Here is a 144,179-nt window from a genome sequence, read left to right as displayed (position 1 = left end):
GAAAACAACAACAAAACCCACTTAAAACTCTATGCACGGTAAAAGTACCCTTTAAAAATAAAAGCAAAATAAGTGTTTTCAGAAACCAAATATGGAAGGATTTGTTGTCACTGGATCATACTAGAGAAAATAGTAAAAGAGTTTCTTCAGGCAGAAGGAAAATTATCCCGGATTATACCTCAAGGGATTCAAGAAAAAGTAGAGAGCAAAAAGAATACGTAGGCAATAAATAAATAATTGTGTCTTAGAAGATCTCCAATGTGTATAAAATATACGACACTAATAGCCTCTTTACCACAAAGGAAATAAATGCAGTTAAAAGTGCTTTATGTTTTTCATATTTGCCCAAAAAGTAGAAATGGCAAAAGTGCTAATTTATATTCAACCTCCCTAAATCAAGGATGTATGTGGTAATTATGACAACAAAAAAAGGTCAGTAGAAAACTTTATAAGTTAATAAAAAAAAAAGAATAATACTCAACAAATCAAAAAAGAAAAAGACATTTTAGAAAAACAGAAATAGTCAAACAAATGAAAAATATTATGGCGGATTTAAACACAGATAACACTAATATGTATTTAAATATATAAAGACCGAATAAGGGGCACCTCGGTGGCTCAGCTGGTTAAATGTCCGACTTTGGCTCAGGTCATGATCTCACAGTTCCTGAGTTCGAGCCCAGCATCACACTCTGTGCTGACAGCTCAGAGCCCGGAGCCTGCTTCGGATTCTGTGTCTCCCTCTCTCTCTGTCCCTCCCCCACTAAAGCTCCGTGTCTCTCTGTCTCTCAAAAATAAATAAATGTTAAAGACAAAATTAAAGCAAACTAAATAGTCTCACCAAAACACAGTTGTCAAACTACATAAAAAGTCTTACCCCGATCTTTCAACTTCATGTCCTGCCATTTTCTCCTTTTCTCACTAGTTCTGACCCTACTAGTCTACTCTCAGTTCTCAACTCAATTTAGTGATTGTCAGAGTCAGGGCCTTTGCATCGAAAGGCCCTCTGCCTGAAATGCTTTTCCCTCTAGTCTCTCCATAGCTCTTTGGATAGATCAGAAAAATCTTCCCAAACGACTCTATCAACAGTCAGCCCTTCCAATTGTTGTCCTTCCTCTGCCCTTTAAGTGGTGAGTATGTGCACGTGCCATGTAGCATTTTAAGCGTGAAGGATACAACAATGGATAAATTCCTTACCCTGCTGGAGCTTACTTTCTAGTGCAGAAGATAGAAACAGTACCCATCTCTGGTTTTGCTCACTGCTGTATCCCAAACGCCTGGCAGCACGCGGCAGTCATTCAAATACTTCTTGAGTGAATGTTTGATGTATGTGCCAGAATCATACCAGATGACTTACAAGTCTTTCACAATATAACCCTGTAAGAGAGGGAGTATCACCATTTTAAGGTGAGAAGGCTGCAACTCAGGGAAATTAAGTAACTTGCGTTCAGTCACATAGCTAATATAGGTCAAGATCATGGTTTTAACTCTCTGTAAAATTGAAAACAAGCGCCAGAGTTTAGCATGGGGTATTGTTGACAGACTGATCCAGCAAGAGGAATGAACCATCTTTGTCCACCAAACTGAAGGACTGAAAGTGTTTGTTTATTTTATTAATCAAATGTGTCAGGGGTTTAGTCTAGGTCATTTGGCAACACCCATTTTATTTAGGTGTTGCAACTATAATACATCTGTGATTTTTCTTTATCAGACCTGGTAGTCCCAAAATAATTGGCGATCATCATGATCATTGAAGCCTGTAATATACAAAGTTCCCATGAGGATTACAGAAAAGCAACATTGCAGGCAAGTTAGTATTTTATCTCTAAGTCTCTTACTGGTCCGTAGTTTTTCTGAGATGAGCAGGACTCCTTATCAATTTCCAGGATTCCTTCCTCCCCTTAGCATCAACTATACACACAGTCCATGGAAGGAAGAGTGTCTATTCCATATTGCCTTTCCGCTGGGCTTTCTCAGATTTCCCCTAAGCTATCCAATCTGTCTCTGAATCAAAGTTCTCAGTTTGGTTATTTTGACATCAATGTCAAACCAACAGAAAATCACACCTCATGGGAAAAAAAAAAAAGGATCTAAGACAGCCAGGTAAACGTTCAACCAGCCAGTTCTATTTATGATCTCTTTATCTGCCACTAAACGTACCATCCCTCTATCATCCCCAACAAAGCAATGGTTTCTAAATCTAGCCAATGTAGGTGTGTTAAAAAGCTAGCAAGAGTTTGAAAATAAGTTACTGGCTCCATCCTCTAGATACTTGATTCAAAATGTCCCAGGTACAGTCTAGGGAGTTTTAAAAGCTCCTTAAGCCATTCTGTGGTATAGCCAGTTTGGGAAAACATTGTTCCAGGGAACTCCATTTTGCTACTGACCCATTTCAGGGTATCTATAGATAGGTAGATGATGGATTAAGGGGGACAAGTATTTCTCATTTTAATATTTAAAAAATACATTCACCCACTGGATGCCCATGGTTTCCAATCTTACCTGCTGTTTAGTTATTCCATTTCTGCATTAAAAAGGAAACAGGACTATTCATATTCATGTTGACATTACATACAGCAGCAATAGAAAGACAAGATTAAGTCCTTTTTCAACCAGACTGTTCCATAGCAGATGTCTTCCAGTGCAAAAAACTTTTCAAAATTTTAAAGTCATTGGGGAAATCTAAACATTGAACAGATATTTGATTGTTTTGAAAATGTATTTTTTTTTACATGTGATGATATTGAGATTGTTTTTAAGAAGAGGGCCTATCCTGGGTGTTATATGTGAGTGATGAATCACTAAATTCTACTCCTGAACCAGTACTGCACTATATGTTAACAAGAACTTAAATAAAAACTTGAAATTAGGGGTGCCTGGGTGGCGCAGTCCGTTAAGCGTCCGACTTCAGCCAGGTCACGATCTCGCGGTCCGTGAGTTCGAGCCCCGCGTCAGGCTCTGGGCTGATGGCTCAGAGCCTGGAGCCTGTTTCCGATTCTGTGTCTCCCTCTCTCTCTGCCCCTCCCCCGTTCATGCTCTGTCTCTCTCTGTCCCAAAAATAAATAAACGTTGAAAAAAAAAATTTTTTTTTAAATAAAAAAAAAAAAAAAACTTGAAATTAAAAAAAAAAACAGTGCTTATCTTTTAGAGACATAAACTATTTATAAATAAAATGTTATTTTTAGGACTTCAAAATAGTACAGGGGAGAGAGGAGAAGGTCACAGAGAAGGAGGTGGATGGAATACAGAGTAAACGAGATTGGCCAAAAATTGATAATTACTGAAACTAGATGAGAGATACTTGGGTGTTCATTATGCTATTCCACTTTTATGTAAGTTTGAGATTTGTCATAATAAAAGGTTAAGATTTTTATTTAAAACTAGAGCATCATTGGGGCACCTGGGTGGCTCAGTCGGTTAAGCGTCCGACTTCAGCTCAGGTCATGATCTCACAGTTCGTGGGTTCAAGCCCCAGATCGGGCTCTGTGGTGACAGCTCAGAGCCTGGAGCCTGCTTCGGATTCTGTGTCTCCCTCTCTCTCTGTTCCTCCCCCGCTCATGCTGTCTCTCTCTCTCCTTCAAAAATAAATACATTACAATAAATAAACACTAAAAAAAATTTAAAAAAATAAAACAAAACTAGAGCATCATTGAAATGAATCAACCTCGCAGTCTCTCTTCAACCACCCATTATTATTATTATTAATTAATGTTTATTTATATTTGAAAGAGAGAGAGAGAGCACAAAGCAGGGGAGGGGCAGAGGAGACAGAGTCTGACGCAGGATCAAGGCTGAACCCAGGAGCAGGAAGATATTGACCTGAGCGGAAGTCTGACGCTTAACCGACTGAACCACACAGGGTCCCCTAAATTTCTTTTTAATGTTTATTTATTTTTGAGCGAAAGAGACACAGTGGAATAGGGGTAGGGGCAGAGAGAAGGAGACACGGAATCTGAAGCAGGCTCCAGGCTCTGAACTGTCAGCACAGAGCCCAAGGCAGGGCTCTAACTCAGGAACTGTGAGATCATGACCTGAGCCAAAGTCGGACACTCAACCCGCTGAGCCATCCAGGCGCCACAACCACTCATTTTGAGGATGCTTTACATCTTAGCACACAGTTCACAAAGCTCCTTTCCCTTATGTATATGTATAAAATAAAAGGTATGTTTCTGCTGGCATGATTAAAGTTTATTCAAGTAGGTTTTATTGGATGACTACTTTAAGTCAAACATCATGCTTCTGAAAAAGCATGGTTAAAAAAGGCCTAAATCTTATGGTATTGGAATTTATCTTAATTCAACATTTTTAGCATGATAAATGACTGGGTTTTCTGTTAACTCAATGGTTAACTTTAGTGAAGCTCAGAATCACCTGCTGGGCTTATGAGAGCACAGACTGCCGGGCCCAAACCCAAACTTTTACTGGAACAGAGCCTAAGAATTTGCATTTCTAACAAGTTTCTTGGTAATGCTAATACTTCTGTTCCAGGAACCATACTTTGAGAACCCATACCAGTTTCATTCATTTAGAAGACATAAATACAGCGCGCACACACACACACACACACACACACACACACGCATTACCTGAGTTAGTCTTCAAACAGGAAGGAAAGGGGTGGGTACAATGGTCCAGATAATACTTCTATTTTGGCACTGCTTTAATTTCTTCCTTATTACAGACTCACAGAAGAGAGGGCCAAAAAAAGTATAGGTTTATTTTGGCTAATAACCCAGGATTTTCTACTCAATTTCTTTATAACCCAACGCCTAATATGGGTAATCTCAACTTCAACAAAACATAAGCAGAACACATAAAAATATGACCCCAAACTGAAATTAGAAAATAACACAGCACGCACATCTGTCCATCATCATCCACCAGACATGCCCACAAATAATTAAGTTTCCATACAAATTTCAGCATACATATCCCTACTCATCACTAGATAAAATTTACAAATTAATAACGATCTTGAGATATTTTGAACCACAATGTACACAGTTCCAGATTTTTAATCTCTGCAGTGTTCTATTTTGATTTATGTCTATCCCAAAAAATAACCATGATTTTAATTTGGTTTCTTACTGGGGAAGGTGAGATTATATTTGCTAAGTTGACTGGTGCTTTAGAAATTCAAGGAAATGGTGTAGATTTCAAGAGAATTCACTATGTTTAGTCTTACCCAGGCTCCACTAACCTCCCATTCTGTGCCATACTGCAGGAGTGCTAAGAAAAACAAATTAGGAGCTTTCTGTGTCACATTCCTCTCCAGAATAGGTTTTAAGTACATTTGTCAGAAAATATCCTGGCTACTAACAGGTATCCATTCAATGTTTACCATGTGTCAGGTATTCATTCGTTGTTTATTTAATCCTTTTAGTCAATTAAACCCAAATAGTAGGTATATGCTCATTTTACCAGTGAAGAAACTAAGGCTGAGGGCGAATAAATTGCCCAAAATTAAACTAGTAAATCGTGTATCTAAGATTCAAATCTGAATTTCTACAGTCATTATCAACTGCCTCTCAACACCTAGTGATCCATACTGGCTAACAATAATAGCTACCATTTATTGAGTTCTTATGAAATAAAGAGCTAAATAGCTGACATTATTTCACTCAATTCTCTCAAAATTCTCTGTGACAGTCTTTATTTTACCAGGAGGGTACTCACATCATGAGAAGTTTCAAAGAACTTGCCAAAAGGTTACAAGTATATAGTGGGAGAGCTGGGATTTGAACCCTCACCTGACTCTGAAGCTCCACTAGCCTCCCATGTAGTTATTCCTACAGTTCTATCTTGTGTACATACTTCAGCTGTGGTTCAGACTATTATCTCTATCACATATTTTAATACTAATTTTATGATTATTAGTTTTAGCATGCTACATTCGTTCATATTAAGCTTTAAATACCCATCTTCGGGGTGCCTGGGTGGCTCGGTCGGTTGAGTGACCGACTTCGGCTCAGGTCATGATCTCATGGTTTGTGAGTTCAAGCCCCACGTCAGTCTCTGAGCTGCCAGCTCAGAGCCTGGAGCCTGCTTCTGATTCTGTGTCTCCCTCTCTCTCTGCCCCTCCCCCACTCATGCTCTGTCTCTCTCTCTCTGTGTCTCAGAAATAAACATTAAAAAAAATTTTTTTAAATAAAAATAAAGGGGCGCCTGGGTGGCGCAGTCGGTTAAGCGTCCGACTTCAGCCAGGTCACGATCTCGCGGTCCGTGAGTTCGAGCCCCGCGTCAGGCTCTGGGCTGATGGCTCAGAGCCTGGAGCCTGTTTCCGATTCTGTGTCTCCCTCTCTCTCTGCCCCTCCCCCGTTCATGCTCTGTCTCTCTCTGTCCCAAAAATAAATAAACGTTGAAAAAAAAATAAAAAAAAATAAAATAAATAAAAAAAATACCCATCTTCCATGAAATTTGTAATGAAATTTCGCCTCTAAATTAGGATGCCCTCACTTTACTTTTGGCTGATTCTTCGAAACGAAGGGTACACTTAATATTCTAAATCTTTTATCATGGTGAAATATATGTAATATTTACTATTTTTAACAATTTTTGGATGTATAACTCAGTGGCATTAAGTACATTCACAATGTTACACAAGCATTACCACTATCCATTTAAGAATCTTCTGCTAAATTGAAACCTTAAATGTAAAATTCCAACTTCAGACGATGCTATATTCAAAGTTCCAAGTTGTATTAACTAAATGCTGAGTGTTACATCACCAAAAGTTAAAAAAAAAACAAACATTTTTTGTGTCTTTTGCTATCACTTAAGAAACCATTGTGTTTATATTACTGATGAAATTGTTGTATTAAATAGAACCCCTGAAAACACTCTACCTAAGACCTCCCTCCAGGTCAATATGAATAATTAATCAAACACCGTTTAAGTGTCAAATGGCTTGTACAAACAAAAACATTCTATGTCTTTCCCTCTGCTCAGAAACCATCAAGCTTCTACATGCTAGTCATTTTCTCTACATATATTTTTACTAGTAGCTTCACTTTTCAGCTTCCAAGGCTTCATTCATTTTTCCATGACTCTTAGTAAACCTATGGTGGCTACATAAACTACATAACTCTTTTTTTTTTTTTCCCCTAAAGGCTTATAATCCATTTAGGGATTACCCTAAACTTTTTTATATTTAACTTTCTTTGATAGTAATTTGCATTTAGAATCATCCAGTCCTTAATGTTTGGTATTAAACCAAGTAACCTTAAATATAAGAAAATATTTTAGAAATATACTTGAGAAAAGTTGTACCTTAATAAAAAACTGAATATAAGAGCATTGTCTAAACTCTTTGGGTGTATTGTGGGAAGATTCCTACCATCCCATCATCCTATGGTATTAATAGCTAGAAAAGGTGCTGGGGAACTTCAACTTAGCAAAATGGAAAACATTACAACCAGTTTTGGAGCTGAAAATGTATTTCATAAATAAAAGCTAGTATAGTGTTGTCGCTATTTTGTTGCTCAGTTGTGCACTAAATATGAAATGCTTAGATAACATGTATTTGCTTACCAAATTCTTAGGCTACAAAATAAGGGTCAGCACGCTTAAACTTTCAAGTGATCGTTAAAACAGTACAATTTTATACAGCAAGTATACACAAAGTACCGGAAGGCTAAAAATCTAAATCCATTCCCTGTTTTTGTTTTGTTTTGTTTTCAGCAAGCTTTATTAATCCATCACACATCTAGTGATGTTTAGAGTACATCATGATTTCATTCAGAGAAAGGAAAAAAAAAAAGGTTCTCCCAGACAACAGTCTTTGGTGCCTCTGCCACACTTCAGGGAAATAAAACTACTTTAGGACTCTGTAACTCAGCTGTCAGGGTTGTTTTTACACACCTCATTAAAAGCTTCAGCAAATGGAAATACATTAAAACTCAAACACTGTTCTCCTAGAGCCTCCAGTACTTTATTCGTAGTTATTATTCACGTTTTTATAAATATAAACATTGTAAGTGAATGTCACTAGTGCAGGTACATTTAACAACGAGAGCTCCACAGGAAGCTACTTTATTTCGTGTGTAACAAGGATCGAGGTTCCGAAAACCTAACTGTACCACTAAAAACAAAACCAACCCCCAAAACAGAAAACCAAATCCAAATAAAAGCCTGTTAGCAAAGTGCAGTCCTTTTGGTTATCTTCAGAACAAACAGCTGTTGGCTTTACACGTAGAAATTATGTAGATTTGCTAATATACGATCACTGGAAATAAGTCCTTGCTTGTAGGTAAGAATCAGGTAGAGGGTTTTCCTCCTTTTAATTTAGAGGTTTTTTTGGATTCCAGTGTAAACAGCACCAGCGAATTTTCATAAAACATAGCTTTGCTACTTTCTCCTTCATTTTCTAGAACCGTAATTTGTATCAGCAGTACTGTTTCATTTCTTCCTACCTTATAGTCAGGACTTGACTGCCCACATAACGCTGCTTGGATTGTAAACAAAAAATTAAAGCTCAGAGCACTTATAGGATACCTCTTACATTTTCACTCCACAGTGCATCAGGTGTTGTTTATAAAGCTTTTGCTCCTCTCAAAAGACTACAAAAATATATGAAACCACATCTGTGTTCAGCCAGCGTCAAGAAAACAATTATTTTACAACTGGAATACTTTAGAGACCATGTATTGTAATTACATCCTCTTGACTGAATTCGTCAATTGCTTTCTTCATAAATCCATACATATACCAAGCGTGTGCATTTATGATTAGTCTACATGCCCTAATTTACTATATAAAAAAATTAAGTAACTTATTTTAGGTTCAAGTGTAAGTGCTCCTGACAATAAACTATTTCTACAACAGCCCTAAATCCCCCAAAGGGTGTTTTAAACCTGACCATGGAGAAAGATGCATAGCTACTTCTAAAAAGTAAACAACTACACACCAAAACATGCATTGTCAGGAAAACTAATTCATGCACTTGAATATGCCAATACCTTTTTTTTTATTATTTTAAGTTAGACCAATTTAAAACATTGCCCAGAATTAAGATAGAGCATTACATCATCTGATTCCAGAAAATGTCAAAATGCATTTGGCCAAAACTTAAAAAAACAAACACTTCCTCCTTATCCCTTACTGGTTGGACCAATGTGATCAATACAACTGTATATATATTAATCTACCTTAACATTTCCATTCATTAGCATTTCATCTTAACATACAGAGCCTTCTATTGTAATTTCCTCGTAAAGGCTTCCCCCCAAAAGATGTAAATACAAAACACTAGGCAGATACTCTTCAAAGTTTTATTTCACTAACTTCAGGTCAAATTTCCACAAGTGTTTTCTGGTCAATTTGCTATCCATGCTTGGCTTCCCAGAATGGTAGTACCAAAAGATTTGTGGGGTAGGGAGAAGAGACCATTTTAAGAAGCACTGCATTTACGCATCTTCCACAAGGCAAAAGAGTTGGGCATCTGATTGTTCAACAAAACAAAGCTTTATCAGCATCCAGGAGGGCAGGCAGGCAAACCAGGCTGTAGACACTCTTCCATTTGTCAAAATCAGACTGGAGAAAACCTACTCCACACAGATAGAAAAGGTATTACCATTCATCTCTTCTTTTTCTGTTGCCGCAACATTTTTCTTCTTTTAATTATCATATCATGTAGTTTCTCAAGTCCTTCCTTCAGTCCATCTCCTATGATTGCACAGGTGGGCTGCAAATGCCAGGGAGTGGAAGAGCTCAGTTCACCCATTGCTAACAATTTCTCAATTTCTGAGAGAGACAATGAGTTCCTCAGGTCTTGCTTGTTAGCAACTATAAGTACAGGGACTCCCTGATTTTCTGATATCCTGGTTATTTTATGAAGTTCAGTTTTGGCTTCTTCCATTCTTTCAACATCAACAGAGTCCACAACAAACACAATGCCATCTGTGCATCTGGTATATGACTTCCACAGTGGCCTTAATTTCTCCTGGCCACCTACATCCCAGAAGTGAAAAGTGACTGTTTTAGAATTTCCCAAGGTTACCTTAATTTTTTCAGTGTTAAATCCTTTGGTAGGTACAGTATTTACAAACTCATTGAACTGCAGCCTGTATAATACAGTTGTCTTTCCAGCACAGTCCAAACCCAAAATAACAATGTGAAAGGACTGAAATGAAGGCAGGCTGGACAGGATAGAAGTCTGGTCTGACAGTCCATTCCCCATTTCCAGGTGCAAATTAGTGTTCCAAATTGAAATGCTTTCTTCTTACTGCTTCAGAATTTCTCTTCCTAGGGGATCCAGCTACAAGACTGCTGAGGGGAAAAATGAATAAGTTATTCTTTGAAATACCGTACTACAACTGTTTTTCTCTCTCCCTTTCTTCTTATATTAAGACAAGGAACTTGAAAATAAAACTTGTTTGAGTAAATAAGCCAAATGAGATCTGAAACGCACGCAAACCAAGGCAAAAGACAGAATAATCCTTGTGATTCTAATTCTTTCACAGTCATGAAAATTGCAGTAACACGTACTTCTTTCTCTACGTCCCTGGGTTCCAAATCTCAAAGACCTCATTCTGAAGATAACCTAATCACCAGTATCTGGTTCGACTTACAATAACCACAGAAGTGCCTTTTTTGGCAGAAAACTCGTAACACGTAATCCTATTTTAGGGATCTAATTCCACGTGCTTAACAGCATACCCAGGGTCACTATTATCCCCCCTTCACGAACCCCCCCAGCCTCCCCCCGGCAAACAGCACAGTGATCTCACCTCCGGAACTGGAGTCTGGATCCAAATAGGAAAGCATTTGTTAGACGTTTTTCACGCACGGGGTTGGAGAGAAAAGCACCCCACGACCGCTCAGCTTAGCTCTCCACGCAGCTCTGGCAGTTGCTGCACTAGAAACCGTAGCTTCGGACTCTGACCACGCCCACTCCTCACTGCCCACCCACGAGCCCAAATCCCATTGGTCACCCGCGTCAGCGCGTCCAAGACACACACGCCCCAGTGCCCTAATTGGTGAGAATAACTGCCGCTCCCAGTGCGGCCGAGCTGGGCTCTCCCTCGGTCCACAGGCACCACCTGTTGCCCTTAAGTTAGAAAACAAGGCGCCCACGGAGGAAGCCGAGTGGCCCCTGCAGGTGACAAGGAGCCTCGACCGGCCGGTCAGGTCGCTGCCAGACACCTCGTTCCGCCCGCTCTGGCGCACCTGCAGCGCGGCCGGCGAACGCCGGGCCGGGGCTCCCACATCCGGGACCCACGATCACCGCCGGCGCGTTAACCCTTCGTCCGCTGGCGAAAGGTGCTCGCCGAGGTCGTGCCAACCCCCAGGCGTGAATGATTCGATGTGCGGCTCCCGCACGGGCAGGGTCACTGTCCCGCCAGCACGATCCCTATACCTCTCCCCTCCGCACCCGGCCGCCTCCTCTCCCTCGGCAGGGCGTGGCCACACCAGCTGCCCGCCCCGCTGCGGCTCACCTGACTCACCGTCTTTCCTGGTCTGGACCCAGCGTCGCTCACAGCCGCTCGGGAGCGCGCTGCTACCTGTCGGAAGGCACCAGTGAGGCCCCGTTGGTGGCCGAGGGTGATACGCGGCTTCTAGGGGCGCCCGGCTGGCGCCGTGCGCCAGGCCTCCTAACGGTGCCCGGCGGATCCCTCAGCTCAGCAGCCGCGGCCCCGCCCCCCTTCAGCGCGCACCCGGGAGCTGGCCATTGGGGGGCGTGCGGGAGCCCGGTCTCCTAGCAACGGCAAAACAAGGTCACGTTCGAACTGGCCTAACCCGGACCCGCCACAGGCGAGGTCGGGCGGAGCTTCCGGCTTCAGCTTCCAGAGCAGTTGCTGTCTCCGACGCTTTCTCTAGCCGGCGGGTGGCTTGAGACAGTTCCCGGCGGGTCCCACCCTGCACCGCCTATCCTCCGGGCGCCGTACGGTGTCCTCTGGGCGGTGGCCGGTGACGTACCGTCAGAGATTTCAGAAGATCCCGGACGGGCGGGCCCCTTATATAACGGGATGACGTGGGCGTGCCTCAGTAGCTGGCCTGAACGTCTGGGGCAGAATGGTGTCTGAAACTCATCATCCTTTTGCAAAGCAAATAAATTCCCTCTCTCCCACACGACCCTAGCAACATCCCCGTAAGGTAGAAATATCCCGGTTTCACAAACGAGAAAATAAACTGAAACATTAAATAGGCCTTTCTATTAACCCAAGGAAAATTAGTAGAACCTAAAGTCTACTTACTAGTCATTAAATGCCTAATACTTCCTGTTGAATAATTCTGACCCTAAATGGCAGTTGTGTGGTTGACTCATAAGTCAAGCCTGACTTAACAGGCAGTAAGGACAATTCTATGTCCTCAGGGATAGAATGGTGAAGAAATCAGACCTTGTCTCTGTCTCCTGGAATGTTGGTCCCATTGGAAGCAAAAGAGTAACCAAATTGCCACAAGAAAAAATTTAATTAAAAATGTGTTCAGTGATAATTTCAGGATACTTAGACAACATTGAAGGTGTGGTACTGGGAAAGTGTCAATCAACAAACATCTTTTGGGTTGGGACTGTAAGAGATTGGAACTTGGAAGAATATACATGGTGCACATTAAAAACAATTTCACTTTGAAAATACAGATTGAAGTTTCCTCAAGAAATTTATGTTTCTCAACACCATCATTGCTAGTGATATTTATTACCTTTATTACTAGATTTTTTTAAAGTAACAGACATAAGGGGCAGCTGGGTGGCTCAGTCTGTTAAGCCTCCAACTTCAGTTCCAGTTGTGATCTCACAGTTCATGAGTTCTAGCCCCAGGTGGGGCTCTGTGCTGACAGTTCAGAGCCTGAAGCCTACTTTGAATTCTGTGTCTCCTCCTCTCCCTGCCCTGCCCTTCTTACACTCTGCTTCTCTCTCTCTCTCTCTCTCTCTCTCTCTCTCTCTCTCTCTCAAAAATAAACATTAAAAAATTATTTTAAAGAATAGACATAAAACCTTAGGTCTAAGTACAGTGTATATTTTCAAGACCACACCACTAATTTTGAAAATAAAGCTAGAAATCTCAAATAGCATATTACATCAAGTTGCTGAATCTAGTGTAAGCTAAAGCTTGCCTTGTTAGTTATCATTAGCCATTTACAGCCATTAGTTAGCATTAGCCATTTACAATAATCAGCAAGTAAGTGATAAAGGGCTTAGTGTAATAACTAGTCTTTTCTTAGAAATTTAACAAGTATTCTTTATTAAACTGGAAAAACTTGAAAATTGTCATGAAATCAAGAATTAAGAACAAGAGTCCCTAACAGCCTTGTGTTTACAATAGCTTTACAATTAAGTAGGCCTTTCCCTGTTAGTTGCAAGGGTGCATATCTGTACACTTTTCCCTGGAGAAAAAGAAGGAGATGGGAAAATACTGAGAGTTTCTACCCTGGCAGAATCACCTTCATGGAATTACACTTAATGCTAATAACATAGGCTTATAACTAGAGCAGGGTTGGCAAACTACAGCCTGTGTGAATTTGCCTATATCAGGAGATAAGAATGGTTTTTACATGTTTAAAGGGCTGCAACAGAAAAGATAAGAATATACAATAGAGGCCACTTGTGGCCCACAAAACCTAAAATATTTTCTCTCCAGCTCTTTAGAGAAAAATGATACTCCTCCTCTGTAAGTAATAACAACCATACGAAAACTGCATTAAATGATATAAAAAGCAATGGAATTAATGGAATACACCATTTACTTTGTTGCACACCTTCCTGTGGAAGGCAAGTTCGGATATTTTATTTAGATGCTATTCCAGGAAAGTGTTCCTTTTAAGCTATAGTTTATAGGCTGCGTGTTGAGGTGCTCTGGGGTGCCTCAGGAACTCATGAGGATTCTATGGGAGATTTTAACTTTTTGAGGGAAACACAGTGCCATCTGTTGGACTCTATTAACAACTGTACCTATTAAGCTGACTGGATCTATCTACTTAAATGGAAATTTGGGATATTTCTTTGGGCCTGAGGCACCATGAAAAAGTTATTTAGACAAGAGGTTCTGTGAACCCCTGCCTTTAGTTATGGTTTTCCAAACTTTACTAATAAGGAGAAGCATCTGGTAGTGGTTGTAAAAATATACATTCTTGGTCTCCGTCACAGACCTGCCAAATGAGAATCATTAGGGAAGGAGCTAGTGATCTGTATCCAACAAGAATCTCAGGTTAAATGGTGAGACATTTTGAAGAAATACTGATCTTAAGAAATCCGTAAGCTTTCTCCTTTGAAATACAATTGAGTAATTTACCTTTTTTTTCCTTTTTGAATACCAGGACCCAAATCAAATCTGATGCCTGTAGCATTTTTCCTCTTCCATAATCTGATTTTCTATGATGTGCTTAAATTAAGCAAACACACACCGTAGCTAATGTCCTTCATGACCTTTGCACACTGTTTTCTAGGATACCTCACTTAGGCTTATAACTAGAACAGGGTTGGGTTTTCTAGGATACCTCACATAGGCTTATAACTAGTACATATTTACTGGAATCTCCCAAGTTTGAAGGTCTGGGTAAACAGAAGGCATGGTGGAAGGCATTGGTTCAGTGGAGGCAATAGACACACAGCACATAATTGCTACGATATACAATAGGACTTCTGAGTGGTAAAATAGAACTTATTATCAAGTCATATACTTGTACAAACTTTATCTGACAGAGTCAAGGTCAGGAAAAAATGTAACTTTAATTTTTTTTTTTTTCAACGTTTATTTATTTTTGGGACAGAGAGAGACAGAGCATGAACGGGGGAGGGGCAGAGAGAGAGGGAGACACAGAATCGGAAACAGGCTCCAGGCTCTGAGCCATCAGCCCAGAGCCCGACGCGGGGCTCGAACTCACGGACCGCGAGATCGTGACCTGGCTGAAGTCGGACGCTTAACCGACTGCGCCACCCAGGCGCCCCGAAAAAATGTAACTTTAAAGCTGAGTATTAAAAGAACTCAACACCAGACAAAGTGTAGGGGAAAAGAATTGCAGCTAGAAGCAACAGTACACAGAGCACGGAAGCATAATGTCTATGATATGCTCAAACACATCCAAAAAGAGGAGATTACAATTTCCCATAGGAAAAAAAAAAAAAAAAAAGATGTGCTAGGGGGACTTTAATCCTCCACTCTCAACAATAGATAAATCATCCAGGCAGAAAATCAATGAGGAAACAGCAGTTGAACAACACCATAGACCAAATAGACCTAACAGACATATACAGAACAGTTCATCCAACAGCAGTAGAATACACATTCTTCTCAAACCCATATGGAACATGAGTCAAGACAGATCATATGTTAGATCACAAAACAAGTCTCAATTAATTCAGGAAGATTCAAAATACATCAAGTATCTTTTCTGACCACAATGGGATAAAATCAGAAATCACTAACAGGAGAAATATTGGAAAATTCACAAATACATGGAAATCAAATAGCATACTCTGGAACAAATAACAGATCAAAGAAGAATAAAAAAATCTAAAAAATTATGAGACAAATGAAAATGGAAACAACAGAACAAAACTTCTTAGATGCAGCAAAAGCAATTTTAAGAGGAAAGTTTATAGCTATAAATACCTACTTTAAGAAAAAATAAAGGGGCGCCTGGGTGGCGCAGTCGGTTAAGCGTCCGACTTCAGCCAGGTCACGATCTCGCGGTCCGTGAGTTCGAGCCCCGCATCAGGCTCTGGGCTGATGGCTCAGAGCCTGGAGCCTGTTTCCGATTCTGTGTCTCCCTCTCTCTCTGCCCCTCCCCCATTCATGCTCTGTCTCTCTCTGTCCCAAAAATAAATAAACGTTGAAAAAAAAAAAAAAATTAAAAAAAAAAGAAAAAATAAAAATGTCAAGTAACATTTTAACACCTCAAGTTTGGTTCAAAATATGCAAATCAATAAATGTGATATACCACATTAATAGAATTAAGAATGCAAAAAAAAAAAAAAAAGGGTGGGGCACCTGGGTGGCTCAGTCAGTTAAGTGTCTGACTTGGGCTCAGGTCATTATCTCAAGGCTTGTGGGTTTGAGTCCCGCATCAGGCTTTGTGCTGACAGTTCAGAGCCTGGAGCCTGCTTTGGATTCTCTGTCTCCCTCTGTCTCTGTTCCTACCCTGCTCGTGCTCTCTTTCTCTCAAAAATAAAATAAACATTAAAAAAAAAAAGAATGCAAGTCATATGATCACCTCAAAAGATTCAGAAAAAGCATTTGAAAAATTTAACATCCTTTTTGATAAAAACTCTCAATAAACTGAGTATGAAGAAATGTATGTCAGCATAACAAAGGTCATATAAGACAAGCCCACAGATATATCATACCCAATGGTGAAAGGTTCAAAGCTTTTCCTCTTAAACCAGCAACAAGACAAAAGTGCCCACTCCCATTCACCATTCCTATTCAACATAGTACTGGAAGTTCTAGACATAGCAATTAAGCAAGAAAAAGAAATAAAAGTCATCTAAATCAGAAAAGAAGAAATAAAATTGTCACGGTTTGCAGATATGATCTTATATATAGAAAACACTAAAGACTCCAGAAAAAAAACCTTGCATCTAATAAGCAAATTCAGTAAAGTTGTAGGATACAAGATCAACATAAAAAATCAGCTGTGTTTTTATACACTAACAAACTATTTAAACAAAATAAATAATCCCACTTACAATAACACCAGAAAAATAGAATATGTAGGAATAAATTCAACTAAGAAAGCAAAAGATCTGTACACTGGGCACCTGGATGGCTCAGTCAGTTGAGCATCCAACTCTTGATTTACACTCAGGTCATGATCCCAGGGTCTCAGGCATGAGCCCGGCGTTCTGCTAGTGGGCTAGTGTCGGGCTCCACACTGAACATGGAGCCTGCTTAGGATTTTTTGTCTCTTCCCCTTTGCCTCTCTCCCCTGCTTGTGTGCTCTGTCTCTAAAATAAAATAAAATAAGGGGCGCCTGGGTGGCGGAGTCTGTTAAGCGTCCGACTTCAGCCAGGTCAGGATCTCGCGGTCCGTGAGTTCGAGCCCCGCGTCAGGCTCTGGGCTGATGGCTCAGAGCCTGGAGCCTGTTTCCGATTCTGTGTCTCCCCCTCTCTCTGCCCCTCCCCCGTTCATGCTCTGTCTCTCTCTGTCCCAAAAATAAATAAAAACGTAGAGAAAAAAAAAATTTTAAATAAAATAAAATAAAATAAAATAAATAGTAAAATAATAAAAAAGATCTATACACTGAAAAGTATAAAGACTGATGAAAGAAATTAAAGAGGACACAAATAAATGAAAAGATATTCTGTGCTCGTGGATCTCAAGAATTTATATTGTTAAAATGTTCATATTAACCCAAGCAATCAATAGACTGACTGCAATCTCTCCCCAAATTCCAATGATCTTTTTCACAAAAATAGTAAAAATAATCCTAAAATCCATATGAAGCCACAAAAGACCCCAAATAACCAAAGCAATCTTGAGAAAGAACAAAGCTTGAGGCATCACACTTTCTGTCTTCAAAGTATATTATAAAACTATAGTAATAAAACGAGTATGGCAATGCTATGAATACAGACATACAGAACACCTCTACAGAATAGAACTGAGATCCCAGAAATTGTCATGCATATGTGCTCAACTAATCTATGACAAACGTGCCAAGAATACTCAATAGGAAAAGGACAGTCTCTTCAACAGAAGGGGATAGGAAAATTGGATATTCATTGGCTAAGAATGAAATTGGACTCTTATCCTTAAAGACTTAAATGTAAGACCTGAAACCATGAAACTTCTAGAAGAAAATAGAAGAGTCTCCTTGACATTGGTCTTGGCAATAATGTTTTAAATCTGACACTAAAACCACAAGCAACAAAAGCAAATATCAATGAGTGGGACTACATCAAACTAAAAAGCCTCAGCACAGAAAAAGAAACAATCAACAAAATGAGAAGAAAACCTATGGAATAAGAGAAAATATTTGAAAAGTATCTATCTGATAATAGACATGTGGTTAATACCCAAAATATACAAAGAACTCATACAACTCAATAGCAAAAACAAAACAAAACAAAACAAAACAAACAAAAAACCAAAAACAAACAAAAAAAACCACCATAAAACAATATAAACATTCAATTAAAATTCAATTCAGTTAAAAGTGGGTAAAGGACCTGAATGGACATTTTTCCAGAGAAGACACACTAATAGCCAACTGACACACCACAAGGGGCTCGACATCACTAGTCACCAGAGAAATGTAAATCAAACTACAATGAGATATCACCTCACACTTGTTAGGATGGCTATTATGAAGACAAGAGAAAACCTGTTGGTTTGGATGGATAGAAAAGGGAACACTTATGCACTGTTGGTGGGAATGTGAATTGGTGCAGCCACTATGGAAAAGAGTATGGAGGCTCCTCAAAAAATTAAAAATAGAACTATTACATGATCCAGCAATACATTGAAATCACTGTCTTGAAGAGATATCCCCACCCCTGTGTTTATTGCAGTATTATTCAAAATACTAAGACATGGAAACAACTTAAGTATCGGTCGATGAATGGATAAAGAAAATGTGGTATATGTATACAATTGAATATTATTCACCATAAAAAAAAAAGAAGCAAATTCTGCCATTTGCAACATGAACAAACTTGGTGGGCAATATGCTAAGTGAAATAAACCAGACAGAAAGAATAGTGTATGATACCATTTATCTGTGAATCTTAAAAAGTTGAACCCTACAGGGACTCCTGGGTGGCTCAGTCAGTAGGGTGTCCGACTTCAGCTCAGTCATATCTCGCAGTTTGTGAGTTTGAGCTGTGCTGACAGCTCAGAGCCTGAAACCTGCTTCAGATTCTGTAGCTTCCTCTCTCTCTGCCCCTTCCCCGCTTGTGCTGTCTCTCTCTCAAAAATAAAAACATTTAAAAAAATTTTTTTTTAGTAAAAAATGTTGAACCATAGAAAAAGAGAGTACAATGGTGGTTGCTAAGCATTGGTAGGAAGGAAAAAAAGGGGAGATATTGGTCAAGGGTACAAACTTCTAGTTTTAAGTTCTAAGGATCTAATGTACAGCATGGGGACTATAATTAACAATAATGTATTGTTGCTTGAAACATGCTAAGAAAGTAGATCAGAAATGTTATCACCACACACACACACATGCACACACACGCAGGAATGGGAACCTTGTGAGATGATGGATATTTTTACTAACTTTATTGTAGTAATCGTTTCACAATATATCAAAACCATCACATTGTACACATTAAACTTACATGATGTTACCTGTCAATTATATCTCAATAAAGCTGAGGGAAAAAAGATGTGCCAGCAAAAGGATATTTTCCTGAACATCAACTGATAGAATAAAAATGGATACATTTTATGTTTCTAAAGTGTGTCAATATCATTCATATTCATGATAAACTATTCATATTTCATAACCTTATATCAGAAAGTTTTTTTCAGCTAAACTCTATTTTGAATTGTCTCTTGAACTTCTCTACCAAAGACCCAGAATGTTCAAAACTTAATTATCACCTTATTATTACTGTTGCTGAAATATGACCCTTCTCTTTTCGTCCTTGTTTTGGCTTATAGGAGTTCATTTAAGAGCCGCAAGTAAAATCTCAGAGCCATTTAAAAAAAAATTCTCCTTTGTCCCACGTACAATTAGCCACCTGTCTCTTTAATCCATTTCTTTCTTTACATTCCATTTCCAGTACTTACATCTGGTTCTTATAATGTTTCTCCTAAACTAGTTAATTTACCTCCTAACTGATTTTTCGGTTAACAGGCAGTGGCACTGGGATTTGTCCCCTATGTCTGGCACCAGTGTCTTTTCTTCTTCATTATGCTCTAGGGAGTCCTAATTTAGGCTAATTCACTTTGATCCACTACAGCACAAAGCCATGGTACAATTTTGACAAGACTTTAAAAAGAAAATGTCAGAAGTACAACCTCAGATTTACATAGAATGACTCCTAGATAAGAACTCACCAGGCCCATGGGTCCAAAACTCTCCTCATGAACTTCTTTTATGGGCAGCTTCAAGGACGAGTTTCGCCGGGTTTTAAGTCATGAGGCAGGTTGCCATTTCTTCTGAGAGGGCCATCACATGCCTCTAGACACCTAGTCAAGACCCAGCTGCCCAAAGGCACAGTGGTGGAAAGTTATCATGCCATAACACAAACAAGGTCTACTCTCTGTGTCCCTCTGGCCTTGGACCTGTCCCTTTGGGTATGACTGACAGTGAGAATGTCCAGTGTGACAGCACCGCGGTAAGGCCATCACATCAGAACAGATGTGTCCTGATTCTGCTCTTTTTAACAAGCCCTGTGTGTTATATCTGATTTCAACAGTCCAGTCCTGTCCAGTCATTTTTACGTTTCTACCCTCTGTCATGAGCATTGTGATCCTCTCCATCACATTCACATTCTCTTGTTGGAACGCTCCAAAGCTCAGTCTTTAGGTAATCTCATCTAGCACCAGGACTTTAAACACCCTTTATTCTGCCAAATTTGTTTCCAACCCGGACCTATTCCCTGAAATCCACAACTGAGATGAGTATAAACATCTCAAACAATTCCTAAACCTACTCCTCAGACTGAGCATATCCCACCCTATACATTAGCACCCAATTTACCTACTTTCTCAGAGCAAGGACTTAGGAGTCATCCTCATATACCATATCTAACCCATCCAGGGATATATACATCCAAACCAAATTACTTCTTACCACCCCACTGCTGCCTTACCACCCCACACTCCAGTCCATGTCCGGTGTGTTTCTGGTCCTCTCGTGTGGTCTCTCTGCTTCTGGGGGAAGGTTCTCCCCTCAGGCTCAAATGACACCTCCTGAGAAAGGGCCAGGCTCAAATGTCACCTCCTGAGAAAGGCCATCCCGAATATCTCATGTATCTGCCCAGAACTCCCTTCCATCTCTGCCACCATTTTCTATTCTTTACTCTGCTTTATTTCTTCTTCCTAGAATTTGTATTTGTTTACTGTGTGCCCTCACTATCTGTCCCCTTTTCCATTATAACTTCCCACAGGCAAGGAGAATGTCAATGTCATGTGCCACTCCACCCCTAGTGTCTACTGCAGTGTCTGGCACTTAGTAGGAGGTCAGAATTTATTGAATGAATGTTTCACATCCTAAGAATAATTGCTCAAACAGGAGCCAGCTGATCTCCATAAAAACAAGTGATAATCTTAAAGGCACAACTCTACACAGAGAAAAAAACAAAACAAATAACTTGCACATACTGATTCTTAAACAGGCAACAGACCCTAGAGAAACAGCTTCGAATGCACCATTATGACAAAACAGAATGCTTAGCTTCCCCATTTAAAATATCTCCATTAAGTATCGTAGTTACTTCAGTACTCCCGAAACTAGTCACCAGTTACTTGCTGTAACCAATGCAACTCATGGAGCCCTTGCAGTGGTTTTCTCAATCCCAAGAGCAGGGGGACCCAAAGTAGTGTTCAGATCCTTACAACTTTTGAGGCAGTAACCAATTACGATTTTGAGAATAATAATTTCCTCTACCTTCAAACCATCCACATTTCAAATATCTTAGCTCAATTTCCAGCCAGATTTTATCTGTTTTCAGCTTTTCCATTTCTTTCTTTTCACACAGTATTTGCTTCTTTGTTTTGCTAGTGGTAGTTATCCTGTGGTGGGGGTAGGGGGACAGTATCAGAGTGCAGGTGGTCACACTGTGCAGGAACTGTCACACTGTTCCTCTTAGATAAAGAGTAAAAAAAACATTATTACCACGAGTCAAGAATGGGCAGATATTCCCCTTTTCAATTCTTCAGAATGTATCCTTACACTTTTAATTTCAAGGACTCATATGTGCCTGGTACAAAATATATGACACTTTTTTTTTTACTTTTATTTATTTTTGAGAGACAAAGACAGAGCATGAGCAGGTGGAGGGTCAGACAGAGAGGGAGACACAGAATCTGAAACAGGCTCCAGGCTCTGAGCTGTCAGTACAGAGCCCAATGTGGGGCTCAAACCCACGAGCCATGACATCATGACCTGAGCCAAAGTCGGACGCTTAACTGACTGAGCCACCCAGGTGCCCCTGTGGCAATCACTCTTAAAATGACTCTTTATTTTATTTAAAATATTTTCTTTTTTAATATTTATGTATTTTTGAGGGATGGGGAGGGGCAAAGAGACGGAGACAGAAGATCTAAAGCAGGAACCGTGCTCTCAGCACAGAGCCCGACATGGGGCCAAACTCATGAGCTGTGAGTACGTGATCTGATCCAAAGTCAGACACTTAGCCGACTGAGACACCCAGGCGCCCCTTGAAATGACTGTTTAGAACAACCATGTATAATTAAAGTGCTTCTCCTTTTGCCAAACACAGAATAAGGGATTTAGATAACTAATTTCAAATTCTCTAATCTAAACTGGACCTCTGTGTAGTTAGGAAAATTAGTTATTACCCAGAATAGAATTGATATCATAGCACTGTGGGGTATTTTAATTAAGACAAAACAACACTTTAATATCTAATGAAAGGATACATAGCAGAAATATTGCCTCATATCCTCCCCCATTATTGAAGAATTCCTAACAGTTTAAGGTATCTTTAAATGAGTTTTATGAATATACATAAAATAAACAATAGATTAGTTCTCTTTGCAAGAAACCATCTAGTAAGTAATTTTATTAGGACAATTTAGAAAAACTATGGCCTAATATCCTAGAGAAAATGAGAAGAGAAAGTTCTGTTACATTACTCTTGAGCCCATTTTTATTTGTTTATTAATTCCCTTACTAAAACACCAATTTCATAAACAGTTTTTAGAGCAGTAGTCTAGTACTAGAATAGATATTTAGAAAACCACAGTTGATCTTTGCCCTAATGTGTATGTACGAGTGTGTGTGTGTGTGTGTGTGTGCGTGTGTGTGTGTCTGCATGTGAGTATATCCGTGTGAGTGTGTGTGAGTGGGTATATGTGAGTTTGTATAACAGCATTAGAGTAGTTAACCGGGTGAGGCAAGTTATAATGTGGAAGGGAGGCAACGAAGAAGTCAAGTAATCAAATATGATTTATAATCCTGAGGAAGGAATGACTTATTTACGATGCAACTTTTTCATTGTCTTACATTTAGCATTTAAGGGAAGATTGAAGTGTGGTTTATTTTAAAATTATAAGTCAAGTAGAATCTTTGCTTCCCTTCTTTGCATTCTCATGTACTAATGAAAAACAAAATGCTTTACTAGGAACTTTGTTGTTGACGGATGAAAAGAAAATATTTTTCAATCAGGAAAAAGATAATGATTGGGGCACCTGGGTGGCTCAGTCAGTTGAGCGGCTGACTTCAGCTTAGGTCATGATCTCATGGTTCATGAGCTGAAGCCATGAGTTGGGCTCTGTGCTGACAACTTGGAGCCTGGAGCCTGCTTCAGATTCTGTGTCTCCCTCTGTCTGTGCACCTCTCCCACCTCTGTCTGTCTCTCGAGAATAAAAATAAGCATTAAAAACAATTAAATTTCTACTCCCTATTTTATTTTACATTCCAAGTTTACATTGAGGAAATCTTTGATCACATCTGAGATGTATATTGAATGCTTCCGTGCTACCCTATGTACATCAGTTATTTTATTTTGATGTTCACGTTGCTGAGCATTGAAAACTTTTTTATGGTTTAAAATATAAGTGATGAAAGGGTCCCTGGGTGGCTCAGTCGGTGAAGCGTCTGACTTCGGCTCAGGTCATGATCTCACAGTTCATGGGTTCGAGCCCCGCGTTGGGCTCTGTGCCAATGGCTCAGAGCCTGGAGCCTGCTTCGTATTCTGTGTACCCCTCTCTCTCTGCCCCTCCACCACTCATGCTTTGTCTCTGGCTCTGCCTCTCTTTCAAAAATAAACAAACATTAACAAAAATTTAAACAATATAAGTGATAGTTGATAAAACGACATGTGTACAAAGTACCATGGTTAATCTTTTGAGATGGTATTTTAAGAATAAGTCAATGCAAAATGATAAAATGATACACAATGGGTATAAAATGAAGATAATAATCCAATGTAGAAAAAGATAAGGGCTATAGCAGGATACACACAATGTTGTGAAAACGTCTGAAGATGCGGACTTACCTGCAGTCGGGAAGAGCTGTCACCCACCACTGAAAAGGTGTTGTTGAAGTGGAGTCCCACAAGAAGGCTTTGAGCCTGCGTGTGCTGGGGGAGGGCAGGACAGAGAAACAGACCAGGAGAAGGAGCTGTGCTCCCGGAAGAAGAAGGAACAGCACGAGCAAAGGCACCAGAGAGAACTAGGGTGTGTTCCAAGGAAACAGCAAGTAATTTATCAGCTAAGAACAACATAGGGCTCTGTGGCATGAGGCAAATTCAGAAAGAAAAAAAAAAAAAAAAAAAAAAAAAAAGGACCCTGATGGTGGATAGTCTTTACATCTTGGTAAAGGAAGTTGGACTTCAGCCATTGAGGACTCCTTAATATTATCATGCCACACCCAGTCAGTTCCCAAATCTACATATAACACTTAGTAGAGTGAGTGCCTGGCCAGGGCAGTCACTCCTGTTCTATTTCTTCATAGTAGTTACATAGATGTGTTCACTTTCTTATAGGTTGCCAAGCTGCACATTTATGATTTTTGTTTTTTCTTGTATGCATTTTATGCTTTTTTAAAAAGTAAGAATGAAAAAGAAAAATGAAGTATAAGGTGTTACAAAAGAATGATACTGGATTGGGGCAGAACTAAATTGGGGCAGGTGCAAAAGTGCCTTTGTACTTTTTATACAATGCCCACAATGTCCCATATCCATCCCCTGCCCAGCCGTGCACTACCCCTTGTCGCCTTGGAGATCTATTTATTGTTCAATACAAGGTTCCAGAGCCTGCACTTTGGTGCGGCTTTCCTCAGTTTCCCAACCAAGAGAAGTTGCTGTTCTCTTTGCACCACTTCCATTTCATGTATTTACCCCTACTTAAGGGCCAATCCCTTTGAAATTCTGTTTTCGTGTCTAATTCTCCTGCTAGACTCTTTGATCTCCAATGTCTTGAGCAATGCCGGTACAGAATTTATCACAGCCAGGTGAGCTATTAGACTGATTATTTTTTAAATCCAGACACATCTGCCATATAAAAGTTGCCAGCTGCCTCTCTGACTGGGAGTGAGTGTAAGTCTCATTGAGGCATATCTTTGGTTGTAAAGAAGCAGCTTAAATGTCCTTTTTAGTTAAATAAATGCAAGGCAATTAGGTAAAGATTGCCTGGGGGCCTGGGGAAGAAGACAGAATGGGCCCTTTTTTTTGTAAACAGTACTGCCACCCCGAATGGAATTGCTAGCTAGGAAAAGGTACAAAACCTTGTCTAAAGCCAAGGAACATCTTGGTTGCAAAAGGAATAAAAGACATGTATCTGATTGAATGTTTTTGTTTTTTTTTTTTTAGATTGACATGGCCTCAGCTAAGGTCTATAGCAGGAAGAGGCTTCCAGTGGGAACTTGTGTAAGGGAAGTTAGGGGAAGGTCCACCCTGGAGACCTGGTCTCAACAACAGGGTTTGAACAGTCGTGGGAGAAAGGCCTGGTTCCGGTGTGTACCACGGATGAGTGCAACAGCCTGCCCTCATCCTGTCTTCCTAGCATGGTGGACTTCTGCCACAGGTAAGCTCACTCTTCCTTTATGTCAGAACTACTGCAGTCTTTGAAGAAATCTCAACCAATCATCACATGATGATAGTAAGTCTTGTTCAGAACAACAACACTACAGGACAGACGGAGATAAAGTGGCTGAAAACCAAGCCACTAGGATACTGGTCATATGGTCATATTATCCTCAACTCTATCGTCAAAAAGTATTTAAAAAGAAGGCTGCTTCTTTAAATTCAGTTCCTATGGTTATGAGATCCTTCACGGAAAGGTGAGAGGCCCCAAGAGGAAGATACCGGTCTTCCTGCTAACCTAATATTTGATTCTGAGGTGGTTTTATTTTGTGTATTTATTTAGAGAAAGAGAGAGAGAGAGACAAGGAGAGTGAAAGAATTCCAAGCAGGTTCCATGCTGCCAGCGCAGAGCCTGACATGGACCTCTAATCCATGAACCATGAGATCATGACCTGACCCGAAGTTGGACGCTTAAGTGACTGAGCCACCCAGGTGACTCTGAGGTGGTTTTATTTTGAAAAATAGTTTTTGTAATCTTACTTGTATCCTCAGCTCTTGAGGTGGGTCCTACCAATTACAGAATAAATGGTCAAAGTTGTTTTTGTTTTTTTGTTTTTTTTTCATTTGAAGATTGCCAATTTCAGATCTGTGGTTTAGAAAGATTACTCTGACAAAAACTGGTTAAGAACAGAGTGAGGAGGAGGGCTAGTCAGGCAGCTCGGTAAGACTCCTGCTTAGAGGCAATCGAAGTCCGAAGAAAGGTTAGTAACAGAGAGAATGGATTGACGGGAAAACGGAAGTTAAATAATTTGGAGAGAAGATTGACAGGTCCTAGAAACTGATACCCGAGGTGGGAATAGTGTCATATGGCTCCTGTGTATTAAGCAGAGTAACCAGAAAAATGTTGGAACCATTAACAAAAAATAGGAAGCACAAAGATGAAATCAGCATGGGAGAATTTAACTGGTCTCAAATAAGAATACATGCGTCACTTGGTGGTGATGTGGGTATACACATACAGAGCAGTCTAGCCCAGCGGTTTTCAAAACTGTTACCAGAATCAGATGGTGAGGGGTGTTTGCTTCTTTACTGCAGAAAGTGCTGTCATAGTTGGAATTTTTAGATCGCAGTTCAATATGTCATGATTGATTAAGCAGGTAACACATTCTGGTTTCCTCACACTGCTACAAACTGCCGTTGATTATAATATGACCATGAGCAGAAAGTAGCAGATAAATAATGATTGGAAAACAGCAGCAGACACTAAAATAAAAGATGTGTTCTTGGGCAACAGCCACTTCGTGTGGCTTTGTGCCTCCCATGTCAGTAACTTAAGTGGTAAGTTGTATCTAAGAATTCCTTTGCTAATGAGAGTTCTGGAAGGGCAGTAATAGGAAACTCTATATAAAATCCTATCCAGATTTGCTTGATTTTGTATCTATTATATAGCCATATTTATTAGCATTTAAAAAAAAAAACATAGAAGAAAATGTTTTTCTATATGTCTAAAAATTTTTAGATTCTAATTCTCTTTTTTATTTTTCATTGAGGTATTTGCTTTAATACCACACTTTGTGATAATGCATGGTCTCTTAGGAATGTAACTCTAACATATGGTCAAAAGATTTTACAATTTTCCCACCCAAATCCACCAAATCAGACTACCTAAGGCTAAGTTCTTAAACAACTTCTAGAATAAGAAGTAGCTGGCAACTACTGACTGAAGTTGAGGACAGAAGTCGGTATGGAATAAATTTCTAGAGTTACTGGCATAGATGCATGGTAGGTGTGATTACTAGAGACAAGGGGAGGACAGAAACTTGGAGGAAAGCCTGTGTTTTCACGTTCGTAGAAATTTCTAAAAGTTGCACTACTTTGTACAATTGTTCAAACTGTCAGGAGGAGGTCAGACGAGATGGTGCCAGAGGGATGGGAGTCAGAACGGATGTGTTTGCTCTGGCAGGGGAGCTTTTCCATCAAGCATAGGATCCAGGCCAGAATGTATGAATATTGTGATGTTTTGTGTGCGAACTGAAAGGGGGCGTGGGCAGAGGCCCAGGGGGGAGTTGCTACTGATCGGCTACATTTAATCAACAGTGTTAAGTACTGATGTTGGGTCTTCCTTTCAGAAGGGAATGTAGGTCATCCCCCACCCACAGGCCGTGCTGCCAAAGTAGAATCAAGTAACAGCAGAGCCCTGAGACAGGAGTGAAAGGGCGCCCTCTGTAGGTGATACCAGATCAGGGGAAGACTCAAACAACCTTCGTTCTTACGGATTCTACTAGTCCCATACCTGCCAACTGATAGGCATTTAGAAAATATTCAGAGTGAATAAATAAACAAATTAAGTGTGCCTCAGGATCGATGTGCCTCGTTTCCTCCTCAGTTTGTTTTTGGGCACTGAATAAAGTTACTCTGCATAACGCCAACAATTGTTAGATAAAATAGTACTTTATGTGATTTCATAGCATAAAAATAGTATTTTATTTATGATTACTTTTATTTTTTTAGCTTTCTGAAGAGCACAGAACTTATTAACTAAACAGCATTTTAGTTACAAGTAATTAAGATTTAAAGATTACTCTAGGGGCGCCTGAGTGGCTCAGTCAGTTAAGCGACCGACTTCGGCTCAGGTCATGATGTCACGGTTTTTGAGTTGGAGCCCTGTATTGGGCTCTGTGCTGACAGATCAGAGCCTGGAGCCTGCTTCAGATTCGGTGTCTCCCTCTCTCTCTACCCCACTCCCTGCCCTGCTCATATTCCCTCTCTCTCAAAAATAAATAAACATTTAAAAAAATTAAAGCTTACTCTAAACTACTGACATTTTTGGCACAAAACAGGCAAACTCAGCAAAGATGCAGCATCGTGTCTGATGTATTGAAAAGAAAAAATAAAATTGTTGGCTATTTGCAAGTAATTTAATGAAGAAACTGGGTCCTAGATTTGATATCTGATAAATCATTAACATTTTACAAAAATCAATTTGTTAATGAATACATGAAGAGCAATTATAATTTACAGACTTACTTTGTTTTCTTAAAGTTTATTTATTTATTTTGAGAAAGAAAGAGGCAGTGCCAGTGGGGGAGGGGCAGAGAGAGGGAAGACAGAATCCCAAGCAGACTACTCTCTGTCAGCTGCACAGAGCCTGATGTGGGGCTCGAACTCATGAACCCGTGAGATCATGACCTCAGCCAAGATCAAGAGTCAGACACTTAACTGACTAAGCCACCCAGGTACCTTTACAAGCTTATTTTTAAAATAAGGAGGTGTTTTTTTTTTTTTTAATTTGAAAAGGAGTTTTCCACATTTATCAATTATCCTCCGAACTGCCTTATAAGCAAGAGCTATGTGATTTATCCCAATTTTATAAGTGAAGAAACTGAGGCTCTGTGAGGTTAAGTCATTTATTGGCCAAGGATCACGAAGCCAGTGTTTTAGAGTTGTAATTTGGCTTACTCCAGGTAAGAGCTCTATGACCATGTGCTGACTTACTTTGGGACGTGGAGAGCAAGGGAGGGAAGAAAGTTATTTCACAAAGTTTCCAGTATAACAGACTAGAGCAGCAAAAAAACAAGGAAGGTCAATAGGTTCTTGTATTGAAAGTACACTTTCTGGTTTTAGCTCATTAATTCGTCAGTATGCTGCGTTTATCATGAAAACATAGTATTTGAGGATTAATAACTATCAGTCTGGAATCTATTGAGAGTTGGTAGCAAATTTGTGATATTCTCAATCCAAAAGGACTGGCTGGTCCTAAGGCATATCCAGATGTAGTTTCAAAACAGGGGAATGAAATCAAGGTTGAAGCTTACCATTCAGAAACCACGAGCACTGAGGGACTATCCTGCTTTCTTCTATTTAAAGACAACACTGCCTTTTAGTAGAAAATTGGGGCTTTTCTTGATGCCCCATGTGATCATCAGTTGGTCTTCATGTGCTCTTTAGAATAATAACTCTCTGTGATATAAATTGAAAGTATGTTGGATGACTTATTAAACAGAGCATCAATATGCTTCTTCAGAATCTAAAAATCATCCTAATTGACTGAGAAATCACTTCTGTTATAACTTACAGCTTAAGACATTGCATAGACATATGGTACCAAGCCAGGTTCTCATTATAATTTCTATGATGCTGAAATTAAACTTATCTCTGTGATATCTTCATACTAAGTAAGTATAATAAAGCAATGTTATGTTTCACAAAAAATCTGAAATATTAGGAAGCTGTGCGTGTGAATAATTACAAAGATAAAGAGTATTCAGTTTGAAATTCTGCTTGTAATATAGAACAAAATAGAATCCAATCCTACCTTTTTTGTCTCATACCGGAAAAAACAAAAACAAAACAAAAAAAAGATTCCATTCTAAAATAGAGGTAAGGGGAAAGTATAAATGATTCACCAAAATCTGTTAATGTCGGACTATATTTGCTAAGCTATTAGCATCAAAAAATCAGTTTAAAATGTAATGTTTTATATCTAGGAGTAGAATTATACTTAGTTCTGTTTATTCATATATATAAATGGTAAATATATCTGGAAAATAACTTTGTATATGCTATTTTAAAAAGGAAGTTATATGTGATGAGTGTGGTTAATATTTTCTACTTTTTGTCAGTAAATGGGATTTCCATTTATTTAGTCAGAGGTTAGTGTAGGGCATTCGATCAGCTTGTAATTCAGGAATGAAAAAGCAGAATGTCATTTGATCTTCTAAGGTTCCTATACAACTTGTAAAGTTATAAAGTATAATTATATGTAAAACAGCCAAAAAAATTGTTACTTTCTTTGAAGAAATGTATATTAAGATGAGGCTTCTAAAATTCAATTACCGTTTAATATTTTATATTCAAAACTCTAATTTCCAAAGAATTAAAAAATTCCATTTGTTTAGACTTTCCTCAAACATTACAGATTATTATATTATTAGGTGCAGAGATTCAAACGTAATGAATTCCAAGAATATGTAAATATTTGGATATTCAAAATCATATGCAACTGCTGATGGGAATACACAATGGGGCAGCTGCTGTGGAAACTCTGGCATCTCCTCCAAAGGTTGAGCAGAATTACCGTAGACGCAAGCAGTTCCACTCCGGGGCATATTCTCAAGAGAAACGAAAACATGTTCAAGCAAAAATTTGTATATGGATGTTCAGAGCAGCATTATTCATAATAGCCAAAAAGTGGAAACAACCCAAATGCCCATCAAACGATGAAATGGATAAACAAAATGTGGTGTATCCACACAAAGGAATACTATTTGGCAATAAGAATAAATGAAATATTGTCGCATGCGATGCATGAATGAACCCTGCAGACATGCCAGGGGAAAGAAGTGAGTCACAAAAACCACATATTATATGATTCCACTGACATGAAATATCCATTATGGGCAAATCTATAGAGACACAAAGTGTTGCCTCAGGCTGGAAAGAGAGAGGGATGGGGAAAAAATGGTAAGTGGGTTTCTTTTTCATGGTGATAAAAATGTCCTAAAATTGATCTTGATGATGATTGTACCACTGTGAATATGCCAAAAACCATTTAATTGTTTTTTTTTTTTTTAAAGGAAGGCAATAGTAATCTCTCAAAAACGAACCAGTTTTTCCAAGTAAATCATGTCTTTTAAAAAGACTTCCATGGGGGTGCCTGGGTGGCTCAGTCCATTAAGCTTCCGACTTCGGCTCAGGTCATGATCTCACGGTTCGTGAGTTCGAGCCCCGTGTCGGGCTCTGTGGTGACAGCTCAGAGCCTGGAGCCTGTTTCAGATTCTGTGTCTCCCTCTCTCTCTCTCTCTGACCCTCCCCCGTTCATGCTCTGTCTCTCTCTGTCTCAAAAATAAATAAACGTTAAAAAAAAATTAGAAAAAAAAAAAAAAAAAAAAAGACTTCCATGCCTGTTCAGATACAAGGATATTTAAATCTAGCACAAAGCGGTAAAAAAATAAAATAAAAAAATGCAATACTCCAATTTTTTCGGGATGGATGTATAGGCTATCCTTCATGGTGTGTTCAGAAGAACAGACATATGATTGAATTCATTGCAGTTCTTTTACTTCAAAGGGCAAATAGTATCAGGCTTTCATAGATCTTGAGTCTTTGTATCAAAATGTCTGGTCATCTGAGGAGTGATTGGCTGACAAGGAAATAATTAACATGTACCAGTTTCAGTTACATATGCAAGCCTCCAAGAAACAACAGGATGCCTTGGAGGGGTTGAGTTTAGGATTGTGTCTGCTATGTGTTTTCATCTCACAGATAATTCATTCCAAATAAAGTATAAAAACTGCACTGCTACGACATCAAAGAGGACTAAACAAAGATTAAGCAAAGGTATTTGGCAATCCATTGTGCCAGGAGACGGAGACACAAATCTCAGTTTTGGCAGCTGTGTTTGTATACATTCTAATCCAGGCTGAACACTCGGACTCTTTACCAAGCTGAACACGCATGTGACTGGTAAAACTCTGGCATAAACACAGACAGTGTTATGTATATGAATTCCTTTTGCAGCCTGATATTTATGTCTTGGAAATTAAACATGCATGTGTGCAAAGGCAGAGTATAACCATACATATGTACAATATTTATAGTCTCTTCTTGCCAGCACTGTGCTAGGCTCTAGGGAAATAAGATGCATATTGATACCTATTTATGAAAAACATGCACAAAATACAAGATGTTCTTTAGCCACTGTTATAATAGGTCTCACCACATATTATCTTCCTTCATGATGTTAGTGCTAAACACATTATAAATTATTTGATCAAATACATAGAACACTAAAATTTAAATTTGCTTTGTTTCTCCCGTGCCTCTTCTATGTACATAACTTGTGACTAAGTGACTAAAAGGGACCAGGACAACAGAGTTCCCTTTTTCCATCCTGAGGAGCTCTGACAACAAATCATTTCACCCATGGAAGAAAGAAACTTTTGGTTCTTTCTTAGATTTTAGAGATATCTGCAATTATCTACCAAAGCAACTCTGGGGGTTCTCCTGAGATGATGGAGTTTTCTGCATTATCCGCTGATGTTCTGGAATCACAGCCCTCACTGAGGTAAGAATTAAAGGTGACTGTGTCAGAAAAAAAAGTTGTTTTGTTTTTTTTTTTTTTTTTTTTTTTTTCAGGAAACCCTTAACTCCAATACTTTGGTCTCTGTGTAGCAGTTGAGGTTCCAAGCTGCCAACAAATGAAATCAGTTCCAGTTAGTTAAGCAGAAAGGGAACCTGTAAAAATGTCAGATAGTTCTTTGAATCTGTGGGAGAGCCAGAGACCCTGGCTTAGGGGCTACACAGCCAAAACCCATGCCAAACTGCTCTTGAGAATTTTTTGTACAAGCTCTTTCAAGGATGTCACCTCACGCTCCCTCCTCAGCCCTTGAGCTCCCATGGTAACTGTTCTCACAGAAGTCAGGAAAGCCGATTAGAGTTGCAGCTGACAGACAACGCTTGCATTGTATCCTCCTTGATCACTCAGCCCCTTTGACACCGTAGACACTTCTTTCCCCCAGATTTCTCGGCTATCATGGTCTTGTTTTCCTCTTCCTCTTTCTTTGACCTCTTCTTCTGGTGTCCTTGGAAGTCTTCATTTCCCTAATGTCTATTTTTAAATGGTATCATTTCCCAGCCTTTGACCTTGACCTCAACTTTTCCTTCTCCATGTGCCTCCTTGGGCTTCTGCATTTCCTCTCATGGTTCTGAATATCATCTAAATGATGACAACTCCCAAACCTATATCCTCTACCTAGAGATGTATCCCAAGTTCCTGATCTGTGTTTCCAACACTTTACCTCGCATGGTCTCATGGACATCACAGACTCTGAATGCTCCAAACCAAGCTCATCTTCCTCAAAGCTTGCCTGTTTCCATACTCGGTCTCTCTTTCATGAAATGATAACACCACCCTCTCAGCTGACTGAGTCAGAAAACTGCCATCACCTTTGCTCATCTATGTGTCTCACCCTTTATACCCAGCTATAGCTGGAACTGCAAAGTTCTTCCTACTGATTTACCACTTCAGTATCTCTCAGAACTATTTACTTCTCTCCATCCCTGCAGCCACTACTCTAGTTTATACTATTACTATCTCAGGTCTGGATGGCTGCCCAGCTTCAGTGGTTTTCTGCCTCCTGTCTTGCCCCTTCCAGTACATTTGCCACACTGCAGCCAAGAGAACTTTCTATTATGCAAATTTTGTTACTGGCTTCTTTATCTAAAATCTTTTAGTGGTATCCCAAAGGCTCCAAGGATAAAGTCCAAACTCTTTAACATGTTTTAAGGTCTTTCACTGATCTTGTTCCTGCTCGCTTGTCAGCCTTAATCTTTTTCTTTTTTTCTTAAAGATTTTATTTTTCAGTCATGTCTACACCCAACGTGAGGCTTGAACTCACAACTCCGAGATCAAGAGTCGCATGCTCTTCTGATGAGCCAGCCAGGCACCCATTGTCAGCCTTAATCTTCACACACAATGCAGCAGCTGTATGGACTACATGAGATTACCTCCACTGTATGTAAATAGTGACCCAAGTCACCGAAATTGGGGGTGGGTTCATTATTATCATTTTTTAAATATCAAGAAGTTCAAGGGTGGACAGTTCAGGGCTAGGACACTGGCTCCATGATATCATCAACTGCCCAGTCTCCTTCTTACACCTTTCTACACCACAGCTCACAGCTCGGACTTTTCTCCTTATGGTTCCTTCTTGGTTTCAAGATGGCTGCTCCACCTCTAGAGATACATCCATACTCCAGACAGGATATGAGGGAGGAAAAATAAGGAAGAAGAGACAGCATGCAGATCAGGAGAGAAATACCTACTCACAAATCCACTAAACATCTGTTTATGTCTCATTGGCCGGAACTCTGCCAAATGGCCCTTAACTATGAGTCAGAAATATGTTGTTTTTTGGGGTTTTTTTATATCTTTTTAACCTACATGTTTTTCTCCGTTGAACAAAATCTGAGTTCTGTTCATAAGAAAGAAGTAAAAGTTACATATGGGCTAAATAATAGCATTTACCACAGGAGCTTACTCTGAATTCCTGAAATACGAAACATTCTCTGGAAGACCCTTTTGTCATTGTCCCCATTACTCTCTCCCCTGGAATAGTTTTTCAGAAAATTTATTTGCCTGGCTAACGTCTATTCTTCAGGTCTAGCTTAAATGTCATTCCCGGTAGAGGGTCTTCTTTGAGGTCCTCCTATCCTACCTTCCCTCAAATTCCAGACTACCATGATTGGGGTTTTTATGTACTCTCAGCATGATTGGGATTTTAAAATGTAATATAATTTTCTCTTTAATGGTCCAACTTTTCCACTAGACTGTGTCTATTTTGATTCCTGCTGCATGCTTGTAGCACACAGTATATGTACTCAATATAAATTGTTGAGTCAATACGAAATATACATGAATAGGATAATGATGGTAAGGATATATATACCGTATATATTATAATATATATTTAACACAGTAGAAAGAGATCCACAAAATTAGAACATATTTGAAAATAAATATGGGGTGAATCGTATGAGGTGGATTAATTTTTTTTATAATTAGGAATATGCCCCTCTGCCCCCCATTATGGTACTGGAATTATCCTTCTCTGGGCTACTTGCTTATTTTTGTCAGAGTTTTCAGACTCCAGTGTTAGTATATTTAAAACAGTTCACTGAGATTTAAAGGAGCTAGTTACTTTGAAGAAATAAACAACTAGAATAAAGATCAAAATTAAAAAATATAGCAGGTAATGGATCAAAGGAGAGATTCTAATACTTTTCTTACCTGGGCAATGAAAGCTTTCTAACTAGACAACATAGTTTTATTCCCACTTTATGAATTCACTCTTTCTTTCTTTCTTTCTTTCTTTCTTTCTTTCTTTCTTTCTTCCTCTGTCTTTCTATTTTTATTTGAGAGAGAGCACAAGTGGGGGCAAGGGGCAGAGGAGGAGAGAGAATCCCAAGCAGGCTCCATGCTCAGCACAGAGCCCAATGTGGGGCTCGATCCCATGACCCTGGGATCACGACCTCAACTGAAATCAAGAGTCATTTAACCTACTGAGCCACCCAGGCACCCCTCCACTTTATGAATTCTTATGCATGTTTTAAACTATTAACATCAACTTTCAAATGTCATTATGCATCTTTTCACACTTCACAAAATCTTAGCAGATTCTAAATAAATATTTGTTGGATGAAATAGGTACCAGGAACATGGCATTTTCCTCATGTTAGGAGAAAAATAATGAAGATTTGGTAAGACTTAGGTTAGAAATTCTTGTCTAGGGATTTTCATGTTGTATTGTGCAGAAGGCTAAGACTCCATGCAGGTTCCTTAGGCCTATTTTTTTCCTAGGGCATAATTCTGTCTTTCTTTGCTCATCATTCTCTTAAGACCTGTACTGATGATTTAATACAGGAATCCTCACGTTTGGCTAAACATGGGCTCAAAATCTATATAAATTACTTATGAAATAATGCTTTCTGAAAATTAAAGAAAAATTAAAATATAAACTGAAAATTAAGACTCAGGATGTGTTTATATTAGCTAATGTCATTCTACATGGAACAGCCACAAGAGAATATGTTTTGGGAAAACGAGCCTTAGCTCTGAATCAAATATAAAATTTAACTCTAAAGTTTTCACTAATATGAATAAGTGATGACATCTGAGGCAAAGCATTTGTATTTTCAGGGAGTTATCATAAGGTTGTGAACACAGGATGAAAACAATTAAATAACAGGGAACTTGAAGGCATAAGTGAAGTCAAAAGTCAACTTGTAAATAAACCATTGCTTACGCATTCTATTTATCTTTATCTAAATTTCTCACATGCTGTAATATGAGGGGACTTGTGTATTTTTCTGAGCAAATGTTTGCTCCAAAACCTAGAACCAGTGTTTCTCCATTTCTTCTTATTTTCCCCGTAAATTTATTGAGGTATAATTGGCACATAATATCATGTAAGTTTAAGAGGTACATGTTAACATATCGCAAAATGATTACCACCTTTTTTGCGGTGAGAAAATTTAAGATCTGCTCTCCTAGCAATGTTCAAGTATATACTACAATATTATTAGTTATAATAATGCTAAATATTAGGTCCTCCAAATTTTCCTTGCTGTTGAGTCCTTTCAGTAGGTTACTGCCAAATCAGCTCAGGGCCCTTACTGGCTCCACTGGCTATTAGGAAGCGTACCTCCATACCTGTCCTTGCTTCCCCATAGAACTCGCCAGACTCTGCCAGGGGAATTATTTTTTTGTGCTTTTATTGTTTTTTAATCAACTCTTTGCTGTGGATTCTGCTCTTTGCTCTTAGCTTGTTTTCTATAGCTTTAATTTTAATTTATCCTCTAACGATGCTTATGACACTTCCAGCTCAACTTCCATGTTAGGCTGTGCTTCTCAGTTGCTACCAGTTTTCCACTAAGGCATGAAGAACTTCAACTTTAGTTTCCTGTCCTTACCCTATTATATTGCCTGGTATCTTAAAAAGGATGCAAAGGCTAGCAGAACCTTGCTCTCTGTTTGTTAACAGGAGACCAAACTGTTGGTACTTTTTCTCTCTCACTATCCAAAATGTTTTACTTCTTCCAGTCCAGATAACCCCCTTCCCTTATAACTGAATCTCCCTCAAAAAAAAAAAAATTTGTCCCACTGATAACTGCCCTTCTTCCCCCTTTAGATTTCCTTGTATGATAAATACATCACTCAGGCTTGTCTCTGGAGGAGTTGGCATGGTTTATGGTAGCCCTGCTTCCTCCAGGCTGATTACTGGCCTCTCAGACTCGCTGAGGCCACATTTGGGGAGACACGGACACCAAAGCACTATATGATGCTAAGCCATACTCATTCCTCACCTTGTCCAGTATCTTTCCTAAGAAGGTTTCAAGCAACTTTTTTCATGTTCAGCTGTTACAAGGTCATAGTCTTCTTCACTTATGAGAGATAAACATATAGGTGGTCCATTGATGTCAGCAGGATTTCTCCATGTGTTTAAGCAAGTTCCCTCCTCTCCTGACAGACAGGGCTAGGGTAGTGATTCAAACTTTGCCCTGGCAGATAAAAACTATCTTGTTATAGAAAGACCCTCCCATCTTTCAGTTTCTGCTCTGAAATATATTCTCTGTTTCAACTCTAGAGAAGCTGCTCCAGGGGCACCTGGGTGGCTCCGTTGCTTAAGGGTCCAACTCTTGATTTTGGCTCGGGTCACAATGTCACAATTTGTGTGATCGAGCCCCATGTTGGGCTTTATGAGGACAGTGTGGAGCCTGCTTGGGATTCTCTCTTTCCCTCTCTCTCAGTCCCTCCCCTGCTCGTGAGGCCTACTCTCTTGCTCTCTCTCAAAATAAATAAATAAACTTAAACAATTTTTCTTTTTTTTTTTTTTTAATTTTTTTTTTTAACGTTTATTTATTTTTGAGACAGAGAGAGACAGAGCATGAACAGGGGAGGGGCAGAGAGAGAGGGAGACACAGATTCGGAAACAGGCTCCAGGCTCTGAGCCATCAGCCCAGAGCCCGACGCGGGGCTCGAACTCATGGACCGCGAGATCGTGACCTGAGCTGAAGTCGGACGCTTAACCGACTGAGCCACCCAGGCGCCCCTAAACAATTTTTCTTAAAAAAAAAAGAAAGAAAGAAAAGCTACTCTATGTTCTAGGGTAGGTCTGGGTAGTGGGGAGTTTTCATTGCCAGGTAGACACTCTTAGACGTTGGCAAGTGTTGGCTAATAATGGGTCATAGAGGCCAAAAGTATATGCTCTGTGTTCAAATCACAGCTCGGCCAATTTTACCAGCTATACTCTGGACAATATCAGGGAAGACAACAGGGAAAGACAGATGTCCTTCTAGGCTTTTACTCTGTGCATAGTTAAACAAGGAAACGAGAGTTGTGGTGTTCATTTGTACCTGTGACTGTGACCTCATTTCGAAAATGGGTTCTTGCTATAATTAAGGCTCTTGAAATTAGATCATTCTGTATTAACTGACTGGACCCTAAATCCAATGACAAGTGCCCTTATAGAAGGAGAAGACACAGTGAAGGAGGCCATCTGAAGGAGTCAGAGCTTGGAGCTGTGTGCGATGAGCCAAGAAACATCTGGAACTTCCTGAATCTAAAAAAGAAGATTCTTGATGATGAAGAGTCTTCATAGTGAACATGACCCAGAGGAAACCTTGATTTTGGATTTCTGGCTTCCAGAACTGTGAGAGAATAAATTTCTGTAGTTTTAAGCCACCAAGTTTGTGGTAATTTGTGATGGCTGCCTTAGGAAACAAACAGTTTGTGACAATAATAAAATAAATACCATTAAATAAGATTTTTAATCCTCCTGACTTCCCCTCCCTTCTAAGGAAACAAGCATTCTTGTGTCGGCTCAGCCCTCTAGTGTTTGTTTTTGTTGTTTTTGTGCTTGGTCATGGTGAAGGGTGCAAAGGAGAATCACGTTAAGAGCAGGAATCGGGCTGGAAGCTGAGGACAGGGAGGGTGGCAAGAGAATGAGAAAAAGTGGGAAACACGAGCAGCTTCTATGAACAGATTCAGAGAGAGGCCTGCTCTATGTTCTAATGTATTAATTCCCTTTTGTAGCCTTCTCAAGAGAACTTCGACAAACACTGGAACTATTTCAGAGGCTTCCTGGAGATAGGTCTTTGTTTCTTTAGGATGCATTGCTATGCTGAGATTAGCATGGTGGTGAGGGGCACTTAAATTAGGTTACACTTTTATAATCAGAAATTTCTCTTTGACAAAAAAAAAAGCGTGTGTGTGTGTGTGTGTGTGTGTACACACCAGGGTACTCTTGATACCTTGTATTCAGAGATGGCTACAGGTGTTCAGGAGAAGAAAAGATTCCTCTACTTCCGCCCGGATCAGGGGTGCCCTGACCCATCCAGACGGACACTCCCAGGACCTCTGCCTCCAATTGGACAACAGGTGTTTTCCGCTAGTCTTAGGAGCTTCCATCCCTGCATGATTTTCCTGGGAAACTGACCCCCAAAGTCCTATTCTCTTATCTAAAAATGGAAATTACTTGTCAAATCTGCCTTCTAGGCGCTGTAGCTCTAATCCGATTATAATCCGCTGTAGCCTGGAACAGTTACACAGCCCCCAGACTCTCCCTCCTTAGGCCCCATAGCCTGTATATCCTAGCACTGCAAACGTGCCATAATCTCCATGCAGGGCATCCCCCCAAAACAACAAGAGCAGCACCAGTAGCAATATTATGGAACCGCTTGAACCCCAGCAGTCAATTTATAGACAAGGCCCAAACATGAGAATACTCCTGCTCTGAAAACTTTGCTTTTGTTAATTCCCATTTGATACTGAAAGAGTGAAGCCACTGTGTGTATCGAATACATACAGCAGGCTATGTATATAAAAATTCCAAGGCTAAGTGTGATGTGATCTGTATAAAGTGGGAGAGTGTATATTTGGCACAGGGCAGCCTATGGGCAGGATTTGCCACTGTGCCCTCTTAGCTGAGCACTGTATTAAATATTTTAAATATGTTTAGAATAGGGACAGCGTTTTGTATTATGTCTACTTGTGACATCTGTCTCCAGGTTAAGTAGTAGTAAAATGGATTGTTTAAACCATTTTCTTCTCCTGGATGACCATAGAGACACTTATTCTGGATTTTATCTCCTTCATTAATACAAAGCTATCATGGTGGTATTACGTACCCACACCAAAATGGCACATGGTCTCTAGTACACCTCTTATCTCCACTCCAAACATCACCAGTTCATCTCCTGACTCCATAGACAAGTCTACCTACCTGATGTATGGCTTCTAATTTTTAAAGATGGTGTTGAGATATAGTCAAATCAGTATTTACCTCTCCATTGTTTACCATCCATAAAGAAGTGGATTCAACCCACAGACAAATAGGTCAATAAATGTGCTTTCCAAAAAGCATATGCAGTGGTAGTGTTGTTGACATTCATCCCACTGAATTAAAAAATCTAACAGCTCCACCAGAATGGGTTATTCTCTGTAGCAATTACATTTTCTATTTCTCATACTCCACGAATTCCCCAACTTCATTGTTACCCTGGAGGTAATCTGTATCTAAAAGAAATGATAAGATTGATATAAATACCTCCAGAGTTCCTTCCCATACGCAAAGGGCAGGGAGAAGAGATTGTACCAGCTAGAGAGAGATCTTATGAATGAGCCTTGGTATTACCTCGCATCACAAACACCCTTTCCAAGCATCTGGTTCCTTATAAAATGAGGGAGACAGTCAGCCTCACTTCAATTGCCTGCCTGCCTTTTTTCCTCTTATTCCATGAACTCTGTCTGACATGAGCTTCATTATGCATAGCAAACACCTAAAATGTTAGCGAGACTCTATTCCAAAAGACATTGTTACTGAAGACTCCATATTCAGCTGTTATTTCCAGGTCACTGGAAAAGGAAGAGGTCCGGAGGGTTTCCACCTGTATGGCATCTTTGGTGGGTCAATGTTCCAGTGAAAATTTGTCCCCGTTCGTCGCTTCGTTTGATCATTCTAAGGAGTTAAGGTCATCCCCTGTTGCTCCCTTCCAGCCAGAGATCATCAGTCCCCTGAGAGGAAAGACTTTATATACCCCGATACAGATCTAGCACAAGCTAATGCCAATGTCAGATAATTAGGAAAATTGAAATTACCTCATTTTTGTTTATTTGTTTACTTAGGAGTTGACATTAGCCAGAATCATTTGGATAACATCAACATTAATCTTAATTCATGAATTATTAAAACCTGAGACTGTGTCATAGTAAATTTGCAGGAATAATATTTTAATTCAGTAGTGTTTGCAATCAGCATGGAAATGTATTTTATGATCAAGCATTTTTAATAAAGGTATCATTTTTCTCATAATAACATTAAATATAATCCCTGTAAAGAAAATGGACTTTGTCCTATTAGCTAACTCAAAAGGTTACAAAAAACATTATGACTATTGAATTCTTATTCTGGCATCAGGAGAAAAAACGTATTAGAGATCTCTCTGAAGAGATGGAGACCTGATGAAATAAATGCAAATATTGTAGTCAATTAGATACTGAAAATGACAGGACTGATGTTGTCAAATAATAGTCAGTTGCTTTTCACATCGGCATGAACGAGAAAAAAACAAAACAAGTTGCAAGCACAAGGGAAATAATACCTCTGATTTGCCTTCCACTGATTGCATTATACAAGGAAATTGCTATTCAGGTCTTCATTCCTTTGCCAATGCAAGAAATAAATAAACAAATAAATTTATCACTTATAAATTGGGCTATATCCTTTGGTGCACTTTTGTATGCATTTCTGCTGGGTATGTACCACGGAGTGAAATTTCTGGGTCATAGGGTATATGGATGTTCATTTTAATAGAAAGTGAAAGTTTTTCAAAACCGACATGTCCATTCAAATTTGAACCAGCAGTGGATGAGAGTTTCAGATGCACCATATCCTCACTAGTGTTTTTCACTGGTATTGTCAAGTAAAATACTTGATTTTGGCTATTCCCTAATGAGTAATCAAGTTGAACCCCTTTTTATAGGTGTAATGGCTTTCTTTATATCGTTTTTCTTTTTTCTTTTTTTTTGATGAAGTGTATTTATAAGCCTTTCTCCCCGCCTCTCAGGCTGTTTTTCTTCCCCAGGGACAACAGCCAATTGGAATGAATGGTCATTCTACATATGTTGGGCATATGCAGACCTTTAAATTCAAACCCTGTTCAAATGCATCAGGCTTAAAATAAACGTTAGGGCTTTTTTTCTATTAATTCAAGGTAAGTTTCTAGTTACTATTTTTAGAAGAAGGGCCAGTTTCTCTGTTACTTTGGGAAATTACTGGCATGAGAATTGTTGTGTGCCTGATTGATGAGCCTGGTGCATAGATGCTTAATGTTCAAATCTATAGTGGGTTTCTAACCATTAGTGGAAGCCAAATATTGCTAAAAATACAATGTGGAGGCAATGCTCTTTAGCAAGATTGTTAGAAGTGGGTGGTGTGAAGAATAATTTGATAAACTACTGAGATAGGAGATGGGAATAGTAAGCATTATGCTTGAGTAAATACAGATGATCTCTAAATGGCTCTCCAACACAGAGGGTAATGCAGGACTTCTGATTGGCTGTATTTCTTGTAGGAAAAGTTTGTTCTTTTATGCCTTCTGAGAGCATATGTTTTTGCTGTGATGCATTCAGAAATTATATAACTGTGCTTTCTTGTCTTCTCCTTCTTTCGGGTAGGCTAAAACTCGGCAACAGAACTGAATGATCATTTTAGGCTTTCCAACCATATCATCTTGCTGCCTATCCCACCCACGACTGTCATTCAATATGTAGTAACTCAGACCCTACTATAGGCCTAGAAATCAGAGATAAGAAAGAGCCACTAGAGAAACTACAGAACCATGGTCAAATACAATGTACACTGAATCACTAACCTTGCTCTTTATTAATTTTGCAGAAAAGTACTGTTTAAATATCTCCTTCTCACCAGTCTTAAATAAGTATAATATTAAACTTGCCTCGTAAGATGCTCATAAACATGTTTTCATTGCTTCTCATTCCATTATTATTCTTAGAAATAGTTAAGTGCCTTCCTATCTCATTCTTGTTGAAAGCTCAAGTGCTATCTTTATTAGTATATGGGTCAATGTCTATTAGGTAAATGTCAGTATTGACTCATGTGGCCACAATGAGCTCCAAGGGAGGCTGAGAAATTTCAGTTCTACCTGGTCAGCCAAATATTTGCTAAGATTTTGGTTGGTTATATGATAAGAAGGAATTAAGGGATATTGAATACTAGGGGACCTAGTACTATGGCCTATTTGCAAGGTAGCTCAATTATCTCCTGTCTCTTTCATCCCACACTCTTCTTTTCTAAGGGTAAACAGTGTAGAGTTCAATCCAGTTTAGCTCAAAATCTAATCTCTACATGATGCAAAATTATTTCCATGAACTCTGATGAGGCTTCATCTGGTCCCGTGATCTACACCAGTGGATATTTTGACTGCCACACTCACAGCCCCCAAGTCCGCACACACAAGTACAAATACCCTGACATACAGGGATGAAATACAACCAGGAAAACCACAAGAAAAATTCCTACTTGGACATACAAAGAATGGGAAACTTACAGAATCACTTATCTAGAGCAGTGCTGAGATCTTGCTGGGTGGAAATGGTGAAGAGCACCCTCACCAGTGGTGGAGAAAATTCCTCAATTAAATTCTGCTCTGCTGTCTGGAAAACTCCTTTGCCCGTTGTCCTTTTGGTCTCCGGGCTTTGTTCTTTGGGAAACTCTCCTCTGTCCATAATCCCCAGCACAGCTACTGTGCATGTTGGAGACCATACCTTCTTTTCCACTTTAGGTGAGATGATAGACAAGGAGTTCTAGGTTTTGAGTAGAATGAAGCACAGGTTTCTGAACTCTTTGCTGAGGGGATCTCAGGAAGTGCTTTCTGATTAAATAATCACAAATATTTGTAGATTAGACTATAAATTCTTCAGCGATATAATTTGCTCAAAACCAGAATTGACTCCCTGTCTACTTGGTTCCAGGAACTTGTATATGAAAGAAACCACAATCTGAAGATTTATCTGGATATAACACTAACAACGATACCATCCCTCTCTCCCTTGAATTAAGAGCAGCTACACTGGGTAGCTTAATCTGATTTTGGATTGGCTCACATTCCTGGCTGAGAACACTTAAAGGAAGGCTCTTGAACAAACTCCTGAGTGACAACTTTATCTACTGTTATTTTGTTTATAGAAACAGTTGGCTTTTCCAAGTTACTAATCCCTTAGTCAATTTAGATTAAAGGCCACCTGCTGAGAATAGAGCAGATTTAGATCCCCTTTCATCCCTGCTTTAAACTGATTAATTCTTGCCTGACTTCATCTCTCTTACAGCACATTGCTAAAAGCTGCATGGAACAGCCAACACACATTAACATTCTGCATTTTCCCAACCTTAAGAGCCATCTGATCTGCCTTCTTAGTTACCACTGGTAACATTGTATTTAAGGTTTTACCATACGAAGGATTGACAGCATCTCCACCTACAATATGTATTTACTCTTAGCAAGTCTATCATTAAGGCAGGACTCCATACATTAGAACATATTTTATGAAAAACTCCACTTCTGATATCACTTTTTATATTAATTAGGGTACAGGCTGACCTGCTCTAAAGAGATTCCACAATACAGTGGCTCAAATATGATAGAATGTTCTTTCTTTTTATTTATCCATCTTAAAATAAGCAGATCCAAGTCAAAGTAGAGATGATCTGTCATTTACCACTGTGGCATCAGTCTCTTGGCCCAGAGTAGGTATTCAAGCTCTCATCACTTTCTGGCTAGTGGTAAAGAGAATAGAAAAAGGGAAGACAAAGAACTTCCTTTTTAAGGAATTGACTAGAAACCTGCCCTTAAAACTCAAGGAACTTCTGCTCATTGGCCAGAATTTAGTCAGATGACCACACCTTGCTACTGGGAATGAGAAGAATGTGAACTATGAAGGCAAGTAGGTGAGTTTCTATTACTAAAAGGAAAAAGGGAAGAATGGATAAGAGAAATCAAGTAGCAAATACAGATACCACATTAATATGTTTTGTTCCTCCCTTGTTTGTTTGTTTGTATGACATCACTTTGAGGGAAAAACACACATATTGAGAAACAATATTTTTTAGCTCCCAAGTTACATACAAAATTATTTCAATGTAGATTTCATATCTTTTGAATATTCAGACTATTTATCAGCACCAAGTCACTATCAATAAAAATATCTTTTATTTTCTATGCATTCTGCTTTTTTTTTTTTTTATTGTTCTTTGTCCTTCAGGATATTCTCATTTTTTTCCCAGAGCTAGAGAGAATGCCTCTCTAAACTTCTACCTTCTACCTTCTGAATGTTCAATATAATTGATGTGCTTGTCGGTAGAAGACTATACCTGGTAAACGCAAAAAGTGAGTGAATACGTCACATGTAGAACTTGAGAAACTTAACACATGATCATAAGGGAAGTGTAGGAAAACAAGATAAAAACAGAGAGGGAGGCAAACCATAAGAGGCTCTTAAATTTTTTCTTTTAGTGTTTATGTATTTTTGAGACAGAGAGAGACAGAGCATGAGTGGGGGAGGGGCAGAGAGAAGGGAGGCACAAAATAGGAAACAGGCTCTGAGCTGTCAGCACAGAGCCCGACGTGGGGCCCGAACCCACACACCACGAGATCATGAGTTGAGCTTAAGTTGGACACTAACTGACTGAGCCACCCAGGTGCCCCACAAGAGACTCTTCAATATGGAGAACAAACTGAGGGTTGCTGAAGTCAGTAGGGGAATGGGCTAAATGGGTGATGGGCATTAAGGAGGGCACCTGTTGAGATGAGCACTGGGTGGTATATGTAGGTGATGAATCACTGGATTCTACTCCCAAAGCCAAGACTACACTGTATGTTAACTAATTTGAGAATAATAACAAAAAAAATTAAGTGAGTGAATACATAAAATGTTTTTTATTTGTTTTTTTTTTTTAATTTTTTTTTTCTCAACGTTTTTATTTATTTTTGGGACAGAGAGAGACAGAGCATGAACGGGGGAGGGGCAGAGAGAGAAGGAGACACAGAATCGGACACAGGCTCCAGGCTCTGAGCCATCAGCCCAGAGCCCGATGCGGGGCTCGAACCCACGGACCGCGAGATCGTGACCTGGCTGAAGTCGGACGCTTAACTGACTGCGCCACCCAGGCGCCCCTACATAAAATGTTTAATAGCATCCCTATAAGAGGTGGATTTTTTCTTCCAAAAAAAGAAGGACTTTTCCCTGCCTTCTGCATAAGTTTTGTTTATTTTATTTTTTTACACCTCACCTCTGCATATATAACAAATCTTGTCAAGCACAATGTACTAGTAAATTTTCTGGCGTTGAGTTTTATTCACTGTCACCCCACCCGCACCACCATTATTATCTTATTTATTCTACTCAATCTTTGAGCTTCTTCCAACATCCCCTCCTTATCCCCAAGGTTTCCATGGATAGTGAACAATTAATCATGCTTATAAATCCCTTCCGTAGCATATCCACTTTTTGACACATTTGTTTATTTTGGTTTGTTCAGACAGGTTTTCTTATCTTTGCATATTCTGTACATCCAAAGACTGGCCATGCTCTTGTTCATGGTCTCCTCTTGTCATTTGGCCTAGCCTGGTGTGGCAGCTCAATGACCTGATTTCTGGCAGTCATGTTGTATTTTTTCCAAAATCCATGCTCATCAGTGAAGACCATCTTATATATGTGGATTGTAAGGTGAGTAGGCAAGCAAATGCATGCTCAACTGTTGGGCAAACTGAGGTTAAAAAGCAGTTAACTGATTCTGGGGCACCTGGGTGGCTCAGTCAGTTATGCATCCCACTTAAGCTCAGGTCATGATCTTGTGGTATGTGAGTTAGAGCCCTGTATTGCATTCTGTGCTGACAGCTCAGAGCCTGGAGCCTGCTTCTGATTCTGTGTCTCCCTCTCTCTTCCCCTCCCCTGATCACACTCTGTGTCTCTCTTTCTCTCTCAAAAATAAATAAACATTAAATTTTTTTTTTTTTAAAAACAATTAAGTGATTTAGCTAATACGTCGATCCCAACTAGTAATGATGGACCCAGGATCCTTCCCAAGGTCGTTTAGCTAAAGGCCCTATCAAGACACCACACAGTGTCCTTTAGTGTTGTGTTCATATCCTAACCAACTACACTGCTTTCTGACAAAGCAAAACAAGTCCAACACATCAGTAATCTCTCCATTATATTTATATTAGGTGTTATCACAGGGACGTCCAGGAGGGAATCTGGTTCTGCTAAGATTGAGTAGTTTCCTTTCTGTGGCGAAAACCATGCCTGGAATGAAACCTTTTGGGTTTCACTTAATGATCATCCTAAAAATCAGCAAGTACTAAATACATTAAAAAAATAAAAACTCATAGAGCTAGACATTTTAGGAGCATAGAACATTTTAGCTGACTATAGGATACCTGTAATCCTTATGAGAAACGAGAACATGATAACTCTTTATTCATGTCTTTTCATTAAAAGCTGTGGCTATTTTGGCCTATACAACATTCTGTCGAGCTTGTGACAGTTCGGTACTGGAATGAAGTGATTTGCACCTATGTGCCATTTGTACAATTCCCTGAGAAATATATTGTGTTGGGCAACAGCCTCTTTTCCTAAGGAATATCCTAAAGAAGAGGGTTGTGTGGATTCTATAGGGACAGGTAGACATTATATACATTTTCCGCTTTGAGTAACTGATGACCTCTTGGCGCCTAAAACATGACAAAGGCAAGAATCAAATGCAGCCTTAAATGAGCAGCCGATTCAAGGATTGTAAAACCAGATGTTCTCTGCAGTGCCTTCATAAAGGTTCATGTAAAATAATACTTGACCTGATAAAAACATGACCTTTTTTGAAGTACTTTTATATTCAGAAGTCAAAGTTTCCAATAACGATTCTTCTCATTCAAGCCTGGGTTGAATATTATGCACCATTAGAAGCCTGTTGGCTAACCTCACTGATGACCTGCTGAGAATATTATCATTCTAGCAATGTCTCTACTCTATCTTCAAATACAGGAAGTTCACAGACGTCTGTGCCTGAGAATAGAAAAGTGCCACTCTCAAAAACCAAAGCTCAAAATTATCGTATTAAATTAGATCCTTGGCTGTTCAAAATGTTTTGGTTTTGGCTAAACCCAAATGAAATATTGCCCCACTCCCTTGTCTCCGTAATTGTCCCATATTTACTTTTGTCTTTCAAGTAGTGTTGCTATAATTGTATACATAATAGCAACTGCCTTATCTGAGACCAGTATGAGCGATTTCTTTCTGCCTCCATTTATAAGATTCTCAGGCTGGAGCAAGAATAGCAACTTTGCAAGAAGTAGGAAAGAGATGAAACGCCGAGTAGGTTTCCCCCCAGCTACAATTATATTTATTTTCTATTTCGGAAATGAGGGTCTAAGCTGAAGGCAGAGGTGGAAGAGAGTAGGAAAAATCTATCAGTTTCTCAGCTTTCACTCAATATGCCAACTGACTATTATACTGGTTTCTTTGTATACCTTTCTACCCAGTATGACAGATGGAATAACAAACCCTCAAAAATGACCACGTCTTGTCTGGATGTGGCAAAGGGATACAGATGTGATTAAATTAAGGATCTTGAGATGGGGAGATTATCCAGTAGGATCCAATGTAATGGCAAAGTCCTTATAACTGAAGGAAGGAGAAGAGGTAGGAAAGTCAGAGTCAGAGTAGAAGACACTACTAATGGTCACATAGCAAAGGCCAGCTAAGGAGAGAGAGAGATTTTTGAAGATGCTGCACCGTGAGCTTTGAAGATGGAAGAATGCAGGAGGGTACTAGGAGTTGGAAAAGACAAGGAGAGGGATTCTTCCACCACAGCCTCCAGAAGAAATGTGACAGTGATGACCCATTTTATGATTCCGAGCTCCAGAACTAGAAGACAATATATTTGTGTTGTTTTAAGCCACTAAATTTGGGATAACTTGTTACATCAGCAATAGGAAATCAATATACCATGATTCAACAACATGTATTTTAAATATGGAGTATCAAAATTGGAGTGTTGAAAATTTTAAAAACTATACATGTACTTGTATATATTTTAATATCTGCTAAACAATTAAGTCTTAGGGTCTCTATTACATGCTGAGAAGGATATGGCAAATTTAGTTAATTAATTTGAAGATCTTTGTCCTTTATGTGAAACATCGTGTTTTTGTTTGTTTGTTTTTTAAAGCAGCTGCCCTATTGTGTTATAATATCTCATTTTAGCTTATTTCCTTAAAATTTCCCTGTGGTAACACACTATTTTTTTTTTTTCCAATTGAAATGTAGTTTCTCTAGGTTAGGGATTCTCGGCCTTTTGGTCTAGATAATCCTTTGTTGCAAGGGGTTCTCCTGTGCTGTAGGATGGATAGTGACATCCCTGGGTTCAACCCACTAGATGTCAGTAGCACTTGATGTTCCCCAGCTGTGACAACAAAAATGTCAGCAGACATTGCCATGTGTCCCCTGGGGAGCAAATTAGCTCTGTTTGAAAGTCACTGCTTTAGATAATGTACAATTTGGCAATAAGTACCCATTAAGCATCCACTACAACATTCACAAGAATATGGTGATATTATTGGAATATTATCAGAAAGGCGCAGGTTGTTGTATGACTAAAGGAGGCTGACATCCTCACTAAAACACTGGCATCATGGACTGCCTTGGATTTCTTCTTGCTTCACTAAGATCTTTTTCTCATCCTCTTTGCTGCTCCTCCCCACCTCTCCCGTCTCTCCGTGATGGAACACCCCGAGACTCAGTTATCATCTCAGATGCCTTCTTTATCTACACTCACACCCTTTGTCATCATGCCCACTCTCAGGTCTTTAAATCTATCTATGCACTGACTCATAGCAAATACACGTCCCTGGCCATGAATTCTCTATTGAACTTGAAGAGCCTACCCGACAACTTTCACTGTCCAGTAGGCTAAGCATCTCAAAAATGAACATGTTCAACTCCCGTTTCCCAAACTTCTCCCCCACAGCGTTTCCCAGCTCAGTAAATGGCAACTCCTGTGAGAGTCAATTTCTCTCATTTTTCTCACACTCACTATCAAATCCATTATCTTCCTATTGGCTTCATACTCTGAACATGTCTGAATCTAGTCCCTCCTCACCACCACCATAGATCATAACCAGATGCTCTTCGTGGGTCTCTTAAGATCTGAGACAAATCGTGTCATCCCACCATATCTCATCCAGAGAGAAAATGAAAATACCACAAGTTCTGTATGATTTTGCTTCTACTACCTTTCTGCCTCATCTCTCAGACTTCTCCACCCCCCTCAATCCTCTCTGGCCACACTAGCTTCCTCACAATGCCTTGAACAAGCCAGTTTCTTTTCCCTCTGCATGAAAAACTCTGCCGGATCCACCCAGAGATATGCCCAAGGTGTAAGTCATCAGTCATGGTTCTCCAGGGAAACAAAACCAACAGGAGATGTGTGTGTGTGTGTGTGTGTGTGTGTGTGTGTGTGTGTGTGTGTGAAATGGGAATTACTTTTTTTTTTAATACTGTTTTTTTAACGTTTATTCATTTTTGAGAGACAGAGACAGAGTGCAAGTGGGGGAGGGGCAGAGAGAGAGGGAGACACAGAATTTGAAGCAGGCCCCACACTCTGAGCTGTCAGCACAGAGCCCGACGCGGGGCTCAAACCCACAGCTGAACCCGAGCTGAAGTTGGCTGCTCAACCGACTGAGTCACCCGGGTGCCCCAAATGAGAATTACTTTTAAGAAATTTGCTTACATGATTATGAAGACTGAGAAGTTCCACAATATGCTGTCTACAACCTGGGGACGCAGGAAAGCAGGTGGTATAAATTCTAATCTGAGTACAAAGTCCTGAGAATTGAGAGAGTTGATGGTATAAATCACAGTCCTGGGATGAAAAACTGCTATCTGAGTTCAAAAAGTTAAAAAGAGCCGATTCAACCTTCCACCACCATCTTGTTCTATTCAGGCCCTCCACAGAATGAATGATGCCCACCCATATTGGAGAAGGCCACTTGCTTTACTCAGTCTCCCAGTTCAAATGCTAATCTCTTTGAGAAACTCCACTACAGACACACCCAGAAACAATCTTTAACCAGATATCTGGGCATCCCATGGCCAGGTCAAGGTGACACATAAAATTAACCATCAGAGGATTATAGCTTCACTTCCTTTTGTTCTTTGATGAAATGTCACCTCAGAGAGGGCTTTCCTATCCACTCTATCTAAAATAGAATTCCTCATCTCACAGACGCTATCCCTCTTTCTAGTCTTCTTTTTCTTCATAACACTTGTTGCTATACAACAGAATACATATTGAGTTTTGCTTCTTTTCTCTTTCTGCCTACTAAAATGTAGCTCCATTGAGGGCAGGGCATCCTTAACTATCTGCTCTCTGCTGTATCACCAGTTTATACACACACACACACACACACACCAGGATATACACACCAGTATAGGCTGGCATATAGCAAATATATCATAAAATCAATATATGATTGCACTCTGTTGAAGCTCAAATTTAGAAGATAGTATAAAATATTTTTAGGCCAAGAACACAGCCACATTTGACCTGCCTAGAAGCACTATTCTTTTTCAATCTAAAATAAAAGCAAATACGAATGTTTCTCAGTGTTTTCACAAACTAGCCAAGACTATTAACATGGAGAAAGAGTGCCCTCTACTGTGCTGTTTAGATGTACAGAGTTCTGAAGGTTTTTTTAAAGATGACTTAATTTTGGTTTTAATCAGACAGAACATTGTTTTAATGAATTTGAAGAGATTTCCAAATAGAAAATTTCCATTCTTATAGCTTTAAAGTGAAAATCTCTTTCTGGAATAAACAGAGTAAGTAAATCTTACACGTTGGCATGTAGATTTATTATAATGGAATTTTCACTGCCTCAAATTCGATTTGAGGCTAGAGTAGGACATGGACAGAATTTTTAAGTCAAAAGGATGTTTGCCAGTAAAAAATACTGTGACTGAAAGATAAATAATTATAGTTTTTGAGAGCTGTATTCCATTTGCAGAAGGCTCTCGTAGGTCTCTAATTGTGCTGCATATTATAGTCACCTGGGAGCATTTAAAAATTATTAATGTCCAGATCACTTTCACCAGGAGCACTTCTTCTTTTTCAACCCTTGAGCCTTCTAGTTCTTTCTCATATCTTACTGAAGTGGTTCTCCGAGGAGGAACAGTTTTGCTTCTCTGGGTCCCCAGGGACATTTGGAAGTATCTGGAGGCATTTTCAGTGGAGGTAGACGAGAGCACTACTGGTATCTGGTAAGCAGAGATGCTACTAAACATCCTGTAAAGCACAGGACAGCGCCCCCCCCCCCCACCCGCCTCCCTGTCCCCAAGCAAAGAATTATCAAAATGTCAATAGTGCCAAGGTTTAGAAACCCTGCCTTATGAGGCTGCTTATAACCTCCAGTAAAATAAGGGATAGAAATGATGAGAACAAACAACTGTATCTTGTTCTAGATCTTAGTGGGAAATATTTGGTTTTCCTTTCTTAAATAGGATCTAAATTTTTTTGCAGATACCCTTTTCAAAATTGAGGAACTTCCATTCTATTCCTAGTTTGTATTATGAATGGTTATTGAATTTTATTAAATGCTTTTCTGCATCTATTCAGATTTTCGTATGGTTTTTCCTTTTAATTCTGATACTACGGAGAATTCTTGACTAATTTTTAAGCATTAAAATGGATTCCATGGATAAACTCCTTTGATTTTTACATATTGTTGGATTCAATTTGGTCTATCTTAAAGGTTTTTATATCTGTGTTTTGAGAAATACTGGTATGTAGTTTTTCTTTCTTTATGATCTGTTTCTTTTTGATATCGGGCTAATACTGGCCTTATAAATGAATCAGGAAATGTCTTATTATTTTAATCATCATCTTCTATTATCTGGAAGAGTTCATATAGAACTGATTTTATTACTTTCTTAAATGATAGAAATCACCAGTGAAGTTCAGCTAGGCCGACGCTTTTCTCTGCTAGAAGGTGCAACTAAGAATTCAATTGCTTTAGTATACGTACACATTGCTATTTATGTGGCTTCACTCCTTGAGTGAGCTTTACTAGTTTCTGTCTCCTAAGGAATGTGCCTGGTCATCAATGTCAAATTTACAAGCATAAAATTATGTTTCTTATTTTCTTTTTAGTGTCCAAAGGTCCTGTGGCAATACCCCTCGTTTTCCCCTGATATTAGTAATTTATATATTTTTCCCTTTTTCTGTGTTAGTCTGTATTCATCATTTCCTTCTCCCTGCTTTCTTTGTATTTAGTCTGCTCTTCTTTTGGTTTCTTAAGGCAGAAGTTTACATCACTGACTCAAGTCCTTTCTATTTCTCTAATGTTAACATTTAATGCTATGTTTCCTTTTAAATACTGAGTCAGCCATATCCTACACCTTTTGATAGGCAGCATTTCAATTTTCACTGAGATAAAAATATTTCCTCATTTCTCTTGTGATTTCCTTTATCCAAGTATTTGGAGACTAGGCAGATATTTCCCTGTCGTTAATATCTAGTTTAATTCCACTGTGGTTAGAGAACATAGTTTATATGATTTTTCAATACCTTAAATTTGTGGAAATTTGTCTTCTGGCCCAGAAGGTATTAGTTTCTCTCTTGGTGAATATTTTAAATGCCCTTAAAAAGCATAGAGTTATGTTGCTATTATTGGTGGAGTATTCAGTATATATCAGTGAGATTAAATTAGTTGAGAATGTTGTTTGAGACCCCTGTATCCTTACTGATTTTCTTCTCTTCTACCAGCTACTGAGAGATGATTTCCCTATTACGATGGAACTCTGTGTTTGCTTCATTATTTTCATAGTTTCATTTACACTTTAACTTCTGAACCACACGAAGTTGATCTAGGCACATACAGTAAAATGTGGATCCAACCTCCCCTTTTTCTTCTCCCAGCACCAAAGTAGTTCATCATTAATATTTTTGGTAGTACGGTAAGGATGGTATTTAAGAGAGAAAATGATTTTAGAGAATTTGTAAAATATATAGCATACTTTAAAAAATCTAAGGTAAGCCTTTAAAACTAAAGAGAAGAAATCATAGTGGAAAAAAAAGTAAGATAGAGCAAGAAAAAGTTTCAAACATACACTTTTTGAAGTACAACATATGTATCCTCTCTCTCTCTCTCTCTCTCTCTCTCTCTCTCTCTATATATATATATATATATATATATATATATAATACTATTATTCTTTCCTTTATTTTGACTAGAATTCCATCTCTCTGAATAACCTGTACAATACAGAAGTTATTTTGCTGAGGGTTGATGGGGGTGGGGAGAGGGGAAAATGGGTGATGGGCATGGAGGAGGGCACTTGTTGGGATGAGCACTAGATGTTGTATGGAAACCAATTTGACAATAAATTATATTTAAAAAAAAGAAATGGACAAAAAAAAGTTTTTTTAAGCCGATTCTCTAATGGTCTTGCAAAATAAAATACTAACAAAAAACAATAGTTGATTTTCTATAGGTTCCTTGTTTCCTTTGTCTTTTGCTCAGTTAATACCACCATCTGAATTCTTATTTAAAACTGCTGAGAGGGGCACTTGGGTGGCTCACTTGGTTGAGTGTCCAACCCTTGATTTTAGCTCAGGTCATGATCTCGTGGTTGGTGAGTTTGAGCCCTGCATTAGGTTCTACACTGACAGTGTGGAGCCTCTTTGGCATTCTTTCTTTCTCCTCTCTCTCTCTCTCTCTCTCTCTCTCTCTCTGTCTCTCTGCCCCTCCCCCAGCTCACATGCACGTGTGTGTGCTCTCTCAAAATAAACAAATAAACTTTAAACAAAAATAAAAAGTAAATAAATAAAATTCCTAAGATAGGCTACTTCTGGCTAGAATACTTATTTCTGGTTAGCACTTTGTTTCTCTGCATTCACTAAATTTTGTTCTCTAGTCACATATTTCATACAAAAATGAGTGTGCTATAATATTTGATGCAAAGAAAGGTCTATAAAAGCACTAGTGTCTGAGGGGTGCCTGGGTGGCTCAGTTGGTTAAGCATCCGACCTCAGCTCAGGTCATGATCTCAGGGTTTGTCAGTTCAAGCCCCACTTCAGGCTCTGTGCTGACAGCTTGGAGCCTGCAGCCTGTTTCTGATTCTGTGTTTCCCTCTCTCTCTGCCCCTCCCCCACTTGTGTTCTGTCCCTCTGTCTCTCAAAAATGAATAAATGTAAAAAAAAAAATTTTTTTAAAGCACTAGTAGCTGAGGAGTAACTTATATTTGTTTTGGTTTTACATCCCAAAAATCTTTGAGGAAATTCAAAGAGAAGAAAGAAATCTAAGATTCATATTAAAAATTAATAATAAGTGGGGTGCCTGGGTGCCTCAATCGGTTAAGCGTCTGACTTCGGCTCAGGTCATGATCTCACAGTTGGTGGGTTGGAGCCCCGCATGGGGCTCTGTGCTGATAGCTCAGAGCCTGGAACCTGCTTCGGATTCTGTGTCTCCCTCTCTCTGTCCTTCCCCTGCTTGTACTGTGTCTCTCAAAAAATGAATGTTAAAAAAAATTTTTTTAACAAAAAAATTAAAAAAAATTAATAATAAGCAATAGTTCAAGAGACGCAGAAAATTATGAAACTTTTATAGCTATCAATTTAGGCTATATACAACTGTATTTTAAAGCCAGAAGACTAATTTCTACAGGGCTTTACACATAATTGGAGTTTTAAGACTACAGAGCACCATAGATCGATGACCCTTTCATAATCCACCAATCATCTTTTTACAGGTGGACAGGTTCCCCTCCCCTCATAATGACTTTACATGATTTGCAGGTGTTTGTTCAAGCCATATCAGCTTTGGGTATGAAGCTAGAAAAAACAACTCCCTAGCTCAGTCTTTCCAGGTAATTTTTACAAATCCTCTTTTTCCTATCTCGCCACCAGGTGCCCTTCCCTTTACTAAATGTAGAGCTTATAAATCCTGATTTAGCAGCTGTAGTTGCTGGTAATTTCTGTGGCCGCCTCCAGTGTTTTAGCTGGGCACGCTGCTCAATGGATACAACCTCCCCATAGGGCTTGTGCTGATGACATGTGGCTGTCTCCTTAGGTGTCACCATCTCTGCCTCGGGTACGTGGGTTTAGGATTTAGGAAAGCAATGTTTTCACAGCTCAGGCTTAAAAACAGCAGTTCTGCTTAAGATGTATTTGTTCTAGTCCAGTGTTGAAAGGAGAGAACCCTGAGGGCTCTCCCTGCTTCTTTAGAACTCAGGCATGAGACAATGCTCCCAGCTCTGCACCTGTGCACTTGGAACTCCTTGTCCCTGGGTGTGACCACAAGATTCATCCCTCCCCCTGTCTATTCCATGTTTGAATATCATCTACTTCACAAGGACTTCCGGAACCACCCTTTTAAAATTGCACTCTTCCCCCCTCTCACCTAAGATCTCCTGTCCTCCTTCCCTATACATCTTCCCTCCACAGAATTTATATTCTAATACATTTTATAATATACAGTGGTCTCAACCTAGCCACAGGGAATATTCCAAGATCCCCGGTGGATGCCTGAAACTATGGTTAGTACAGAACCCTATATATACTGTTTTTTTCCTATACGTACATAGCTCTGATAAATTTTAATTTATAAATTAGTTCTTGCAAGAGCATACCAACAATAACAGTAAAATAGAACAATTATAACAAGATACGGTAATAAAAGTTATGTGAATATGGGCTTTCTTTCCCTCTCTCAAAATACCTTAATGCACTGTACTCACCCTTTACCCTGTGGTGATGTGAGATGATGAAATGCCTACGTGATGCAGTGAAGTGAAGTAAAAGGTGTAGTCACTGCGTCGTAGCGTTAGGCTCCTATTGACCTCCCGCATATGCACCAGAAGGAGAATCAGCTGCTTCCTGACCACAGCTGACCTCAGTTAACTGAAACCATGGAAAGCAAGACTGAGCCTAAGTGGGGACTCTGTATCTACTTGTTTTTGTTAGCTTCTTCCCTGGAATATAAACTCGGTGACAGTTTGGACTTTGTCTGTTTCATTCATGTTGGATCCAAAGTGCCTAGAATAGTGCCTGACACCAAATAGACGCCTAATAAAATTACGTGCTGAATGAAGGAACGGTGCCTGGAAGCGTGGCTTCTCACTGCTTCCTTAGCACTCGCACAAGCTGCAGGTCCCCACAAGACTATTTACTTTTCAGCCATAATAGTACTGGGCTCACTTCTCCACGCCAACCCACACCAGGACTCAGTCTGAAATGCGCACGTCATTCATTCCGCACAGAGAGAGTGTGAGAATTTCTTAGATCACTCCTGGGCTCTGATTCCCCTTTCCATGGAAATGTAGCTTCTGCTCCTCAATGAGCCACCTTCTAGCCTACTTCCAAAGCTGGCTTCTACTTTATTGGATCTCCACCTTCTACCCCAACTCCTTTTTGGGGGGTCTGTTAAATGATTTAAACAAGGAGGCCATTAGACTGATGTGGCTCTAATGCTGTGGAGACCTATGTAAGCAAACCCAAATCCAAGCCTGTAAATGCCTCAAGGTTACAAAATCAAAACCTGAGGACAACCAATCACAGCCAACTGGACTTTAAGCCTAACCAGTCAGTAATATCCTTACTTTGTTTTACTCTTTCTCTATAAAAGTCTCTCCTTGAGTTCCTTCTGGTAGAGTGCTCCTAACTGCTTCTAGTCTGGCACTGCCCAATCTGGATGGATTTTTTGCTCAAATAAACTCTTGAAATGTTTACTATGCCTCAATTTATCTTTTAACAGGGCCCAGGTTTCAGATGCACAATATATTTAAAATCTTTTTTAATTATGTACGTTTAGAAAGGTTGTTTAATTTTGACCACTTAATGAGGATGAATAAGAAATATTAAATTTGAGGAGTGGCTGGATGTCTGAGTCAGTTAAGTGTCTGACTTCGGTTTAGGTCATGATCTCATGATTCATGAATTCTAGCCCCGTGTCGGGCTCTGTGCAGACAGCTGAGAGCGTGGAACCTGCTTTGGATTCTGTGTCCCCCTCTCTCTCTGCCCCTCCCTGTTTTGTCTCTCTCTCTCTCAAAAATAAACAAACATTAAAAAAATTTTTTAAGAGAAAGATTAATTTGTATTTATTTGTGAATAAAAGTATTTAACCTTAAAACTAATTGTGTAACTAATTTACATGTCATATTTGAATAAAATGTCACAACAAAAAACCCTTTCAAAAAGAGGTATATTTTAATGATGAAAGACAGCATGAATGAATTTTTTTGTACATAGCCTTTGTGGTATTAAACAAGCACTGTCAAATACGTATATCTAGGTAGACTATTTTGTCATGAAAAAGCTGTGATTTCAAAGTCTTTTAAAAAGGCAAACATGGTAAAGTTACTCTTAGGAAATGACACTTGGGAGTTAATGGTGTCAGAGTCATATTGGCTGAAGAAGCAAAATAACAACAAACTTTTAAACCCCCCCTTAACATCAACCTCACCACAAATATACTATCCTTTTGAACACAACACATAGGAGAATAGCCTCAAAGGCATTATGGCTTACTTCTCTGGCATATTAAAGAAAAAGTTTGGCTAATGGCTCCTGATTTATAAAATTCCCTGATAAACTCCCCTAGATTATGCACAAATTTCATATAAAAAGATATAAATCCCAGTTTCCAGCAGAGCTACTCTTGGTCCATAACAAAAATTTAGGTTATTTTAAAATACTAACATAAGAAAATTCTAGTTAAAAAGAATTTCAAACCAATATTAGGCACAAAAACAATAGCCATATGGCTGAAGTTAACTTTCTAAAGTCCAACAAACAACAAAAACCTTCCTTCCCCCAAAACGGCAATGGGACAGTTGCGCCATAATATTTGTTTGGTTTTTCCTACAAAAACCAGTTTACCACCGGTGGGAATCCCAGCCCAGGAACCAGCCCGTGAATGTGGGTGGTTCATGGCCCTGTTTTACGATGACAATTGGTGTCCTCTTGTCTCTTCCAGAAGGGTCTGTCTCAAGGTACATCTTGGCTATAAAGAATTGCAGAGACATACACATTCGGTTAGTTTTGATTAACCTAAAATAACGACGGAATGAAAAGTCTTCCAATTAAAGTAATGGATCAAATGCTCATTGCCCCAAAGTAGCCAGATACTGTTCCACATGAACAATTCCTTATTGATTTCTCTCAACTGCTATGGATTGCACATGAGCGTCTCATGACGGCCTAAAAATAAACCAAACTTTAAAGAATAATCCTTACGGCATAATTATTCTTATACTTTTCAATAATAAACAGCAGCTGTGCCTGAAAGAACAGCATTACTCAAAAGGAATTTTAAAAGATCTAGGTTATCACAGTTACAGAGGTTTCAATAGTAGTTCAGTGAATTTAAATAATAATAATAAAATATTATTTCAGTGAATTTAAATTTTTCAGCACAAATTGATGTAACCATATTCTGCATTAGGTAACAAAACCTATTTTTCTTATTCTGAAATTCTTCAGTTTAAAAGATTTCCATTACTCTTTAGTTGTGAAAGTGAAAGCTTATTAGAGTCTCCTCAGTTCGAATGTGTAGTTTTGAAAACTGTGCTGAGAAGAGCAGTCAGGGACTTCGTCATAACCATTCGGGGTAACAGCCTCCATGGGATCTCACTTACCAGACTTCAGAGATTCTGTTCTCTCGACTTCATTGGCATCTTTGCCAACCCAAATAAAAATCTGAAAGATGGAACAATAATCATATGTAGTGTTTGGGGAGTACTCGTTCGGCGCAAGCCCTCAGGAAAGTGCTTCTCACACACCATTCATTTATACTGTTCACCACAAGCCCTGGAGTTAAGGGTGTGGACAAGGAGGTGAAGAGAAGTTACAGCACTTTCCCAGTGTTTTCCGTATTAGGAGACACCTAAATGGACAGCCAGCCAGTTTGACTCCAGATTTCACATCCTGATATTCCGTGTTTACATAGTATTTTCTAGTTTATAGACCTTCTCAAAACAACATATTGGCCATCTTCTATACCCACTCCTGGAGAATGTAAGGCAGCCATTATCTCCATTTTAGTATTATCCGGGGAGGACCAGGCTTAGTTTGTTTGTGGGGACCTCAGACTCCCTTTAGGAATAGTTGACTTAAGCCTATAGTTTACACCTATAAAACCGTATCCTGTAACACTTTGGTAAAAGTGCTATAATGTTTAGTATTTAAATATTGAGTTTTTTTTTTTTTTTAACTGATGTAATTATATATTCCGTACATATTCTTCTTGTCAAATGTGTAGGTTGGGAACTTCAGTGCTGAAGCATTCTCTTGAATTACCTTATACTTAAATCACTTTAGAATAACTTGTTGGCAGAGAAATGTTGGTCAAATTAGTTTTGGTTGTATTCTAATTCATACTGAAAGTACTGAAATATTTGCTTGCAGGGCACAGAACAAACCATGACATCATGGTAATATAAATGAAAAATGTGATTAAAAAAATAAAATGTAGTAAGGGAAATATTCTAAAGTATCCATGACTATAGAATTGACTACAAATGGAGAGAATTAAATTCTTCTGAATAAGGAAATGTCATTCTCATTTTAATTCTTAATACACGAAGGTGTTTTGACATGCAGTTTTAAATTTCGAATCTAGAGCAACCTGGGTGGTTCAGTCGGTTAAACGTCCAACTTTGGCTCAGGTCACAATCTCGCAGTTTGTTGAGTGCAAGCCCCGTGTCAGGCTCTGTGCTGACAGCTCAAAGACTGGAGCCTGCTTCGGATTCTGTGTCTCCCTCTCTCTCTCTGTCCCTCCCCCGCTCATGCTCTGTCTCTCTCTCTCAAAACTAAATACACATTAACAAAAAAATTTAAAAAAATAAATTTCATATCTATAAATAAGTGATCCATTCACCTGGGGAGAATCTGTAGTTAGGTGCCAAATTCAAATATGATTATTTCTAGACCAAGAAGCTAAGGTGTGAAATAAGCAAATGGCTTTAGCAATTAAGAACAGATCCGGGGGCGCCTGGGTGGCTCAGTCAGTTAAGCCTCCGACTTCAGTCAGGTCACGATCTCGCGGTGGTCCGTGAGTTCGAGCCCCGCGTCGGGCTCTGGGCTGATGGCTCAGAGCCTGGAGCCTGCTTCTGATTCTGTGTCTCCCTCTCTCTCTGCTCCTCCCCCATTAGTGCTCTGTCTCTCTCTGTCCCAAAAATAAATAAACGTTAAAAAAAATTTTTTTTTTAATAAAAATAAAAAAATTAAAAAAATTAAAAAAAAAAAGAATAGATCTGAACGTAACAATTAGCAGGGTTCACTCTAAGACTAGGCCTAATTCAGATGCGGGTTTCATAATTGCTGTATACAATTTAATTCCTAATATATTTATTTTTCCCTTTCACTATTTAATCGGTTTACATAAAGGTTTAAAAAAAAACCCCACAAAACCCAACTCTCGGATATGGCATGCCAAATCCCCATTCATGGTCTCCCAAATAAAGATATATATAACAATAATGTATTTTACTGTGTAGATTCAAAACTATCCTGCATCTGTTTCTTCCCCAGGGGAAAGGTCCCCTATGACTTCATGTCAGATTTCAAGAAAACTTCTGAATCTCTCAGTCTTCCTCTTGGCATTGCACCTCCATGGCATTGTACCCACTAATGCATTTATTAGTTAAATGAAGAGATGAATGCGTGAATAAGTTAGGAGTGAAATGAAAAATAGTAGTGGGTTTTTTTCTTTTCCTAAAACTATACAGCCACAGATGGTAGCCATAGAATTATTTCCACATTAGGAAATAAATTTGCTACAAGTACCAGTTTTACCTTTTGCCAGACTGTGTTGGGTCTTTTTCAAACACAGCCTAAATCCATAGGTCCATTTATTATTAGACTTGCCATTTTTCAAAGCTGGTTTTGTGAGTTCCCAGCTATGAGCACACTCTCTTCTTACCATCAAATATAGTTTTACCTGTTCCCAAGCATCCAGTAACATGACATCATCTTCTGCCAAATCATCCTGGGTAAACTCTCCTGGAACTTCTTCAATCTGAAATGTATGAAGAAGCTTTATGATCCAACAGTAGAGCAGTAATTTTTCTAATATATAGGATATGAATGTATTGTATTCTTTTGGAGCACCACAAAAATAGTTTGCTAGTTATTTTTTTTTGTTTTTTGGGGTAATAAATATTATTTTTTTAATTTTTATTTTTTAATATGAAATTTCTTGTCAAATTGGTTTCCATACAACACCCAGTGCTCATCCCAACAGGTGCCCTCCTCAATGCCCATCACCCACCCTCCCCTCCCTCCACCCCCCATCAACCTCAGTTTATTCTCAGTTTTTAAGAGTCTCTTATGGTTTGCCTCCCTCCCTCTTTAACTTTTTTCCCCCTTCTCCTCCCCCATGGTCTTCTGTTAAGTTTCTCAGGATCCACATAAGAGTGAAAACATATGGGATCTGTTTTTTCTGCATGACTTATTTCACTTAGCATAACACTCTCCAGTTCCATCCACATTGCTACAAAAGGCCATATTTCATTCTTTCTCATGGCCACGTACTATTCTGTTGTGTATATAAACCAAAATTCTTTATCCATTCATCAGTTGACGGACATTTAGGCTCTTTCCATAATTTGGCTATTGTTGAGAGTGCTGCTATAAACATTGGGGTGCAAGTGCCCCTATGCATCAGCACTCCTGTATCCCTTGGGTAAATTCCTAGCAGTGCTATTGCTGGGTCATAGGGTAGATCTATTTTTAATTTTTTGAGGAACCTCCACTCTGTTTTCCAGAGCAGCTGCACCAGTTTGCATTCCCACCAACAGTGCAAGAGGGTTCCCGTTTCTCCACATCCTCTCCAGCATCTGTAGTCTCCTGATTTGTTCATTTTAGCCACTCTGACTGGCATGATGTGATGTGGGTAATAAAGATTTAAAAAATTGTTTATCTGTTTACTCATATATCACAAACTGATGGAATCTTGTCTGGGAAGCACAGTACTTAATATCAACACTGCACCTGAATGTCCTAGGTAGGCTACAATCTGACCACAGCTCTATGACAAGCTCTATGACAGTCCTTGTGACAAGCTGCTTCACGGATTTCTGTCACCTTTGTAGTCCCTAAAGGTATTTGAGTTTATGGTCTAAGTATTAAGCTGTCTTTTATATTGTAGGCCAAGATTATTTTAACAAGATCAGTAGGTCTGGTCATTTTTTAAGTTGACAATTTTTGACAAGATGATACAACATAATATTCTGTAAGCAAAGTTTTATTATTATTATTTTAAATGTGTTAAATTCTGTTCTCTATAGTTAACATCAGAGGATACTCGGGAGGGTTAGTTTAACGCACCCACTACCAGTGGGCAGGTATTAATCTGAAGTTCACAAAGTTTAAAGGATTCTGGATAAAGATCCTCTGATATTTAGGAAGATGTGGCAGATTGGACTCTAGTCCCTCTGCTGTGTGACTTTGTGGTACAGTCCAGTAAGTGGAGGTAACCTTGTCTTTGGCCAAGTCAATTAGTGAATTTGACTCATCAAGGGCCCTCTTGTACTCCTGGGCTGAGTCATGGGAAAAACAGGCATCAATGGAACCACAGCCCAAAGGAGAATCTCCCAGCTGGGCCCAGCCTAAGTAAAGCTGGCCCCAGGCAACCTGGAGCTCTCTGAGCAGAATACACACTTGTCGTAATCTGATGAGATTCTGAGACTGTCATATAAAAAACAAACAAAAACTATTTACCAAAAGCAAAAAGTTAGTTTATATTGTTCTTACAGAATTTTTACCAATCACATAATGATTTATAAAAGCAAAAACCTAAAATATCATTTACTCCAAGTCAGGCACTATTCTAATCCTTTATATGCAAGAACTGATTTAATATTCACAACAACACTATATAGTAGATACTAGGATTATCCCCATTTTATAGATGAGTAAACTACAGCACAGAGAAGGTAAATAACCACCCTAAGGTCACACAGCCAGTAAGTAAGTGATACTGTACCTGCAGACTGGTTCTAAAACTTGTGCTTTTAAGCAACATGCTCTGCTATTTTATGCAAATCTAGTCTAAAGCCAGCTTTCAGCTTGTGATGATAAGATCAAAAACTTGTTAGTGACACTACTTTTCCTTAAATTGTGAAGAGAATAGGGGCGCCTGGGTGGCGCAGTCGGTTAAGCGTCCGACTTCAGCCAGGTCACGATCTCGCGGTCTGTGAGTTCGAGCCCCGCGTCAGGCTCTGGGCTGATGGCTCAAAGCCTGGAGCCTGTTTCCGATTCTGTGTCTCCCTCTCTCTCTGCCCCTCCCCCGTTCATGCTCTGTCTCTCTCTGTCCAAAAAATAAACGGAAAAAAAAAAAAAAAAATTGTGAAGAGAATAGCCAGAGTTCCAAAAATCAAACAAGAAAATGAGTAGGTGTAGAGAAAAAGTATATTTCCTTTAAATATGTTCATGACAAAAAAAAAAAAACCCACAAAAACTAATAGATTTTTTCAAGACTGACTGAGAACAAAGCCTAGATATTATTTTTGTAAAATATATCTTCATTTAATTTTAGCAATGTGAGCAAACCATACTAAGAAATTATAGAAGCATTAGTTGAATAAGAAGTTAGTTGGATGCCACATAAAATTAACAGTCAAAAGAGTAAAATAGATTTTTTTCTAACAAGTTTCTAAAATACAGGGATTTCCTAGAAAGTAGGTGAGCAACTATGGTGCCCAACAGCCAAATATTTATCAAAACTCTAATTTTTAATTTAAACCTTTAATATTTAGGTCAAATCACTTCACTGTTTCAAGTGAACATGAGCAGTTTCTTCTTCAAAGCACTCTTTCAATAATTTTTTTAATGTCTATTTTTGAGAGAGAGAGAGAGAGAGAGAGAGAGAGAGAGAGAGAGAGCACAGAGGGGGAGGGGCAGAGAGTGGGAAACATAGAATCCGAAGCAAGCTCTAGGTTCTGACTTGTCAGCACAGAGCCTGATGTGGGGCTCAAATTCATGAACTGTGAGATATGACTGGAGGATAAGTCAGACACTTAACCAACTGAGCCACCCAGGCGCCCCAAAACATTTTATTTCTAGCAAGCAATGTACCTGGGAAAACTTAGGCAATTTTCATGTGTGTGTGTGTGTGTGTGTGTGTGTGTGTGTGTTGAAAAACAAAGCTTGTATTCACCATTCACCAGGACATGGTGACCAAACCTTGAGATCAAATTTTATACAGGAAAGAAGTTTGTCCTTTAAATAAAAAATTTACACGAAGCCCTCACATGTCAAACAGAGAAAACCAAATTTTTATGGTTGAAATGAGATGAGGGGCTGCACTCCAAGATATTTTGGAGCTCAGTATAAAATCAGTCTTGTACACAAATACTTTTACTTTGAAACGTCTGGAACTCAAAGCCTATGAATGAAATAAAACATTTTTGCTGATTTCAGTTAATTTGCAGGTGCATGTATAGCTTTCTCTGATTCTGCTCAATGATCATAATATTTCCATAATATTTTTATTCAGTCAATGTGGTGAAACTTTTAATCCCTGGGAAATTGAAGTGCAAAACTGACATAGTCTGATCACAAACCACTATGGTTTCCCACAGAAAGTGTCAAATTATTAAATTAGTAAATCCAACCATATGCATATTCGTATCACAACAACCTCATGTTGACACAGGTGCAAAGCAGCTGATATTTTTATGAGCAGTTTGATTTATATAGTACTTTACAGTATTCCTATGCTTTCACATCCATTACATCATTGACTCTTTTTTTTAAGAATGTTTATTTAATAATTTTGAGAGAGAGTGTGTGTGCATGCATGCACATGGGGTAGGGGCAGAGATAGAGAGACAGAGACAGAGACAGAGAGGGAGAGTGAGAATTCCATGCAGTCTCTGCACTGTCAGCGCAGAGCCCGACATGGGGCTCTTTCTCACAAACCATGAGATTGTGACCTGAGCCGAAATCAAGAGTCCGAGGCTTAGCCAACTGAGCCACCCCAATGCCCCACATCACTGACTCAGTGACTCTTAAAGCGACCCTGCATAGAGCTAAGATTATCACCTGTTTGCAGACAAGCAAACTAAAACTGAGAATCAGAGCACTAAATGGCTAAAAAGTGTCAGAGCCACATCAGAATGCCTCTCCCAAGGTCGTTCAGTTCTACTCCCATGTTCTGCAAGACACTCACAATGAATCTTCCAGTTTTGTTAGAGCAGCCATAAAGCCGAGGCGGATGGTCTTCTGCCTGGGTTTCTAGCAGTGGAGAAGTCTGGTAGCCTTTTTTCCCTCCAAGGGAATTCCAAAACTCCTCTGTGAAAAATACAACGAGTTATTGAATGCTTTTCCAGGAGCATGGAGTTGGTATTGCTTTACATTAACCTTGACTTTAATGTTAAGAAATTACTTAAATATGACAGGTCCCATCACCCGCTTTTGCAACTAGTGGAAGGATTTTTAATGCCCTGTAACCATTACAAAGGCCCTATTTATCAAAATAAATAAATACATGATTAGCAATGATACCAAATAGAAATGCTGGCTGCTGTCCTTCTCCCCACAGTACACACCTGGTTCCCTGCCTTCCCGAATCCTTGTGGTTCTGCATTTGAGGACACTCACTACATACTCTGCTCCTTTCTCCTCCTCCTGGCTAGCACCTCTTCCTATCCAGATGTAGCCATTGTTTTGCCGCAGTTTCAAGACAAAAACATCATTGGAATTCAAGGAATGTGCATCAACATCTACCTAGAGTATAAAGAAAAATAACACAGTGATTCAAATTCATTGCTGTTCCCTCAATAAACATGCCTGAGAAGCTGTGACAGGGACAAACCATCCTTTGCCTTTTGTCATGATCCCAGGGTGGCACTAGGACACCACTATGGTATTAGAAACATTGGGGGCAGCTGGGTGGCTTAGTCGGTTAAGTGTCCCATTTTTGATTTCCACTCAGGTCATGATCTCACGGTTTGTGAGATCAAGCCCCATGTTGGGCTCTGTGCTGACAGTGAAGAGCCTGCCTGGGATTCTTTCTCTCTCTCTCTCTGTCTCTCTGTCTCTGTCTCTGTCTCTCTCTCCCTTTCTCTTTCCCCCTCTCCCGCTAGAGCTCTCTGTCTGCTTCAAAATAAATAAACACTTTTTTAAAAAAAGAAACATTAGTAGCACTTTTCTCTGTGTCACTTTAGAATGCTTATCTGCCCCCAGACAAGCATAGGGCTCTACAAATAAAATTACCCAGATGTAAGTGATAAGTAACAAAAATGGTATTCAAAGAAATCATAAGAACAAGTATAGGCTATAAATGATGGTTGGAAAGTGGGTGTAATGTACACAAATGACACACATAAAGCAAAAGATGTTCAGTTTTTCTTTCCCCAACTTAAAGGGGTTTTTCAAATAATCAAAAGGAAACCTTTCCAAAGCAGTCTACAGACTTAATGCAATCCCTACAAAAATACCAACAGCATTTTTCACAGAACTAAAACAGACAATCCTAAAGTTTGTATGGAACTACAAAAGACCCTGAAGAGCCAAAGCAATCTTGGAAAAGAAAAACAAAACTAGAGATATCACAATTCCAGACTTCAAGTTATATTACAAAGCTGTAGCAATAAAAACAGTATGGTACTGGCACATAAATAGACACCTAGATCAACTAACATGGAAAACCCTGAAATGAACCCACAATTATATGGTCACTTAATCTTTGAGAAAGGAGGCAAGAATATGCAATGGGAAAAAGACAGTCTCTTCAACAAATGGTGTTGGGAAAACTGGACAGCAACATGCAAATGATACAAAATAGAAGATGCAGAAATGCATCTAGAATGCAAAAGAATGCAAAATAATGAAACTGGACCACTTTCTTACACCATACACAAAAATTAACTCAAAATGGTTTAAGGATCCAAATGTAAGACCTGAAACTATACAAATCCCAGAAGAGAGCATGGGCAGTCATTTCTCTGGCATTGGCAATAGCAACATCTTTCTACATATGTCTCTGAGGCAAGGGAAACAAAAGCAAAACTTTTGGCACTACATCAAAATAAAAATTCCTGCACAGCAGAGGACACGACCAACAAAATTAAGACAGCCGATGAATGGGAGAAGATATTTGCAAGTGACATATCCAATAAAGAGTTAGTATCAAAAATATATAAAGAACTTATATAACCCAACACCAAAAAATACAAATAATCCAATTAAAAATGAGCAGAAGACATGAACAGACATTTCTCCAAAGAAGACATTTAGGTGGCCAACAGACACATGAAGGAATGCTCCACATCACTCGTTATCAGGGAAATGCAAATCAAAACCACGATGAGGTATCACCTCACACCTATCAGAATGGCTAATATCAACAGCACAAGAAAGAACAAACAGTGGCAAGGATGTGGAGAAAGGGGAACCCTCCTGCACTGTTGGTGGGAATGCAAACTGGTGCAGCCACTGTGTAGACAGTATGGAGGTTCTTCAAAAACCTAAAAATAGAACTACACTATGATCCAGTAATTGTACTATTGGGTATTCACCCAAAGAACATGAGAAACACAAATTCGAAAGGATATATACATGCCTATATTTACTGAGGCAGCATTTACAATGGCCAAATTATGGAAGCAGCCCAAGTGTCCATCAATAGATGAATGGATAATAAAGAAGTGACTGTATGTGTGTGTGTGTGTGTGTGTATAAAACTTCCAGCTATATATATTACTGAGTCTAAAAAGCAACGAAATCTTGTCATTTGCAACAACATAGTTGGAGCTACAGAGTATAATACTAAGTGAAATAAGCCAGTGAGAGAAAGACAAACACCATATAATTCCATTCATAAGTGGATTAAAACAAATGAACAAAGGGAAAAAAGAAACAAACCAAAAAAAACAGACCTTTAACTACAGAGGACAAACTGATTATCACCAGAGGGAAGAGGGGAAGGATGGATAAAATATATAAAGGATATGAAGAGTACACTTATCTTGATGAGCCCTGAGTAATGTATGGAACTGGTGAATCACTATATTGTATACCTGGAATTAATATAACACTGTATGTTAATCATACTGAAATTAAAAAAAAAAAAAAAAAAAAAAAACACCAAAAACTTACAAAGGACACCTAGGAATCATAAAATCGGAACTGGAGTCCAATGTTGGCAAAGAGATAACAATGCAAATTCACTAAAAGGTTCTCCAGGCTCAGATAAATCGTAAGTCAAATTATAAAAGACTATAGCAGATTAAAAACACAGCACTGACATGCCCCTTCCTTTCAACCACAAAGCCATGGCCACTCTCAGGGACTGGCCAGGTGAGCACAGTTGTGCTCCCTATGGCCACAGAGGAGAGAGAAGGACCCAGACGGGCCCAGACTCTCACCTGAGGTTGAGGCTGGACGTGGAACCTCTGGGCAGGGCAAGCATGTACAGTGTCGGGCCTGCTAGTGAGCCCAAGGGTCCCAGGATGGGTGTTTTCCTGCCTATGACCTTGTGATTCTGTGACTCTGTGTCAGACTCTGTGAGAACCTGTCTGACCGCATGACTGTGTCACTGACAGTATGACTTTCTGCACAACTATGGGGCTCAATGTGATGAAGAAGAACCAGTGAGAAAGACTGAGATGGAACAACCATGAGAGAGGAAGAAAACCCAAGTGTGGTGTTCTCAAGGCCAAGTGCAGAGAGCGTTTCAAGAAGGAGGTGATGCTCAGCTGCCAAATGCTGGCACTTGGCCAACTGGATTGAAGTGCCATCAACTAACATGGAGAGCTGGATTTCACCAGGTTTGCCAGGGCCCTATCCCCAGAGAGTGCCCCAGAGGAGGAAGGAATCATTGGAAGTTCTGTTTTTTATTTGTTTTTTAATTAAAATATAGTTGACACGCAATCTGTTGGAAATGTTAAAGATGTGTTCCAGGGGTTGGTAACATTCAGGGAAGTGGTTATCATCCTTTTTCAGTAGAAACAAGGTCTCTTGGACCAAGAGTCAAAGGAATCTATCAGATGTGGTGATGGAGATTGATAGGAACCAGGACTTCTAATTTCTCATCCAAATGTCTCTTTATTGGTACAGAAGAAAGAGGTTGGATGATAGACAGGGGGCAACAGGCCCACACAGGGGCTAGTGTGACATCAGGGAGGTAGTTCCAAAATAGAAGATTATAAAGCATTAGCGTCCCAGGAGATGAAAACAGAAAGCCTCACAAACGTGGTTTTGACCAGCACATTTCAGAGAGGCTAGGAATGTGAAGACCAGTTTCAGAGGCTGAAAGGACACAAAGGAACCACATCACAGGGAGCTTGCACGTCTCATAAAGATGTGCAAGGAAGAGACCAGGAATGCAAGGATTCTTGTCAACTCTTCTATCTGACATCAGCTGAGTGTACCTGTAGATGAGAGCTTAATGGTTAATTTGATAGATTAAAAAAAAATAATAATTAGTCATCATTGAACACATCAGAACCCGTGTACAGAATGTTCTGGATGAGATCAGTGTACATGATAGCATTTAAATGATATGACTGAATGCGATCATCATGGAGAGGGCCAAGACTGAGCCTTAGGGGGCTTGGAGGACACACAGCAGAGGAGAAGCAGAAACTGGTTTAGTATGAGAAGTGGAACAAAAACACTCTTTAGAAGTTTGGAAGAAATCTTGTAAGTGGCTTCAGAGGCCTGGTGAAAAAAATAAAATAAAAATAATAGTGTTTCAAGAAGCCAGGGAAGGGCAACTGTCGCAAAGGCTAATGGAAGGTTAAGTAAAGGGGTCCGAAAAGATGGTGAATGGGGGGCACTGGCAACTAGATAACAGCATAGGCGTGGTGGGAATGGATGCCTGAGGAGAACGGCTTTACAGAGAAGAGGCTTACACGTGTACGGATAGAGAGTGAGCGAGGGCAATGCTTTTGAGGATCTGTGCTCTTAAGGAGGACAGAGAAAGGATACGGTAGCTGGCAGGATTGGGGTCAAAAGATAGTTTTTAAAGGAAGATGGGAGTGTTTTGAAGGTATGCTTGTATTGTGAAGTAAATAATCCAGAAGAGAAGAATACACTGATGACAGAGAAAGGAGATTACTGCCAGCCATAATGATGAATGGGAAGTGAGATAAGAACATGGGACAGAGTGGAATCCAAGAAAGCCCGTAGGAAGGCAAGAGGGTGGGAGGTTCTGGACAGAAGTTGGTGGTGACAGGTGGTAAGAATCCAGCCTTAGGACAGAAGTCACATTTTGTTTGTTTATGTAATAAACAGTATTAATTTATTTACCAATATATTACTTTTTACAAACATTAATTTGCATTGTTAATTTATGGATATGGGTATATCAATATCAATTTATAAAATAACTTAGTATTTATATATGAGTAACTGTTATAAAATACCTATGAATTGTTAAATATAAATAAACAAATGTATTCCACAAAACAGGCAAGAAGGAGAATATATAAGAACAGATGCAGGCACAATGGTGAACTTGGGGAGTAGATAAGTGACTCTTGTGTGATTACGTTTATGTTCTCTGAAACTCTGACTCAGTTCTCATAGGAGAGATCTGGAGAGTGGAGGATATGAAGGGTGTGATGGATGGAGGGGGTGCATGGATTCACGTTTGAGGTTGCTGGGATATGCATCCTAGAGTAAAGGGGCCAAATGACAGCAGGTGGTTGCCAGAGATTAGATGTCTGAAACAGATTTCTGAGGTGCTAAAGTGATTGTCAATGGCAAGGTTTAGTACAGGACCACATGAGTGTGAGATAAAAGGGGTCAACAATAAGACTGTTGGATGAGAGAAGCCAGAGTGATGGACATAGTCAAACAATGGCTGAAACCACCACAGAATAAGAGGGGAAGGACTGGCAGCTCCATGGACAACAGCACAAGGAAGCTGAGGGAGGGAGAGTCTGATAAGAAGGACAAAAGTCAAACAGCCAAGGCTGAGCAAGGAGGATACTCCAGCTGCCCCCATGTCTGGTAAGAGGGCACTGAGGAAAAACACCTGCCACTTAAGAGGGCTGTGTGGGCAATGTCCTCAGAGGACAGCCATAGTGCAAAAAGGGGGAGGGAGATATAGGGAACAGATTGTAGTGGGGGGATGCTATGACCCACCTAGCTTCAACGGCTCAGCTGAATGGTTTGTGTGAAGGAGAAGGGTTCGCAGGTGGGTCCAGGTGTGGGGAGTACAGAATGTGCAGGGCAGTTTAGGGCTGACTGGGGAGACTTGGATTTCAATGGTGACTGAAGGGTCTGGATGATGAAAAGTGATGAAAACACCAGCCTAGAGATGAAAACACCAGCCATGTAAACACCCATGCCTGCCAGCCTTGTCCATACCTGGAGGTCTTCTTGTCTTATGACCTGTGATATGGGGTTTGATTTCTTTCACAGTTGCTGTCAGAGACAGCTTATGTGGCTCGTTGAGTTATGGTTCTGGCCCCATGTGCGATGAAGCTTACCTTCCACAGCTGTTACACCTATACAAACACGGGCCTTCCCTCTTGGATTTCCCCACTATGACCACCTGGCCATTACATGCCATCCATCTTCCTCCAGGCCTTTCAAGACAAAGTTGCAGCTTCCTCGGGCCTTTGACCGTTTGATTTGTTACATTACTCTTAAAATGTATTTGTTTTGGTACAATGCAGACGAAAAGTGTGACAGGCCTGATATCTGGAGCTAACTTGGTTCTCCTGCTTTTAGCAATTTGTTATTGTGAACAATGGATTAACTATTGAAATGAAAGGAATTTGCCAATTTTTTGAAGACTACTATTTGTTGATAACTCAGGTCCACCGGGAAGTCTGTAAACAGGGCATGTTTCATTGAATGCGTGACATTACCTCCATGATTCTGGTGATAGATGCCAGGTTTCTCCGGACTTGAAAGAGACGTACAGGGGGAGCAGGTGCCTGACCTCCTTTCTTTGATGTTCCGTTCTTGTAAATAATGAGCGGTTTGTCTTTGAACAAACTCAGCAGGTGAGCAGGCTCTTTGCCTTGAGAGACTCGGATCTGGGGGACAGGGGGGATAAAAGAAACGTAATAAAGGGTGCAGTGAAAGAAGGCTGTATTTCCACATGTGTTATTTTCCTTTCTGAAAACAAAACAAAAAACAAATTAAAAATGAAGCGCAGAAGGCATGATGATTAACAGAAAATATAGGTTAATGCAAATCAAGCACAGTTTTCCTGCTGACTTAAGAATCTTTTACTCCAGACACAGCACCCTGAGCAGTTTCTTCTCAGGGGAAACATCACCATACTGTACCACTCTCTGCTTCCAGAAAGTATAAACAGATAAGGCTGTTCATCTACATCTCCAAAAGAGAAAAACACAACAAAGTCCTTGTGTATGCCATCATTTATAAAAATTACTTTTTTCAAGAGCACCAACACTACAGATGTTTAGTGATATATTTGTTTCTGAAACGTTTTGGATCTTGTTCAGAAGGTGAAGAGATGTACATTTAAATGCTTCCCAAAATAAGGCAACACCAAAGCATATTTATTATGTCTACATCTCTACAACTATGAGATGAAAACATTGTGATAATCTGGAGATGAATAGATTTCAATCCAAACATCAAAAGCTGGCAAAAACAAAAATTGAATATATTTTCTACTTCTTATCTGTACAAATGGTAATAGATTTGCTAAATATAACCACTTACAATACGTAATATAAGGACTCTTCAGGATAAGGAAATTGAAGAAAGTAAATAGTAAATCATTTAACTTCACCTATTAGCTGAACACCAGATATTGGATTAGAAACAAATCTCCTGTTTCTTACATAAATTACTGATGCAATTCCTTACACAAACAGCTCAAATTTTGTGTCAGTTCTCTATTTTCTTCAATTATTTTGCTCTATGCTAAAACTGAACTGTCTCAGTCACCCTGGTGTGTCTTTTGTTAGAAGCCAAATAAATGGGAATGCTGACGTACAAACCATAGCCCGGAGGCCTAGGGAGCACTAAAATAACTAACTTCACAGATATTTTTCTTTTTTCTTTTCTTTTTTACTTATTTATTTTTTAAAGTTAGTTCTACACGCACCATGGAGCTTGAACTCACAACCCTGAGATCAAGAGTTGCACGCTCTACTGACCGAGCCGGCCAGGCACACCCCACAGATATCTTTCAATTAGCAAACATGCAAATAAGCAAGTAACAACTTATGCAAATGTCTTCTAAGTCACAACTCCAAACTTGGGGTGACATTGAGAAAACCTCAACGACCAACACACAAAAAAGTGGGCCACTGAATAAGACTAATTTTCCACTGCTAAATTAAGATAAAAGAGATAAAAGGTAAATTGAAAAATCTTCACCACAGTTAATATACTCTGCAAAGGAATGTTTCAAACAGCAGTGCAGGACTGGAGTTGTTTATATATTATTGTACACTACTGCCATCTAGTGGTTAAACTAAACATTACCATTTCATAGTGAATTTAGGATTCACATTGGCTAACAATGAATGCAAATTAACTCATTGGGTATATCAAGTATTTTATTATGAAATATACAATTTATAAAGCACAATGCATATCTTCGAAGTTTTTGCATAACTTGGTAAGGAACACTTTAAAGATCAATTAAATGACTGATATCAGTTCTTAGCCGGAAATATTTCTTTCTTTTTTAAAAATGTTTGTTTATTTTTGAGAGAGAGAGAGAGAGAGAGAGAGAGAGAGAGGGCAGGGGAGGGGGAGAGAGAGAGAGAATCTCAAGCAGGCTCCTTGCTGTCAGTGCAGAGCCCAACTTGGTGCTTCACCTCATGAACCATGATGTCATGACCTGAGCTGAAATCAAGAGTCGGATGCTTAACCGACTGGGCCATCCAGGTGCCCCTAGAAGTATTTCATTCAAGAAGTGAATATAATAGTTCATGGGAAGGTAGAGTTAAGTGAATTTATTTATTTATTTATTTTAATTTTTTTTTTTTTTAACATTTATTTATTTTTGAGACAGAGAGACAGAGCATGAACGGGGGAGGGTCAGAGAGAGGGAGACACAGAATCTGAAACAGGCTCCGGGCTCTGAGCTGTCAGCACAGGGGCCCGATGCAGGGCTCGAACTCATGGACCGCGAGATCGTGACCTGAGCCGAAGTCGGCGCTCAACCGACTGAGCCACCCAGGCGCCCCGAGTTAAGTGAATTTAAAGGATTCAGTCATCTTGCTAATTTGTAAAAAATTTAAAAATTGGGTCACCTGGGTGGATCAGTCAGTTAAGTGTCTAACTCTTGATTTCAGCTCAGGTCATGATCTCACGGTTTGTGGGATGGAGCCCCGCATCGGGCTCTGTGCCGACAGCAGCGTCTTCTTGGGATTCTCTTTCTCCGTCTCTCTCTCACTCTTGCTCACTATCAAAAATGAATAAATAAACTTAAAAAACTAAAAATAAAAACAAGTAAAAAGTTAACATGCACCTTTACATTTAGATTTAACTTGCTTTAAATTTAGGTCTAACTTCCAGGCAAAGATGGAAAAAAAAAACCAGCTGGAAAAACAAATTTGGCCTACACAGCTTAGATTGTCTGTACTAAAGTATCTGACTTACCTCTCTATTTAATTATTATTTTTTAAGAAGTAATGACACATTTACAAAGATTTGAAAGCTGGAAAGTGAGCTGCTATAAGTAATAACTTGGGTAGAACAGTTTCATGTCAAGTACCTGTCAGTTCATTTGGTTCCTTAGGTCTGTTAATACGTTTTTTTGTTGTTGTTTTTTTCATTTTGTTTGCTCCTTCTTTTCCAGAATCTGAGAGAACTACCATGGCATGAGAATAGGAACATTTAAATTCCAAAATGAAAAAAATGTAGTATTTAGAAAATGTTAAAATTCCCATCCCAACTTGAGACGAAAGCTTTAACTAGTTACTGAGCTAGCCAAACTTCAACTTGTATGAGTTCCGGGAGTAAAAATAGCCCAACCTGCACAGCCTGTCCTCCGAGCGACCTATCCAACTGAACAGTCAGGAATGCAGATGTAGTCAGCTCGTCTCTTGTGGCATTTGCTCCTTGCCTGGAGGAACCAAAGTAAAGTCATTTAGTTTGTATTTGAGTTCTAAGACTTTCTAATGTAGGCATTTCAGAGACTTAAGTCATCATGAAAGATCAAGATGAGACCAACTGTTTTGACATGATATGGCCATAGAAGCTATCGTTTTTTGAAAGTACGAACATTAGGCAATGAATTGCCCTGTGTACTGCCTAGAACTATACATGATAATTATTTTTTATCTCCATTTTATAGGAAAATAAATTAAGGCCTGCCTCCTTACATATAACTTAGCTAAGTAAAATATAACTTAGCTAAGTAATCAGGTCTGTCTGACTTCAGGTTGAAGCTACATATTTTGGGAATCCATCTCTGCAGTAAAAATAACCTATTTGAGTAGAACATGAGCCTAACCTATTAGGCTGGCTATTAAAAGTATCCTATCTTTACATGAACATTTGGTGACCATAGTAACAAATGTCTGGACCCAGGAAAATTAAGGAAATAATCATAAGAAGTAGGCAATCCTGTCTAGAACGACAAGGAATTACTAATAAAACCATAAGCGAGGCTGAACTACCAGCAGCCCAGAAAGGGGTCAATAAATCAGTTCATCCAGTTCATTTGCAGTTTCTCTTCCTAAGGAGCTTGTGCCTAGAACTCCAATCACTAGCTTAACCTGTAAGGCAACCTTTGGGAGATCTGCTTATTTGATGAGTTTGTGAGGGGGAAAAACCAAAGCACTGAGCAATGGTTGTTTCTAGTCAATTCTCCCATCTCTGTCAGGAGATATACTAATTAGAAATACTAATTCTGGAACTGGATTTCAGAAGTTAACCATACACTTCTGAAACTTTAAGAGTGATCTACCTGTCTCATACCCAGAACAGATTACCAATAACTTCCTATACCGGGCAACACACACATATGTACACATATACACACACATATCCCAAAACACTGGGTACAGGAAACAAGTTTTGTTTATTTTAGAATGTTTCATGGCACCAGCAGAATCAAATGATATAAAAATATTCTACAAAGGGCAGCAAGAAAGAAAAACAAGGACATGCTCATGTGAGGCACACATTTAAAAGAAAATAAAAAGGTATCCTTAATAAAGACATCATAAAAATGTAGTCCATAGTCTTTTAATGCTAATAGCCTAAATTTTCCAGGAGCCAATAATGTTAACAAAAGCTTCTGTGAGCTACTGACAGCACAGAGCAGGGAGTAGCACAGAGCTGAGGATAATAGCTGGCTCTCCTACCATCCGTCATTTCTCTGTCACATCTGCAGTTTCCTAATTATTTCTCCATTTCCTTTTTTTCCCCCCGCAGGAAAAAACTTCAACTGACTATAGACAATATCACCAAACTTTTGTCTCGATTTCCTTTTTTTTCCCTGCGGTATTTCAACCAGCAAACCTGGAAAGCCTCGCCAAGCTTTCACCTTCTGACACTCCCAATAAGTTTTTCACTACTTATCTCCAGCCCTTCTTCCACTTGCTGTCAAAGTGACCCATGCTCCCATCCACAGAGATTAACACTAATTTGTTTTATGGATCTATGACCTAAGGGGTCAAATACTCCACTTGTACAACCAAGACATAATAAAGTTGCTCTTTTCCCTAGTTTTGAAATCCTTTGCTTGGGGGGTGGAAGGGGAGAGCAATCTCCCTGACATGATTTCTTGTTTATAAACCTTTGGCACTTGTTAGTTGTTGAAAATGAATGCTGCATTGAAATAGAATTTATTGCATTGAGAGATTCATCACTGCCATTGTTCAGTGTTTGTTCAATTTGAATTACCTGACATTCCAGAGAAAAGACCATTGGCAAAGTTATTTTTCTCCTATCATGTTAGAATATAAGTGGTTTTAGAAATTAAAAAGAAACAACAACTTTGTGTATTCAGTAGGTGACAATTCTAGTCTTTTACCTTTTACTGTGCCTCCTGGACTTAAACTACTTATACTCCTGTTTCGAAATGTCACATAAACTGGGAAGTTGTTAGTTTGAAAGCTAATCTTCAGGAGATCTGCTTATTTTCTAAATGTCTCTTCACTACCACTATAGAAGCGCTTGAAGTTGTGCAAACCATACATTAACACACTTATATTTAACATCTGTGATATTAAATGGCAAAGACTCTCAAAATAAGGACTCTCAATACCCAATTTATAGTCTTGATATCTCAAAAATCATAATTATCATCACAGAAACCTTGAACACATCAAATTGGAAAGAAGAAAATTAAATGACCACCCCTTCCATCCCAGTCCCATCCCAAAGACAGGAACTATGAAGAGTGTGGCATCTTCTCACATTTTTCCCTTAGAATTTTTGAGAGAGAGCCAAACCTGTCTTCTTCTCAAGTTTCTTATCTCAGTGAATTAAACACTATGCCTTTGTGCATGGACCAGAAATCTGGGTGGGGGGCACCCTTTATTTGCTCATCTTCCCTACTTCCCATAACTAGTCTTTCAGATGTCAACTCCTTAACACTGTACAAACTTACCTTATGCGTTCCCTGTTGCCCTTACGCTGAGTTCTGGCCACATTATCATTCAACTGGGATTATTGCAACACATTCCCAGTGGCCTCCCTGCCACCAATCTCCTCCCATCAGTCCATTCTTTTAGATGTCAACCCAGAATATTTTCTTTAATATGAAAGCCAATCATGCTACTCCCCTAAGAAAACTCCTTGACTGACATCTCCAAGGCCCTGACACTAAAGTGTATCCTCCCCAGGACGGTTACAAGGCCATTCACAATTTGACTCCTTATAATTTCTCTGATTTTATCTTTTGCTTTCTAACTTTGCTGTAGCCATATGTCATTACTAGTAGGTTAGAGCACCCTTACCTGCATTGCTTAGAGCAACTTCTCTATTTGCTTGTCTGCCTAGCTGCTACTTCTGCTCCCACTAAGATGTCACTTCTTCTAGGAGCTCTTCCCCAATAGCCTAAAAGGGGGTTTGGGTGTCCGTCTAGAACTCTCCAAAGATCACTCAGCTCGCTTTTCTCTTAAAATCCTCCCTACTTCATTGAAATGCTTGTTAATAATCTGCTTCTTTTTTTTTTAAAGTTTATTTATTTTGAAAAAGAGAGAGAGAGGGCGCGTGCATGTGCGCATTTTCAGGGGAAGGGCAGAATGCCAGGGGTAGAGAATTCTGGCAGCGCAGAGCCCAATGTGGGGCTCGATCCCACGAATCACGAGCTCAAACCTGAGCCGAAACGAAGAGCCAGATGCTTCACCAACTGGGGCACCCAGGTGCCCCTGATCTGCTTCTTTTTAAAATAAAAATTCTTGGGACACATTATATAATTTTCTCACCACTGTGTCTTTAGTATCTACCTAGCACAGTGCTTGGCATATAAAAAGTGCTCCGTGAATACTTTCAAATGATTTGAGAAATAACCGCAATGAATGTTTATAATCTGATTTAGTCTGTTTTAGTTATATTCACATTGTTATTTATGTAGATTGCAAATTGTTAACTTTTCAAAATATTCTCTTGAATTGCTTGTTTATTAGTCTTTCTTGATCTAAGCACCACAATCACATTTTTACATACAAAAGAGAATTAAGAGGGAGACCAAAAAACAATATAGAAGAAAAGCTGACTGGGAATGACTGGTTTATCCCTATAAATGCCATGCTTTGCACAAACACCATTCTGAATTACAATTGTAGAAGAGGAAACTGCAAAAGAAGAACATAGCTTATACCAGGGGGTAGCCACACTCAGCTGGAGAATTAAAGAGAGCAGTAGATCAAGGTGTGAAATGTTGCTTCACTAGTTACAACAGTTGTGAATTTGGGTTAAGTTACTTAATCTGTTTGATTCCCTCCTCCCTTTTGGTCTTTTGAAAATAACCTGGTTGTGAGGAAGAAACATAATATATGGAAACACCCAGCACTTTGCTGACACAAACATGCTGCTCAAAAAAAAACAAAAACAAAAAAAAAGTTGCTATGAAGATGACATCATAAACACTCAGTTAAATAGCTAATGTTAATCTTTAATGGGATATGATGTGACCCATTGCCTAAGGCAGTGACTGTTAATTGCAAAAGGGCATATGAATCATCTGGAGTTCTCATTAAAATGCAGGTTCTGCTTTAGTGGGCCAAAAGCGGGTGGTGGAATTCTCCATTTGCAACTAGCTCCCAGGTGATGCTGATGCTTCTGGTCCCTGGACCACCCTTTGGTACCAAAAGCCTATAGGATAAAGATAATCATCCCATCTCCTGAACTTAGTTGGGCTCAATGCACTAGTCAGTGTATGTGATAAGTGGTCACACTGTAGGGATGGAGGTGACTGTCTCATCTGGTGGGACCCTCACCATAGAGAAATGTCACCATATCAGCAGAAACTTGTGTCCATGTATATTCAATACACCCACTGAAGTTTGCCATCACCATGTAGGAACATGCTTCACTCTTGCGCCGTCCAGTTTTAAGATCTTTTTTTGAGAATTTTTTTCCCAGTCTTCTCAGAAATATTTTATCAGATTTCACTATATTAATAAAAAGTTTGAGAATCCCACATGATAGAATCCCCATCCCTTTGAAACAACTCAGCCATGGTATGTGCATCTAACTTATCTGATTGGACACTCCCCATTGAACAGGGCCTTGGCATGGACTCTAAGTGAACTTAACCTTCAAATAACTCAAATCATTATGCAAAACTGTATAAAGTATGGACACAATGGCATTTTTTTCTCCTTTACTGCCATGAATTTCATGGGGACCAAGAGTAAAAATGCATCAGTTTTTACTGGAGTATGAATCAGAATCATAAATTTTATATATATATATATATATAATTATTATATTATATATTATAATTATATTATTATTATTATATAATATTATATATATAACATATATAAACCCTTCCTTAGAGGGTTTGCCTCACTGCAACTCTGCAGTCTCAATCAGGATGGGCCTCTGTGAATTTTAACAATAAGAACACCTGGTAGCCAGTGTTGGCCAGCTAGAGTGTTAGCTTGCACAGAAGATGAGACATTCAACTACATATCTACTAAAAGAACACCACCTCTGGATACCAAAACCTTTTTTCCTAGACTAGAAAGGATGATTTTTATCTAACCCCTACAAAATATAGTTAAAACCATATTGAAAGAAAATATCACATGCATGCTATACAAATCTCACTGGGGTAACTACAGGATAATTCTACCCCTCTCCCAAGAAATTTAATGAAATGCAACTTTGGAGCAAAATCTGTCCTCCTTGGAACTTGAGATCTTATGAAAGAGGGAAACCTACCACGTGTAGATAATTTGTCCTCTGGGATAAGTGTAGAGTATAATGTAGCAGTCTCCACCATAGAATTCACCATACGAGTTCCGGTCGATTTCAATCCTACCATTATTTTCTACACGCCAAATCTGAAAGGAATTGAATGTGCATACCAAAATTAACATTTTCTTGATATAATAGTACTTATAAGTTAAACATTTTTTTTGGTTTAGATCTATCATTAAATAAGTTTATATATATATATAAATGTTTATTCATTTTTGAGAGAGAACGTGAACAGGGAAGGGCAGAGAGAGAGGGGGACAGAAGATCCAAACTGGGCACTGTGCTTACAGCAGTGAGCCAGATGTAGGGCTCAAACTCAGGAACTGTGAGATCATGACCTGAGCCAAAATTGGACTCTCAACTGACTTAGCCACCCAGATGCCCCAATAACTTTTTTAAAATTTATTTCTTATTTGAGAGAGACAGAAAGAGAGAGAAAACGTGTGCATTCAAGTGGGGGAAAATGGCAGAGGGAGACAAACAGAGAATCCTAAGCAGGCCTAAGGAGCCCTATGTAGGGTTTGATCTCATGACCACAATGTGAGCCAAAATCAAGAAGAGTCAGACTCTTAACTGAGCCACCCAGGCGCCCCTTTTTATTTTTTTACTTTAGAGCCCAATAAAAAATTCATAAATTACTTCTCTAATTAGCTTACAAATTAAGCAATGAGACCAAATTTTATCTATTTGACAATTTGTTTACTGCATTTCTAAGCAATTATATAAATTTTTTGCATCCTCCATAGTACTTAGCTCAATTCTGAGCCTATTGATTAATACATAACTATTGCTTGATTGACTAGTGAAAACAGCACTAGACTCCAGTGGAATAATGAACTAAAATATTCAGCTCAGAAACATATCTCTTAGTTTGCATCACATTTCTCATCCATTGGGAGATACCTTGTTTGTTTATTTAAAAAATTTTTTTTCCCTGAATTTTAATGCATGAAACTATTATCTTCTCAGGCAAGAGTGGCAGATGGAGACCACATAATCAAGACACCGATTGCATGATTGTTTTTAAAAGGTGCCATGTAGGCAGAAGACCGAATGCACAAAAGTAGGAGAACCATTTTTTTTTTTTTTTCTAGTTTCTCATCCTCATCACAGATTAAAGACACTCCAAGTTGGAGAAAGCAGAGCTGTAGATGAACCAGGAAAGTAACAGGAGAGAGCCCGCCAGGCACTGTGCGCATGCCCGCCCTCCTGGGCAGGGGCAGGGTACAGCCCTCGCTTCGAAATTGAGAGAGATGAGCAGGTGGCAGAGCTGGCAGACGGAAGCCTTCCAGGGCCATCCCGGTGAGCAGAGGAGAAACTCCAGCACTGCCAGGCTAAGCCCAAAAGCCTAGAGAGAGCCCCAGATTTCAGCAGTCCTGGGGTGACTCAGGAGGACATCTCTGAGACGCAGTGACCTGTGACAAATGGAGAATGCAGTGGGAACATAGTTGGTGCTGGGGAGCAAAGTCTGCCACGAGACCTGCTGGGCAGGAGACAGACCCAGACCAGAAGCTGAGACCCCTCTGCCATTTCTCCCTTCACCGTTCCCACAACCCTGGACACCTTAGATTCTCACTTCATGCCTTTCAAAAAGAGGAAAAACTGCGTCTTAAATCTCTTTACCCTACTTTACCCTACTTTGCTCCAAATATTGGTGGTAAGCCTTGAGAATATGAAGATAAAATATTCAATTCCTGCCCTCAAGGAACTAACAAGAGGTCTAGGAGGAGAACTTTCTAAGTAACTGAACAATTCTGCTTTGTAAGTTTGTAAGTCAATGAACAGTACGATGGGTTCTGTGAAAAATACTGGTTGGTTTGAGCACAGAGAAAGGCTGTTCCAGTATGGGAGGAAAGGCTTCTCCAAGAGATGCAGCTTGTGACTTAACTGAATTACAAAGGAGGAGTGGGGATGTTAGCCTGAGGGAGGAGGGGAGGTGCCCTCAGGCAGTGGAACGGTGAGGCAGAGAGGACAGCTAGGACCTAGGCACTGAAGGCCTTGTAGGCCCAGCTTAAGATGAATATTCTCAGGAAGACTATGCAGAGCCATTGAAGTATTTTTTTTTTATTATTTACAAAAAATGTTTTTAATGTTTATTTTTGAGACAGAGACAGAGCATGAGTGGGGGAGGGGTAGAGAGAAACAGAGAGAGAGAGAGAGAGAGAGAGAGAGAGAGAGAGAGAGAGAGACAAAGAATCCTAATGAGCCTCCAGGCTCTGAGCTGTCAGCACAGAGTCCGATGCAGGGCTTGAACTCACAGACAGTGAGATCATGACCTGAGCTGAAGTCGGACGCTTAACCGACTGAGCCACCAAGGTGCCCCTTTTTTTTAATTATTTTTAAATTTTTCTTAACGTTTATTTATTTTTGAGAGACAGAGACAGAACACAATTTGGGGGGTGGGGGTGGGGCGAGAGAGAGAGAGAGAGAGAGAGAGAGAGAGAGAGAGGATCTGAAGCAGGTCCCAGGCTCCAAGCTGTCAGCACAGAGCCTGATGCGGGGCTCCATCTCACAAACCGTGAGATCATGATCTCAGCCAAAGTCGGACCCATAACAGACTGAGCCACCCAGGCATCCCACCATTAAAATATTTTATAATAAGATGTGACATTACCCAGTTCTCATTAAGTGAAGTGACTCAAGAGTAGAGTGTGGTGACAGCTGAGTTAGGGAGAATTATTAGAGGGTTATTAGCATTTTTGTCAAAAAAAAAAAAAAAGGAGTAACATCAAACAATTTGAATGCTCTAAAAATATCTGTGATTTTAGCACATGTCCAATTTGCTTTGGGAATGCCTGTAAGCTACAAGAAAGGACAAACTAATGATATTTGGTACAGTATCACTGGACAATCCCAGTTCCAAGAGCTGGAGCGATTCTGGACCAGGAAAAGAGACGGCTGGGTTCCACGTCTCTAAGATGATAATTAGATGATCTTGCACAGGTCACCTAACTTCTTGGAATCTCAACATACGCAGTGTAAAATAGGATCGAAGGTCAGAGATCATCTCTTCCAGCTTTAAATTCCCTGACTTAATATATAGTCATGGGTCACCTTTATTCATAAATAAAATTCACATTTTACAGAGTTTGTAGTTTCCTGAAGTTACATCTCCAAGTGCACTGGCATAAATGGGCTTGGTGAAAACAAAAAACACAAGCAGAAATAGCCAAATACCTCCACTTTGCCAGAACCATCATCCACCATATTGTGCTGGGCTGCCATCTGCGGAGAACTATGTAGTTTTGAGGCATCGAAAGGAATTTGTTTTATTCGAGCCACTTTCTCGGTGACGTACACTTTCCCGAAGCCATCACTCTGATCTTTATCTCTCCAGTCCTTAAAGAACTGTTTGAAGATTGGTGTTTCCCCTCCTTCTGGAAGAACTTGAATCTAAAGTTAAAAAAAAAAAAAAAAGTAATAATTATGCAGAGGAAAATAAGAGACTGAGGAAACACATTCAACCAGGAATGGAGAAAAAAACTAAGGAAACGAAAAAGATTGTCTTGGCACCTGTGATGAGAGATGTAAACTTAGAAGCTAGGATTCTTACCGGAATGTAAGATGGAAGGTGACCAAATATGAAGGTAAAACAATCCAATGCTTTTTGTCACAACTACAGTGACTGCCACTGAATTTGGATGTGTGAAATAAGAACAAAGTTCTTTCCTATGTTACCATTATAGTCAAACACACTGGACTGTTTTTCTGCATTAGGTTTATAAGAGGTCTGTGACCTGGAAGAAACAATCTCATTGTGTTACTTGCGCTAGGATGCAAAAATGAAGAGAAAGGATGAGTCTGAAAGACTCAGAAAAGGAGGAGTAACCAGCAGGTATCTAAGCTCATTTCAGTGAGGCCAAATATTGTCTGGCTATCAGCCCACGTCTGTACAACTTGCTCTAAGGACTAACTGAAAAGTGCTCTCAGTTAACTCCACTGTGGCTGATTATCTTGACTGAAATGCTGTGGAGGAAGCAGATAGGGTCTTATTTTCATCATACAGCCCCACAGAAGGGATGATCTTCAGTTTCTGCAAAATTCCATCTTCTACAAAGTTATGGGCTTAGCTTTGTAGGCCCAACAGGATACCCTGTTGCACACATGTAAGTGAAGAGTGACTCCCATGCCTATATTACTTTGAACCAAATTCTCTCATGAGTTTTGTGGCAATATGAGGAGCTCCCATGTTCTTTTTTTTTTTTTTTTTCTAGCCAGTTCATGTCCACACATACTTGGGTATTGGTGGAATAATTCATTTGCTTTAGAAATTCTTCAGCTGTCTTCATTGCAGCCTTTCTCTCCTGGGGATTAGCATCTTTACCTAAAATGGAAGATAAATTAAAAAGACAGAATCTCGGGGCACCAGGGTGGCTCAGTTGATTAAGCATCCAACTTTTGGTTTTGGCTCAGGTCATGATCTTGCAGTTCATGGGTTTGAGCCCTGCATTGGCTCTGCTCTGACAGTGCAGAGCCTGCTTGGGATTCTCTCGCTCTCCCTCTCTCTCTGCCCCTTCCCTACTCTCATTCCCTCACTCTCTCACTCTCTCAAAATAAAAAAAAAAAAAAATAATTAAAAAAATAAAATATAGCATTAAAAAAAGAATCTCAGAGAGGAAGATATTATATGATTAATAAATACTTGCACACCAAGCAGTGAACATAATTATAATTTAAATAGAATACTGAGAATGGTAAAAATTTCCTAGTATGTTAAACATATTTAGAAATATCATAATGATCACTATTTTATATATACATACGTATGTATATAAAGATACATATATATCTTTTCATGTTTCTCTAATGCTTTCTTTAACCCCATCATTTCTGGCAAATGATACCAGTAGGAAGAAAACATGGTGTCGACGTCTGCATTTTATATGAGCTGTTTACAGGTCAAGTCTCAAAAAGATAGACTTTTTTTAAAATCAGAAAAAGGGGCACCTGGGTGGCTCAGTCAGTTGAGTGTCTGACTTCAGCTCAGGTCATGATCTCGCAATTAGAGGGTTTGAGTTCCATGTCAGGCTCCGTGCTGACAGCTCAGAGCCTGGAACCTGCTTCAGATTTTGTGTCTCCCCCTTTCTCTGCTCCTTCCCTGCTTGTGCTCTGTCTCTCTCTCTCTCTCAAAAATAAATAAATGTTAAAAAAAATAAAATAAAATCAGAAAAGATGTTTTCTTTACGCTTCTACAGAAATAGCTGTATATCTGAAGCACAGCCACAATGTCAATGGCATTTTTTACCTTTCCATACGAAAATTTGTTTTGCAGCACCGTGGTCCAAAATAAAACATTCTTCAGAAAGTAGCATTGCCATGGAGAAGGGGTTTTCTTCTGCCACCACAGTCACTCTCATGGATCCACTGGCATCTGAAACCTAATATAAAAACCATGAGCTTGTTTGTAGATAATAAAAAATGTTCTAAAATTACATTATGGTGATGGTTGTACCACTCTATAAATGTAATTAAAAACCATTGAACTGAATACCTTAAATGGGCAGGGAATGTAAATTGTATCTCAACAAAACTGTTTAAAAAAACAAAAAAAAATCCACGAGCTCAATTATACCCTAAAAGTCTTTTTAAAAGACTTTAACAAGACTAAAAGATAACCTACTGAATGGGAGAAGATATTTTTGAATGACATATCTGATAAAGGGTTAGTATTCAAAATATATAAAGAACTTCTATAACTCAACACCAAAAAACTCCAAATAATTCAATTAAAAATGGGCAGAAGACATGAACAGACATTTCTCCAATGAAGACATCCAGATGGCCAACAGACACATGAAAAGATGCTCAACATCCCTCATCATCAGGGAAATTAGTAATGGGTCACCTGGGTGGCTCAGTCGATTGGCCATCTGACTCTTGATTTCAGCTCAGTTCTTGATCTCACAATCATGTGAGATCATGAGATCAAGCCCTGCATTGGGCTCTGCACTGACAGTGTAGAGCCTGCCTGGGATTCTCTCTCTCCCTCATTCTCTGCCCCTCTCCCAATTGCTCTGTCTCTGTCTCTGTCGCTCTCTCAAAAATAAACTTAAAAAAATAAATGAATAATACTTTAAAAATGTTTTAAAAGTCTTTTGGGGTAAAAAAAAAAACACTAATAAAAAGCTAAGTTTTGACAGTGGACCTAAAGCATCAGAAAATGATAGTGATAATAATAATAGCTAAGGTTTGTTGAGATTTCTATATATTATAAGCACCAGGCCAAGAAGTTTACATGATTAGTTCCTAAACTGCATAGCAATCATTTCAACTAGGTAATAATCTTACACATTGCACACATGCAAAAGCTAAAGCTTAAACATTCATTCATTTAACATTTACTGAGCACCTACCATATGCCAAGCATTGTGCTATGGAGGCGCTGGTATATTACAGTCTAAGCTCATAGATTTTTTTTCAAATTAGGTCCTGCAATTTAAGCATACTTTGTGTAAACTGTCAAAGTAAATTTCCTCTATCACAAATACTTATTTACTTAGACTCTTGAAGTTTGGGAATAACCACAAAACATTGTGGGGTTTTTTGTTTTTTTTTTAAGGTGGAGGTGATCTTGCAAAACTGAAAGTGATATTAATGCCCAGGTTGGAAGTCCCTGTTTTTCAAAGGCCAGCTAGTAGACTGTAAGGTAATCACCTGGGCACTGGATAAATATGCACATGCCAGGGACTTCCCTAGATCAGTGGTGGGGTTTTGCAGCATTGTGGTGGGGCTTGAATTCTGGGGGTTTTTTTGTTTTTGTTTTTGTTTTTTTGGTTTTTTTTTTTGGAAGCTATCCAGGTGATTCTGCTTCCCAGCTTTGTCCTGCAATTCCAAATTAAAGTATTTTCAAAGAGACTTTGCGTTTTATATAAATGCAATACATTACAAATCCACTAGAGGGAGAAATGGCACATTTTCACATTTTAAAATATCTCTTTAGTTTATTATAATGCTGTCCAAGAGGGAGAACAGTTTTATTTGATGATGTAGCATAAAAAGTATTTGTTAAGTTGTTGAAAATGGGTTTTAGAAACAGTAATGAAAAAAAGCTGCCACGAAGTCCAGAATAACAATCTTTGTATGGCTTATATTAAAATCATCAGTATTTAGCAGAAGTGGTAACCACATTTTCCTTTGCCTTCTAGGAAGAAAAGACTCCACTTCCCCTTTACAAAATGCAAGTTATAATACACAAGTTAGTAACTTGATCTTCATTCAAAATGAGATTCTGAGCTAGAAGTTCCCTTAAAGAAGAGCAAATGTAACTCCTTCCTGTGATGCCAGATGACTACTTAGCTCTGCAGGAAGATTAACCATCTGCTCCCAATCATGTACTTGGAAAGTTATAAGGGGAGGGAACTCTTAAAGGATCCCATCTGAGCAATCTCCTCATCTGGTGCATTTGTGGCTTCTGTTGCCTTCACCAGCAATAAAATCATAAAATGATGGAGTTGGAAAGAACCTGAATAATCTTCTAATGTAATCTGTCTTTTTTTTTTTCAAGCTACGAAAACTGAGGCCCACAATGGTCATATTTTGCCCAGGGCCACCCAGGGGGTTATCACCATAGAGGTGTCATGGAACTAGGTCTCAAATGCCCAGGACAGGGCTATGTTTACTCTGCTTCCTCCCAGCTGTTTGATTTGATACCTTTTCCCTCCTGCAACAAAGAAAGTTTTTATTATGGCTAAACAGGATATTTAAAGTGACATGAGGATTTTATAATTTATCAAGACTTTATAAGTAAAAGGTTATGACACTTGGTTCTACTCCTGAAACCAATACTACACTGTATGTTAACTAACTTGAATTTAAATAAATAAATTTAAAAAAAAGAAAAAGCTTACCAAGTATTTTTATCCCATGAAGGAAACATTTTATTAAATGTCATATATCAAAACATATTGTTGCAAACTAGCACAGCAACAATATATAATTTTATTTAAGTTGTAGCAATTATTTCACTTATTATTTGGTGTTTTTAATAAAAAAAAACAAAAAGCAATAAAAAGAAGAATTTTAATAAGCATACTAGAGCAAAGAATGGATTCTACTTGCACATTTCTCTTTCAGGGCAATGATAATTATCAGCTATCCCAGAGAGTCCCTCCCAGAACAGGCCTCCTGGCTGCATCCAGTCCAGTAAAAATAATAAAACTCGCTAACAGTAAACTCACCATGTAGAGTTTAGCCATTTTCCTGTTGGTTATGTCTGCTATGGTGTCATCATCATCGTCTCCATCCCTAAGCTCTGGCTTTGTCCCTAAAACCTGGAAAACAGTGAACAGATAAAAGATAAAGACCTCTCTTTAAAGGATGCAGAGTTAAAAAAAGAAAAAAAAAAAGTAAAACTTCTTAGATTTCTAAAAACAGAGATTATAAAATATTTGCCATTAAAACGACCAGGCTCAAACATTTCTCACCAATCATATTGCATTGGCCTTTTCCCATGGATCAAATGAATCAATCGCATTAAGTAAACCAACACTGAGTTTGCTCATGATAGGAACTTCCAAGGAAATAAAATCCTACACTCGAAAGCAAAGATGTTCATATTATTGAAGACGAGCAGGAATCAATTAAAATATGAAGTCTAAATTCACTTCCATAACAATTTCTTCTTGTGACCTCTGCTTCTAGAATCAATCTATAGGATTAATTACAAAGACTTGGATCAAATTACTGTTTGAGGGTGGAGTACCATTATCATTACTGACATATTATAGGGTAGATAAAGGGCCAGTTCTTGACCACATGATACTATATTTCCTACTGTGTATTTGGCACTTAGAACAGTGTCTGGGGCATAAGAGATGTTCGATAAGTAGTTGTCAAATGAATAAATGAATGTATTTATTCTTTGCATATATAAAATAATCTAAAAATTCAAGGGCATAAAACATTTAGCAGAAGGTACATTTGAATCTGCTTTGAGTTTCTACACACTTAAAATCACAAAAAATAGGTGTATAAAGCAACTTAATTAAACCAATCAACACAAATGTCATAGAATGTTAAGGACAGGATAAAAATAAAAAATTACTCTAAGCAATGCGACTTTTATAACAACATAAACATAAATTCAAGTTTAGAACATGCAAAGGAGGTATTCACTTAGATTCAGTAATATTTCATATGCAACGAAATTCCTTACATACTGTGTTTTATATTCATTAAAAATACATTGCATGAAAATACCTAATGCCAAATACCAGGCAACAATAAAATGTACATAAATTCTAATCCTTGTTGGAGTATGGGCACTGCCTGGAGTTTAGAAATTCACTAGAGAACTTATTTTCTCTGGGAACGTGCTCATCTTTTTGTTGACACAATGATCAATAAAACACTTCAATTATTGTACATACTAAATGATTACAATACAGTTTTTAGTTTTTGTTAATAGTAGGATCAAAACAAAAATTACAACACTTGCAATCAAAGGCACTTTTTAAAAACGGCTTTAATGTGCTAGATGTTTGTACAGTTTATAAGAAAAAGAAAGGGCTCTTCAAATACCCTTTTGTGATTCTACTCCAACCAAGAGAGTGGTTTTGAACCAACAGTTTAAGTTGAGGACTTACTAATACTTGGAAGTTTCCCAGTGGGTCACGTGAGTCTGAGATTTAGAGCACACTCTAACTTTTAATTTTTAGACAACAATCCCCATATGAGCCAAGGATCTTAATTAGCTTCTCAAAGGACTGTAGCACATTTGGGAATTGAACTCACAGGATTTACCAGAAACAGGCTTAACTCCAGGGGTAGGCAGATGCTGTACATTGTCAGGTATCCTCAGGAATCATTTTAAAATTCAGTTCAATAACTAAGCATTTACCAAATACCTCACTGGGATATACAAATGAGTTTCTAACCACCTTCCTAAATCTTAAAGGCTTTACATCTTGTCTAGAAAGAGGAAAATAATTAAACATGTTCACCTTCTCAACTATGCCTTAGGTTTTCATCTTTTTTTTTTTTTTTAATTTTTTTTTTCAACGTGTATTTATTTTTGGGACAGAGAGAGACAGTGCATGAGCGGGGGAGGGGCAGAGAGAGAGGGAGACACAGAATCGAAAGGCTCCAGGCTCTGAGCCATCAGCCCAGAGCCTGACGCGGGGCTCGAACTCACAGACCGCGAGATCGTGACCTGGCTGAAGTCAGATGCCTAACCGACTGCGCCACCCAGGCACCCATAGGTTTTCATCTTTAAGGTAAACTATAAATACAGCTTTACTTTTTCTCTATAGATAGGATAATACATAAATTTGAAACACTCACAGGGATTAGCATTTAACTCATGAAATCCTTTGTGTGTGGAATAACATATATTTTGACAATTTAAAGAGGAAGGGAAACAGAGAAGACTTATCTGAAGATGTTCCTTAAAAATTTCATCTATATTGTTCTAGCCAAGACCTGTCACTCAAGCTTGGAGTCTCCCCATCCCTCCCCTTCCTTCAATCATTTTCCATAAATTTCCACTTAAGAGTATCTTCATCCTTTTACATGCCCCAAACTGAACTTAGCTTTCCACGAAACTGACCATTCTCAATTCTCAATTTGTGTCAATGAATCCCTATTCTATTTACCTGGACTTAAAATCAAGTGGTCCATTTTGAATACTTGTGGTCCTCCATTTTGAATCTCCTACCAACTTAGTCATTAAAGTCTACTTCTTTATAATAATGTTTGGAGTCACTGATTCCTGTCTCTTCCTTAATTTCCACCTTAGTGCAATCCCTCATCACCTCAGGGATAGGTTCCACCTACACCTGCCAGTTCCCTCCCGCCTTCAGGCTCACCTCATCTTTTCATTCAGACATTATCCTGTACGTACACTGGCTGGAAGGTCCCTTACTTCACTTTACTCCTAAGTTTCAAGAATGACTCCAGATAAGGGTTTATATCTTATATTTGCATCAGTGATTCTTAAAGTTCCAATATGCTAAAGCAACACTGGTAACTGGGTAACCTGATAAAATACACATTCTCAACTGCCAGCCATTAAGTCATTATGTCTGGGGTGAGGCCCAGGAATCTGCACTCCAGATGCTGCTTAATTGGCTGCTTACTGACGGCCAAAACTTCTGACTGGATTCCAAAGCCTCTTCAGACACTGGATGCTACCTACACTGCGTTATTTCTCAGTATTCTCTACCAACCCCCCTCCCCATGCTGATGTTTTCAGTGTCCCCTGTGGGAGCCACACAATTTCCTTCCCCAGGGCTTTACCAAATACTGCACATAACTTCTACCTAGGCTGACTGCGTGTGGTAGAATCAAAAGTGAGCAATTAGTCTTTGGTTGGTTCAGCTCATCATAATTAGGACAGTAATAGCTACTGCTTATTGAATATCTACTATGAGTCGCACACTGTATTAGGATCTTTGGACACATATTGTTTCGTTTTATAAGAGATTCCAGGAATGAGACACACTTATCCTCCTTTTACAGAAAAGGTCACTGATGCTCAAAGTCGTGAAGTGATTGTTTCACAGAACTATTCAGTGCTTGAGGCTTCAATTCTGTCAAAGTCCCTTTAATGCCCTAATCTCAATAATTTTTAGAATAATTAGTTGCCTACTTCCCTAAATCAAGGGAAAATAGGAAAGTCTTTGAAATGGACCAAAAGATTGTTTCCAAGGATGGTGTCGAGGGGCTCCTGCTGGTGATCTGATACCATGATGTTATTTTCTTTCCTTTTCTTTGAGTGACCTTCCAATCCAGTAAAGACTGATAGCAGCAAATGATTTTGTCCACAGAGATGCACAGGAATTTTGTCTGGTGGAGACGAAAGTAATGTCTGCCCTGTGGAAGAGGCCAGCTTTGCATTTGTCAGCAAAATCATCTCAACGGGGATCACCCATTCATTCACTTGTCTGTTCTTTGGATCCTTCTTTGAACTAATTAAAATATCTTATTGTTCTTTTAAATGAATTAAAAAAAACTCTTTGATATGGGTTATTTTATATTTGTATGAGATTCATGATTTTATTTGTTTGAAAACTATCCCTTAACACCCAGTACCCCTCTTGTCTAAACCACATGTACTGAAACCTGTTTGTCTATGTATTGCCTTTTATTGCATATTACATGTATTCAGCTAACACTTCTCAAGTGCTGCTATGTGCCATGCCAGGTTCTTTATAAATTTTGTTTACAAGACACTTACATATTACTACTTACCAGACACCAGTCTAAGACTTGTAGGTCTATCAAGTCATTTCTCCTTTATATCAACCTGTCACTGCTATTTTCCCATTTTATGCCTCAAGAAACAGATTAAGTAACTTGTCCACCGTCATGCAGCTTATGGTAAATGCCAAAGTCAGGGTTTGAACTCTGGCCCCAGAGTATGTGCTCGTAACTAGTGTGCTGTGCTGCCTCTACAGGCATTTCAAAAAGGTTGACACTTAATTGTTTAGATCTTGTCTCTGAAGATAAGTAAGAAGCTATTTCATGGCAGAAACTGCACGGGGACCACTCTCCGTTCTCTTGTTCCAGTTAGAGCCATAATAGCACATGTACCATGCAAAATACACACTAGTTATGAGGGGGATGGTTTCTGTCCTCCTCTCCCCACAGCTGTTTTCATTTCTCTCCCAAACCTCTGTCCACTACCCTTTCTTTCGATTCTGCCTATGAAGTGGGCCTTAAAGGGAAGTTCTTCCTTCACATCAGAGTGTGATGTGAGCAAACAGCCCTTAAAACAAGATAGGACAGTGTTCAACAAACAAGAAAGAGCTACCAAAGAATGTAAAATAAAACAATAGTACTCTGTTACCCATAAAATTGTCAAAGGTTAGGAAGCAGCTGACAACATCAGATGCTGGGAAAGATTCTGTATTCTACCAAGCACTCTCTGGTGAGCAGGAAAATTCTTAGGAATTTTCTAGGAAGTGCCTAGAAGTAGGTAACAAAAACCCAAGAAACAGACCAATCATTTAACCGAATAATTCTATTCTAGTGGTTTATTATAAAGAAATAATTGAAATACATACAAACAATTCAACCTAATAAATATTCATAGCAGCATTTCACATATTAAAAAAACACAAACCTCCTAGATGCCCAACACGAAAGTGATTAAACAAATTAGGCTGTATCTGTGGAATGGAAAACTATACAGACATTAACATATTATACAAACTGATGGTCAGGAAAATGTTCATAATGTTTCAAGTAAAAAATTTATATTGCAAAGCATTGTCTGCAGTCTCAAGAAAGAGTTTCTTGAGAAACTCTTGTTTCTTGTCTCAAGAAAGAGTTCTTGAGAAAGCACAGGGATACAGAAGAAAAGAAAGATTACGAAGAATTTGGTTATTTTTTCCTCAAAGATGGGACTTGGGGATATATTTCTTCTCTATTATGACTATCTACATTTGCTAAAATTTCAGTAATAAACAGGTATTTTTCTTTAGTATATGTGCTGCCGAAGCGAGCACCAGGTATTTTTCTTTAATAAAACTGTAAAAGCTTTTATTAAGCAAAAAATAATGACTTCTTTGTTCTGTATTTATTTTCTCTCCCTGTGGAATAAATAGTTGGCACTTCATTACTTCAAATGGAGTAATTATAACTTCCTTTTAACTTACAACCTACCTTAAGCTTCTACTTCAGTCCTTCTCAATCAATTCATCAAAGGATAGTAACTATTCTTGATGAATTCCTAAATGCTCTAGGTGTTTTGATCATAGAAACTTTTGTTAATGTAAAGACCTAGAATGGGCCACCAGTGGCACAGGGGCCTTAATTTTTCAACTAGGAATTAAGTGGTTCCAAAGGTCACAGGTACCATTTTTGTTATAGATGTGATACAAATAGAAAAATGGGAATACCTCTATCTTCTCCTCTCTGTTTGTATCATAATGGAAACGTTTAACAATTTAAGACATGACTTTAAGTAGAGAGGTTGGAAATTTGTGGAAATACAATTTTGTTCTATGCCTAAGCAGACCTTCTGTTCTGCTGTTCACTCCTTACCTTCAACAGGAGTTGAATCCAAAATAAATCAGAAGATATTTACATTAAATCATGGCAGCAAATATACCATCTCGCTTTAAATTCACAATCTCCTAGCTTCAGATTTCCTGGGTTCTCATGACGTGGGCCAAGACCTCCTCAGTGTCTTGTGTTTTTTCTCTATGACCCATTGTGACTTGTTCTTTTAAACATAAACAGGCCTATGTGTAAATTTGTTTTAGAAAAGAAGGACCAGGAAGTTAAGAAAAATGTTTCTATATCTTCATAATCTTTACTTAATTTTCACATTTACATCTGCCTTTGTTTATTTTGAATCTTTTAGCCAGCCCCACCTATTTAGGATATGAAATTCCAACATTTACGATCTTGCTCCCTTAGGACGTGCTTTCTCTCTCTTCTACAGAAAAGTCAGGATGTTTGGACAATGTGCAATAGTGAATATTTGGAGTGAATAGTAGGAAAAGAAGGGATAATGTGTGGTCTGGAGGAAGGACAATACCTAACTCAAGACTCTAAATCACTTTGAATGAAAATGTTCCAAGTTAGCATCAAGACCTAAAAGCATTTAACATAGAGGGTCTTCTATGTTTCTTAACTCTGATTTCAGTTTGGCAGATTAGGGAAATGAGGATGAGAGAAGTTAGGAGTTTGGCCTTTGGTCCAAGTCTTATAAATAGTAAAGCAAAGGATGCAAACCAGACTTTGGGACTCCTTCCATAGTGCTCACCACAGCAAAGGAGGCATCATGGTCTTCGTGATCACTTTAGTACAAATGGCTGTTTCTACTCTCACCAAAAATGAAGGAGGCTCTCAGGTCCTAAGGGCTAACCTTTTAATTACCCAGAAATTCTCCTGTATTATTTTCTTTCCCCAACTGGAAAAAAAAATCAATCGATTCCTAGCCTATGGTAAATACAAATAAATTATAAAGATGAAATATAGCCTAGTTGTTATGGTATATTTACTTGCTTTGTGGCATTTTATGGCTTAAGTCAGATAAATATTTGATAACAGGGAAGACAGAGATATAAAATTACAGACAATTCTGAGAAATGATGTGACCCCATTTAGCTGGCTCCACCTAATCTGATATGAGGTTCCAACATTTGCTGTTCCCAGTGATGTGTTTCTCTGCCCCTGAAATACCTTTATCCCTTTATGGAGAAATCAAATAAAAAGGGTAATTTAATATATCAAATAGTGGTTAAAGTTATTTTAAACTGAGATAAAGCATGTGAAGTACATGTTTGGATAAAAGGATAAAGTAAATTGCAAGTCTGCAAGAGATGTCTGGTTATTTAATAATCTGGGCCAGGACCGCCCAGTGGAATTTTCTGTAATTGAAATATTCTATATCTATGCTGTCCAATATGGTAGTCATTAGCTACATGCAGCTACCGAGCACCTGAAATGTGGTTAGTATGACCATGTAACTGGGTTTTTAATTTCATTTAATCTTAATTAATTTAAATCAGAACTGTAATAACCATATGTGTCAATGCTGTATTTGACAGTGTAGTTCTAGAGAAGTCAGGGAATCCTGTGGCCTTGGGGAACTCACTATGATACAGGTCTGATTCTCAGTGTTACAGTAACATCACCAGATTAGATATTAGACTTAGAAGGTCCAACTCACAAGAAAGTTAACTCGTAAGTTATAATGTAGAGAGAAAATTCACAAGTTACCATACTATAGAAACCTACTTACAAGACACTATCATGGAAAGCTAACTCACAAATTATTAAAATACATAAGCCAGAATGCCAACTGATTAAATTAGAGCAGTTGTTTTAACTGGCTACATTCTAGAACCATCTGGGTAGTTATGATAAACAGTACGAAAGTATGAATCTGAGCCCAAGGTTCTGATTGAAGCCAGGTACTGTTGCGGATTTTCAAAGCCCTCTGGGCCTGTTTCTATGGTATATTTCAAGGGTTTAGTGGCATCAGCTCTGTTAACTTGGTTCATCCATCTCAATCATCAGGACAGGTCTGCCAAGCATTCCTGATATTAAAATAGCTTCCCAGGGAACTCCTTCCCTGGACAAATTACCATGGCCTGGAAGTCAGGAAGCTGTCCTGGAGCAAATCTCAGGTAAAGATGTTTAGTCCTTCTGCCCTTTCTGGGAATCATTAAACTTTTTTTTTTTTTTTTTTTTTTTTTTTTTTTTTTTTTTTTTTGGGTAAGACCTCAAACTCATTTGGGCATTTCTACCTGATTAGTGCTTGAATAGAAACTTCCATTGTTTGCCTCTGGCATTCCTGATTTGTATGTTTCACAATGAGCATTCCCCCTTGTCTTCTTGACAATCCCTTCACCTGGCAGGCTCTGGCACTCTGAGCTGGGAGGACCCACTACTGAGTGACTCTGCGATTCTGTTTCCACACTTCAAATGGTCTGATAATTAATACCACTCATAATCATCACGATGAAATAATGTATGTGAAGTGACTGTCGCTATACTTGGCACATAGTGAGAATGCCACAAAAGTCAGATCTTGCATCCTTTATCCACCCTTATATACACTGAATCAAATTTGCCTTGGTCAAAGGGTCATTCTCTCTCTTTGGTTATGACCTTGCATACCACCACATTGATTCTTTGCGTGATGATTTTTACCACTGAACTTCTTGCTACACATCTCCCTGTGACTTACATTTATTCACTTATTACTTGTTCATGTCTTAATCTAATGATGTCACTAAGTAGTCTAGGTCTTGACAGCATACCTTTGTCAAAGTCTTACATTTTAGATTTAAAATTATAACCAGTAGATCTAAATATCACTCTTCAAGCAAAACCTAAAGAATAGTCTCCTCTGCATCAGCAAATGAATAGTTAATAATGCTGAGAAAGAAAATAAGACCTAGTAATCCTTGGTTATAAAACTGATTCTCTGATCTTCCCATGTGGTTCAATCGTACCTCCCCATTTCATTTAGTCCTGTACATATGAGCTTATTTTGGTGAGTCAGAATACATCAGTTACAGTTTGTCAGTAAGTCTTATTTGTGGAGTGTCTATGATATATCAGCACCAAAGGAAAGGGCTGTGGCTATAACGGCTAATACGTTAGCTGTGGTCCCTTGTCAGTGAGCTTTCAGCACAGGGATGCTACATAGGTTTCACCTGGCTAACCCTCACTACAGACAGCGGCTGCAGGAGCAGTCTGCAGAGAAAGATTCTGAGGTTGCTTCCAAATTTAGTGAGAAGATTTAACATGATCCACCAGTCATTTCCCTCCTGGAAAGGCAGAAGTGGCAGCACACATTCCACTTGTTTTTAACCCTAAATATATGAAAATAGCCTGTAAGGATTCTCAAATTCAGAAATGTTTAGGAAGTAAATCTAGTCCAGAGAGGATCACTTCCCTCCTCTCAAGGTTGGCTCTCTATCATAATGCCTCTGAGCTTCTCCCCTCGTAACTTATTGCTTATTTTCACCAACTTTGGAGATTATCAGAGGAAAAACTATCAGTTGGATGAAGGGTGGAATGGAGAAGAAGAAAGTGCATTTCTTCTCCAGTTTCTTCTTTTGGGGCAGACAAGGAGACAAAGAGCTACACAGGGCATCCCAGTATGATAGCATGAGCTCAATAAACCTCTAGGAGCACTGTTTTCACTGTTCCTTTTCACCACATACACATATGCACATATTGACATAAATTTATTTTGTTTTACCTCCTTCTATTCCCTTAGGAAGAGGTCAATAAATATGATTTACATATTATATTCGATCAGACTAAGTCATGTTTTATGGCAAGAGTGTTGTGAATGCTTCCTCTCTAGCTCCGTAATTCAGAAAATTTCCAAGCACTGAAATTTAACTGAGCAAACTCAAAATGGCTTTCATATACTCTGAGGTACCTGAAAAAATGTTTCCATGCTTTTTATATTACATTAAAAAATGTATTTTCTTTCCAAGAAAATGTCTACCCCAATTATCCTGTATGACCCTCCATAGTAAAGATGAAAGGTTTTATGCTGACAGTAAGAGATATGAAACAAATGTACTGAGTACAAACATTATGTTACCAAAGGTATTACTTATGATATGGAATACATAAAATAGGTATGAAAAGTGTGCGGCAGAGGCCCCTGGGTGTCTCACTGGGTTGAGAGACCGCCTCTTGATTTCAGCTCAGGTCATGATCTCACGATTTGTGTGTTTGAGCCCCATGTTGAGTTCTGTGATGAAACTTTGGAGCCTGCTTGGGATTTTCTGTCTCCCTCTTTCTCTGATCCTCTCCCTCTCTCTCTCAAACATAATAAACATTTTTTTTAAATGTGTGTGGCATAATTTTTGGAAGTTATGAAAGAACTTGGCAGCAGATGGGATTCCCATCTGTCCGTATGTTTAAGACCATTGCTCTGGGGGTGTCTGGGTGGCTCAGTCTGTTAAGCAACCAACTTTGGCTCAGATCATGATCTCGCAGTTTGTGAGTTAGAGCCCCGCATAGGGCTCTGTGCTGACAGCTCAGAGCCTGGAGCCTGCTTCGGGTTCTGTGTCTCCCCGTCTCCAACTTGTGCGCGCGCTCTCTCTCTCTCTCTCTCTCTCCCTCTCTCTCTCTAAAATAAACATTAATAAATTTTTTTTTAATAAAAAGGAAACAAAAACCATTGCTCTGCAATGAAGACTGTCTGCATGTGAGTTGCAGCTCTCCCATTCCCATTCTCACTTGGACAAGTTAGGCAGCCTCTCTATGACTTACTTCCTTCACCTGTCAAGTAAGGGTATAGAGAGATGCCCTTGGTGCTCTGCCCATCTCACTTTGGTCGACTTTGGAGGTCATTTGTAGGTGATTTCTTAAAGGTCAAAGCCTTCTGCTCTCTGTCTCATGGGATTATCTGGCCATCGAGCTGTACTGTATCCATACACAAGGCAGGATGGAATTCTGGGGAGTTAACACCCAGAGTGACCCTCAACTAATGAAGGATGGGAATTACTACCTAAATCCTACAGCCTCCTCAGCCTCCTGTGGGCTGATTCCAAAGTGTGTTCCATACAATTTCTCATAGGGTCCCTCTGGGACTAAGCCCCAGTTCCCCATAGCAGTAAACCACATACTCACAAAGTATTGCCTCACTTTACTCCTCCTTGGTGTTTCCAGGATCATCTTCAGATAACTACCTCTCCCCAAGTCCTTGTATAGAGTTGTTTTTTTGGAGAAACACAAACCAAGACAGTGGATAACAAATATATCCACTTTCTAGGGCCATTGTAAGAATTAAATGAGTTCATCCTTGTAACGCCCATAGAAGGATTGTAGGCTCTGGATGTTTGCCGTGATGGTGGCTGTTGTTACCTCCTCTGCAGCAAAAATAAATCCATCACAAATTTGTTTCTTAGATTATGGAATTTCTGTGTTAATATTAAGTAGTACTTGTATGATGGAAAGAAAAGTGCAACTTGGAAGATTAAGGAACACATAACAAAATTGAGTTTGTCCGTGAGCCACTTGCCCTTACCCCCACAGGACAACAAGATGAGAGAAATTATGCCATCACATAGCAATAAAGCTCCATGATGGTGAATATCACAAAAACAGATATTTAATTGTAGTACATTTGCTGCTTAGTTTGAAATAGTGTTTAATGTATTTGTCTTGTCCACATGCACTTTGTCAGACTTCATTAAAATCTATTTTCAGTTTTGGTTTGTTTTTTAGTTGCTGGAATTCATTGAAATCGGGCATTGATATTTCGTTTCTCCATTATGCATGGCATAGGACTTCATTTCCCAGTATATTTTGCATAGCTCTTGTTTGTTTGCATTAAGGTACTCATACATTTTAATATTTTTTAACAGTGTGTTGGTAACTCTTTCCTGATTAGTAAAATGTTATGAAATACCCAGAACTGAGGATTGTCTCTTGGTTTCCACTAAAAATATACCATATTTACGTGAACAAACCATGCTTTCCTGAAAAAGTCACTTTAAAATCCTTTCTAATATATAAATATATATATAATATAAATAATATATAAAAATTAAAAATAAACAATAAGTATATTTAAAATATATATATTATATATAATAATAAAATATAAAATATAAATAAATATATAATATATAAATAAATATAAATTATATATATGTATATATATAATGATTGGATATATATGTATATGTATATATCCACAATAATATAACTGTAGAATTGTACTGGATACCCTTGCAAACACAACAGCATTTCTAATAGCAATTACTGGTTTTTCATTTGCCCAAGGACTGCCAATATAACACAGTTCCACCAGTGTGATCCTTGGCTTTCGATAACAGGATTTAGAAACACGATTTAAATGGCTCTCCATTTTAGGGAGTTCTTTCCAATACGTGAATACATTTCCTCACAATATTAAACAAATATTCACTACAAAATAAATACTGGGGAATTATGAATTGCTGAATCTTGGAGAGTCAACTTTTAATGTCTGGACTTAGCCCATTCTTAGCACAAGATATAAGAGGAAACTGATATAAAATTAATAATACTGTGGCACCTGGTTGGCTCAGTTGGTTAAGCATCTGACTTGATTTCAGCTCAGGTCATGATCTCACAGTTCATGAGTTTGAGCCCCATATCGAGCTCTGTGCTGGCAGTACACAGCCTGCTTAAGATTCTCTCTCTCTCTCTCTCTGCCCCTCCCTACTTGCTCTCTCTCTCTCTCTCTTTCTCAAAATAAATAAAATAAACATTGGGGCGCCTGGGTGCTCACTCAGTTAAGCACAGGACTCTTAATTTCAACTCAAGTCATGATCTCATGGTTCGTGAGTTCGAGCCCCACGTGAGGCTTTGTGCTGGCACTGCAGAGCTTGCTTGAGATTCTCTCTCCCTCTCTTTTATGCCCCTCCCTGCTTTTGCTCTCAAAATAAATAAATAAACTTCAAAAAAATTTAAAAAAGTAAAATAAACATTTAAAAAATTAGTATTACTGTTAATAAATATAAATAAATAATTGAAAAACAAATTTATAAAATGAATGCCAAGGAATTATGAATCGCTGAATCTTAGAGATCTGGTTCTTTGATATCTGAGTTTGGTTCATTCTTAGCACAAGGAATAAGATGAAATTGACCTAAAACTGCTGAAAGAAAATAGTCTTACTGTTAGTTTTATAAAATTATATACTATCACTAATATTATAACAAACACGAGGAATGATATAAATAAAGAAAATGAAACCTGCCATTATAGTTCAATATTTATATTGGTTTATTGATGCAGATATAGACTTTGTAGGGGAAAGGATCTATCCTTCTATATAGCCCATCTGTCCTAGAATCACACTATCTTATTTACAGGTCCTATCACACACTAGATCCCACTTCAGCTGCAAACTAAATGAAACGTTACCTCCTTCAAAAATGATTGCCAAATAGTATTAATTTGGGTTCATTATACAAAAGTGACACCTGATCAATAAGGTCATAAGCCTTCATTTGACCTTTAATGTGACAAAGTGGAAGATTATTTGAACTATTATATTGCAGCATATGGTTAACTACATTATTGCTGTATGTCTTAATGACTCAGCTGCCCAGGTGTCCAGTGCGCTGCATTTCTTATCTTTGATCAGAATATTTCAACTTCCCACACTGGATAATTGAGTACCTAAATTAAATGAGTACCTGAATTCAATATTAGAAATCCAAATAAAAGACTCATTAAAATAAATAGCAACAATGAATGGTGCCTTGAACAGTGCCTGGCACATAGTGAACTATCAATAAATGGTAGATAAAAATAGCTATAGCAAAAAAAAAAAAATCTATAGCAACCGCAGTGTTCCTGAAAGCATTACAACTCTGCAGTATGTGCTACTTGTCACTATAATTCATATACATATGATTATATATGAATATATATGAATACATGATTATATATGAATATATATGAATATATATTCATATTCATGTGAATCCCCAGAAAATAGTTTCTCCCACTCTCTATAGCAAAATTTATTGTCAAGTTGGCTAACATACAATGTATACACTGTGTTCTTGGTTTTGGGGGTAGATTCCCATGATTCATTGCTTACATATAACACCCAGTGGTCATCCCAACAAGTGCCCTCCTCAACGCCCATCACCCATTTTGGGATTTGAGTATGTACTGAGTATCATGGCTATAATAAAAATGGAAAAAATGATTTAATTATAATGCAACAGAGAGAAGAAAAGGAAAGATTCTCATTTCAGGGTACCTCTGATAGTTTCTCTCTACTCAGGACTAAACTAGAGAGGTTGGCAAATACTTTGGATCCTGGCAAGTTAAAAATCTTTGAATGGTTAAGGCCATAAACGAGCCTCCTCTTTCCACACGGCTCTCTTAATAATATTATTTCAGGCAATGAATACTGATGAACCACCTATGTGCCAGACAATGTGCTACAAGAACGGGAAATTACAAAACATTTAAGACAATGTTCAATTTCCCAAGAATTTACAAGAAGACCCTGGAAAATAATGGAGGGATAAATAAGGAAGCTAAAGCTACTTGCACAGTACTCATGAAGTGTTGATCTGACGAAACTTTTGTCTCCTACTGTCTAAGTGTTTACTGTGTCCATTGACCAAATTATTATCTCAGGCAGCTCAAATTTCCACCCTTACAAAGTACACAGTTGTGACTAACAATGAAATCAGTAAGAAGGCAACAGAAAATAGTTTACTGAGTGATGGGTGGGGGGTGCTATTACATACCCAAAAAAAAACCTTAAGTCTTACATTTAAGGAGCTCAAAATACCCATGTTTGTTCCCAGATGCTGAAAAGCAGTGTGATTTTTATTTTTATAGTACTTTTCTATAAATCTTTAGAACCTTTAAAAAATACTATATACTCATTGTTCCAAAATGGTCATGAGGGGATTTTCAAAACAGCTCCCTATTTCTTTCTTTTTTTAATGTTTATTTATTTATTTTGAGAAAGAGAGAGAAAGGGGTGGGGGGGAGAGGGAGACAAAGAATTCCAAGCAGGCTCCACACTGTCAGCACAAAGCCTGACGTGGGGCTCGATCTCATGAACCAGGAGATCCTGACCCGAGCCAAAATCAAGAGTCAGATGCTCAACCGACTGAGCCACCCAGGCACCCCTAGCTCCCTATTTCTATTTTTGGTATCATTTGATACTATTCTACAAAGATAAATGGGGACTGATCTATCTAAACAAAGTTCATCCCCAGAAAATAGTCTGTCCCACTCTCTATATAGCAACATTTTCAAAATGATCGTGCTTAATTTAAACATACAATATTTTAGTTAAAAGATTGAATTGTGATCCCATGGAAATTCAATAAGCCCAACATTATGTTATGAAACAAACATTTCCACAGAGAAACTGAAAGAATTATAAATTTCCAAATTTCCAAGTATTTCCAACTTTTTCTTTCTTAATCTTCTACTTTGCATGCTAAATAAAATATATGACTATTCCAATATCCAGGTTACTAGCTGTTCAAAATCACTCCAAGTTTTACTTCTCTGTAAATTTAGATTATATAAGAACTTAGGAAGCATTAATAATATGCAATTCCTTTTGATGTTAACTTTGGGGGAAGAATAACACAAATATATCAGGTGATTTTAAAAATAAAGCTCTACATTTGTATAGTTCCTTGGAGTTCATGGGGTATATTCACTTTTAATCTAGCGATGAGAAGAGGCAGCACCAGCACTGTGGGCCACAGCCAAGCAAAATAGTGGTGGACAGCAGTGTTGTGTGCTAGAGAGAGAGAGAAGTGGGTTTTTGTGGTAGCTGGACGCTAAGTGGGGAGGTGAGCTGACCTGGAAGGAAGCACTCTACAGATAAGAGTATCCAACTACAGCTCCTGGAAACATGCATTTTTATCATAGGATGAAAAGTTTTAGATACCAGCTACTTTTTTTTTTTTAATTTTTTTAATGTTTATTTTTGAGAGAGAGAGGACAGAGTGAGAGTGAGAGCAGGGAAGGGGCAGGCAGAGATGGAGAATCTGAAGCAGACTCCAGGCTCTGAGCTGAGAGCACAGGGCCCAAGGTGGGGATTGAACCCATGAGCCATGAGACCATGACCTGAGCTGAAGTCAGGGTTTAACCAACTGAACCATCCAGGTGTCCCGATATACCAGTTACTTTAAAAAAAAAAATTTTTTAATGTTTTATTTATTTTTGAGACAGAGAAAGACAGAAAATGAGCAGGGGAGGGGCAGAGAGAGAGGGAGACACAGAATCTGAAGCAGGCTCCAGGCTCTGAGCTGTCAGCACAGAAGCCAATGCGGGGCTCGAACTCACAAACCGTGAGATCATGACCTGAGCCAAAGTCGGATGCCAAACCGACTGAGCCACCCAGACGCCCCTTCCACTTACTTATTTTTAATGTGCTACATGCTTTCACCTGAAGTACACGCTGACTAACACATGGGAAGGTATTGTAGTCAATATAAACAAGCCCAAGACTCAGCTATTACTTTCCAAAAGGTTAGTTGTTAACTACCCACCTGCAGATAGAAGACTAGTAGAATATATGAATTGTACTTATCTAAATTTCAACTGCTCTTTTGTAAATGCAGTTGATTTTAAAACAATCAACAGTACATCTTTTTCATTACTTCACCAACACTATTATCTAAAACATAGAAGAGTTTTTTTAAGAGATACTACTATCCTTTAGAAAATAGAAAAACAAATGTAATGGGTTTCTGGTACCATGTAGTTCACAGTTAATTGTATTAATTATCCAAATACGAATGATCAAGGAGTTAGAGCTATAAAGGCAACACAGATCTAAAGGCAGTTTAGTGTCTTCCCTCAAGGAACTTAGCCTGGCAAATGATAACACATAAATTTTATTTGGCAAAATACCTGGGAAAAATAGAACTAAATTTTTATTCTTAGCTTAAACAGACATCTCTAAAGAGTAATTTAAGAAATACTTACACTATTTAACTCTAGATTTTACGCACAAGATACCCAGATGAGCACATCATACATATCCAACCAACTTGCCAAGAGAATGACTGAAAACGCTATTTTATTTTCAAGTTGTCAACTATGACTTAGAATAAGATGAACACAAGTCCTATATTGGGAGATCCTTCTGAGGTTAATTTAGCCTATATGCTATTATCATATAGCCTAAAATACATGAATTTCATCATGAGAAGGCTTCCAATCGTGGTGGTATGCTTTCTGGTATTTGTGGACCCTCACAATCTGCTCCCATTTTCTGACTCTGTCTTAGATCTAGTGTGTGCTTTTCTTCTCAGACAATAAAATAAGTAATTTCTGAGCTTCACTGGGAATGAACAGAGGGCTCAATAAATACTTATTAACTGACACATGACATGGTATGCCAATTTTCTTTCTTGTCCAGAACCTGAAAAATGATTGCACTGACTTCCCAGGGAGCCTTAGTATTTTTATAAAAGCAAGAAATCTAACGGTTCGGCAATATAGCACTTGCTTACAATTTCCTTATAGCATGGTTACTGCCAGTATTCTTCAGCTAGCATTTACAATGATGATAGACTTAAAAAGCTCATTAAATTATATTGAAAAGAAGTCTTTTGAGGTTAAGGCAAATTAGTTGATTTCTGTTGTTATTTCAAAAAATTTTGCCCCTTCAACATTCTATTTTTGATATCTAGCAGATGGTGCTTTTTAAAATATGAGTCTATAAAACTGATAAATTATCAACCTTGCAATTTTTCCTCAGGGCACTCTTTTAGCTTCCCTCCTAACGTTTAGAGGATGAATAGGACCAATGAAGAAAGTTTCGAACCTTAGGGTTAGTGGCATATTTAATTTTCCTTTACATTCATTGATTGTTTCTTGTAAATAGGAAAAGAAGAAAGAGCAAGAAAAAAGCTTTCCATAATTTATGGGCAGTTTTTCCTGGTAAATACATTTACAGTGATGAAAAAATATGGGTGAGATGTGACTTTACCTACAGGCTTTACTTTAGTTCCATGGGCAGAAAAATTTTCATATTTAGGCAGATGAGTTTTTAAAAGTGCTAAAGATACAAGAAAGAAGCTGAACATATACTCTATTTCCCCAGACAGTCTTGTTAATACATGTTGTCTCTTAGTGCTGTCTAATGTGGGCCCCCCTTAATTACTCCCCCAAGTATTTTGGTTTGAAGGGTAAATTTATGATCATCACAGAATTAAATAATATTAAAATTATATGAATGGTATGGTATGAACAGATAGCAGAAATCTCTAAAAATAAAGATGAATTCTTTAAAAAACTCTCAAAGTGTTTTTCACTATTTATTGTGTTTAGCACTTTGATATGTTAGACATATTCCAAATACTCAGCATCCAATATAGAGTAATGATAACAGAATCATTTAAATAGCTTAGAAGTCTTTGATTTTAAGTCATTACTAATCATATACTTTCAAAGTTTCTGAAGACAAATAACTTTAAAAGAATATCATTAAAAACGAATCACTTAAAAGGACCATTTTAAAAGACATTTTGAAAGATTTTTAGATTTTTAGAATCCTTTTCTAGCAATATCAATAGTTGCATTAGAGTCTCAGAAAAAGAAATGACATTCCATTGTCTTCAACAAGGAAACCTTTTGTGTGTGTGTGTGTGTGTGTGTGTGCGCGCGCGTGTGCACGCGTGCGCTATAAACCACTTTGGATAACTTCTGAATCCTATAACCCTCTTCTAAGAAAAAAACTTTTTAATCACATAAAATAGAATACAAAGTACTACAATGGAAACCTATTATATTGGGATACAACTATCAAAATGTATTTTCTAAATGTGATAAAGTAATATATAAGAGTTTTCATTTACCCATTAAATAACAATATTGAACAGCAGGTCTAATAACTATCATAATTACCAAGAAGTGACCAACAGCAATGATATTTTAAAGTTATCTGCAATAACATGACCTGAAAAGTCACAGATGCTGCTTAGGCTACTGTTTCGTCAACTATATTCACACTTGGAGAAGGTTTTCATGAAAAGGTTAGTAGAAATAAGGTAATTTTCTCCTAACCTAGTTAATGAGCTCTTTGAACTTTATCATTGTGGGTACAATATTAAGAAAGCCTAGAAAGTCAAACTAGTTTATTATAGGTGCATGATTTATTCATCAAACAACTATTTACCCTTGTAATCAGGCTACAAAACAACATTTGTGAAAACAAAAAGCCCAACAAATTCTTTCAAAATGAAAATTCATTGTGTAACTGAGACCTATGAAATATAATGCAGTATATACTGAATGAACTGAATAGAAAGCAAAGTAGATGTTTTCTAGAATATTTTAAAAACCAAAAAATGAAAATCTCCTTTAAAAAAGACATCACATTTTATATTAAGCATTATGTCCTTTATCTCTATCGTTAATATTTTAAAATCAAAGTTATATTTTTACAATTTTTTTTCTTCAGGTTTCCACTTCCTTTACAAATTTAACAGTGTAATGCTTACGCTTTTTTTCTCTCAAAACTCTGAAAGAAATCCAATAAGCAAGTGTATCAAATGTATATATGCATAATTCAGGCCCTCAACCTCAGTGGTTTCACTTTCTGGAAGAGAGTAGAAATGATTTGGTAATTAAACACAGAAACTGCCTAAGAGAGAAGGTGGAATGACAGACACTGGACCCTAAAGGGACCAGAAGCCACCCTGTCCAACCCTTTACTTCACAAATGAGGAACCAGAGACAACAGAAGCTAAGGGACTTGGCTTGGGACCCAAGATGACAGTAGAAAAGCTCATCAGATAGTTAACACAGCCCCTCCTCCACTACTCCACCAGGGCAAATCTTGGACCACCTACCAAAGCATAGTTACTGAAACAAGAGGTTACAATCAAGTAGAACTACATCCTACTTATAAATTTTTGCTTCCAAATACGAAACTTGGAAGCCTTAAGTGGTGATTACATTTTACAACAGAGGCCTTTAAAGAATATTAAAAGTTCAAGAAGTTGTTTTGAATAGCTTCCAAAGTCTAATTTATTAGCCATGTTATTATGACTATTGAAAAGCCAGTTAACCTCTAATTTTACTTTGTTTTGTTGGATATCCTTTTTTCCCTGATTATAAAATGAAAACACACATCTATTACACTATTACAATAAACTTTGAAAATACAAAGACAAAAACAGAAAAAAAATAACAAGCAGCCAAGAGCCAAAGGCAAAATTAGTAATATTGCCAATATTTCAGCATATTTCTTTCCAGATATATATGTATATATGAATATATAGCTATATACCTACATATAAACTTATATATTATTATTATATGTAAAATTTTATATCCTGCCTCCTCTCTTAGCATTTATCCATGAACATTTTCCCACTGAATAAAAGTCACTTCTCAAAAATCACTAACATGAATATCTGTGTTTGGTGGTTATTAAAATAGTAAAGCTTAAAGATATTACAATAAAAGGGGTGCTTGGGTGGCTCAGTCGGTTGAGCATCCAACTTCGGCTTAGGTCACAATCTAGTGGTTGGTGAGTTCGAACCCCACATCAGCCTTTGTGCCGACAGCTCGGAGCCTGGAGCCTGCTTCAGATTCTTTCACTCCCTCTCTCTCTGCCCCTTCCCTGCTCACATTCTGTCTGTCTGTCTGTCTCTCTCTCTCTCTCTCTCTCTCAAAGATAAATAAACATTAAAAAAAACAAGACATTACAATAATAAAATTATCTCACAGTTAATTTTTGATCAGCAGATTATGGAGGCTATTGCTACATCAAGTGACTCTCATGTATAAAAACGCTGTAAATCAAAATTGTTAAAAACGTGTACAAGATAGTCATTAGAAAAATTTAAGTGCAAATAGCTAAAATCATTGAGTAAAATGTGTAATATCCCAGGAAGTGAGAAAAATGAGAACTCAAAGAGATATCACCTTTATATGCAGGAGGATTCAAGACAATATTATTATATCAATAAATTTTGATGGGGTTCTGTAAAGTCAAGAGGGAACAAACATTGGTACAAACATTTTAGTGCTTGACATACCACAGGGGTTCAATAAATATTGTTTATTGAACAAATGGGAATCAATGTAGCAATATATATCAAGAAACATGAATATGATTATACCCTTGACCCATAATTGTAAGGGAAAATATAAAATATATACACTTTGGCACTCACTGCAGTTTTCTTTAAGGAGTAACATTGTTCACAACTAAACGTCTAAGACTGCTAAAATCGTTAAGTAAATAACGTAGGTATAAAGAGCCATGGAGATAATTTTCAAATTAATTTAACCACTATACTATAATCATAAGTGTCTTGCCTATAATTCGTGGTTTAAAATGATTGAAGTATTGGGGCGCCTGGGTGGCTCAGTCGGCTAAGCGTCCGACTTCAGCTCAGGTCATGATCTCGCAGTCTGTGAGTTCGAGCCCCACGTCGGGCTCTGTGCTGACCGCTCAGAGCCTGGAGCCTGTTTCAGATTCTGTGTCTCCCTCTCTCTCTGACCCTCCCCCGTTCATGCTCTGTGTCTCTCTGTCTCAAAAATAAATAAACGTTAAAAAAATTAAAAAAAAAATAAAATAAAATAAAATGATTGAAGTATTTAAAATATTGGTATATTTAATCTTTTGGAATAAGATTTTATTTCATTCTTTTAGTATAATAATTAACTTTAAAATTGAAAAATATCCCTGCATTAAAAATATATATATTTTAGTTCCAAAATATATTACTATAGCCAATCTCAGAACTGTTCCCTGTTTGTCCTGTGTGACAGACGATGAAGTCAGAGCCTCCTCTGGTGGTCATACCAAGGGTGAAAGAAAACAGTTCATGACTTTCTGTTTTCTCTATACCATCACTTAGAAAACCTTGATGTTTCCTCTTACCTAATCTTGGCCTAGACTTAGTTTTAGAGAATTAGTTTAAATTAACACACACACACACACACACACACACACACACACACACACACACAACTTAGAGTGGTAAACCTTTAAAAAACAAGTCACAACACCTTTGTGAGTACTGATGGTTCACTTCCGTCTTCCACCACAATTAGTTGTGATCTTCCTTTCCTTTCATTGTCCCGAATGCCAATGGCAACTTGGCTTGCCTTCAGACGCTCGTATTTGTTACATGAGGAACCACACCACTGGTAAATTTCCTAAAAGAAAGAGACAGATCCTTTGACCACAGAAATACGTGGAGGACATTCAGCCCTGTTGTAATACTCACTGTGATTAATTAGGAAAAAAAATAAAAAGATATAAAAAATGAAATTAAAGTTATCTACTGTTGAGGTATATACATGATTTTATACTTCATTCTGTATCCTGTTGCTTTGAGTTAGCATCATAACATAACCACTTTTTAAACATGGGAAACATAAATATTTACTCACCATTCTTTTTATATATCCACTAATTACAATTTATGAAAGAAGAGTTGTATATACTACTCAAATTTAAAATAAAAATTTACCATATTTCAGAAAGGTAGTCGAGAGTCTGTTGTAGTAATGTGTTCTTGATTTATAAAAATTGATCTAACACTTTTCTAAAGCAACCTAATGAATTTTACCAAGAGCCATAAAAATAATTAAAACCTTTGACCCAGTCATAACACTACCTGGAATTCATTTTAATATATTATTCATAAAGATTAGGAAAAACCATGTGTACAAGGGTTTTCATTGCCATATAACTAGTAAGGCATTGGGAAGACATTAAATGCTCAGTAATAAGATAACAGTTATATATAATTATGATCCATAGAAAAAACAGATACTTAATATCAAAGTTATATTTTAACACAGAAATTTATAAAAATAAAAATAGAATGATAGTTTTGATGTATTATACAGTAAGTAGATTATATTAGCTGCCATTTAGATTAAAACATTGTATGATTTTGACTCAGGTACAGTGTCTAGAAGGTATAGATACAAATGTAAAATAGCCAAATAAAATGTTCTCCATTAAATGTGGTTTAATGAAAGAAAGAAAAATATAATGGTACCTAGGTTTGGTGGGGGTGTGGGAATGGGCATTATCACTCTCTATTTGGGTTGTATAAACTGACACAATCATTTTATGAGGAAAGTTTGACATTGTATCAAAAAATTATACGTGTTTTTAGAATCAGGAAATTCCATTTCTAGTTATATTACAGAAATATTCGGACATGGTTTACAGCAAAACAAAACAAAAAAGCCACAAATGCCCATCAATAGGGAGATGGCTGTATAAATGTTGTTCTATGGATATTGCAGACTATTCCTCAATGGCTTAAAACTGAGGAAAATGTTTAAATACTGACATAGACAATTATTCAAGTTATACCATCCAAAATAAAATAAAGACACAGAATAATATAGTTATATTTAAGTGGAAACAAAATCATAAGCTCTGTTTCTGGGTTTGCAGAAAAATACTTCTAATTATTTTTATTTTTTTTTTAAATTTTTTAATGTTTATTTATTTTTGAGACAGAGAGAGACAGGGTGCGAGTAGGGAAGGGGCAGAGAGAGAGGGGGACACAGAATCGGAAGCAGGCTCCAGGATCTGAGCTGTCAGCACAGAGCCTGACCCGGGGCTCAAACTCATGAACCGCGAGATCATGACCTGAGCCGAAGTAGGACACCCAACCGACTGAGCCACCCAGGCGCCCCAGAAAAATACTTTTAAAGATACACAGTTTTACCAGATGGATAGAGGCATGTATACACAGAAAGAAAGCCTTCAACTTTCACTGTATCTAAGTTAAAAGGTTTTTGTTTTGTTTTGTTTTCTTTTTTAAAGTCACTCACATTTATTAGGTGCCTATTATGAGCTAGAGGCTGGGGATAGAGAGAAGAATGAGAAAGCTAGCAAGGAGGGATTGATATGTAAACAACGAATGCTAATATATTTGCACTACACTGGGTTTTCAAAAGGGTTCCACACAGGGTTCTTCTAGTTAGTCTTAGAGAGCTGGTTACCACAGTGGTTAGTGTGAAGGAGACAGATCCCGGTGGCAACTTACCATCTATATGACCTTGGGTTTACAATTTTCAAAAGAGCACATCAATTAACAACAATATCAAAGAGCGCCCAAGCATTCAGAGAGATTGGCTCTTTTCTCTGATGATAAGACATTTCCAGCTCAGAGTCTTTTCTTTATTTAAAATTAGTTTACTGATTGGCTAAAATAGGCAAGCTGTCTTCTGGGCCCTAGGGGCCCAACTCTGAATCGCAAAGGCCTGGGACAGTCCCTCTGATCCCTCACCCAACCATGTTCCTGATGCACCTATTCCATATTCCTCTTCAAGAATAAAATACACGTTTTAGGAATTCAAGCCTTTATAAGAAGTAAAATAAAAAAGAATATGTCTTGCAACTCCTTTCACTCTAGAATCTGAACTAGTCTACGTGGTCAAGGGGCATTTCTTTTCTGTTTTTAAAAGAATGGTACACTGCTATTGTTTCCTATTTTCTTTTCTACATCTAGGCATCTGAATATAGAGAATCACATTTGGAGTCAATTTGAATACTATGCCCAGGTCAGCAGTTAACAGAGTATAAACAAATGGTCACCAACAATTAGTCAGTGCCTATCACTGAGCATTAAAATCAGGTGATGAGGTAGGAAAGGTGATTTTGAAAAATACAGATACTTGAGCGATACCTTAGGGACTCTCAGGTGTGTTCTGGGCAGCCCTGTTTTTTGAACACACCTTAGATGGTTCTAGCATTCAACAAGTGCTGAGAACCCCTCAGCCCTGCTGGTGCCCTAGCACATTGCACCTGGCAGGCTTTTACAAAGAATCTGTAACATCTAATTACTCAATGCAGCCAAGCAGGCTTCTCTGCGAAGTACATCTAGCCTCTTGGCTCAGATTTCTTTCCTATGCTATTCCATGAGACTTTGTAAATGATTCTTTTCTCAGTATGTTTGAGAAAACAAACTTCTAATATTTACATTACGGGGAAATATAGGGCATAGATCAGAAGATCAGATCTCTAGATTTATCAGACTTATTAGCAACTTTCACTACTGACTTGTATTTATATAATTGTCCAACAGGTGTTTATTTTCTCCCTACCTTACTTCAAAGAGATGATATAAATCATGCTAAATTCATTAGCTTCTGTAAAGCATTATGGAAGCTTGGCAAAATGTGTTTCGAAAAGAATTGTAGGTAATAATTTAATATAATTATTATTTAATGTAGAATTTTACCACGTTCCATGAAACCCAATATATTTTCTATGATATTACCTTGGGCTGGGAGTTTCTATGTGTAGTATCAGTTCACAGATAAATTTAGTTATAGAAAATATTCCTCACCATTACTGATAGGCCTCAGTTTCCACTTTGAAAATAGCAAAAAGAAAAAAGCTGGAGATATCACAATCCATGATTTCAAGATATACTACAAAGCTACAGTGATCAAAACAATATGGTACAAGTGCAAAAGCAGACACTTAGAATAGAGAACCCAGAAATACACCCATTCCTATATAATCACTCAATCTATGACAAAGGATGCAAGCATTTGTAATGAGGAAAAAACAGTCTTTTCAATATATGGTGTTGGGAAAACTGGACAGCTACATGAAAATGAGTGACACTAGAACACTTTCTTTCACCACACACAAAAATAAACCCAAAATAGATTAAATACCTAAATGTAAGACATGAAACCATAAATTCCTAAAGGAAATTATAGGCAGTAATCTCCTGGACATTAGCCCTAGCAACATTTTTCTGGATGTGTCTCCTCAGGCAAGAGAAATAAAAATGAAAATGAACAATTGAGACTACGTCAAAGTAAAAAGCTTCTGTGCAGTGAAGGAAACTATCAACATAATGAAAAGGCAAACTACTGAATAGGAGAAAATATTTGCAAATGATATATCCAATAAGGAGTTAATATCCAAAATATATAAAGAACTCATACAACTCAACACCAAAAAAAAAAAAATCTGATTTAAAAAAAATGGGCAGAGCACCCGAATAGACATGTTTTCAAAGAAGACATACAGACAGATGGCCAACAGACACAGGAAAACATGCTCAACATCACTCATCATCAGAGAAGGCCAGACCAAAACCACAATGAGATATCATCTTACCCCTGTCAGAATGGCTAGAATCAAAAAGACAAGAGATCACAAGTGTTGGTGAGGATGTGGCAAAAAGGGAACCCTTATGCACTGTGGATGGGGACGTAAATTGGTGCAACCACCGTGGAAAACAGTATGGATGTTCTCAAAAATAAAAAATAGAACTACCCTATGATCCACTAATTCCGCTCTTGGAATAAAGAAAATGAAAACACTAACTTGAAAAAGTATACGCACTCCATGTTCACTGCAGCATTATTTATAATAGCCAAGCTGTGTAAGCAACCTATACATCCACCTGATAAATGAATGGATAAAGAAGACACACACATACACACACCTGATATTACCCAGGCATAAGAAAGAACAGGATTATATCATTTGTGACAACATGGATAGGCCTAAAGGGTAATATGGTAAGTAAAATAAGTCATACAGAGAAAGACAAATATCAAGATTTCACTTAAATGTGGAATCTAAAAAATAAAACAGACAAAAACCAGAAACAGAATCATAAATACAGAGAACAAACTAGTGGTTGCCAGAAAGGAGAAGGGTGGATGAAATAGGTTACTGGGATTAAGAGATACAAACTTCTAGTTATAAGATAAATGAGTCACAGGGATGAAAAGTACAGCATAAGAAATATAATCAACAACATTGTAATAACATTATATGGTGACAGATGGTGACCACACTTATCGTGGTGAATGCTGTGTAAGGTATGGAACTGTCAAATCCCTATGTTGTACACCTGAAACTAATACGACATTGTATGGCAACTACACTTCAATAAAAAAATTTTTAAATAGTGAAATCTTACGTAGGAAATGCTCATAAAAATAACAAAACTTTTAAAAGTAGAATTTTCCTTTTAACTCAAGATGACCAAATCACTAAAGAAAGCGTTACAAAATTTCTAACTGGACATGAAAATGAATGCTTTGTGTTATGCTTACTCTTTTGTCATTTATTTTGTGCTGCTATTTCTATAAAAGCAACAGATTATCTTATTTACTAGACTTAATTTTCCATGGTTAATTCAGACATGAAATACAATGAAATATGCACTGCACTTATAAACTGCCAAAAGCCAGAATTGTTTAAAGAGTTATATTAATTAAAAAACCCTTTTCTTTCAAAGTTGCTTAAGTTTTTCTGCAAAATATATTTCATTTGATCATGGCAGCAATGCATTAAAACACGCTTTACATTTTAAACAGAAAAATCTATTTAAATTTTAAATGGAATCTTAGCAATCCATTAAATTTGAGCAATTTAAATTCTATCACGGGTGGATGATGTGTTTAAGATATCACATTTTAACAAAGCTCTACTGTACTGAAATAAATGTGTGCAGTACTATTAATAAGTTGTACTGACAACACTTACTTTATTCAGAGGTAGCTGGTTAAGACCACTTCACCACTCTGTGCACAAGGAAACTCTGTACTCAACTGGCCTTGTGCTTGTAATTTAACTCACCCTATTTTTTGGAAAGAGTGAGCTAAAAAAAAAAACAAAACCCAAAAATGCTACACAGAGCTAAAAAATCCCTGAACTGATGTAATAGGTTGATATGTATTACTACAACAAAAAGTTTTCATTGTAATTTAAATTGTTTTACTTATAATACTTTAATGGGATTTATTTAAAAAGCCTGTTGTAAATCTGATTTAAGTAGACTCAACATTGAAAATTACAAAGCAAACATGGTTTCAGGGGTAACTATTTATCCTCTAGGATCCTAAGGAATTTGACAACTCAACACTAAATGTTATACTTCTTTGGGGGGAAGGGACATAAAACCCTTTGTCAATATGGAAGCATCCATTTGCTTCAGAATGAAATGCGCTTAAATTCTGGCAATATTTGCTGATGTACATATTGCTTCTGGACACCCAACAGTTGAAGTTTGTGAAATTACAATTAACTCTTAATATACAAACTATTAAAGGAAAACAAAATTACTCTGGATAACTGGAAAAGTACATAAGACAGTAAATATAAATCTGTTACAGGCAATTCATTTGGACCACCAATAATAAGAAATAAAAGGAACTGAGTGAAATTTATGGAAACAACCACACCAAAGACAAAGTAGACGTTTCCAAAATTTCCTTTAAACTACGTGGTCAGAGTTAACAAAACATAAAAGTGCAGTCAAACCTCATTTGAGGACAGGAAATAAGAGCAGAAATAAAACAATGCTCAGTGATGTCCTTGAAGGGAAACAAGATTTCAGAAGCTGAGTTTAAGGAGCACCCATAACTGCCCATGTGATGTTGACTCATAACATGCAAGGATTTCATCAGACTCATTATTCTTTTGTCTTTTACTAAGTTTTTTATTCTAAATACATCTATAATTTTCTAAAAGGAAAAGAGGGGCCAGACCTCTTCCTTTCCCTTGCCTCTACTGGCTTTATTTTTACTGTGTGTAGTTTTCCCTTAGATCTAGTTAACTAAATATAAAAGTTTATTCAGATATGCCTTTCTGCTGGAGGCTCTCTAAGCATAACTTAAACATGGTAATGACTTGTGAGATACCTCCTGTTTCTATTTCAAAACTTTAAACCATGACTTAATTTTTTTTTCAGCTTTTAGATGAACATGTATTTATTTACATCCTATTTTGTTGTTCAAACCCAAACAAGGCCAGTATCATTCACTGACCCATATGTGTATTTTTAAAAACACCTCTGATTGAAGAATGGAAGATGAATGGATTGTGTGTGTGTATGGCCACTAAAGGCTTGGTGACAAGAAAGGAAGGGATTGCAATATGAACTAGGGCACAGCAATGGTGATGGAGAAGAAAAGAATCGAGCAATAGCTAAAAGGTTAAAGCCTACAGGATTGGTCTACAATGCCCTTTGGATGTATCCTGTAAGACCGGGAGACGGGGACATGACTTGCGCCCTTCTAGACTGGCTGCTGGTAGTGATGTCACGAGGTGACAGCTTTGGGATCATTCCTTTCACAACAATAGTGGGAGGTGGTGAAATTATGTTCTTTATACTCTTCAGACTACTTGGAAAATCAAACAAGTTTTATCGTCACTTTTCATCAAAATAATTTCTGCCAGCCATGTAAGTTGGTGACTTAACTATTTTTAATTCTGTTTACTGGTTTTTCAGACACATAACCCTGAATTTTCCAGCACCTTTAGATATTTGCCATATTGAAATGGTTTTCAATGTTAACTGTACAATAAAATGACCCAGGTTGAGGCCCAAAAACTACTTACACCGAAGTCCCATCCCAAACCATTAAAATCAGAATCTTTAGGGGTTAAATCATATAGGCATGAGTATTTTAAAAAACTTTTCCTAGTGATGGGGCAACTGGGTGGCTCAGTCAGTTAAGGGTCCGACTTTGGCTCAGGTCATGACGTCATGGCTAGTGAGTTCAAGTCTGGCCATCCGGCTCTGTGCTCAGAGCTCAGAGCCTGGAGCCTGCTAAGGATTCTGTGTCTCCCCCCTCTCTCTGCCCCTCACCTGCTCACAGTCTCTCTCTCGTTCAAAAATAAATAAACATTAAAAAAAATTATTCAAATCTCTTCCTAGTGATTCTAATGTGAAACTGAGAATTAAAACATAAATCATATTACCTTGGGAGTTGTCTTTCCTAGGGCCCTTGTAATGTGTCTGTGTCTGCATTCTAGCACTTCTCACCTTCCACCTTGTCATACCCCAAGCCTTGTATGTGTCTGTGCCTCTCACCATTTGCGAGCACCTGGAGGCCAAAGGTTAGCTGGTTTCCATCATTATACTCGGGTACCCAGTGCACACTAAGTGCACAATAACTATCGTTCATCCCTACTTTTGTTGCAGGGTAAATTTTAGAAATTTAACAATAGGTTTATCTTTCCCATTATCTTCTCTTGCTGCCTCAAGGCTTTCCCCTTATCAGTCTAATGGAATGCATTATTTTTGGGTAATGACAAATTTATTCAGAACAAAGATTTTGTCCATTTTTCTGTTCCAAGGTAAACATTTTTAAGTGATAGCAGATACAAAGTCTGAAAGCCAACATAGGTTTCATTTAAAAGAGCTTTGATTTTGTTAAAGTTCTCTGAGGGAAGGAGTGAGGAAGCAACCAATAGAAATTTGGTTTTGGGGGCGCCTGGGTGGCGCAGTCGGTTAAGCGTCCGACTTCAGCCAGGTCACGATCTCGCGGTCCGTGAGTTCGAGCCCCGCGTCGGGCTCTGGGCTGATGGCTCAGAGCCTGGAGCCTGTTTCCGATTCTGTGTCTCCCTCTCTCTCTGCCCCTCCCCCATTCATGCTCTGTCTCTCTCTGTCCCAAAAATAAATAAACGTTGAAAAAAAAAATTAAAAAAAAAAAAAAAGAAATTTGGTTTTGCACAGCAAGAACCAGAGTCTTGGCCTTAAGGGCTAGAGTGTACTGCAGGAACCAGGGAGCAGGCAGCGCTGTGAAATGGTGTAAGGCTGACTTGTCAGGTCCAGGGAGAGAAAAGTAGATTACAGGAGAACTAGAATCAGATGCAATGAATCTTTGAGAAGAGCTCAGTACATTCCCCTCCAACATATTTGTCATATATTCATCCATGACCCTGAGCATTAGAGTAGAAACACCTGTGGGCAGTGTCCAGGCAATCAGACCAATGTCTACTGGTACAATGTGGGTACAGTGTCCCCACAACTGCATGTGGCAAAAATAAGGGAAAAATATGTATGGGAAAAATAAGGCAGAATTCCTGAGGGGCTACTGGAATGACTGACAAAACCAGAAAGGGTCTTGCAGTGGATATGTGGACATATCAGATCAAATAAGACCATAGATATTTTTCCAGCAAAAATCTTGGGACAGAGACCAAAGCCCAAAGCTTAAAACCCAAAGCTCAAGAATGAAAGAAAGGGGCCAAGAGTCAATGAATGATAGAGAGGAGTGAGGGCTAAAGCCTGCAAACCAGATTCACTTCCGATGTCAATCTCGTCCCCCATCCCTAGTCCATAATATTACACAAACATCCCCTGTACCTGATGGGTGGAAAAGAGAATTGGTGAGATAAGTATGATTTGCTTTAATGATAAACAAAGCTCACCTTAATAGGGCAAGATTATTTTATTTTTAACCCTTCTGTAGCAATAGAAGCTTAACTATAAAGTCAAGCTGAACTATTGATGAAAAAAGAGAATTACATCTCTATATACATGACTGTATGAGACTATACGCTTTATGTTGGACAGATGTACATTTGTTGAAACATTTCTTGAGTGACTGTACTTTCTGGGCCTTATATCATAGACAAAGTGAGTGAGTGAGGCTAATAAGTGAGTGGAGAGGCAATATGGAAAACGCTCAAAGTAAGTGTGCATGGTAACAGGAAATATGAGATAAAGGATTGCCTAATTTTACAGAAGCGTGATGTGGGACAGGGGAAGAAGGGAGGAAGAGGTCAAGGAGTACATTATAAAGAAGCAATATCACAGTTGAATATTAAGGATGAGATGATAATGGGATGCTTACCAAAGAAAAGTGTTGCAGAGGAAAAGTGGATTCTAGGCAAAGGAAATAATGTATGTAAAAGCAAAAACATGGTGACTTGAGGGGAAGTCTCATGCCCAGCACAACGAGATAGTACCATGGTGATGAAGAACACGGGAAGGATTCAGGAGACACTCAGGAAGTAGAAGAGAGTAGACCTAGTGACTGATTGAATGTGCAGCCCCTGGGAGAAGTCATCTGGATGACTTCTGGATTTGGGGTTGGAGTTCTAAATGACTGGTAGCTTCATTCAACTCATAAGAACAAGAAGATACGAAATCATTTTGGAATCAGAGGGTGAGGTTGTAGGTTCCATTTTTAGACTTGTCCAGTGAGGTTCTTGTGATATACACAAGAAATATCTGGGAGGTAGTGTGAAATACTGACACAGAGCTCAGGCAGATTTACCAGTGGGTGAGTAGTTGAAGCTTTGGGTGAGGATATGTTTGCTCAGTAAGAATGAGTAAAGAGACAATGATAAAAGTGGAATCCTTTAAGGTCAGGAACAAGACAGAGATGTCCGCTCACGCCACTGTTATTCAACATAGTATTGGAAGTCTTAGCCTCTGCAATCAGACAACACAAAGAAATAAAAGGCATCCAAATCGGCCAGGAGGAGGTCAAAGTTTCACTCTTCGCAGATGACATGATACTCTATATGGAAAACCCAAAAGATTCCACCAAAAAACTGCTAGAATTGATTCATGAATTCAGTAAAGTTGCAGGATATAAAATCAACGCACAGAAATTGGTTACATTCCTATACACCAACAATGAAGTGACAGAGAAATCAAGGAATTGATCCCATATACAGTTGCACAAAAAACCATAAAATACCTAGGAATAAATCTAACCAAAGAGGTGAAAAATCTATACACTGAAAATTATAGAAAGCTTATGAAAGAAATTGAAGAAGACACACACACAAAAAAAAAAAAAAAAAAATAGAAAAAGATTCCATGCTCCTGGATAGGAAGAACAAATATTGTTAAAATGCCAATACTACCCAAAGCAATCTACATATTCAATGCAATCCCCATCAAAGTAACACCAGCATTCTTCACAGAGCTAGAACAAAGAATCCCAAAATTTGTATGGAACCAGAAAAGACCCCGAATAGCCAAAGCAAGCTTGAAAAAGAAATCCAAAGCAGGAGGCATCACAATCCCAGACTTTAAGCTATACTACAAAGCTGTAATCATCAAGACAGTATGGTACTGGCACAAGAACAGACACTCAGATCAATGGAACTGAATAGAGAACCCAGAAATGGACCCACAAATGTATGGCCAACTAATCTTTGACAAAGCAGGAAAGAATATCCAGTGGAATAAAGACAGTCTCTTCAGAAGTGGTGCTGGGAAAACTGGACAGCGACATGCAGAAGAATGAACCTGGACCACTTTCTTACACCATACCCAAAAATAAGCTCAAAATGGATGAAAGACCTCAATGTAAGACAGGAAGCCATCAAAATCCTCGAAGAGAAAGCAGGCAAAAACCTCTTTGATCTTGCCTGCAGCAACTTCTTACTCAACACATCTCTGGAGGCAAGGGAAACAAAAGCAAAAATGAACTACTGGGACCTCATCAAAACAAAAAGCTTCAGCACAGTGAAGGAAACAATCAGCAAAACTAAAAGGCAACTGAAAGAATGGGAGAAGATATTTGCAAACGATGTATCAGATAAAGGGTTAGTATCCAAAATCTATACAGAACTTATCAAACTCCACATCCAAAAAACAAATAATCCAGTGAAGAAATGGGCAAAAGACATGAATAGATACTTCTCCAAGGAAGACATCCAGATGGCCAACTGACACATGAAAAAATGCTCCACATCACTCATCATCAGGGAAATACAAATCAAACCACAATACCACCTTACACCTGTCAGAATGGCTAACATGAACAACTCAGGCAACAACAGATGTTGGCGAGCATGAGGAGAGAGAGGATCTCTTTTGCATTGTTGGTGGCAATGCAAGCTGGTGCAGCCACTCTGGAAAACAGTATGGAGGTTCCTCAAAAAACTAAAAATAGAATTACCCAACGACCCAGCAATTGCACGACTAGGCATTTATCCACGGGATACAGGTGTGCTGTTTCAAAGGGATACATGCACCGCCATGTTTATAGCAGCACTATCAACAATAGCCAAAGTATGGAAAGAGCCCAAATGTCCATGGAGGGATGAATGGATAAAGAAGATGTGGTGTGTATATATATATATATATATATATATATATACACACACATATATATATATATAATGGAGTATTACTCGGCAATCAAAAAGAATGAAATCTTGCCATTTGCAACTACGTGGATGGAACTGGAAGGTATTATGCTAAGTGCAATTACTCAGAGAAAGACAAAAATCATATGACTTCACTCATATGAGGACTTTAAGAGACAAAACAGATGAACATAAGGGAAGATAAACAAAAATAATATAAAAACAGGGTGGGGACAAAACAGAAGAGACTCATAAATATGGAGAACAAACTGAGGGTTGCTGGAGCGATTGCGGGAGGGGGGGGATGGGCTAAATGGGTAAGGGGAATTAAGGAATCTACTCCTGAAATCATTATTTCACTATATGCTAATTTGGATATAAATTTAAAAAAATTAAAAATTAAATTAAAAAAAAAACAAAGACTCGTGGGGGTGGGCAGACCAGGCAAAGAAGAATGAGAAGAGCAGCAGGGAGCCAGGGGAGGGGTGACGCTGAAGAAAAGGAGGTGATCAACAGTGTCAACTGCTGCCCAGGAACGGAGTGGGTACTGTGCAAAATGTCCACTGGATTTAGCAGAAGGCATTGCTGATCATAAGATGAACAGATTCAAAGAAATGGTGGGAGTGAAAGTCAGGAAGTGTGGGTTGCAGACTGACTGGTAAATGAGGAAGTGAAGACTGACGTTTCAAAGTAGCAGGAGGGAACAATGAGAGAGGGGGTGATAGGTTATAAATAGCAAGGCGAGTGGGACAAAACTGACCAAACAAGTTAACAAGGAAACAGAACATGCCCAACAGCACAATTAGTAACTCACCACAGAAATTCCTCCTCCTATGAAATCCAACTCTCCCCTAGTGGCTGATGCTGACACATATTTCTGAAAGAATTAGATCCAGATCCCAAACTTTGGTTATATGGACTTTTTTCATTATCACTCACCTTCTGTAGTTGCTGATGGCTTTGTTGCAATATATTTCGGTGTGATTTTGTTAGTCATCTACAAGTACCTCAACTACCTCATAGCTTTAAAAACAGTGGGGAAATGATGATTAATAAATTCACCAACATTAAAATACAGTTCAAAAGCCCTTCTCCAAAGATTCAGTACATTCCAGGTTCCTAAGATCTAGCCATGTTCCATATTATTTTCTGAAAATACATTAAATATAAGATAGCTATTCTAAATCATCTTCTAAAATGCTGATGATTTTCTTAACTTTCAAAGTGATTAAATTGATTGAGGTGGTTACACTGTCATATCTAGGAAATATTTACTGTAGTCTCATATCCTATAACAGCAAATATATGACATATCATATTAATGATAGTGATTGTTTATCAAAAAGGTTGGTTTCCCTCAAACACAATCAAAATATAGGATTTAGATAATATCCATAACCTTAGTCTTGGCCAGCTGGCTCTAGTTAGATGAGAGCTTTAGATGTCTAACCTACTTTTTTCATACCTGTATAATAAAACAAACTTGAAGAAATTGCACTGGCTTCTTTTTGTACTCTCTAATGCAGAAAGTGGCTATGAAATTGTGAACTCAGTTACTCCTATTAAAATATTATAATAGAGAAAATTTTGTTCTGATGTCCTTCTTTGTTGACTGTGACACACCTCAAAACTAAAGTCCCCAAGGTAATTGCAAGATCTTATCACCGTTTAGAAATTATTGGCAACATACCAACTGGTTAAAGGTTAGTAACATAAAAAGAGATCATGTGAGTAAAAGAGAAAGTATGTAGTACTCCAATGCTTGATTCTTACAAGGGATAGTATCCCTTTGGGATGTAGAATATTTCTACAAATAAGAGATAATCCAACCCAATGACCTCCACAACAAAATTACTCCAAACGTCTCTAACCAGGCATGAAAGCAGGAGACAACTTGGAAGTCATTACCGGTAATTAACTATATAAATGAAATATAATTTACTAATAAACGAATAACACAAATGTCCTTGAATCTGATAATACAGGCTCTGCCCCTATTTTGAGCCTATATTTATGGGTCATACTATTCCATGGCAGATATGGGAAGAGAAAATATGTCATTGGAACTACAATCTTCCTACCACAGCACCCACCTATCTACCCACTACGGAAGCTCAATACTTGCTCAAGAAAATAATAGATGATTTCATTAACAACACTACTTTCAGTAGATTTTAAGGTAGATTAGACATAATTCTGAATTCAGCAGATTCTGTTATAGAGCCACACCATCTTATATCCTACCAAGTTAGCTTAGTATAGTGAAAAGAATATAAATTAAGACTAGAAAACCCCAGGTCACACCCAGGTCACCACTGAACCTGTATCAATACAAGTGACTTGCTCACACCCTGTATGACTTTTTTTCTCTAGTGAAACCACAAGGACAACTGTCATTTCCAGATGGGACTCTGTGTCAGAGGAGACTGCATCATAGTCAGCAAAGGTTAGACGTACCATCAGAAACCAGAGTCGAGACGGAAACAGTAAATGAAGAAGTTAGGGCTTGAAGAGGTTAACGACTTGCTCTAGATGAAAGAGTAGGTAGTTGGAAAGCTAAACTGGAAGCCATTCATGGTAATTAAACAGATTACTGCATGTATGGAGCAATTACATTACACACACAAAGTTATTTTAAGAAAAATATTTTCAAGTAATGGCAGTAATGAATTACATTATCAATGGGAAATGCTCTTCCGTTTAGGGGCCCCAAAGATTATCTAATCAAATACCCAGCTTTTATCGATGAATCTGAGGTTAAAGTCAATTTGGACGAAGACTGAAGTCTTTTTTTTCTATGAAAAATAGTATCTTTTTTTTAAACATTTATTTATTTTGAGAAAGAGAGAACACACGCAAGCAGGGGAGGGGCAGAGAGAAAGGGAGAGCGCGAATACCATGCAGGCTCCTTGCTGTCACTGTGGAGTCCGATGCGGGGCTCGATCCAATGAACGGTGAAATCATGACATGAGCCGAAATCAAGAGTCGGACGCTTAACTGACTGAATTACCCAGATGCCCCGAAAAATACTATCTTATATGTTAAAACATTTCATGAATTATCAGAAGATAAAGGGCTAGAAAATGTAAGCGGTGAGATGAATGTTGAGGTAGACAATTTATTATGTATAGGCTTGAGAGACTCTGAATGTTTTAACTGGCTTTGGAACTGTGTGGCTTGATGATACATGTGGGCATACATTTGTGTAAGTTATGGTGTTGTCCTCAGAGAAACAGAGGGATGCAACAGTGTCTGTTTTCTGCCTCGACCCAAGGGTCAGGACTTGAGGTGGTTAGAATGGGTTAGCATTTAAAGTTGAAAAGGGCTTTTCCAAGAAATTCATGGTGCGATTCAGGGAAGCAGTACTGCCATTTTGGGTGCATATGTCTAAGTGTGACACTGAGAATTGTACCTTGGGCATTAATATTATGATCTCAACTGTGTACACAAGCTGGTGTGATCGAAGGCAGTTGAATTACACACTAGCAGTAAAACAAAACAAAAAAACAACTATAGATGTCTCCTAACTTAGAGAAACCCATGAAGTTTATAGCTTGGGGCCATTTTCCAAACAATTTATAACCTTAGCACACTTAATCTCTGTGCTGTCACCAAATTAATACTGCTTAAACAGAACCTTGACTTTGTAGCTCTATTTTCAAAATCCTCAGTGTCCCTTCTCTGTGCATGTGGAATAAACACTTTGGGCTTTTGTCTGATGCTTTCAACACCCCCCTCCCCAAAATACTGCCCAAGGAGAGGTAGTAAAGTAAAACATGCAGGTGGGAATCTGACATCCTGAGGGTCCAATCTTGGCTTCACCATTCCCTGGCTGTACAATCTTGAGCAAATTCCACAGCCAGTGCAAGCCTCAGGCTAACCGAAGCAGTACAGGTCAGAGCCAGTCTCTGTACAATGCTCGGCCCAGAAATGTTAGGAACAGTGAGTAGGATGCTGATGTCCATGGTGTGAGAATTACGATCATGAGGAGGACGCGAAGGGCATCATAAATGTGCTCGTGTCTTCCCGCCTTCTCAACTTTGCCCATGGGTTTTCAATGGTAGGGAATGCCTTTTATTTCTACTTTATTGTATTTCCACCTTACAAAGTTTAAAAGCCCCAACTTCAATCCCACCTTCTAGAGGCCACACAAGACCCTGCAATACTACTTCTTTTCAAGGTAACAATGACTAATAAGTATACCTGAACTTAGAGGGGCCTCTCTTCCTGGAAGAAAAAATAAGTCAGATGTTGCCCATCCCATTAAGATGATACTTGAAATTTTACTTGTGCCTTTTAATTTAAAATAATAAAAAAGTATGAAATGATATAGTGTAGGGTACGAGTGATAATATATACTAAAATACCTCCTAAAACCCCTCAGGCAGGCTGTTTAGACTCATCCTGTATCCATTTGAAATTCTAGAAACTTTGCTTTCTGGGGAGATCAATTTTCCCCTCACATAATGTTTTCCCACACCCAGTTAAGGACAAAAATAATTAGCGGAAGCTCTGTTCAGACAGAAGGGTAAATATATTAAAAATTATTCAATGTGTGTTCTATGGTAGGAAGAACTAAATCACTACTCCATTCTAAACCTATCAGAGAAAATAAAAACTTTGAAGTCCCACTTTGTGTTATTTAAATACTTGCCAATTTGTCATACGATATGATTGCCTCTCACATAAACATGACTTCTTTCTAGTGTGTAGAAAAGGGGATTATCCTCCATGGCAGGTACATTGGATTTGATCTGATGACAATTCACTTTCCTTTAGATGTCTGCATGTATATATAAGACTTACCGTGCCAAGGTCAATGATGAAGCAGTCACCCTTGTTGAAACTGTCCCAGCTAAGAGGAACTTCTGTGGCCCTGACCACTCTTCGACCCTTCACATGCAGGAGCCTCTTAGCGGTCAAGTCATTCGTGAGAACATGATTTAGCCCAGATGCCACACCTCCAGCCTGATCAGTGGGAGGAAGAGAGAAAACAAAACAAAAACAGATGAGGCTTCTAACTAAATACAAAAACATATAAAACCAAGGTGTACAAGCCAAAACTGCCTGTCAGACCAAAATAAAACTGCACCTAAGAACATGTGAAAAATTAAGTATGCAGAGGAGAATGACTTGGCAAATCAACACTTTTCTTTTTTTTTTTTTTTTTTACTTTTTTTTGTTTAAGGCCTTTTGTCTTTCCTGTTTTAACCAGTCAATTTAACATTGCAAGTTTTTACTTCAGTGCATAAAACCTGGTACATAAATGAGAGGAAGCAGTAGCTCTTATCCTTTGGGAACTAATGATTCTCAAGCCACTGAGTGAGAAGGCAAATAAATTTCAGGGAAGAAGGAGACAGGCAGATGGGGAAGACTCACAGGTAACAAGAACAAGAGAGGAGAGAACTAGACACCCCCAAATTCCCATGACACACACAGTGATAGGACAGAGAAGGGGGGATGAATACTGGCTAGGTATATAAGTGGATCCTATTTATGGTCTCTGTTATAACATTATTAAAAAATCTTTCTTCCTTTTGTTTCTTAATATGCAGGCCTGAGTATTTATACCCTAAATTTGGTTGCACTTCCCAAAACAAAACAAAATGAAACTATGTTCAATCAAAAAAATGTTAAAAGACAGGGTCACCTGGGTGGCTCAGTCAGTTAAGCGTCCAACCTCAGCTCAGGTCATGATCTCACAGTTTGTGAGTTCGAGCCCCGCATCAGGCTGTGTGCTGACAGCTCAGAGCCTGGATCCTGCTTCAGATTCTGTGTCTCCCTCTCTCTCTGCCCCTCCCCTCCTTGCATTCGGTCTCGCTCTCTCAAAAATAAATAAACATTAAAAAATTTTGTTTAAATAAAAATTGTTAAAGAAAATAATCAGATCAAGTACATCTTCTTACCCTATTTGAAATCAGGCTTTACCTTTTCATTGTTTTCTACAATTAAATGTTAGAAACAATAATATTTATTTATTTCCATAATTAATTATGAGGCAATATGCATAATAAATATGTAGTGTAAGCAAATCACTTTTATTGCTCAAGCCTCCTACAATAATATGGTAAGAAAATCAGCAGTATAGGAAACCTGTAAAATAATTTAATTTTCAGCTTTATTACATAAACATACACAGTAAATCCAAAGAAAGAAGTTAAGTTGCCTATGTAACCGTCAGCACATTCTTGAAATTTCCACTGACTTTAAATTTCCACCATTCTCCAAGAAAAGACCCTCATAAATAGAAAGGTTTTATTAGTATAGGCTAAATGTTGACTTTGAGACAATTGTAACCACAAATTTTAAGAAATACCTAATAATTCCTCAGCCCATAATTTTACAAAGAATGCCATAAATGAACAAACTAGGTATTATACAATAAAAATAAATATGTTTTCATCTATATACTACTGTTCTTGGCCATTTCACTTTTTAAAAAATAAGTACATTATCACCTGATAAACAGTGTAAGAACACTGTTATTTGAAAAAGTTATAAAATACAAAACAGACTTAGACCGAGGATACTTGCATAACATTTAACCTATTGTCGTATAGTGAACCATCAGAGTGATAACCAGTCTGAACATTTAACAGTATTTTAAAAATTAATTTTGTCTTTAATATTTGATGTGAGAAAGGCACAAAAGAAAAACTGTAAGCTTCTATATGTTTGTATTTGATAGTAAGTAGTTCTGTAATAATGTTTGAATTAACCCTAGAAACTCCCAGTCTCTTTCTGCTTTCACAAGGCAGAATGAAAGCAAGGTACGTGATCCTGTAAATCAGTGGCACCATAAAGTTTTGCTGACTGATGGATGTTTCAAGGTCGCTATTACAATCACGGCTGAGAGCTGGGTCTTGAGCTTGGGAAAGGTGTGATTAACCAGAGATTTAATATAAGGGAGTAGTGGCAAATAACAGTCATCTATAACCCCCTAACCCTCTTAAAAACCTCATTAAAAAAAAGAAAACCCTCACATCATTTAAATGACATGAGGAGATGGTCTTAATGTTGCCTAGCTGAATCTTTACATTACACATGGTAACTAAACATGGCTGTTGTTGGCTTTTAATGGTAGGCTTTGCCAAATTGTGTCCGTTCCAAACAGACACAATCCCCTGTTTCATCGGGTAATCTTAAGTAAGAAATTCATGCCGATATTTGAACCATTTATTTATGTTTAGAGCATCATAGTATAATGATTACCAGCTTAGGCACTGAAGTCCGATGGGGGCCTAGTCACTTAACAGCTATTAGATCTTGGCAAGTTACATAGTTCCTCAACGAGTTTGCTTAGTTACCTTAATAGGGTGGCAATTCTGGAAACTGCAGCATGGGGCACTACTTGGATTACATGAGATAATACCCACGAAGGGCTTAGCACATTCTTCGAAGCATAAAATTAAGTATAACATAATAGTCTCTGCTATTCTGGGTAGCAAGTTATCTTTGCTTCCACGTTTCCTATCAAGTACTTTGCAACTGTACGCATTGTCATCTGCTCAATGTCACTGATGATAAGACAGTGAATTGATTTTTTTCCTGATAAATTTGACCTCCATTGGCAAATATCTTATTTCTAAAATATGCTGATTTGTGGCGGTTTTGACATTGATAATTAGAAGATAATTATCTTATAACTGTAAAACTGCTTTTTCATGTCCACTTTTAAATATGTATCCAGAAGTTTGATTTCAGTAGTCCTGCTAATAGCCAGAAGGATTAATAATACCACAAGTTCTTACTGATTGCATATGCACTATATATGTATTTTATTATTTAATTTAATCTTTAATCCTTACAACACCTATTTGAGGAAGCTTTTTTTATACCCATTATATATTTGGGGAAACTGAGCACAGTTGCCCTGAGGCAAACAAGTTATGTGTAGCAGAAATGGGTTTATCACCAAGATGATGTCACAGTAAATGTTTTCAGCAACTACAAGACTCAGCTTATTCAAAATGTTGAGCTCACTGACAAAGGAAGTTCCAGGATCATTTGAGAAAAACTGTCGGAACTCATGTGAATTAAATAAAATTGGAGGCAATGGTTTCATATTTAGGGTTGTTCACATCCTAGAGTGAAAAGAATGATTTTAAGAGAGAAGAGAACTTATTAAGTATTTATTCTCATCTCCATGGCATAACAAAATATTCATTAAGGCTCTGACCAGGTAAAAGTAGAAACAAACCCCGTCACTGTAGTAGACAAATTTAATATATATTCAGAATTCTGGTTTAGCTCTGAGGTTTTAGGTCTTCAGTAGGCTAATATGCTCAAAGGGTGAGGGTCAGCAGAACACCTGTTAGAGCAGGTTTGATTTTGAATAAGATTGCTTCCAAACTGTTTGTCTAGGGAGGTATTTCTCACACTTTCACTCAACACTCTTGGGGGAAGGGGGGATTGTGAAGGGTGGCCAGTCTGCAAGAGTCATGGAGAGAATTCCAGAAAAAAGGCGGTCCCTCGTTAAAGGTTGCCTTAAAAGGAGAAAACCATTTAACTTGTTTTTGTTTTTGTTTTCCCCCAAAACAAAGCCAGTTGATGCTTAGTGTTTCAGGCCAAAACACATAAATGGGGCACATATGTGTGTGTGGTAGTATATGTATACTTGACTTCGTGAGGCTGAACCACACATATATTCAACTCAGTGTTGTTTCATTTGTATCATTTCCGAGATCAAACCACACTATTTGGGAAATGTGTATATAGCTCTTGCTATTAACTGTAATAATAATTGTTATAAATATTATATTAACCTGTTCCAGAAAAACTGAGATTCCCAAGTCCTGGGTTATTTGCAGTAAATTCGGATGTTCTCTAGAATAGCATTTAAAAAAAAAAAAAAAAGTTAATACCTAAGTTGCCAACACTTAATTTTTGAAGTAACTCCACAAAATTTTTAAGGGCTTTCCTGTGACAACATGCCTGAGAGCTCTTAACTTCATTAAAAATTGACCTGTTAAATGAAATTAAGTCAGAATTTTTCCCATATTATACCCACATTCCGCAAGCGTTTAATGAGCACCTACTGTGTGTCCAGCAGGCACTGGTATAAATCAGTAAACAAAACAGACTGAGGCAAAGGCAAAGCAAAAACCCTGTCCTTCATGAACATTCATCCTGTGAAGACATGAGGTGTGAACGCATGGGAAGAGAAAGGGGGTCATAATGGAAACAATTCCAGAGAACTGCTTACCTTGTATTTCAGACCTCCTTTGAAGTAGCCAACAAAGTCAGTAGATTCATGGCCTTGAAGTTCTCTACTCTGTACCGGCTTGCCACCCAAATAGTCATCCATCTGAACCGTGAAGATGGCAGCAGCTGTGCCTTCATCCTGAGTACACTCCTTTCCTGAAATTGCACAGGACAGCACGTCACTACTCAAGCAAGGAAAAGGACTAAGGCAGAACTTCTGATAAGAAAAAGCTCAGATATTTTCTTTGAGTTACACAGCAATATAATAAATGGTCTTAGGCGGAACAGTCTTTTAGCAGAAATGGTGTAATATAAAAATACTATTTTGCTAATATCTAAAAGAATTGCTTTGCTCTTGCTTTCCAATTCCCTTTAAAAATTTTTCTAAACGAAATACTGATGTCTGTATACACTTAAGAAGATATAACACTATATTCTAGTAGGATTCAGATTCATTTGGTAGCCAGATCAGACTATGAGAATGTTTTCCAATTGTTTCAGCCTTTATTACTGTCGATCTTCAGGCTTCCAATAAGTCACTATGTCAATATTTGTAAGGAATATGAACATCATAGGCCATAGATAAATAGCTTTAAAAAAGCAAGTGGTTTGCAGAATGGGAAAATGAGTGTAACTTGACCTTACCCCTCTTTTCAAGTACCACAGTCCGCACTTCATTATCTTATTCGTGTAAGATCTTATTCTCTGAGGGGAAAGGGAGAGTAAAGGAAATAGGCGCTAACATCTGTTGAATGTGAATGTATGTACTATTATCCCAGGAATTTAACACACAACACACACTTAATTTTCACAATTCTAGTACAGATCCCATCTAGCCAACCTCACTGAGGTCAAAACACTAATTCACATCCTTCAGTGTACACAAGGACCAGAGCTGGGACAGTCCTGAGAGGAACTCAAATTTTATAAAAGACATTCCAAAACCCTTGCTATATTTGAGCTGTGTGCAAGTCATAAATGATTTTAGAAATAACAATAGCTAACACGTATACATTTATAGTATCCTTGCACTGGGCCAGATACTGTGCTAGTGCTTTACATGGATGATCTCATTTAATGTTCAAGCAACTGCATGCAGCAGAAATATTTCCCACCATGTCACAACAAAAGAAATGGAGGCTTAGAAAGGCCAAGTAGCTTCCCTGAGGTCATAAAGTTGACCTTTGGTAGAACACAACCCAGAAGCGGGTTTCCGTGATTCTGAAGCACAGGCTTTTAGAAACCACAACACCAATAGAGAGTTTTTATACTCAGATTCTCACAGCAGAAACATTCTGTGATATCTGGGGTAGTTATTTTCCTCCAGGTGTAACTGATGTAGAAAAGTGTAGAAGTTATAACAATACTATAGTTCACCTGAAACCCCCATATGGTGAGTATTCACTAAAACTGAAGAAAGGAAAACAGTCAGCTATATTAATTTAAGAAGTGTATTTATTTACATTCCTCCCTTACTCTCAAAGGGGACCTGTATAGCTAGTTATCTTCTCAGGAAAACAAAATCCACTAGCTAGAAGAATATTTGCCATGGTATCAATTTTGTGAACTTCTTGTGGTCAAAGGAAAAAAACGCATGAAAGTTTACAGTCCAAAAGAATACTAGTATCATTCTTCTGCCCACTTTCCCATCCATAAATGAGAATACTTTCCCATCCATAAATGAGAATACGAATAAAGGCAAGGATGTAGATTTGCACTGAGATGTTTTAAGAGGGAAGCTTAAATCAAGGTTAATATCAGAAGTGTTAAGGATAATGTGTTTGACATAAAACATTCTTAATGAGTACAAGTTGAAACACAAATTTCTTTAGACAGATGTAAATAGACAGGCATGCAATTAATGAATGAACTGGAAGTAAGTTAATTAAATTATGCTATCATTTGTCGATGCTTGTGTACTGTGCTAGGTCAAGGGATATCAGTATTAATAAACTAGAGGGTTTGCTATAAAGAAGTTGAAAGGTCCTAAAGAAACCAATACCAGCCTTTGAATGTGAAAACTAGAATCCAATTCAATGATACCATGATGCAATTCTAGCAAGTGTTCAGAAACATATGTACTTGCTCTATGAATTTTGCTTATAACTTCATTTATTTTCCCTTTTCTGATTTAACCAGTGTCTTTCAAGTTATGTTACGTTCTTTTGTGTTATGTCCTTTTATATTATGTTACATTGTACTTGTACACAGGCTGCAAACTTGCTAAAACTCTTTTGGGGATGTGATGATTTTATATATAAAACAGATTAAAAGGGAGGTTTAATAACTAGGTTAATCAAATAGCCATTCGTGATAAAAACTCTTGCAAAGTTAGGAATACAAGGGAATATCCTCAACTTAATAAACAGAATCTACAAAAAACACACAGCTAATACAATTCTTAATAGTGAAAGACTGAAAGTTTTCTCCCTAAGTTGGAACATGGGAGATCCACTCTTACTACTCTTACTTAACATAACATGGGAAGTTCTAACCACTGCAATCAGGTAAGAAAAGGAAGTAAAAACATACATTGGAAAAGAGGAAATAAAATGTCCCTATTTAGAGATGACAGGATTGTCCATATAGAAAATATGAAGGAATCCACAAAAACAACCCCCAAAACTCCCAGAATAAATGCATTCAGCAAGATAGGGGGATAAAGATCAATAACAAAAACCAGTCACATTTTTTTTTGTACAGAAACAATGAACATGCAGAAATTGAAATTAAAAACACTACCATTTACAATCACTCCAAAGAAACAGGTATATATTTAATAAAACAGGTACATGATCTATATGCTAAAAATGATAAAATGTTGATAAAAATATCAAAGACTGGGGTGCCTGAGTGGCTCAGTTGGTTAAGCATCTGACTTTGGGTCAGGCCGTGATCTCAAAGCTCATGAGTTCGAGCCCCTCATTGGGCTCTGTGCTGACAGCTCAGAGCCTGGAGCCTGTTTCAGATCCTGTATTTCCCTCTCTCTCTGCCCCTCCCGTGCTCACTCTCTGTCTCTCGAAAGTGAATAAACATTAAATTAAAAAAAAAAAATCAAAGACCTTAACAAATATAGAGGCATAATAGGATTATATGACCCAATATAATTAAGATTTTAATTTTCCCCAAGTTGATCTACAAGTTTAATGCTATTCCTATCAAAATTACAGAAAGGTTTATCATAGATTACACAATTTTATTGTGAAATTTATATGAAAAGGCCCAGGCCATGGAAGAGCTAAAACACTTTTGACAACAAAAGAGAAGATTGGAAGAATAACTCCATCTGATATTAGGATTTACTATACAGCTACAGTAATTAAGACAGTGTGGTACTGGTGGAAGGAGAGACCCATAGATCAACAGACGAAATGTGCCCCAGTGGTACCATTTTTCAAACTATAGTATAGGTTGGTACAGTACAGTATATTAAAGCACCAATACAGGGGCGCCTGGGTGGCTCCGCTGGTTAAGCGTCCAACTTCGGCTCAGGTCATGATCTCACGGCCTGTGAGTTCGAGCACCCCGTCAGGCTCTGTGCTGGCAGCTCAGAGCCTGGAGCCTGCTTCGGATTCTGTGTGTGTCTCTCTCTCTGCCCCTCCCCCACTCATGCTGGCTCTCTCTGTCTTTCAATAATAAATGTTAAAAAATTAAAAAAAAAAAAAAGCACAAATACATAAGTACAGCACAGTACAGAATGCAGACACCAGGATACAGACATTGATACAACCCACTTATCTTTGTCACATTTCCCCAATTTCACTTGTGCTGATCTGGGTGTTTGTACATTTAGTTCTCTAAAATTTGATCACATGTGCAAATTCATGTATTCGTCATCCCAGTAAAAAAAAAACTGTGCAGTTAGATCACCAAAAAATCCCTTAAATGTTGCCCTTTCATAACTAGCACCACCTCCCACCTGCACCACCCCCTTCCCACCCCATCCCTAACCCCTGATAACAACGAATGTAAAATTCTATAATTTCAAGAATGTTTTATGTACACGGAATCATACACCAGGGAACCTTTTGGCATTGCTTTTTCTTTCACTCAGCAAAATTTCCCAAGGATTCATCTGAGTTGTTGTGCGTATTGATAGTTTTGTTCCTTTTTATTGCTCCGTAGTGTTCTCTGGTATAGATATACCACAGTTTGTTTAACCAGTCACCTGTGGAAGGATATCTGGGCTAATTCAAGTTTTTGTCTATCCAAATAAAGCTGCTATGGACATCTGTGCGTAGGTTTTTACATGAATCTAAATTTTCATTCCTCTGGAAGAAATACCCATGAATGCAATTGCTGGGTCATATGGCAGCTGCAAGTTTAGTTTTATAAGAAAGTGTCAAACTCTTCTTCATAATGGTTGTACCATTTTATACTCCCCCCTAAGCAATGTATAAAAATCCAGTTTCTCAGCATCCTCACCAGCCCTTGTATAGTCTAAGTTCCTTGTATTGTACACTGCATACTGCAATCCAATTCTTTGGATTGTCAGTGCCTCGCAGACAGCCAAGCACAGACTAGATATACCACACATGTTTGCTACTCTCAAATACATTTATGTAAAAGTTTAAAACTGGAAAGAGAAAGGATCGGGGTGAGCGGATGTTTGTAGTGTAGGGCCAGGATGTGACAGAGTAGCTTTATTACCCAGTCATGCCCATAGTCATGATGCTCTAAGGAACTGGAAGCAGAAGGTGGATGCATTTAAACTGCTAGGTACAAAGCTAAAAATATTTTTTAGGAAGGACCAATGCAACAACTTTTAAGTTATAGGCAACAAATTATTATTTTGTAAAGTAAATAAAGAAACAATAATAAAAGGGAATAATCTAAGATATGCAAGGGCATCGCAGAAAGCCAATGAGGGAGAGAGCAGGGAAGAGGGCTCTTCCTCTATTCTTCCATTCTGGGTCCTGCTTCTCCTTGTTTCCCCTTTCCTCCTCTCACTTGGCCTGTTTCTTTTTTCTCTCCAATGCACCTTTTCCATCCCAACCTGGTTCTAATTTCAGTGTCTTTCATCCTCCTTCCAAATGATTTATAGTCAAACCTCCTTTCCCCCCGAACTTTCAGCTCTCCCTCTTGGAACTTTTTCTCAGTCTGTCTCTCTGATTAACCCTCATGAACTCATACAAATTCAGGTCCTGAGTAGAATATTTTGGATGAAATACAGCTAGCTTCAGGGAACTAAAGTAGGAAGAACTGCTAAACAATTCCATCTAAAGGCCCTGGTTACTATTTTACTCTAAACTTTTCCATGCTCCTCATGATTTTCTCCTGGAGTCGATCCCTCCCAATTATCCTCATTTTCCTTTTTTCCGTCAAAGCTTCTCTACTTCCCTGTGTCCCAGAAATACACTCTTTTTCATGGTGTTCAGCACATTTTATCTGTGTTGTATCACTGTTCATCTTATTGTATCTTTGAGATTATAAACTTTAAGGGAAGGCTCATAAATTATTCACATGCAAAAATGCCTTACACAATGTTGGGCATACTGAGTAATTACTGAATTCACTTATTACTTAACATACTATTAACTTCAGCTTTAGCAAGTCTTTAAAATCATGAAGTGTTTCTGCCCAAGGCATTTTCAATTACAATTTTTGAAATTGGTGACACCTAAATGAATAATGTGAATAATGAGTTAATGTGAATCTGTAAACCCTAAAAAACAATTTGCTTAATAAGCTTCTTTGGATAAGAAAGAATCTATAAAATAAGAAAAACCAAAAAAAATTAAAAAATTTAAAAAAAACACAAACACCTGTATTCACAGCCCTCTTACAGTCTCCCAACAACGTCAAACTTAACTGTTGTCTACAGCAGGATACAAAGTCCTTTCACACCTTAATTGACCAAAATTTCAAATGTGGCATTTCAGACACTCTTATTCATTCCAGATCCAAGTTCTGAATACATAAACCAAGATGAGAACATTACTATTCTCTCTGGCATCATTCATTCATGAACATGGTTTTATATTAAGGTTTCAGTGATTTCTGGTGTAAAATTTAAATCAATCAATGTCTAATATGATAGGAATAGTGACACTACACTAGGAAACCACAATGTGCTTGGAACTCAGCTTGCACTCCACCAAGTAAGCACAAAATTGTGATATTGAATGCTATAATAAAAACAACCCTTTTCCCTCATTATAGTTCTCATTTGGAGCGTCTGCTGAGGTGTTCACTACCACTGTGAGCATCCTTTCTCAATGTTTTCTGCCATTCTATTTCTTAAAAGCTTCAAACGTTAGAAATAAAAATGATGGTTTTTCAAGGACTTCAACGTGTGTGTGTGTGTGGTTTCGTGTTCTCCCACAGGCTCAGGAATAAAGCTAAAAATATAGAAACAGAAGTCTAGGGGAGGCAATCTAGTCTAAAAAGAAGGCAGTAAGTCTCAGATAATCGGCACGTTGTTAGAAGGGGTGTGCCCACTGGCACAGGATCTTACGGGGAGAGGTTGGACATTCAGGATGTTTACGAGTAAAAGTAGAAGGTGGAAAAAGTAGAACACACAAGGCCCAGTATTCTGACATCCTGGCACGAGTGCAGCCCAAAATAATTACTACTGCTGAAGGAGCTGTTTTGTTTCACACGGTGCCCTTGCTCAAGTAGATAAATAATAATATTTTTAAAAATAATTATTATAATAGAGCAACTTATCTATATGCCATATAAAGCTATTTATTTATATTGACGATATCTGTATTTTTTTTTTTTCCCTCTCTTCCATCCAGGGTCGCCAACACCTGATCAACAAGAATTACTGTTAGCAGAACGCGTGAGCACGTTGGTCTTGATTTAAAGCCACCCAGAGCATTAACCGCCGAAATCTGTGGACAAACAGAAGCTGGGGCCTAAAGGCAAAAACTAAAAATAAATTAATTAGAGAAAAGGGAGGGGGGGGGGACGGTTAGTTCTCGCCAGCTGCGGCGGATGCCTGCAAACTTGTTTGACTGCATCTCCTCCCGGACAGGGAAACCAGGACTGAACTTGTCGCAAGGAGAGCGGGACTTGGCCAGAGCCGGGGTGCGCTAAGCAGCGGCCCTGGGCGGGCGCGGGTTTGCAGAATGGAAGGTGAAAGGGGGAGAATCTGGGGGAACCAGTCTCCAAGCCCAGGTGATGCGCCTGACAAAGGTCAAAGTCCATGGGATAAGATTGCTCCCGACCTCGCCGCGCCCCGCGTTTCCTGCCGCGTTCGCACGAGCAGGCTCTGGCGGGGAGAAGGCGGCCAGTCCAAAGGGGGCGGTCGGGAGGGGGCGCGACAGGCGCGACGGGTCTCCGGGCCCGCCCGGTTTGCGACTCCCCTCTCCCCCAACTTCACCTGCACCTCACCCGCCCCCCCCCAACCTCCAGCCTGCAAATCTCAGCTTAGCCGCCTCGTCCCACCCCGACCTGGGCGCGTCGTGGTCTCGCAGCCTGCACCCCGTTACCTAGCCAGAAGTGCAGGCGGTAGGAGAAGCCCCGGCTCGCCCTGGCCGTGTGCAGCACCAGGTACGCATCCCCGACGTAGAAGTCGCCGTAAGCGCTCTTGGGCACCGGCACGAGCTCCAGCTTCTCGACCCTCCAGACCTGCAGCCCCGCCTGCTGGCCCGCTCGGGCGAACTCCTCGTGGTACAGCCCGTGGGCCATTGCTCCTGCAGGCAGCGCTCTGGGCAAGGGGCGGGGCACCTCGTCGGTCTTGGAGTCGGACTAATCCGAGATGGGCAGAAGAGACTGTGCTCCGCGACTTTATAGAGCTCGCCCTGCGGGGAGGCGGGGCTCGGAAGCGGGAGGGGCTAAATACCCTAGGCGGGGTTGCTCGGGCAGCAGGGGATCCCGTCTCAATCTGAGCGATGCGCCTAGCACCCACCGCCTCCGCCCTACTCTGAGTTAGCAGCAGATTCACAATCTCAGAAATCGTGAGATCCGAGAGGAATTTACAGAAACTCCTGGAAATGCCTTCTAGTCTAAGGAAGGACATTTTTTTCGATATCAGATGGAGGAGATTAACAATTGAAACTCTGACGGGCGCAACGTTCTTTTAAAAAGAAAAATGACTATCCAGGTAACAATCATAATCACCAACTCCATCATTTCACTTGCCAGTCGCTCCATCTCTGATAGCCGAAATTTCAGTCTTGATCTTTCCAGTTCGAAAGTGCCGTGAAAAACAAAAATGTCAGGTTTCTTTGGAAAGGACGAAAAGCTAGTAGGCTGGTGGCCCTACGCAAAAGACAGAGCTCTCAGTAAATCCCCCGGGGTTCAGAAGCATTGGTTAAGCTCTTTGCTTTTTTTGTCCAGGAAAGTTGTTGAAAAGAGAGCAGCCCTCCTCCTGGGGTGTTCTCAAGACTGGGTTGTTTGTGGTGTTATGCGCAGCTTGCCTTGTGAGTTACCTGTTACCTGGCTTCAAGGGATGCATTTCTCATTGTTTACCCTATAGTTTTTGCTTTTGCAGCACTGTAACACGAGTATGTGGAAGTTTACGTTTTATTGTGCATTCTTTTAACAGAAGCGGGTATGGCAAAGGCTTTTGTTCTGAAAAAGCCAGTTACTAGGGATCTAAAGATTTAGAAAACTGATGTTTATGCAGGTGCATTTTCTTTCACTGTTTCCCAAATTACAAGAGTCCCCAGAAGATCACTAATAATATGCAATTCGATTTTTCCTTAATTAATTTATGTTTTTAAACAGGTATTACATGACTATGGGAAAAATTCAAAAGTACAAATGAGATGACACAAGTAAATCATTTGTGTCTGTTATATAGAAAATATTCACTAATTAGCTATTATTTTGTGACAGACTTGATTTTGCTCCTCTAATTACCTTCTCCATCCTTCTGCATCCTGTGGTCTTGCCTTAGGGCTGACTTGCATGGACTAAAGCAACTGGTCTTTGATGATCTCTAGCTTAGGGTTGGTTGGAAATCAGAGAGAGAGAGAGGAGAGTGAGGTCAGAATATTTATTTACTTGGTCCCTTCTACCAAAAGTCACTGTACCTTTAAAGACAAATAACTCTATGTTGCTTTTTCTGTTTTTTTTTTTTGGGGGGGGGTGTGCGTATGTGTGTGTTTGTTTGTTTTTTCTTTTTTCTTTTTTCAGTTTCTAGCAACTACCCCCTTGGATGCATTTTCCTTCTTGGCTTTTCTGTCCTTCAACTTCTGTATATAGCCTATTTAAAAAAAAAAAAAAAAAAAAACTCTAGGGATTTTCCTATTTTGTGAATGTCATGTATTTATAGGTTGAGATACTGATTGATAAGTATTATTATCTATATTCTCTTTCTTTCCTCCTCCTAACCAAAACAATAAAAAGTGGATATAATGAGGCTCATTTTACAGATGAGAAAACCGAGACTTTGCAACTGTGCATGGCTAAGGAGAAATTCAAGCCCACTGAGTCTCATTCAGAAACACATGATGTTTACCAAAACTCGTTCTTTCAGTCCAATTATTTGGCTAATATTTGCTCACATAAATATACTTTATATTTTTATTTCTTCTAACTTATCCCCAGAGAAGCTTCCACTCTAGCATGTCCCATGCAACACCAGGAAGTTTAGTTTTAACATTGTCACCGAGGCATTATATGTCTTAGTTTCCTTAATCTGTAAAGTAGAAATCATTTGTTCTCTTCCATCTTCTAGTGAAAAATTATAAGAACCAGTGATCTGGACACAAGATAACTTAAAAATCAGAGTGATCGCTTAAGCTTAGAAATCATTTGTTCTCTTCCATCTTCTAGTGAAAAATTATAAGAACCAGTGATCTGGACACAAGATAACTTAAAAATCAGAGTGATCGCTTAAAGCTTAGCAATAATTTCTTTCCTGTTAGTGAAGAAATATTAGTGAAGAAATAAAAATAAAAGGAAATAATTTCCTTCTAGTTGAAGAAGTAAGAAAGAACTTTGATATGGACAAGTGGAATTTCCTCTTGCTTAGGCCAGGACATTTATCTGCTTTCTTTTGTCTATAATAATGAAATAATGCATTTAAAAATACATTTGTTTAGGGGCACTGGAGTGGTTTAGTCAGTTGAACATCCGACTTCAGCTCAGGTCATGATCTCAGGGTTCGTGGGTTTGAGCCCTACATTGGGCTCTGTGCTGACAGCTCAGAGCCTAGAGCCTGCTTCAGATTCTGTGTCTCCCTCTCTCTCTGCCCTTCCTCTGTTCACACTCTGACTCTCTCTCTCTCTCAAAAATAAATAAACATTAAAAACAATTTTTTAAATACATTTGTTTTACTGGTAGTCCTGCTAAGTAGTAATAACTCTTGTTTGATTTCCCCAATGATTTGAGGGTGTACACATGCAGCCTGGATTCAGGAGACCTGAGTGTCATGAGGATCAAAAGAGATAATTGTTCCAGAGCTGTGAGAACCAATCAATAAACACAGTTAATAATTAGCAAGGGCCCTTAGCCCTCGTACCCATCAAAGCTGTGTGATTAGTGAAAGTGAAAATGCACTTTCTAGGGAAGTGTATTTAAATTCTTCTTGACCATACTAGACAAACTAGAGCTTAAAAACAAAAAATTCACCCCTTTTTTTTTTAATTTCAGTCAGGATCTATAACTTTCCCTTTCATTAATTTAAAATTACACATAATACTATAAAGACATGGTCATGGCCCAATACTTTGGTGAAGGTTTTATTGGTCTTGAATGTGTGCTATTTTGATAAATAATTCATTTCTTGTAAACCTACTTGACACAGTGGGTTGATTCAGCAACTTTCTTCATGATATTTTCATTATATATAAAACTCATTTATTATTCTTATTACATAGTAAAAAGCAAACCCCTGCAAGATTATTGAGAGAAAACACCATCATTATTTTAGGTCTTTACATATTAAAGAATGCTTATGACAGAAGGAAAGGTTGAGGATCCAAAGTCTCATGGAGATTTCTGATTTGAAATGATAAATTTTGCTTTAAGCTTGTGCTGTTGCAAATAGAGATCTGAAGATGATTCTGGTTTTAAAATATGATAAAATTGAGGCTAAAGCCCTGATACTGTAGGAACTTTTTCTCTTTGCCTGGTTTTTCTAAATGTATCTATTTACTAATTATCCCAGTTAACATTCCATTCAGTTTTGTGTGTTTGTAGCCCTGACTTTACCAGCCTGTGAGAAATAACTTCAGATTTTTCAAGGACTATGTCAACAACTACTTACAATATTTGAATGTCAGAACTGTATGACCATAGAGAATGATGGAAATCAGACATGATCAGATCATCATTTTGTGTGCAGGTACTTAACAAAAATAAGGTTAATTAATTCACCTAAACCAAATGGCAACTTGTTTAAAACAGCCTAAAGACTTGAAGATACGCTTCTCACTGATCAAAAATCACTTCCTTTAGCAAATTCTCTTCTTGACTCAACATCTTTTTTTATGAGTCTAAATTAAGCAATTTGGTATTCCTTTTACTCTTAGCTTCCTCTTGTCTTGATATTTTGAGGTTTCCCTAAAATCACAGGTTTCTATAGACTATTTAAATTGACTGGAAGGATTTTTGAAATATTTTTTTTTTAAACGTATTTCAGAGGACACTGTTCTGAATCTGGCATAATCACTCCCATGTCTACTCAGTCCCTCTCCTGAAATGACAAAGA

At 38.4% G+C, this 144,179-nt stretch overlaps 2 protein-coding genes across 7 annotated transcripts; both read right to left on the bottom strand.

The window, feature by feature from the left end:
- Positions 1-9,255: 9,255 nt before the first annotated feature.
- On the bottom strand, positions 9,256-11,925 carry ARL4A (ADP ribosylation factor like GTPase 4A). Of its 6 annotated transcripts, none has more exons than XM_045494950.1 (2): positions 11,445-11,925; positions 9,256-10,263 (listed from the first exon to the last, which is right to left on the bottom strand). In XM_045494950.1, exon 2 carries the CDS (start codon positions 10,175-10,177, stop codon positions 9,575-9,577), a length of 603 nt encoding a protein of 200 aa, XP_045350906.1. In that variant the 5' UTR covers positions 10,178-10,263; positions 11,445-11,925; the 3' UTR covers positions 9,256-9,574. The 6 variants fall into 6 exon arrangements, with proteins under 6 accessions (XP_045350906.1, XP_045350904.1, XP_045350908.1 ...); XM_045494948.1 differs by having other exon boundaries at positions 9,256-10,266; positions 11,445-11,924; XM_045494952.1 differs by having other exon boundaries at positions 11,436-11,889.
- A 46,489-nt stretch (positions 11,926-58,414) lies between these two features.
- On the bottom strand, positions 58,415-140,294 carry SCIN (scinderin). Its single transcript, XM_045494945.1, has 16 exons — positions 140,008-140,294; positions 132,570-132,724; positions 128,171-128,332; positions 111,523-111,672; positions 89,748-89,840; positions 86,816-86,948; positions 85,806-85,894; positions 84,748-84,963; positions 81,532-81,653; positions 76,159-76,249; positions 73,059-73,229; positions 66,783-66,960; positions 66,404-66,525; positions 62,171-62,248; positions 59,868-59,928; positions 58,415-59,233 (listed from the first exon to the last, which is right to left on the bottom strand). Exons 1-16 carry the CDS (start codon positions 140,204-140,206, stop codon positions 59,106-59,108), a joined length of 2,148 nt encoding a protein of 715 aa, XP_045350901.1. The 5' UTR covers positions 140,207-140,294; the 3' UTR covers positions 58,415-59,105.
- Positions 140,295-144,179: the final 3,885 nt, after the last annotated feature.

Source organism: Leopardus geoffroyi, chromosome A2 (assembly GCF_018350155.1).
Source record: "Leopardus geoffroyi isolate Oge1 chromosome A2, O.geoffroyi_Oge1_pat1.0, whole genome shotgun sequence".
Classification (NCBI taxonomy): Eukaryota; Metazoa; Chordata; class Mammalia; order Carnivora; family Felidae; genus Leopardus; species Leopardus geoffroyi.
Note: the sequence above shows the minus strand (reverse complement) of the source record. Positions and strands in the feature narration are given on the sequence as shown.

Excerpts from the sequence above, each read along its gene's own strand:
- ARL4A (XM_045494950.1), bottom strand. The coding sequence starts at position 10,177 with ATGGGGAATGGACTGTCAGACCAGACTTCTATCCTGTCCAGCCTGCCT.
- SCIN (XM_045494945.1), bottom strand. The coding sequence starts at position 140,206 with ATGGCCCACGGGCTGTACCACGAGGAGTTCGCCCGAGCGGGCCAGCAG. Across the intron at positions 81,654-84,747 it reads ATGGTTCTGGCAAAGTGGAG|ATTTGGCGTGTAGAAAATAA; the intron begins GTATTTGGCTAT and ends AATTCCTTTCAG. Across the intron at positions 66,526-66,782 it reads TCGGGAAGGCAGGGAACCAG|AGGAGTTTTGGAATTCCCTT; the intron begins GTGTGTACTGTG and ends TATTTTTCACAG.